This window comes from Cupressus sempervirens, chromosome 4 (genome assembly GCF_028749045.1).
Source record: "Cupressus sempervirens isolate cs-2001-9-10 chromosome 4, ASM2874904v1, whole genome shotgun sequence".
NCBI lineage: Eukaryota > Viridiplantae > Streptophyta > Pinopsida > Cupressales > Cupressaceae > Cupressus > Cupressus sempervirens.
Window position 1 is genome coordinate 134,654,173 of NC_143121.1, and position 144,179 is coordinate 134,798,351.

Consider the following 144,179-nt stretch of genomic DNA (forward strand, 5'->3'; position numbering starts at 1 on the left):
GGCACTCTTGTTAAGAGTGCAACCCAAGTTAATATCCTTTCTATGATTAAGTCAAGGAAACATGCATGTGGAGTGCACATACATTTGAGATACTTGGGGCTGCCCAGTATTTGTCAAGTCAAAAGAATAATGTTACAATTAAGGTTGTGAAGTTGTCTAGTATTTGAAAAGGATACTTTTGTGAGAAATAAATCACAACTTTAAAAACTACACAACCCTAAAACTACATAACCCAAAAAAAATTTTGGGCACAAACTATTTTCGAGTACCATTTTTGCTCAGCATATGAAGGTGTCAAGTGACAGGTTTCTTGACACATGAAGGTACCGAGTGACAAGCAGTAGGTACCAAGTTAGCTCAGCACAAGAAGAGCTAGGCACTCAAAGGAAATGCTCGGCAGTCACTAGAAAGTGATAAACAACAAAAGAGCATGTTGAGTGTTCTGTTTCATATACTTAATATTTTTACCACTTTAGATAGAGAGTCAAGCTGAAGTATTCAATAATAAACTTCTCAGAAAAAAGAATGAATAGATGAAGAGCAATAGATTCAAGTATGCTTGCTTGATTTCAACTTTGATTATAAATATTACAAAATCTGGGAGCATTCAGCTTCAACCAAAAAACCCTAAAATAACCCTAAATTGGTAAAACTTCAGACTTCAATGAACTTTAAACTTGCAACTCTAATGGCTACATACAATGGTACCTGTAGCAATCACTACTTCAATAGGAAAAAACTAAAAATAGAAAACTTATAGAGTGAATAGAGGAAACTCATGCAACTAGAAATATGACACAAATTTCCTTCTGTCTCTGCAATGACTGATCTACTAATCAACTTCTTTTTTCTTTCTCTGCTTTATAACTCTCTACTAAACTTTTGATTTGCTGAATCTACATTGAATGAATGAAAAATGAAAATATTCCTTTTGTCATATTTTTCATTTTCCCTCTCAACATGATTTCAAAACTCACCTACCACATTTATGTTTTATGTCTATTCTGGAGTCCATCAGGGGTAGGTGGGCATTTGGCTCCAAGGGCAAACAACCTCTTGCATTTAATATTCCAACACTCCCCCTTTGTTCTGAGCCAAAAAATTGAGGATCACTACTAATCCATATCAACTACACCAAGACACTCTCTTAGGTGTACAAAAGTTCTAATGCCTAATGGCTTTGTGAAAATGTCTGCTAGTTGTTGCTTAGACTTACAAAATTTCATCTTAATATCCCCATTCTCCACCAACTCTCTGATGAAGTGATATTTGATCTCAATATGTTTGATTCTACCATGGAAGACTGGATTCTTGAACAATGCAATTGAAGAAATGTTGTCACAATAAATTGTCATTCCACCCTCTTTCCTTTCATTCAAATATGTCAAGATCCTTCTTAACCAAATAGCTTGACATGTTGCTATGTATTCAGCCTCTACTATAGATTGAGCAACAATAAGTTGCTTCTTTGATGCCCATGAAATTGCACCTGATCCCATATGAAACATGTATCTAGAAGTGCTCTTCCTATCATCTATAATTCCAGCCCAATCACTATCTGTGTAACCAATCAACTTGAAACTATTTGATGCAGTATACATAATTCCAAATCCCTTGGTACCTTTCACATACCTTGGGATCCTCTTTCCCACTTGCCAATGGGAATCCTTTGGTGTTTTCATAAATCTAGAAATTAGACTTACGACATGCATCAAGTCTAGCTGAGTTGTAGTCAAATACATTAAACTTCCAACCACACTCTTGTATAGTGTTGGCTCCACTCTCTTGCTAGAGTCTTCCTTGCTCAACTTTAGACCCATCGTTGTTGGTGTGGGGACTGCCTCACTGTTCTACATTTTAAATCTCTCCAAGATTTTCCTTGCATACTTTTCTTGAGAGATGAAGATGCCATCATGCATTTGTTTTACTTCTATGCCTAGAAAGTATTTCAAGAGACCTAGGTCTGTCATTTCAAACTCATTTTTCATGGTCTCTTTGAACTCACCAATTAGAACCTTGTCATTATTAGTAAAAATTAAATCATCTACACACAAGACAACAATCAACACATTTCCCTTTGCTACCTTGATGTAGAGTGTAGGCTCACCATTGCTTTTTCTAAAGCCACTGCACATCAAATATGAGTCAATCCTACTATACCATGCCCTTGGTGCTTGCTTGAGCCCATAAAGAGCTCTCTTCAATCTATATACTTTGTTCTCTTCACCTGCTACTTCATAACTAGGTGGGTGCTCCACACACACTTCTTCTTTCAATACACCAATTAGGAAGGTAGACTTCACATCCATTTGATATACCTTCTATTTGTGTTGAGTTGCAATTGCTATGATAGTACACACAGTTTCCATTCTTGTAACTAGGGCGTATGTCTCATCATAATCTCTACCATACTACTATTTGTAGCCCTTGACTACCAGCCTTGCCTTGTGCCTATCAATCTTGCCTTCAGCATTGCATTTGGTCTTGTAGACCCATTTCACTCCAATCACTTGCTTCTTGGGAGGTAAATCAGTTACCTTCCATGTCTCATTCTTTTTTATAGCATCTATCTCCTCATCCATGGCCTTACACCATTTCTTCTCCTTAACAGCTTCTTTAAAATATATTGGATCACCATGAGAAAATAATGCAAAATTAACACTCTCATCATAATCTTCATACCTTTCATCTTGTTATATCTCCCTAAGACTCTTGGTCTTTCTTGGTAACAAGGAGGAGAGTGTGGGATCAGAATCTTCACTGCTGCTAATTTTTTGACTAGTTTGGTCTTCACTGGTACTCAGCACTGACACTCAGTCATGCCTAGAGGAGCTTAGCAATGACTGAGGTTTCTTTCCTTTTCTTCTATTTGCTCCTTCTTCTTCCTATTCATCAGCATCTTCTTCACTCATAATTGGCACTTTACTTGAAATGCTCGGTGACTCATCAATTGGACCATACCAAGATTGATTTTCAAAAAATTCTACATCTCTTGAAAGAATCATCTTGTTGTTGAATGGGTCATACAATCAGTATGCCTTTGATTCTAAGTTGTGCCCTATGAAGATGCACTTCACCCCTTTGCCATCCAATTTCTACCTTTTCTCTTTAGGCACATGTGCATATGCGACACATCCAAACACCCTTAGGTCTTCAACTGTCCATCTTCATCGTAACCATGCTTCCATTGGAATTCTATCATGGACTGCCTTTGTAGGACACCTGTTAATTAGGTAAACTATTGTTGCCATAGCCTCTCCCCAAAATTCAGTTGGGAGACCTTTCGCTTTCATCGTGCTCCTTGCCATTTCAACAATGGTCCTGTTCTTTCTATCAGCCACTCCATTTTGCTATGGTGTATAGCTGGTTGTGAGCCCTTTCTTTATGCCATGTTTCCTGCAAAAATTTACAAAAGAATTGGAGGTAGACTCCCCTCCTCTATCTAATCTTAGGACCTTGATATAGTGTCCACATTCTCTTTCAACCTGGGCTTTAAACTCAATAAACTTATCAAATGCTTTAGATTTAGATTTCAAAAAATAAACCAATGTCCTACAACTGAAATGATCAATAAATGTCATGAAATAAGTACTCCCCCCAATGGAAGTAACTTGCATAGGACCAACTAGGTTAGTATGCACTAACTCTAATGGATATCTAGCCCTCCTAGAATTTCCAAAATTAAAGGGAAGCCTATGTTGCTTACCCAAAATACAAGCCTCACACTTGTCACATGAATTTCCTATACGTGGCAAACCTTCTACCATCCTTTTATTTGACAACAAATTTAAACCAACATAGCCTAGATGACCATACCTGAGGTGTCATAGCTGTGAGGGGTCTTCGATCACACTCCTTAGAGCTGATTGTGTGTGAGGTGTAGCACTAACTTGAGATAAGAAACGTGTCTCTATCCTCAAGGGAAACATTTTATTCTTTATCACTTGAACCGCTGCAAGTAAGTTCTTGCTCCCATCCTTTTCATGAATGACACACGTGTCATTCTTCATCAGCACTTTGTATGCATTTCGAATGAGCTAACCAATGCTCATCAAATTGTGCTTCATACCAGGGAAAAAATATAGATTTTTTATTTCCTTCTTCTCACCTTGCTTGGTGCGAACCATAATAGATCCTTTCCCCACTATTGGTAGGGTTCCATTGCTACCCATTTTAATCTCAGATTTGAAACTCTTGTTAATGAATGAAAACAAGGTTTCATTACCACTCATGTGGTTGCTACATCCACTATCAAGGTACCAAACCTCAAGGCTTCCTTCTTCACCAACATTACACATGATGAATGCAGTGGCATTATATCCACTTCCCATGTTCACATTAGCCACATTTGCTCATCCTGATTGATCATTTTGCTTCTTCTAGCATTCACTTGCATAATTCCCATATTTATGATAATAGTAGAATTCTACATTACTCCTATATGAGTTGTAGTTTTTCTTACCTCCTCTTGAAGTATTTTGTGAGCTACTTGCTCCATGTACTCTTCCTAAGCTTTCTGCTATAGCATTTCTTTGTCCTCCATTTCCTTGGCCTCTGCCTCTGGAGTTTCTACCTGAGCCATTTCTTCCTCTCCCCCTTCCTCTTGGATTTGACTAAGCCTTTAATGCTTTCTCTTGGGAAGAAGAAGATGCAGATCTGTTCATCCTATGCTCATGGGTTTGAAGAGTACCCATCAAATAATCCATTGTCAAAATAGTGAGGTCTTTTACCTCTTCTATGGTCATGCCCAAATTGTCATATTTATTAGGTAAACTCCTCAATATCTTTTCCATTTGATTTTAGTTGGTTAATCACGTTGGAGGTCCTTGAACTGAAATCTACAATTGATTCATTTTCCTTCATTTGAATGTTCTCAAACTCCCTCCTTAAATTTTGTGCATTTTTTCATTATCATCCTTGACTCTTTCAAATGAGTTTTTTGTGCATTTGTGAGAGCAGCATACTGAGTTGGGTCTGTCACATCATTGAACCCATTTATAACAAACTCCCATAAATCATTTGCCACCATAATGATTTTCATCTTCTTTGCCCATGTATCATAATTTTCTCCATTGAAGGATGGTGGCTACTACCATATCTTTCCTGTATCTACTGCCATGTCAAATATCCCAAGAAAATAAATGCCCTGACTCACTTTGGATGTGGGGCCTTAAAGCTCTGATACCATAAAATAAATCACAACTTTAAAAACTACACAACCCAAAAACTTTTCTCAGCACAAACTATTTCCAAGTGTTAGTTTTGCTTGGTACATGAAGGTGCCAAGTGACAATCTACTCAACACGTGAAGGTTCTGAGTAAAAGGTTTCTTAGCACATGAAGGTGCCGAGTGACAAGCAGTAGGTGCTGAGTTAGCTTAGCACAAGAAGAGCTCGACACTCAAAGGAAATGCTCGGTAGTCACTAGAAAGTGATAAACAATAGAAAAGGATGCCGAGTGTTCTATTTCATATACTTAATATTTTTACCACTTAAGACAGAGAGTCAAGCTGAAGTATTCAACAATAAACTTCTCAGAAAAAACAATGAATAGATGAAGAGCAATGGATTCAAGTATGATTGCTTGCTTTCTATTCAACTTTGATTATAAATATTAAAAAATTTGGGAGCATTTGGCTTCAACCAGAAAACCCTAAAATAACCCTAAATTGGTAAAACTTCAAACTTTAATGAACTTTAAACTTGCAGCTCTAATAGCTACATACAATGGTGCCTGGAGCAATCACTGCTTCAACAGGACAAAACCAACAATAGCAAACATACAGAGTGAATAGAGGAAACTCATGCAATTGGAAACATGACACAAACTTTCTTCTATCTCTACAATGACTGATCTACTGATCAGCTTCTTTCTTCCTTTTCTGCTCTACAACTCTCTACTAAACTTCTAATCTGCTGAATCTGCACTAAATGAATGAAAAATGAAAACATTCCTTTTGTCATATTTTTCATTTTCCCTCTCAATGTGATTTTAAAACTCACCTACAACTTGTATGTTTTATGTTTGTTCTGGAGTCTGTCGGGGGTAGGTGGGCATTTGGCTCCAGGGGAAAATGGCCTCTTGCATTTAATATTGCAACAAATTTACCAACTACGACAAAACTATGGCAAATAGAATGGTAAATGTGGCTCAGTACCTAGAGGTTGTTGCGTAACAATATTGGGCAATTTAAATATGACTGAAGTACTATTCAACCTTGGGATAATTAAATAGGAAATCAAATTGAAACTAAGATTAGAATCTCCCTCCCTGTGATAAGGTTTTTGCGTAACAATTTAGTCTATATTCAAGGAAGCCTAAAGTGCAGTTCATGCTTAAAAAATCACATTGGTCTAAACAATTATGATGACAATCACTATCAAGATTGAAACTAACATTAGAATTCCCATTGCTACAGGAAATAGATTATTTTGTAACAATTATAAAATTCAAATACAACCCAAGGAAGCCCTTCGCTCACTGGCACTAACAAAAGCACGATCAATGTTCAAATCCCTAACAATATAGTGTGACCCACATTACTCAAAGTGTAGATAGGTTTTTGATGTAACAACTATAGGTTTAATATGACCTAAAGGAATTATTTCATGCTAGTTGAATAGAAGCATAATCCACATTGTAATCCTTTCAACACAATAATGTAGCATAGAAATCTAAAGGGTCGTGTTGGTAGTATTCTAGTGTACCAACTATGGGGTACATTCAAGACTGATCCAAGTGCATAGGGGATAACTGTAGTGAGGCTATAGTGTAATAATAATGGGATTACACTCAAACATAGTCCAAGAATAGTCAAGCTCTACAATCATCTTACCAAAGGTTTATCAAGAAAAAAAAAAGAATTAATGGCAGAATTGAACATAGATCCATAAAACCTACAGCTGAGAGCTAAAACACTACTTACTAAGCTTAATTTCCAACCTCGTGATGTGGGAAATCAAGCTTACCCTACTCCTTTTCTCCTTCACTCTTGCAACTCACATGCTCTGTAAAAATCAAAATGAATGCTTGTGGAGCTCCTGCATGCACTCCGTGAAACCCATTTTCATTTGAACATGTTAAGCTCGTGTTGGTCAAAATTTTGATCAACACAAGGATGGATTTTTAAAAAAAGATATTTTTCCTTCAATATTTTGACCAATCTAAAACATTTTAATAGATGGTCAAAAAATGAGGTCAAATGTACTAGTGTAATAGTTTGGAGGAAAAATCAATTAAGCTTGCAAGATTTCCAACATGCAGCTAGATAGCCTAAGTCAGATGATGAATGCACATCATGAGTTGAATGTTAAGGACATTGAGATCTCTACATAGAAGATGAAAAATGAAAAACTAAAAAATGACTTTAGAAGAGAAAAGGAAATTGTAGAGAGCTTCAAAAAACCTAATGAAGCCCTCAAGTATTTTGAACAGCTACTAAAATCACCAAGATCTAGTAATGACACTTTAGGACTAGGATACACTACCACTAAAAAAGGAGAGCCATCCAAGACTGTAGAAGAAAGAAGTGACAAAGGTAAGAATACTAAATCAACTTCTCATTTTTGTGGTAAAAATGTACATACCTCTAATGTGTGTAGGAGCAAGAATGCAAATCATCATCACAAACCTAAAAACATGGGTCACTATCACAAGTGCAACAAACAAGGACATCATGCACATGACTGTAAGACAAGAACTATTAGGACTTCAAGATTTAAAGGTCATTGTTACAATTGCAAGAAATATAGGCATAAAGCTTTTGAATGTAGATCAAAGCCTATTTGGACATCTAGCCTACCAACACAGACCAAAAGTCATGGACATCACTATAATTGGGACTACAACACTAGGAAAAGTTGTCACTATTGTCAAGAATATGGACACATCCCTGAACATTGCATAAGAGCACATTTTAGTGGAAACTACAATAGATGGTTGAGCCAAACTACATGCTTCAGTTGTTTGAAGACTGGACACATTAGCAAAAATTGCCCAACAAGGTCAAAGACACCTAACTCTGAGTTCAAAAAAGGAAATGATAAGGTAGATGGTGAATACATCAAAGGAGAGATGAATAAAACATGGAAGAAGAAAGATGGAAGTAACATATCCAATGGAGGGATCACTTCACCTAAAGGGTCAATTGGTCACACTTCATCCAACTAAGAAAAGAAAGGTATGTGGAACTGATATACAATTATTTCTCATGCATCAATTCCAAGACAAGTGAGTACTAAAAAGGATAGATCAACATGAATATAGATGAAAAGTTGTCCTCAGATGTCAAGTAAAATCCTAGTATATGTGGAGTTGTCTACCAAAGTCAATAGAAGCTGAGTGATTAGTTGTAGTAGAGTTAGTAGTGGATGTTGAGTGAAGAGAAATTTGTATTGAAGCTAAGTAAGTGAAACTCTAGTGTATGTCAAGTGTTGGAAAGACAATGGATGCTGACTAAAGTAAAATTTCTTAAGAAGCCAAGTGGACAATTGTAAATGTGCTAAGCATTAAATGCTATGAAACAAGGCTATATGATCACATTTTGAATCATTTTTCAACATTGAAAGGAAAAAGAAAGAACAAGAAGAACACAAAAAGGATTTCAAAGAAGAGAATCAACCATTCGAGTAGTCTTCAACATAGATTCAACATAGTTTTGACAATTCAAGGTATTTTACTTGTGTTGAGCTACGCAGAAATTTCTTTGTGTTGAAATCCTAGATTCCACAAACAGCCTCCAGCTTTAGAGAACCCCATGAAAAAGAGTCATTCGAAGTCCAATTAGTATTAAATGAAGTCAAATAGCCCAATTTTTAACCTATTCTTGAAGTTGCATACAAAAATGACCCTGTTAGAGCCCTATCTATAATTCTTCCTAAGGTTGTAATGGTTCAAGATGTTAGGTGATATTAAAACTACAAAATAGTTGCTATTGGAGACATGGAAATTAGGGAGGCATACAATAAATTGTGAGAAAATGGGGTCTTGAAGGAAGAGTTCTGAATCATTGAGAAGAAGGGCTTAATATGTGCCTTAGATTTTCCACAATGTTTAAGACCAAATGGATTAGAATTGTGTTAAGTAGGATACACGATGGTAGTTTGTGGTTAGAAGATGGGCTAGTTTAAATATAAAAAAGGATTATTCATATGGTAACAGGGTATCCAACTATAGAACAACCTAAAACCATAAAGAGTGACTCCAAATAAGCTATTGAGAAGAATACTAGAGCTAAGTGGAATAAGAGAGGCATGACCATTGATATCATTAGGCATCCTCTTGTTGAATTTATAGTCAGAGTCATTTCCCATAAATTCTATCAATCTAGTAGACTCAATAGTGTTCCCTATATTGCAGTAGACATTGGTTACAAACTTGTCAAAAAGGATCATACTTATGATCTAGCTGAACTACAACTACAATAGACCAATGAGAATTTGGGAGCTATAAGAAGAACAAAGGGACCTCAATCTAAATTTGGAGCAATTTTGATATGTATATTCTTCTATGTACAAAATGAATTCCTCTCTTATGGAAAGATAAGCTAGAAGACAAATAGGTCTATAGTAGCCCAAGTGAATGAATACATAGAACAAATGGGAGCCAATTTTGAGATTATCATGACAAGTTATTTTGCATATTTGAAGAAATCAATGAAACAAAGACATAGGATTCTAGTCTCACTTGTTGAGTAGCATAAAAATGATATTTGTTTTCTTGTTGATATTGATTACACCAACATCCAAGAAGCCATACCAAGGGTAAGATGGCTTAGGCCACTTGGTTATGAGATAAATATTGATGAGACATCTATAGTAATAACAACACTGCTTGCAAAGGAAGTAGATAAAAGTGCCAAACCCTTTGGCACCTATGATGTTGTAAGATCTAAAATGGATATGGAATTGAAGACTACTTCAAAACTAAACAAAAATGACAAATTAGTGAAGAAGCTTAAGAAAAAATTTGGAGAAGGCTCAACAAAAGAAGAAGAAGATGAAGAAGAAGAAGAAGAGGAATAGAGAAAAGGACCCCTTGCATTAACCCAAGGCATGGGTGAAGATGTTGAAGAACATCAAGAAGAAGAGGAATCACATAAGGTAGAGCCTAAGAAGAGGAAGGCACAAAAATAGCCTGCTACTCAGCCTTAAGGCAAGAAAAAAGCTAAGCCAAGCTTGGAAAAATCCTAGGGCAGATACAAGGGCTACAACAAAGGTGGCCAAGGAACAAGGAAAAAATAAATCCATAGAGCAGGGAGGACCAGCAGAAAAGAAACAAAGAGGAAAGTACTTGGCAACTCCTGAATCAGAAGAGGAGAGGAAATAGTCTGATGACAATGGATAATTTAGAGTGGTAAGTCACACCACTAAATCTGATTATTAAAACATATGTAGACTTGTCAGGGTTTAAAGGTATTTATTTTAATAAACTGAGTAGAGAGGAGCAAAACATGGTGGAAGAATCAATATACACCATGATGGAAAAGTTCAAGAACACTCAACTTGAACTAGATTATACTATTCCTAAGGAATTATACTTTATTGTAGAAAATAAATGGCATTATTGCCTAAATATGGAGAAGGAAATAAGGGAGTTAGCATTGGCTCATGTGATGCCTGAACTCACAAAAGGCCAAATAAGCAAGGCTAATAAGAAGCATGGGAGAAAATTTGAATCCAAGTATAGAGCCTTCAATATAATGTAGAATAAAATTGAATATGTTGTCAAAAATTCCACACAAATGTGGAAATTGATTTATGTGTTGACAATAGTAAAAGAAGAAGCAGATTGTTTTGAAGGAAGAAACAATGATGAGGAAGAGGAAAATGATAAGGAAGAAGAAGGAAAAAAGGATAAGGAAGATGTTATAGTGGAGAAAGACACAAAAGAGAGTGAAAAGGAAACTGCTAAGGAACAACAATAGGAATAGAGTGTACAAGACACACAAATGCCACCACATGTAACACCCAAACCTAAAGAGATAGTAATTGTAAAAGATCTTCCTATCACTTCTAGTCAAAACATAAACCCACTGACTGTAGAGGACCTTAAAATGATCCTTTACTAGACTACTTTACAATCATGGCTATGTACCTATCAAGTCTTGGTGAGTGTGAAGGAACTTTAGAAAGCTATAGCTAAGACAACAAAGGAGAAGGTGAATTGATGAGTCCTGATAGTGCACTATTTTTATTAACCTTTACCTCCTACATTTCCCACTTCTTTGGCATGAAATTATTTTTTTTGTTAAATTATTAATAGGAAAGTATAATATTTAGTACTTCTTAAAAGAGAGAAGAATAGTTCCTAAAAAGCTATTAATTATAAGAAAATGATATATTTTGACTGGTGCTGCTATAGGAACTAAGGATGTGTGAGTATGGAGCCAGCTATATAGCTAGAAAAGTAGCTTGAAAGCTATAATTTTACTATTTTATTTTAGGCAGATAGTTCTGGATGTTTATCAAATCAAGTTCGGGTCATATTTTATATTGGCCAAGTTGTTTTGTAATCTGTTATGTGTGGCCAATAGCCAAAACAAATTATTATCTATATTTAGGGAGCAAGCCATCAACCATTCCAGCTTAGTTATTAATATGGTTAAACATTTTAAGCCTATATAAGAAAATGTTAATCAAAAGACAATATAGGCATCATATATGAAAACACTTTGTTTATATTATCTCTGAAGTCTATGATATTAAAAGCATGAAGTTTATATAGCAGCTAGTTTTAGAACATCTCTCACCTTGCGAACCAAAGGAGGGCCCCCTCTTGAGAAACTTGGTGAGGTTACTTTAGTTTTTTTTGTGAATACTTTAGTATTTATTGATTTTGTGCGTTCCTTTACAGATTAAATTGACTGTGTGCATTTATAAGAAGTTTATCGCATATATGTTTTTAAATTAAATTTGTACAATGTCTGTTGTTGATTAATCAAGAATTCAATTGTCTGATGAGGTAATTAGTTGTGACATTCTTATGAAGTAATTGTTTGCTATATATCATTATTCTACTGCTGCATAAATCTATCACAAAATACTATTGGTTGCATTCTTTCTAACGTATCCATCCATCTATTGAACCACTTCCTATTCCTATTCATAATACTCTATCACCATTTGTCATACTTCCTGTCACACTTATCATACTTCCTGTTGCACTATGTATTAGAACTGGTTTTTTGTGAACAACCTCCTATCACCACTAAACCTCATGTCACAATCCAATTAGATCTCAACTCTTAATCGAATCAACCTTTAATTGGACAAAACTTTGTAATAGTATTCATAAAGATATTGTGTTTAATTGTTTAGATGTGTGTTAATAATGTTAGGAATAAGGTGTCTCAACCTTATATAATTCCTATTCTTATTATTTGTTTTGTAAATTTTATTTCTTACAAATAATGTTGATGTGTCGACATCTTGAATTGTGTGTAAGGAGATCATGACTAAAACAGTTATGATGGATTTCTATGACACATAAGAGCTATGTTAGGGAGATTCAATGACAGGCAAAGACATGTGGCAACTAAGATATTTGAGTAAAGCCCTAAAGTGAAGTGCATGTTATAAGCATTTTTAGGGTTGCAATGAGATGCGATGCGTAAGGGTGTATTGTTGGTACTACGAGTAGCTATTGGAGTCTTCTATTGTTGATGTTGGAGCAAGTGTATTGTAACCTTGTGTTGAAGATAATACATTGTGTAGGTTCTGAAGGGGTGGGGTTGTTTTACCGAAAGGTTTTTCCCCACTGGAAAATCTTTGTGTTATGTGTTTCTTTCTCTGTTTATTTTCTATATGCATGGTTGGCTACAATATTGTTGTTTACATGATATAAAATCTATAAGTGTAAAAGATTTTAATAGGATTTGCATCATACTTTCCTTATGAGATTAGTGTAGGAAGCTGTTTCCGCACCTGAGTTTCCTTACAAGTGGTATCAGAGCTTGATCAACTTTTGATCCTAGTTGTTGGGTAGGGTTTTTTGAGCTAATCTCAAGTTGAGTGGGAGTCTTGTGTAGAGAATCCTGAATCTTATTTGCAAATTGAGATGGAAAGTTCATCATATGGAAGAATGGAGGTGGAGAAATTTAATGGCACTAATTTTGAGTTGTGGAAACTCAAGATGGAAGACATGCTGGAAGATTGTGACCTATGGGAAGTGACTACAAGCACTACAAGACCAGAAACTATAGCTCAAGTAGATTGGGATATCAAAGACTGCAAAGCTAAGGGTCTTATAAGACTTTGTTTAACTGATGCAGTCCTTCTAAATGTTCTAGATGAGAAAATTGCATATAGTTTGTGGGAGAGACTTGGGGCCATGTATCAGGCCAAATCTTTGGTGAACAAGTTATTCTTGAGGAAGAAGTTCTATTCTCTGCAAATGGAGGAAGTTGGATCCTTAACGGATCATTTAAATGCATTTAATCTGATGGCTGCACAGTTGACATCAGCTGGTGTCAAGTTAGAGGAGGAGGATCATTGCTAGACACTTTTGTGTTCTTTACCAGATTCATGGGACCATCTTGTGATGGCTCTCGAAAGCACATTAGTCACCTTTAAAATGGATGATGTGGTGTCTTTGCTACTATCAGAGGAGATGCAGAGAAAGGCTTTCATTTCAAAAAAAGAAGCCCTTTCTATTCGTGGAAGATCCACAAAAAGAGGGAAGAAAAATGACAATAAGTCTGACAATAAGGGTAGATCCAAATCTCATGGGAAGTCAAAGACTTCCAATAAGTCCAAAGAAAAATTTTGGAACTATAATAAGACTGGGCACTTTTGTAAAGACTATAAAGAGCCTAAGAAGAAGAAGAAAGCCTTAGATTCTAATTTTGAAAAATTTGAAGAAGATGGCGATGCATTCATCGTAGCTTTGGCAGCCCATGCATCTGATGATGTGTGGTTGGTTGACTCAGGTGCATCTTTTCACATGACCTCTCATCAAAACTGGTTCTCAAGATATGAAGAGTTCGATGGTGGAAAGGTGTACTTGGGTGATGATTCTCACCTAAATATAGTTGGACACAGAAGGGTCACTATCAAATTTCCTGATGGACAAGTAAAGGGAATCAATGGAGTTATGCACATTCCAAGTTTGGCACGAAACCTATTATCTGTAAGTATGTTGAATGATGTAGGTGTGCAAGTTGTTTTTTCTAAAGATGGATCTAAGATGATGAGAGAAGCTATGGTGCTTGCTAAAGGTACTAGGAGAGGTACTTTGTTTCAGATTGATGCACACATTTCTCAGTGTAATAGTTCTTTTGTTTCAAAGAAGATAGCAGCTATCACTTCATCTCCACCATCAGAACAAGCAGTAAAGAAGACTATGGTTAGTGGTTTTGATGGTAGTGCAACAAGTGTACCTAAGGGTGCAAACACTTTGGAAGGAAAGCTTCCTACAGAAAAGACAATGTTGTGGCATATGAGATTTGGTCACATTGGTGAGAAGGGTCTCAAAACCCTGAAAAATAAAAATCTAATTGAGGGGTTAAATGATTGCAATCTCGAGTTCGACTTCTCTGAACACTATGTATATGTTAAACAAAATTGTGTTCAGTTTTACTCTAGTTCTCACAAATCTTCTAATGTTTTGGATCTTATTCATTCTGATGTATTTGGTCCTGTAAAAGTTCCTTCAATATCCAAGTCTATATTTTTTGTATCTTTCATAGATGATTACAGTAGAAGGACATGGATTTATTTCCTTAAAGGTAAGACACAAGTTTTTAGTCGATTCAAGGAATTTAAAGCCCTTGTAGAGAATTAGACTAGTAAGAAGATTAAGTGTATGAGAACTGACAATGGTGGTGAGTTTTGCTTAGCAAAGTTTGAATAGTTCTGTAAAGAACAAGGTATCGAGAGACATAAGACAACTCCTTATACCCCACAAAAAAATGGAGTTGCAGAGAGAATGAATAGGACACTGATGGAAAAGGCTAGGAGTATGCTTAGTGGAGCTGGTTTAGAACAAAAGTTTTGGGCCGAAGCTATGGCCACTGCTTGCTATCTAGTTAACAGATCTCCTACATCAACCTTTGTTGGTAAGACACCCATGGAGGTGTGGTCTAGTAAGAAACCTTCAATTAGACATCTTCATGTTTTTGGTTGTGAAGCTTATGCACATGTTCCAAAGGAGAAAAGATCTAAGTTAGAAAAAAAAGCTGTTAAATGTATTTTCATCGGGTACAGTGCTAGTGTGAAAGGATACGAGCTTTGGGATCCTATGACTAGTAAGGTTTTGTATAGCAGAAATGTTATTTTTAGAGATCTAACATCTTCTCCTATTGTGCTACTACCAGATGAAAAAGAAAAGGAAAAAGATGTTGTTCAGTTGCCTCCTACCCCTGAGAAGACTGAACAGAGAGACCATGTTGGGTCTAATGATGAGGAGGGCTCTAGCATCTCTGATAGTTTAGAAGAAGAGGAAGAAAAACCTCAACCTCAGCCCTCAAGGAGATCCATGAGAAAAATAAAGCAACTAGAAAGGTTTGGTTATTCTATGTTAGATTCTAGTTGTGCTTTTGCTTTGATTACTAACACTGACGAGACTAGATCTGTGAGAGAGGCTTTGAGCATGGAAGATGCAGGTTCTTGGATTGAGGCTATGGATGATGAGATGGCTTCATTAGAGAAAAAAAAAACATGGGACCTTGTACCTTTTCCTAAAGGGAGAAAATTTATTGGCTGTAAATGGGTGTTCAAGAAGAAATTTTGTGTAGATGGCAGTGTTGAAAGGTACAAAGCTAGATTGGTTGCAAAGGGGTATTCATAGGTAGAGGGAATAGATTATGGTGAAATATTTTCTCCTGTTGCAAAGTTGACATCCATTAGATTTCTGTTATCTCTTGCTGCATCATATGATTTAGAGATAGAACAAATGGATGTGAAGACAACTTTCCTTCATGGTGATTTGGAGGAAGAGATTTATATGTCATAGCTTGAGCACTACATTTTTTAAAGGTAAAGAATCCTTAGTTTGCAGATTAAAGAAATCTCTATATGGTTTGAAGCAATCTCCTAGGATGTGGTACCTTAAGTTTGATGCCTTTGTGTTGCCAATCAGATTTGTAAGATCTAAATAAGATCATTGTGTTTATTTCAAAATTGAAAATGATCACCTTCTTATTGTTGCATTATATGTTGATGATATGTTGCTATTTGGGAAGGGTAAGGGTATGATTTCTGATTTTAAATCTCAGTTGTCAGCACAGTTTGAGATGAAAGATCTTGGGCCAGCTATGTACATCTTGGGTATGGAAATCAGTAGAGACAGGTCTAATAGAAAATTTTGGTTGAGTCAGAGTAAGTATGTGAAGTTTGTGTTGGACAGGTTCAACATGGCAGATTGTAGACCACTATGTGTTCCTATTCCTGTGGGAACAAAGTTATCTGTAGATGATTGTCCAAAATCTCCTAGTGAGGTGGAGGACATGAGTAGAGTACCTTATGCTAGTGTAGTTGGCAGTCTTATGTATGCTATGGTCTATACTAGACCAGACATTGCCCAAGTAGTGGGAGTCCTAAGTCGATTTGTGGCTAATCCTGGATGGATACATTGGGATGCAGTTAATTGAGTATTCAGATATTTGAGGGGTACATCAGATTACTCCATATGTTATCATGGTAACTCTTCTAGATCTTTGCATTCAATTTGTATTCATGGGTTTGTGGATTTAGATTGGGTAGGTGATATTGACCGCAGGAGATCCACCAGTGCTTATGTGTTCACTATGTTTGGTGGTGCCATCAGTTGGATGAGCAAGCGACAACCTGTGGTTCCACTACAAAAGATGAGTACATGGCTGCTACTCATGCTTGTAAGGAAGCCATTTGGCTTAAGATATTGTGTTTTGATGTTGGTGTTGATGTAGAACTGATTATTATTTGGAGTGACAATCAGAGTGCTATTTGCCTTGCAAAGAATCCAACTTTCCATGCCAGAACGAAGCACATTGATGTGCAATATCACTTTGTGAGAGATATGGTGGAAGATGGAAAGGTAAATTTGGAAAAGGTAGATACTATGAAGAATGTTTTAGATGCATTAATGAAACTAGTGGGCATTGAGAAGTTTAGATGGTGTTCAGAGTCTATGGGCCTTTTGGCCTATAGTGGTTAGTTCCTATTATGTTCTTGTTGCTCTTACAAGGTGTTCGAGAAGTGGGAGACTATTACGAATAAGGTGTCTCAACCTTGTATAATTCCTATTCTTATTATTTGTTTTGTAAATTTTATTTCTTACAAATAATGCTGATGTGTCGACATCTTGAATTGTGTGTAAGGAGATCATGACTAAAATGGTTATGACGGATTCCTATGACACGTAAGAGCTATGTTAGGAAGATTCAATGACAGGTGAAGACATGTGGCAACTAAGATATTTCAGTACTGTACACTCTACCCCAATAGTGGGTTTCGAGGCATCACCTCAAAAAAAAATTTGGGGTTCCTATTTTCTTGGAGAATGGTAAAACCCTAATACGGTTTACCTTTGGGAGTAGCCCTAAAGTGAAGCGCATGTTATAAGCATTTTTAGGGTTGCAAAGAGATGCAATGCATAAGGGTGTATTGTTGGTACTACGAGTAGCTACTGGAGTCTGCTATTGTTGATGTTGAACTTGCATTGCAAGTGTATTGTAACCTTGTGTTGAAGATAATACATTGTGCAGGTTCTGAAGGGGTAGGGTTGTTTTACCGAAAGGTTTTTCCCCACCGGAAAATCTTTGTGTTATGTGTTTCTTTCTCTATTTATTTTTTGTATGCATGGTTGGCTACAATATTGTTGTTTACATGATATTGAATCTGTATGTGTAGAATATTTTAATAGGATTTTCATCATACTTTCCTTATGAGATTAGTGTAGGAAGCTATTTCCACACCTGAGTTTCCTTACAAATAAGAATCCAAACTTTAGATTATAGTGCATTTTCGAAGTAATATTAGATGTGTGATGATTTGGATGGTTTAATTTATTAGCAAGTAGTAATTTGAACAAGTAGTAATTTGAATTCATAAACCTCTTGATTTATTATTTTTACCTCGTGAGCAAATAGTCATTATATCTCTCACAAGTTTAAAAATCTTGGATTGACATTCTTGGGGTATTGTTGATTTGATCATATACCACCAAATTAAACCTTAGTTTTACCCAACATTTTTGGTGCCATTACTGGGGAGAGATATTAAAGGCATGAAACTATAATAGTTCAAGATAGGAATAGTGAGCCCTTGAGAGGTCTTGAGCAATTATCGACCTTGGTTAGGATAGTACCTTTGGTTTCAACTACAGTAAATCACTTAGGTGCATGAATAGGCTTAGAGATAGTCAAGGTAGATTTGTTAAGAATTAATTAGTAGGTAGTTCAAAAATTCAAAAACCACAAAAAAGAAAAATCCATCAACTATTGAAATCAACCCAAGCAACGAAGTTAAAAGCCAACCATCTTCTCATTCTACCTTTCCTACTAGACCTTCTAAAATTTCTAAACAATTCACAAAGTCATATGAAATTAGGTGTAGTAAGCCTCCAAAATTTCTAGTAAAACCCTTTAGAACATATTTTACGCCTTGGGCAACCAAATTTCTAGAAGAAATCATGGGTGAAAATGTTGAAAACACCAATGCAGGAGGAAATAATGCTAGAAACAATAGGAATGCAATTGTTCAACACAATACAACCTTTGAGTTTCCTATTTAGCCTCCTAAGGATGTTGCCCCTATGAAAAACATCCCTCACTTAGCACTTCCCATATTTAGAGGGTCAACCTCTGAGGATTTTGATATGTTCCTATTTGAATTTGATGTCTTTTGTAATAGCTATGATTATCAAAGTGATGCACAAAAGCTAAAGCTCTTTCTAGCTACCTTGAAAGATGCTATGTTATAATGGTTTATGATTCTTAAGGACATTAGAACATGGAACCAAGTGAAAGATTCTTTTCTAGCAAAATATCAGGAGTACTATAAGACCAAGGAAGTATGGGATGAAATCTTTCACATGACTCAATGAGACAAAGAGTCAGTTGAAGATTTCTTTGAATGTTTTTCATTTAGCTTACAATATTCAAGATGTCCTAATTTAACTTTAGAAACTATCAAGATGCTTTTCTTAAGACAAATTCATCATGAAACCATGGATGCTTTAAATTTGATTGGGAAAGGTGATATTTCTAAAATTTGCTTTGAAGATGTTTGTGATATATGCAGGAACTATTTGTGCTCTCATCAATCTATTCACAAGAATTCAAGTAAGTTTTCCACTATGGGTAATACATTAGGTATCTCCAAGAACAAAATTAGTAATTTACTTGAAGATATTAAAACTGACTTATTAAATCATATGGTCAAACAAATTAACACATTGTATTCTCCCAGGAAACATGAGGAAGCTGGAAAGGCCTTGGTAGTAAATTGTCCAACTTGTCGTAAGAAGCATGGACTATAATATTGCACTTATAATAGAACTCATGTAGCATCACTTGAGGAAGCTAGTAATATTTTGATGCTATACCTCTTCCTAAAGGGATAATTCCTATGGAGTATACTGAAGAACTAGTTTACCATATGGCTCCATGACACTAGTTTTTACCTAGAGGCTTCTCTAATGAATATTTATCTAGAGGACCTCAACAATTCTCTAACCAAGGTCCATGGTATGGAGGTTATCAACAACCCCAACCTTATCAACAATGGCCCAAAAGTTTTCAACCTAGTAACCAAACATGACATCAAACATGGAGACCACAACCTTCATATCCACCTCCACAATCATCGTATCTACCTTCACAACATTATATGCAACCATGCCTTCCATAGAAACCCTTTCCTCCACCACCACTAATAAGTCCCTACCAATAAACTCAACAATTTTTTCCTCCCATACCTCCATCTTCTTCAAATCCACCTTCAAATCCACCACAACCACCTAAATCCACATCTATCCCAACTCAACCAAATCTAAATCCTCATAATAAGGCTCATTAACCACTCTATCATAGTGAAGTGGCTAATTTTCCTACTTACCCTATTAACAGAGTTGAGTTGGATGGTGCACATATAAGACCTATAAAGGCTCTTAAAGGACCTACTATCATAGAGGTCCCAGATGAACCTGAAGAGGAGTCAAAAAAGAACCTCCCTTTCCTGATTGATTCATTCATAAGCTAGAGATCAAAGAACCAACACATGTTGAGTTTGATATTTTAAATGAATTACGTAATGTTAACATCAAAATTCCTCTTTTGTAGGCTCTTAAGGTGTGCCAATATACAACAAGATGATATGGGAATTATGTACCTAATGATAGAAAAAGAAGGACCCAAAAACTATTCAAGTTATTAGACAACTAGCTGAATTCATATTGGGAAATATTAGCATTCCAAAATATGTGGATCTTGGTAGTCTTATCATCTAGGTAAGTATCGGTATAATTGTTATTCCTAATACACTTTTGGATTTAGGTGTTGCTATAAATATAATGAAAAATGAAACAAAAATAAAATAATCCTTAGAGGGACTTAGGCCTACTCCTACAATGCTTCAAATGGTTGATTGATCCATAGTCAGACTAGAAGGGGTTATAGAAGATGTCATTCTTTCCATTGATAGTTGGGATTATCCAACTAATTTTATGATCCTTAAGCCCAAAGCTAAGTTGGGGGGATATTCTCTCATTCTTGGAAGACCTTGGTTAGCAACAACCAATGCCTACATTAATGTTTAGTTAGGTAACATGATTATTTATAATATTGAGCAAACAAAAGAGTTGACCTTATATCCTCCTACTCGACCATTATTGGACACCAAAGACTCAACCTGGGTTGGTAGTGATTTAGATGATTATGTTCTAGTCCTTACCATTGAGAAAGTATAGTATTTTGAAGACCCAACTGATGAGGCCATCTTAGTAAAATTTCTTCATAATAGGTATAAGTCTAATGATATCCTAGAAACTATGGTTTTCCCCTCTCATGCAACTGTTGACTATCCTTTTGGGAATTTTCCTTTAGTTGGCAATCCTCAATCTGTTCAACCCTTCTTTACATTACATCACCTTTTGCCACATCAATGTTTGTATAGTCCATTATTGTCCTTAGAAAAACTAGAAACATTATCAAGACCCCTCCTTAGTGCTCCTACTACATCAGAACCTATGGAGATCCTACTTGGGTGTACCCTCAATATTAATCCATAGTTAACACCAGCTAAGGTTAAAGATCTCATAAGTATGCTTAAAGAACATAAATATGCCTTTGCATGGGAGTATCAAGACATGCGAGATATTCATCTTGACACTTGTACCCATCACATTTACATTGAAAAAGGAAGTAGCCCAGTTCAACAACCGCAACACAGACTCAATCTTTCCTTGCAGGATATTGTCAAAGAAGAACTCCAAAAACTCTTGAATGTTGATTTCATTTATCCAATTTTGGATAGCAAGTGGGTATCTCCTTTGGTTTTTGTTCCAAAGAAAAATGTTAAGTGGTGTATTTGTGTTGATTATCAAGCTTTAAATAAGGCTACTAAAAAGGATCATTTTCCATTACCCTTTATTGTTCAAGTCGTGGATACTCTTGCAGGGAAGCAATTCTTCTCCTTCTTGGATGGATTTAGTAGGCACAATTAGATCCACATTGCCCTAGAATATTAGGAAAAAACTACCTTTACTTGTCCATGGGGAATGTTTTCATACAATTTTCTTCCCTTTGGGTTATGTAATGCCCCTACGACATTCCAACGTGCACTATTAAGAATCTTTTCTGATCTAGGTAATGATTGCATAGAAGTTTATATGGATGATTTTACTCTTCATGGAAATACCTTTGACAAAGCCAAAGATAACTTAGACAAAGTTCTTAAGTGATGAATTGACACTAATTTGTCTATAAGCCATGAAAAATGTCATATGTTGATGATAGAGGGAATTGTTTAGGTCATTTAATGTCATCAAAAAGTATACAAGTTGATCCTAAAAGGATCCAAATAATTTAAGACCTCCCCACATCTTCAACACAAAAATATGTTTGGAGTTTCCTTGGTCATGTTGGATATTATAGGAGATTTATTCAAAACTTTAGTAAGATTGCTTCTCCTTTGTTTTCTTTGTTAGCTAAAGATGTTGTTTTCACTTGGACCCCTAAACATCAGGAAGCCTTTAAAACCATTAAGACCAAGTTTGTAACTACTCCTGTTCTTAGAGGTCCTAATTAGGAATTACCATTCGATATTCACACTGATGCTTCTGACTTCTCAGTGGGAGTACTACTTGGACAAAAGAAAGACAACCTCCTTTTTTCAATCTACTGCATCAATAAGAACTTCACTAGTGCCGAGGTAAACTATATGGTAAGTGAAAAAAAATTTTTAGCTATTTTTTATGCTATTAATAAATTTTGGCACTACATTACCAATTATAAGGTGTTTGTTCATACTAATCATTCAATGATTCAATTTTAATTGAATAAACCTGTAGTAACCGGTAGGGTTATTAGGTGGTTACTTTTATTACAAGAATTTGATGTCACTATACTTGATAAGCCTGGTTGAGAAAATGTGGTTACAGATTTCTTGTCCTAGTTACCATAGTCTAACAATGAAGTGGTTCGTATTGATGACTCATTTCTTGATTAACACCTTTTTGTGATTTCTTCCAAAATTCCATGGTATGCTGACATTGCTAAATATTTGGTTACATGCAAATTTACACCACACTTCTCCCCTCATGATTGTCATAAGTTGGTGGGCCTTAATGGATAGTATACTTGGATCAATGGTCTTCTATTCTGTACTAGCATTGATAACATCATGCACCTATGTATTCCTGAGGAAGACATCTTTGACATTCTTTATGCCTATCATATTGAACCAATTTGGAGGAGACTCTGCTACTCAATGGATTGCTCAATTTTTTTTGAGTACAAGTTATTACTAGCCTATGCTCCATAAGGATTGCAAGTATTATTTCAACATTGTGACTAGTGCTAGTGCATGGATCATCCTACATGATCAAATGAGATGCCACTTCGCCCTTCGCTTACTATTGAACCTTTTGAAAAATGGGGTCTTGATTTTGTTGGACCTATCAACCCACCTTCCAAAACAAGGAATATATTCTTATTTGTACAGATTATGTCACAAAATGGGTTGATGTGGTTGCACTTAAGCATGCTCGAGATACCAAAGTTGTTGAATTCCTATATTCTGAGGTCTTCACTCACTTTGATGTTCCATGTGAGATCACTACTGATCAAGGACCTTAGTTCACTTTAGACCTCATTGCTAAATTAATCAAAGAATATGATATTTTCCATAGGAAATTGTCACCTTATCATCCTTAAGTGAATGGACAAGTTGAGGTAACTAATTGGGAATTGGAGAATATTCATATAAAAATTGTTGCACTTCATAAGAGTGATTGGGCCACACAACTTCCTAAAGCTATGTGGTCCTATCATACTATGTGGAAGACCACTACTAGTCTAAACCCTTATGAATTGGTTTATGGTAAGAAGGTTGTACTTCCTATTGATTTCAAGATTAAGCCTCTTCAAATTTACCTTCAACTCGAATTGAGCCTCTTTAAGGATCAAAAGGAATGCCTGAACCAACTCCACTCCCTTGATGAGTTATGTCAAGAAGCACTGTTGCATAAAAAACACATTTGTTAGCATTCTTTCCAGCCTAGTGATTGGGCACTTCTATACGACTCCCGATTCTAGGATTTTAAACATAAATTTCATACAAGATGGCTTAGAGCTTACAAAATTGAGCATGTATATGACAATGGTGTAGTTCAACTCTACACTATGGACTCTGAACATTGTAAGCTCCTCATTAATGGCCATCGATTAAAGCTATATAAGAAGCCTCTCTCTAAGGAAGCTTTCTTTCTGGAACCTGCCAAGGAACTCACCATCGTTCCCTTTGGTCTCCTTCAACATTGCTAGAATATATATATATATATATATTATAAATAATTTTTTTTAAAAATCCAAAAATGAAAACCAGTCTATATTGTTGTTGGCCAACTACTTGTTGAAAACTAGGTAATCTGGCAACTTGTAGTTGTCAGACTCTCTAGTAGTGAAAACTGGTCTGCTAGCGCTTCCAGGTGACACTTGATTGAAAACTAATTTTTTGGCAGTCTAGTGTTGTATGTAATAATAATAATAAAAGAGAGAAAGCAAGAGAGAGCACAAAAAACACACCTTCAAGAATAAACTTTGATGGTTGCGACAGGAGGTCTCTTTGTTCTTGTCGCTCTACATTTTCAAGAAGACTACACTGCTATACCTACCATGTGTCTTTGCTCAATATCTTACACTTTGATAACCATTCCTTTTCAAATCTTTGTGTTGCAAGTCTTATTTAGTTCTCATGTGTTTCTTTTTGCCTTCATTTTTTGGAGGTGTTCCTTGGGTTTCTTAGCATCATCAGTACTTCTTTGGCTCATGCAACATTGGTTCTAATTATCATCAACCGGTCATCATCAACTGATCATCCTTCTTCTTTTTAGAGAAGATTTCTTACCCTCCTTTTTGTTGTACTTAATTTTGTATTTCTTAACTCCAATTAATCATTTGCATCCCTGCCACTTGCTATTTATGACTCCTTCAGATAGGTTGGAGTCGTATTGCCATTATTTTCTCCATTTTCACCCTTAGTGACAAATTTCTTTGACAAACCATCCATTCTTCTTTGTTCATTTTCTAGTTTTCAAAAATCCTCTATTGTTATGTGTGTAAAATGAAAGTATTTTGAACCAGACTCCATGAACAAGTTACTAGAAAATGGAAAAGCATATAAGATTTTTTGTCATGCAAGATGGCATCATTTCTTGTGTCAGTTGTAAGGTTATGACCTTACCATTGCTGAAGAATTTTCCCATGTCTTTTTTCAAGATATTGTAACAATGCAAGGCATTACCTTTCCAATAATGGTGTAGATGGTGGCCACTATAACTAATCTTCCCCAAATTGGTGAGTTGTATTTTCCTACTGCTAGTACTCAGGTTATAGGATTAAAAATCAATAGAACCAATTTCTTGTAGTGCAATGAGTCTATAGAGGTTGTTAAGGGACAAGAACCTCGATACAATACCCTTCCTTCACCATGGGATGTAGTAACCCTATATATAGGTTAGTATATCACCTGTGAGGTCTACTTCAATTTTTTTCATGCACATCATTTACGGCTCATGCTTCATTTAAGGTTAGGGAAACTTGTTAATTCCCTATTACCTATATCATTCCTTGAAAAAATCTTGCACCTGATTTAGGGAAGGTCATGAAAATACATTAGCACATCATGGTCTTATTAATCTATTGGTCATACATGGTCTTCAGCTTCAGGAAACCCCCTTAGCATGGGATGCATTTATACAACTTGCTTATAATGCCATTCGACCCTAGCCAAAAGAAATTGAAACTATGGTTGAGGAAAAATCCTTTGCAAGCCACAACCCAAAGAAAAAAATTGCTGGTGAACCCTTGTAAACACTCAAAAATATACTTCACACTTCCTCAAGTATAGAAACACCCAGCCCCTCTTTAGTAGGCCACAATCCTCCATGATTTGCTAGTCATTTAGATAATCTAGCCAATGCTGCTCAAGCTACTATAGACACCAATGTTGAGGTCTTGACTAGTAGCTCTAATAAGAAATGAAAGAAAAAAGTGGGTAGGGAATACCATTGTCAAACCAAACATAAGAAGAAATAGAGGAATGCACCATCCATAGAAAGTTTACCAAACCCTACTAATGAAGAAGATAATTCTAATGAAGGTGATACTACTACAAACCAGTTTGATCCACAAGATGAATTATAAAATCCTAAAACAAATAAGGAGGGAGAGACCTTTGAAAGTAAAACTAATAAGGAACCTAAAGGTCAACCTATAGAATAAATGAGCCCTAATAAGGCTATAGAATCTCTAAGGAACAATCTTGACCAAAAAGACATGGGTCAACAACCATTTGATGTAGGAGATGAACTCAAACCTAGTGTTGTATGGCAAGATGATATAGTGAAAAATACTATCTAGAAGGCCTATGGACAAGATGAGGATCATTTAAAGAAAAATCTGGAAGACATTTCTAAAACACCATAGAAAGAACTCCTTTCAGTAGATGCTTCAGAAAATATGAAGAGTTCCTATCACTCGAAACTTGATAAGGCTATGACATCATATTCTGTGATTATCTCTAAAATTCCTCCAAAGGACCTTTCACATACTTCTAGTCTTCTTATTAATCCTATTACAGTGACAATGGCAATACTGGGCACTTCTATGGTTACTATCAACAAATTTCTATACACTTTCATTCAACTTCAGCAGGAGCTTCAACAACTTAGATCCAGGGTAATACTATAGGAAAACATTATCAATTCAACTATTATCCCAAAAGAGTCCATGGAGCACCCAAACTATTGGTCTTAGAATGGTTTTGACAATTGAGTCTCAACACACTTAACCAATTTTCACAAAGAAGCTGAGTACACTATATGTGTCAAGCTAGAATTTCATTAGCTATCGAGTGAACCATATGAGCTGAGTGATACGTAGGTGTGGAGTCACAGTTGATGCTGAGAAAGCTAGAATCATATATGTGCTGAGCACCAGTAATCTAGTATGTGTCGAGTAATACAAAATTAGCATATGAGTATGTGCCTTCACAAACTCATATGTAAACTATTTTTGGATAAATCATGAAGGGATTAGAAGATAAGATGAAATCTTTTCTTTTATATTTACAATTAACATGCAACCAATGATAAAAATGGAGAAGGCATGCAACCAAAAAGAAAAGTGCAAGGAATGAGCAAGAATTAAAGATTTGATATGGATTGTAGATGCATACCTAACCCTAAGTCTTTGAAATCCTTAAAAGGAGGACAAAACCCCATTGTATGCATTGAAAGAGAGTAGTGTATGGTTAAACTTTAGCAAAATTCAAAGGGAAGTGTGAAAGACTTAGAGGAACAGAGTAACATTGCAGTATTTAGTTGATCAGAATAGAGCAAGGGCATCAAACAAATATTAGATATCAAAGGATCAAGATTAGAGAGAGAAAATTGAGTGCTTGAATTCAATAATCTTGGATTGTAAGCTATTAGGTCTATTTATCTAATACTTTCTAGAAATTGTATTAGAAAGAAAATCCTATGGTTGATAGGTTAACTTAACAACTAAGTTGTAGATCCATTCAAAATGTGATAAAATCCTTTAACAAGGTTACACTATTGGCATTAAGTCAGTATTTCCATTAGTGACAACACTTATTCATATTAGTATGGCTACTGAGCTCAACACTTAATTCTCTCTCATCGAGCATTCCAATGTTAACCAAGCTTTGAAAAATTTTAGTAGTTTACATCGAGCAGAAAGTGGCTACCAAGTGAATATAGGCAACATGAAGATCAACAATGTCTATCAAGCTTTACAATGTCTACAAAGTAGTAAGCTTGTGTCATGCAGATTCTATGTAAACCAAGCATTGGAAGAATTAGTGTTTATCGAGTGAAGCAAGGTAAACTCAATATCTACTTAGTCACCAGTTTTCACCAATTTCAGAACTACATCAAGTGATTAGTATGGATTGAGCCTTCACTTCTACCAAGTGCATGAAAATGTTGAGTAATGCAGTGAACATTGTGTATCAAAAGGTCACCGAGTCAATTTAGTGAACCTAAGTTATTTACTATTGGGATGACTCCATAATGCATTTGTTCACTTATTTTTTGGCCAACCTTGTAGTTTTGTAAATTTGAAAGGTATATGTGTAAGGGGTATTGTAAGATATCATATGGATGGAAGAAATAGCAAAGTAATGAAAAGTATATGCGAAAGATTATCAGTAGCAGTTCAAGGAATACAACAAGGTCAATACAGAGGTAGAAAAGTTATATCTATCACATAAGGTGATCGGTGCATAAAGGATCTTATCAAAAATCAGTTGTAAGCAGACCCAGTACTTCATCTTAATAGGTGAATCAGTTTTCTAAATCCTCTAACAAGGTAGACTTAACAGTCTTTGTACAAATCTCTTAACCGAGTGCATACTTCATTGTATGTTTGTAAATCCTCTAACAAGGTGGACCTAGTAGTCCTTTGTCCTCCTAATAGGGCTGATCACCAGAAGTGGTCAATGTTAGCCTTAACAAGCCAACTTTATGCTATAGTATGGAAGTTTTGTGCATATCATCCCCACCTCAATCTTACTTTCTATTTGGAAGGTTTTTGGGTCACCAAAATATTGTGTACTTTTGTGTGATGAATGTTTTAACTTTCAGTATTAATGCATATAGTAGCATAGATTGGTTTGTGACTAATTGAAAAGAAGAATTTAAAGTTACTGATTCACCCCTCCCCTCTCAGTAACTTATCATATACTAAATATTTCCAACAATTGGTATTAGATCATTGTGGTTCTTAGGATAAAAGCTTAATAGATTAAGCAAAGATCCAAGGATAAATGGAGATATTTAGACTTGATAAGGAAATTGAAAATAAAAAGCTAGATTTGGAGATGGCCATAGCTCAACTCACAGAAAAAAGGAGCACCTTTCTGAATCCCTAAAAAGAAGGAAGAACTTGCAAGACAAATGGATGATCATCATTATGTTGAAGAAAAGATTGAAGAATTTTTGCAATCAAGCAGATCAGATGAAGCTAATGAAGCAATCAAAGAACTCCTAGCAAAGAATGGCTCTCTGCAAGAAGAAGTAAGGAAACTTAAAAGAGAACAGGAAATACAATCAATCAGACTATGTGAAGTTTTGGAACAAAGAAATAAGGCAAATGAAGACTTGAAGGCAATAAACAATGAAGAACATAATCAATCCAATCAGCATGAGGACCTTATTGACCAAATCACTGGAGCAAATGAAGAAATCAGGATTCTCAAAATATACAATGAAAGAATAAGAAGTGACCTAAATTATAAAAGAGATAATTAATGAAAGAATAATGAGAGAACTGAGATGTGAAAATAAAATTTTTGAAAAATTGAAGAATGACCTAAATGTTGAAAAACAAATCAATGAGAGAATGTTGAAATCACAAGAAGACATGAATCAATTGAATCAAAAAAATGAGTAGAATCTTCATAGGCAAAAGGGTAAAGTAGGACTAGGATACAATGAAGAACAAGGTGAATCTTCCAAGCAAGGTGCAAAAAAGAATCTAAAACCCTCATGCAATCATTGTGGGAAAATAGGTCATACATCAAACAAATGATGGAGCAATGGAAAAGGAAAATTCAATGGAAAGTGCTATAACTAAAATTAGCATGGTCACAAAGCCAATGAATGCAAGAAGAAACCAAAATTTGAAGGTAAATGCCAAAAATGGAAAAAGCATAGTCACAAGGCATCTCAATGCAGATCCAAATCATTCAATCTAGTTGAACAATTAGTAAAGGCAATATTTGGATGAGACTACAATACCTAGTGTAGATGTCATTATTGTGGAGAATATGGACACACTAGCATAAATTGTGCAAGGCATCACCTAAGAAAGAAAGATACTACTATCAGGTGTTACACATGCATTGAACTTGGTCATGTGGCTAAAAATTGCATGAATATAGGCAAGGTTGAAGATGAAAAGAAAGTGAGGGCTAACAATATAAGGAAACAAATGGGGTAGCAATGGATTCCTAAATCTACTAAGGATACAAGCTTGAATCATGGTAGCGAAGTCACTCAAGAAGTGGGTGACTCCATGCCCTCAAACTAAATTCCTAAGAATGAGTTGGAGTTGTACTTAGCAAGAAAATCATAACTAGTTCCAAGAAATATGAGGAATGCAAATGATCCAATCAGTATTCCAGATACACTAGGAATCAAAGAAAGGGTATCCTTCACTAAGCTACACTAGACTCCACTGAGGAATGTTGGTTGTAGACCTTACAGAGCCAGGTTGGGAGTAAAGGAAATTTGGTTTGTTGACCAAGTTGCTACTTTTGCCAAGTTAGGTCACTTGATGACACTCTGTCACGCACTATGTCATAATGGCGCCAAGCATTTATGAAAATTTCTCAACAAAAGGGGCAATTTTGACTTAATTTTTTATTGAACCCATAGCATTCAAAGAGTAGAGTGATTTGGAAGAGGATTATAGTGTTTTCAAGGGATTCAACAACAAGATCTTCATGAATTTCATCATCTACTGAGCAGAAATGACATCTTCCAGTGGAAGCAGCACTAGACCAAAGAAGAGTTCTAAAATGTTGGTTAAGGGTGTTGAATGGAAAGCACCAAACTTCAAAATCATTTTGACCGTTGCTGAGTCACTTGATCCATATGGAGCTCAGTCACAAATCTCACCCAAGGTACTCCTAATTAATGACATAGGAACTCATTTTAAATGTTTTGTTCAAGAATTAGGGACGCTAGAAATGGATACTTCCCTAGCTGAAATGTTCGTTGATAGAGTTTTGAAACCAGAGCATAAACATTTGGAAGTCAAAGGATTAACTCATATCCCTCACATGCCTCAAAATTTCCAAGTGAAGTGAATAAGATTCATATTGAGTTAGTTTCACAATGGTCAATTATGGTTGGAGCAACCCATTCTGATTACAAAGAAGATGATGCACAAGGTTACGGGTCTATCAATACTAAGCAAGGCCAAATCAACCAAAACCCTAGCCGAGTTGGATGGTAGAGGTTTGAAAGTAAAGAATGTCACTAACATAGAGCTTAGGTTTAGCATCCATATCATTGCACATAAAATCTACAGCTCAAGTTGGTCAAATAGCATTTCTTGTGAGGCAGTTGACCTAGCATACAAGGTTATAAAGAAGAACCTTGAATTTGATTTGTCAGATGTACTTCTGAAGCAATTGAACAAAAAAATTGAAAGTGTAAAGACTTCCCAGAACAATTCTTTCAAGTTTGGTTAATTGATTATTTGATTATTATTTTGTGTTCAAAAATTCTTTCCATCTAAGGGTACAGTTGTATGGAGAAAAGACACCCGTGTTCTTTATCAAATAAATGAATTTATTGAAGAAATCGGTGAAAACTTTGAAAGGGTGTTGGATAATTATTTTGAAGCATTCAAAGAGAAAATGAATAGCACATTCTTAATCCCACCCAAACTTGTGGAAGACTACAAGGATGACATATGTTTCATGGTGGACTATGATAGAGTGTACATACAAGTAGTCATAGAAAGAGTGGCATGGGTAAAACTATTGCCTTATGAAATTAACATTGATGAAGCTAGAGATATCATTGAGACTTTAGTAAATGAGCTAGCCAATCCAAATATTCCTACACTTGGAACTTATGAGGAAGCCAAGAATAGGATAGAACTCAGTATCAAGACTCCTCAAGCTATCAACAAAAGAAAGAAGAAGATTACAAAATTGAAGAAATCTAAAGGTCCTCTAATGCTTATCGAGGGCAAGGGTGAGGATGAAGAAGAAGAATTAGAGAAAGAGGAACTAGCAAGGAAGAAAGGTAGAGTGATTATCACTAAACCTCAAAAGAAACCTACTGCAATATTCTCCAGGAAAGGTAGGAAAGATAAAAGTGAACCAATATTCATTTTCTCTCCACCTACATTTGAGGAAAGGATGAAACAGCTCAGAGTTGGAGTAGGAATATGTAACTTCAAAGTTCTCAAGTATGAGACTCGGACTCTAGCTGAGCAAAAAGAGATTGAGGACTTAGTCATGGAAAAGATGGGTATTTGGAAATAATCCCCTACTCAGATGCAACCTCAAGTCCATGCAAACCTTTTTGCCAAAATTCAAGTCAGATGGGAGAACATGGTGTAAATTGTTAAAGACATCTTTGAACAATAGCTAAAACAATTAGTACCTAATCTGACTAATGCTAAAGTAAAGAAGGCAATGAAACAACATGAAGATAGAATGATTCTAAATCTTAACTCATGTTTTATATTAATTAATAATATAGAATTAGTAGTTAAGAATGGCTAAGACATCTGGAGAGATGTATATCATCTCAACAAGCCATCAGAAGAAACTATTATAATTAAAGATGATGATAGTGATGATGATGATAATGATGATGATGACAACACTCCTTCCATCATAGTTACTAAAGGTGAATTGCATGCTCTAATGGAGGAGAAGGAAGAAGAAGAGAAGGAAGAAGATGAGGAGGAAATAGAAGAAATGGATCAAGAAGGAGAGGAGAAAGAAGTAGAAGAGGAAGAAAAGGATGAAAATGATCCAGTTAGAATTTTTGTAGAAGCTATTGCATATCTTCCTCACACTCCACCACATACTATCACATCTATGGAGATAGCTTCTACTAATGAAATTGTCAACACAATAGCATCAATGTCTCAACCTTCACCAGTCACCTCCCAGGACCAAGTATCAAGCACTTCATCTACAAAGTTGAATATTACCTCTTCAGCTACCAAGTTAGCTCCCTTTATATCTGCATCTTCAGTTTGTGGATCAGTAAGTTCTACAATTTTGTCTTAATCAATTCTAGTAAGCTCTATAGTTTTTTTTTCATCTGCATTGTTTGCATCTACTTTGATTCCAGTTAGTTCAAACACTTCTGTGAGTATTCTACCTAGTGTGGCACCATTTTTGGGAAGTGATTCAATTTTTGGTCCAGTTAATACTTCTATTAGCATTCAATCCCTAAGCCCTATTCCATTTTTCACTGCTAGCCCTTCTATCTCTACAATTGTGTCTATTCCAAAGGTCAAACTAGTCATCACTGAAGTAAAACCAAGGAAACCATTGAAACTTTTGATCACTGGAAAGGAAATTGAAGAAGACATTGACTTAAACACAGAGATAATAATACCTAAGATTAACTATGAGACTGCTACTATTGAAGAAATGAGGTTAGCCAATTAACTCATAGAAAAGAAAGCTACATAGAAGCAACTAAGGTCTAAAAGGGATAAGGAGTACATAATAATTGAAAATGCCAAGAATATAATTATAGATGCTATAGGTATTTAAGTGGATTCCACTCAACATATTTTGATTCAGTTAGAAGAGGCCATACAGAAAGATAATGAGGGTTCCTCTGGACAAGAGAAGCTATTTGAAAAGGCTGAAAGGAAGTTTGATACCAAGGTGCTAGAGCATATTGCTTAGTAGATTGCAATCAAACAAGTGGAGTTGTCCACATTTTTGGGCAATTTTAAAAATTCCTTTAATAATGTAGCATCACTTTTTGCAAAAAATTGTGATATGTCCAATTTTACCAATGAAACAAAGGAGAAGCTAAATAAGATTGATACTGACATGAAATCTAGTGCATCTAAGTTCTAGGCTAACCCCTCTTCTAGCTCCTCTCATCACACCAAGGTGAAATATCTAGCAAAAGTGTAGGTAGAACTTCTAAGAGAAGAAGAAATAATAAGAGCAACATTGATTGATATTCAAAAGATAATCTTGCCAATAATGGATACAATGTAGAGACATATTGCTCATTGCAAGACATTGGTTTAGGATCATAACTTCTCATTGGCTAATCACATGATCAAATTATTAGCAGAAATTTAGATTTCTCTCTCCACCTAAAAAATTTTGTAAAAGAATTGGGATACCTCATTTTCCCTCATTCTTAAGGTACATCAAGAATTTTTCTCTCAATTTGGTGTAAATATATAGATAGTACATGTAGTCCTTTGGCATTACTGTCAAAAAGGGAGCGAGATATTAGTATAAATAAAAAGGGGAAATTCTATATATAAGGAGAGATATTAGTATAAGTGAAAGGGGGAGATAGCACTCAATAGAGTCAGCATGTATATGTGTATAGCTATGTACATAAGTATCTTTCTATATACATTATATGTCATCAAGTAGATATATGTAGAAATGTATATGCAGTAGCTTTACAAAGATCAATTTTGAAAAACCAAAATTTAGTGAGTCAATTTATGTACATATTTTTTGGCTTATAAGTGTTTTCTCACTAATGCCAAAGGGAGAGATTGTTGGCATTAAGTTAGTATTTTCATTAGTGACAAAACTTATCCATATCAATATAGCTACCGAGTTCGACACTTAATTCTCTACTATCACCAAGCATTCTAGTGTTAACCAAGCTTTGAAAGAGTTCAGTAGTTTACATTGACCAGATAGTGGCTACCGAGCGAATATAGGAAATATGAAGATCAACAGTGTCTACCAAGCTTCACAATGTCTACTGAGTAGTAAGCTTGTGTCATACAGATTCTATGTAAATCGAGCATTGGAAGAATTAGTGTTTACCGAGTGAAGCAAGGTAAACTCAGTATCTACTGAGTGACACTAAATCTATTGATTCACCAGTGGTCACTGAGTTTAGAACTACATTGAGTGATTAGTATGGACTGATCCTTCACTTCTACCAAGTGCATGACGATGTTGAGTAATGCAGTGAACACTATGTATCAGAAGGTCATCAAGTCAGTTCAATGAACCTGGGTTATTTTGGCCGACCTTGCAATTTCATAAATTTGAAAGGTATATATGTAAGGGGTATTGTAAGATATGATATGCATGGAAGAAATAGCGAACTAATGAGAAGTATATGTGAAAGATTATGAGCAGCAATTCAAGGAATACAAGAAGGTCAATACATAGGTAAAAAAGTTATATCTATCACATAAGGTGATCAGTGCATAAAGATCTTATCAGCAATCAATTGTAAGAAAATCCACTACTTCATCTTAATAGGTGAATCAATTTTCTAAATCCTCTAACAAGGTAGACTTAATAGTCTTTGTACAAATCTCTTAAACAAGGTGGACCTAGTAGTCCTTAGTGATCCTAATAGGATAGATCATAATAAGTGGTCAATGTAAGCCTTAATAGGCTAACTTTATGCTGTAGTATTGATGTTTTGTGGGTATCATCCCCACCCCAGTTTTACTTTCTATTTGAAAGGTTTTTGGGTCACCAAAATATTGTGTTCTTTTGTGTGATGAATTTTTTAACTTTCAATATTAATGCATACAGTAGCATACATTGGTTTGTGACTAATTCAAAAGAAGAATTTAAAGTTACTAATTCACCACTCCCCTCTCAGTAACTTATCATATACTAAATATACTAAATATTTCCAACAGACACTTCATGTAAAGTGTTTGTAAATCATTTAAACAGGTCACTATTGATACAGTGTAAAGCCTTTAATAGGGTAAACCATCAGATGTGGTCAAACATTATTGATACAATGATTTTGTGGGTATCATCCCCACCATAGTTTTACCTTCTCATTTTGGAGGGCTTCTAGGTTACTAGATTTGATGTTATGTGTTTTGATGCATGTGTTTACTTTATGTGTAAATTGATATGTTTATATGCATGCAATTTATTTTCAATTTTTTTTATAAGGTTAAAGGGTGATACTTTGATTCACCCCCCCCTCCCCCCCCCCCCCCAAAGTATTCTTCCCATTTGATTATTCCAACAATTAGTATCAGAGCTGAGGTTGTCACAAGGAGAAGCCTAACAACTTAGAGAAAATATCTAAAGATGGAAGTCTTCAAACTTGGTAAGATTTTATAGAATCATGTGATTAATGTGCACCTCACCCTACACAACTTGGAGGAAGCTAGAGAAGAATTGAGAAAATCCTTGAAAAGAAGGATATAGCCATAGCTTAAAATGACATACACTACAAGGAGATTGATACCACAAAATTATTTGCCAATGGAGATTCGGAATAGTTTGATGTTGTAATAGTAGAATTGATGGAGAAGAAGAAAGCTCAAGTAGAAGAAATTAGAATACTCAAGCTTGAACAAGAATCACAAGCCATAATATTTTGTGAAGTAACTAAACAAAAGAAAAGAGCCATTGAAGAAAAAGCCATGATTGAGGATGACAAGAGAAATCTTACCAATAGACTGGAGGAGAAAACAATTGAGTTTGAAATAATCTTAAACATGTAGTTAGACACCCTAAGCTAGATGATGAATGCACATCATGAACTAAATGTCAAAGACATTGAGATCTCTACACTAAAGATGTAGAATGAACAACTACAAAATGACCTAAAAAGAGAGAAGTAAATTGCAAAAAAGTTCAACAAATCCAATGAGGCAATCAAGTACTTTGAGCAGCTACTAAAATCACTAAGGGCTAGTAATGATACTTCAAGACTTGGTTACACCAGCTCTAAACAAGGAGAGTCATCCAAGACTACATAAGAAAGGAGTAACAAAGGTAAGAACACTAAACCTACTTATCATTTATGTGGTAAAAAGGAACATACTTTCAATTTATGTAGGAGCGAGAATGTCCATCAACATGATAAGCCAAAGAATGCAAGCTATTGTCACAAGTGCAAAAAGAAAGGACATCAAGAACATCAATGTAGGGCTAGGACTATTAGAATACCAAAATTTGAAGGTCACTGCTACAATTGTAAGAAGTATGGGCATAGAGCATTTGAGTATAGATCAAATCCTATATGGACATCAAATCAGACAATAAGAGAAGGTAACCATGGTCATCACTATAATTGGGACTACAATAGAAAGAATAAATGTCATCATTGTCAAGAATATGGACACATTCTTGAAAATTTACACATTTTAGAGGGAACTAAAGAAGATGGTTAAGCCAAACCACATGTTTTAGTTTCTTGAATACTAGTCATATCAATAGGAATTGCCCAACAAAGTCAAAAGCACCCAAGTCAGAAGTCAATAAAGGAAAAGACAAGGTGGATATAGAACTCATTAAAGGACAAATGAACAAGACTTGGAAGAAGAAAGATGAGTGTAACCCATCAAATGAAGGGATCACTTCACCCAAGAGGTCAAGTGGTCACACCTCATCTAATTAAGCATGCATAGGTGTATGGGACTAATATACAAAGCTACATCATACATCAATCCTAAGAAAAACAAGTATTGCAAAGAAGAAAATAGCATGAGAAAAGATGCAAATTTAAAACTTAAAATTTTAGCAAGTGTTGTTGAGTTGTCCGTATATGTCAAGTAATCAGTTATGAATGAGTTGATAGTTGATGTCGAGCTGATCTTCAATTGATGCTAAGTTAGGGAATTTCAATGGAAGCTGAATGATGGAAATCTAGTTGGACCCGAGTGAAGGAAAATCAATGGAAGTTGAGTTATGTTGAAATCCTCAAGAGTCGAGTGTACAACTATATATGCACTAAGCATTTAATGGTTTGTTTTGAAGTGTATAAGGTTGAATTCTAGATCATTTCTCATCATTCAAACATAGAGAAAGAATGAGAAGAGTGTAGAAGTGATTGAAGAGCAAAATTGGAGCCTTTTCCATGAATTTCAACATAGATCAAGCATACATTTCATTGATCTAAGGTATTCTTCAAGTGTTGAGTTGTGTATTTTTAAAGTTCAAAACCTTTTGAAACTAGATTTACAAAATGGCATCCAATTCAAAAAACCTAAGGAAAAGGAAGGTTTTGAGGTTCAATTGGTTAGTAATGAGGTAAAACAACCAAATTTTAGGCTGATTCCAAAAGTTTCTTATGAAAATGACCCTGCCCGTGCATTATCAATGATTCCACCCAAAGTCATAATGGTGCAAGATGTTAGGAAATGTTACAATTGCAAGGTAGGAGCAATAGAAAACATTGATATTTTTCAAGCATGTGATAAACTATGTGAAAATTGAGTGCTTAAGGAAGAATTTCAAATAGTTGAGAAGAAGGGCTTAATCCATGCGCTAGTTTTCCCCATAATTTTTAAAACTGAGTGAATCAGAATTGCTCTTAGCTAAATTCATGATGGTTATTTGTGGTTAGAAGGAGGACTCCTGAAGATAATGAAGAGAATAGTGCATAGGGTTATAGGTTTTCCAACCCTAGATCAACACAAGACCCTACGTAGTGATTCTAAAGAAGCCATTGAAAAGAACACCAAGGCTAAATGAAACAAGAGGGGCATGACCATTGATATAATCATAGATTCCCTTATGGACTTTGCTATAAGAATCATATCTCATAATTTTTATCAATCTAGTAGATTGAATAGTGTACCATGTATTGCTATGGATGTGGCATATAAATTTGTCAAGAAAGATCATACATATGATCTAGTAGAATTATTTTTGTAGAAAATCATGTAGAATCTAGGAGCAATCAGAAGATCTAAACATCCTCAATGTAAGTTTGGATCAGTTCTTGTTTGCATATTCTTCTATGTTTTGGAAGAATTTCCCTCAATTGGTAAAGTGAACTAGAAATAAAACAAGTCATCCATTACACAAATCAATGAGTACATTGAGAGAATGGGTGACAACTTTGAAGTCCAAATGAAAAGTTATTTTGAGGATTTTAAGAAATCCATGAAACAAAGATAGAGGATACTAGTTTCCCTAGTGGAACAACACATCAATGATATTTGCTTCTTAGTTGATATTGATCACACCTATGTCCAAGCAAAAGTTCCAAGGGTGAGATGGCTAAGACCATTGGGTTATGAGCTAGATGTTGATGAAACATCAACAACAATCACAACATCACTTGTAGAGGAGATTGATAAGGAGGCACCACACTTTGGGACATATGAGTAATAAACAAATCAGAGTGTCTAAGACACACAATTGCCACCTCGTAGGCCTCCTCATGTCATCACCACATCTACAGTTATTATAATTGTGAAGAATGTTCCTAACACTTTTTCTCAGAACATCAATCCTTTGATAGTAGAGGATCTCAAGAAGATCCTTCACCAATCAACACTACAATCACAATTATGCACAAATCCAGTATTGATAAGTGTGGATGAGTTACAAAAGGTAGTAGAAAATCCAATTATAGATAAGGTGAATCCACAAGAACCGCCTACTACCATCTGTACAATTACTAGTGGCCAACTCCTAATGTTTCCACCACCATTTCCAGTAGTTGACACATCTAGAATAGGTGATAGCATGCAGCAAAAGCCAAGTGTAGAAGTAGAGAAAGATACATCAATAGAGCAAATAAGATAGATTGGTTTATCTAATACTATAGTACAAACAATAGGTACACCAAAAATAGTTGTAATTGATCAGGGGAGATCAGATGAGGAAAAGGACACATCAAAAGAGGAGGAGTAGGCCATAATACAAACATTGGTAGAACTAACAATGACTAGCACTCCTATAAAATTTCTTCAGAAGTCGAGCACTAACGCAATGCCATTGCAAATTTTTGCACTAGGCTCGAGCTCAACAAAGGTGACAAGGGTACTTCACTATGGAGACCCTAAGTTAGATGAAGAGATAGTCATACCTATTTATGACTCAAAAACAATAAGCATTGCACAAATTACTAGGATGCAAGAAGCCTTAAATAAGAGAAAAAGGAAAGAGATACTCAGGAAGGAGTATTAGCAAAAGCAAGCATTACATGAGATCAAGTACATCTTTTTGGATGCCTTCAACTTGTAGTCACCTGATGAGACCAAGCTAATAATGGAACAATTATCAAAAATTGTAGAACAGGTGACAAATGAAGACCATGAAACCAATGTAAAACTTATGGAATGGTTTGAGAAGAAATTCCAACGGAAAGTAAATGAGAAACTATCAAGTGAAATAACACTTTCATAAGTTGAATTGGCAAAGAAGATTGACAACATGAAAAAGGTACTTGAGAATGTATTCTCATTGTACAAAAAGATGTGTGACTTTTCATCCTTCACACGAGAGACAAGCCAAAGAATCTTGAGCTTGGAGAGAAATTTAAAGATTTCTAGCGCTCAGCTGCCAAATGATCTAGCTTAGAGTGAGAAGCATTTTTCTCAAACAATTCATACAAAAAAAGAATTAGCTATGTTGATAGCTAAAGAGGCCAACATCAAGGCCAAACTGATGTAGATACAATCTTCCATTATCCCACATTTGAAAGTACTCCATAAAGAAAAAGCCTATACAAAGACTATTTTAAAGAAAAATCCTAATCTTTCTACTTTAGATGGACTTGTGCATCTTGTTGCAGAGACTTCCATCTAGCACAAGTCATTGGAAATTGCTTTGGAGAATTGGGATGCAATTCTCAAGATGATTATGGAGGTAAATAGTACATTTTTTGAAAAATATGGCCTTAACCCTTAGCACCCTTTGACATTAGCATCAAAAAGGGGGAGATATAATAAAGGGGGAGTTGAGACATAGTGTGGGGGAGATATAATGTTTTGGGGAGTTGTTAATAAAAATGGAAGGTAACTCAGATACATAGTAGAGGAAACATAAATAGAGCAGAAACAAGGCAAAGGCAAAGAGTATTAGACAAATTTAGCACAAGAATTTTGTCTACATGAATAGAAATGGCACATTCATCTCAGGTGGAGTTATAAGAATTTTGAGGTATATTGTTCTTTACAAAATTTTGAACAAGTTTTTAAAATTTTGTACATATGCCAAATAGATTGGATAATGTACTCATAAGAACAAGTATAATGCTTTAGTTAAGGGTTTTCGACATTCATGTCAAAGGGGGAAATTGTTGGTCTTAGAATGGTTTTGACAATTGAGTGTCAACACACTTAACCAATTTTTACATAGAATTTGAGTACACTATATGTGCCAAATCAAAATTCCAATAGGTGTTGAGTGAACATATGAGCCGAGTGATATGTAGGTGTCAAGTCATAGTTGATGCTGAGAAAGCTAGAATCATATATGCATTAAGAACCAATAATCAAGTATGTGCCAAGTAACATAGAATCAACATATGAGTTTGTGCTTTCACAAACTCAGATGTAAACCATTTTTGGATTAATCGCGAAGGGATTAGAAGATAAGATCGAATCTTTCCATTTGCCTATGCAATCAGCATTTAGCCAATAAGAGAAATGGAGAAGGCATGCAACCAATAAGAAAAGTGCAAGGAATGAGTAGGAATTAAATATTTAATATGGATCGTAGACTCATACCAAACCCTAAGTCTTTCAAATCCTTAAAAAACCCCATTGTATGAATGGAAGAGAGAAATTCATGGGTAAACTATAGAAAAATTTAGAGGGAAGTGTGAAAGACTAAAAGGAATAGAGCAACATTGCAAAATTTAGTTGATTAGAATAGAGCAAGGGCATTGAATAGATATCAAATCTCAAAGGATCAAGATTAGAGAGAGTAGATCGAGTGCATGAATTCAAAAATTTTGGATTGTAAGCTATCAGGTGTATTCATCTAATACTTTCCGACAATTGTATTAGAAAGAAAAGCCTATGGTTGATAGGTTATCTGAACAACTAAGTTGTAGATCCATTGAAAATGTGATAAAATCCTTTAACAGGGTGACACTTCATGTAAAGTGTTTGTAAATTCTTTAAAAAGGTCACTATTGATACAGTGTAAAGCCTTTGATAGTGTAGGCCTTTCATAGGGCAGACCATCATAAGTGGTCAAATATTATTGTTGCAATGATTTTTTGGGTATCATCCCCACCCCAATTTTACCTTCTCATTTTGGAGGGTTTTTGGGTTACTAGATTTGGTGTTATGTGTTTTGATGCATGTGTTTAATTTATGTGTAAATTGATATGTTTACATGCATGCAATTTATTTTTAGTTAAAAGTTTTTAAGGTTAAAGTGTGATACTTCTAATTCACCTCCCCCCTCTCAGAAGTATTCTTCCCATTTGATTATTTCAACACCAAAAAACAATATTCCACCTGGTTTGTATACATTGTTTGCATGAGGACATGCAAATACTTTGGATGGTGGGAAATGATGAGTCCTTATAGTGCTCTATTTTTATTAACCTTTTACCTCCTACATTTCCCACTTCTTTGGCATAAAATTCTCTTTTTTGCTAAATTATTAATAGGAAAGTAGAATATTTAGTACTTCCTAAAAGAGGGAAGAATAGTTCCTAAAAAACTATTAATTACAAGAAAATGGTATATTTTGACTAGTGCTGCTACAATAACTAAGGACGCATGAGTATGGAGCCAACCATTTAGTTGGAAGAGCAGCTTGAAAGCTATAATTTTGCTATGTTATTTTGGGCAAATAGTTCTAAATGTTTAATAGATTAGTTTGGTTTGTATGTTCTCTTGGCCAAGTTTTTTTGTAATATATAAGAAAATGTTAATAGAAAGACAATATATACATGATATATGAAAGCACTTTGTTTATATTATCTCTGAAGTCTGTGATATTAAAAGCATGGAGTTTCTATAGCAACTATTTTTAGAACATCTCTCACCTTGCAAACTAGTGGAGGGCCCCCTCTTGGGAAAATTGGTGAGGTTACTTTAGCTTGTTTTGTGAATACTTCAGTATTGATTAATTTTGTGTGTTCCTTTACAGATTGAATTGACTATGTGCATTTATAAGAAGTTTATCACATATATGTTTTTTAATTAAATTTGTACAATGCCTATTGTTGGTTAATCGAGTATTCAATTTTTTGATGAGGTAATTAGTTGTGACATTCTTATGAAGTAATTTTTTACTATATATCATTATTCTACCACTACATAAATCTATCACAAAATACTATATGCTACTTTCTTCCTACTGCATCCATCCATCTATTGAACCACTTCCTATCACTACTCATAATACTCTATGTCACCATTTATCATACTTCCTATCGCACTCTGTATTAGAACCACTTTTTTGTAAAAAGCCTCCTATCACCACTAAACCTCCTATTGCAATCCAAGTAGATGTCAACTCTTAATCAAATCAACTTTTAATTAGACAAAACTTTTCAATAGGATTCATAAAGACATTCTATTTAATTGTTTAGAGGTGCATTAATAAGAATCCAAACTTTAGATTATAGTCCATTTGCAGAAGTAATATTAGATGTGTGGTGATTTGGATAGTTTAATTTATTAGCAAGCAGTAATTTGCATTCATAAACCTCTTGATTTCTTATTTTTACCCCTTGAGAAAATAGTCATTATATCTCTCACAAGTTTACAAATCTCGTATTAACATTCTTAGGATATTGTTGATTTGATCATGTACCACCAAGTTGAACCTCAGTTTTACCCAACATGAATTTGCAAGAACCACCTTTGCATAATCTAATAGCTACAAGTGGAAAACCACAAATTAAAAAATACAAGATGCATTAGCTAGGGTTGATTCCAGAGTTATAATCATAGTAACTTCAATTGTTGTGGAGCTAGCAAAGGAGCAAACAAGATAGAAGGATATCTCTATTCCTATAGCACAAGGACAAGGTGCACCACCTTAGATCATAATATTTGATCAAGGAAAAATTGAAGAAGACAATGAGAGCCCTAAGGAGAAAGAAAAAAGAGGCAATTCAAACATTGATAAACTTGCCTATGACAGGGACTCCTATAGGAACAACTTAGTAGCTGAGCACTGATGTAGTACCACTTAAGATATCAGCACTAGGCTCGAGCTCTACCAAGGTTAAAAGGGTACTTCACTATGGAGATCTTGCACTTGACAAAGAGATAGTAATTCTTAGGTATGACTATAAAACAATGAACATAGATCAGATCAATAAAGTGCAAGAGGCACTAGAGAAAAAGAAGAAATAAGAGATACTTAGGAATGAGTATAGGAAAAGGTGAGCTTTGATTAAAATCAAAGACACATTTCTAGATGCATTTAGCTTGCAAGTACCTAATGAAGCCAATCCCATAATGGAGCAATTATCTAACATAGTGGACCAAATACATAATGAAGAACTAGACACAAATGCAAAATTGCTAGAATGGTCTGAAAAGAAATTCCAAATGAAGGTGAATGAATGCATATCAAGTGAGATAGCACTATCTCAGGTGGAGCTAGAAAAGAAAGTTGAAAAAGTAAAGACAATACTTGAGAACATATTTTCATTGTACTCAAAATTGTATGATCCATCAATTTTCACACAAGAGACCAGCTAGAAGATAATGAGCTTGGAGAGGAACCTGAAAATATCAAGCATGTAGCTACGTAAGGATCCATCTCAAAGTGAGAAGCATTTCGCTACAACACTTCATAGTCAAAAGGAATTAGTTGTGCTCACAACAGATGAGGCTAATGTAAAGGCCAAGTTAATATAAATACAATGTACTATAACCCATCACATGGAAGTTTTTCACAAAGGACTAGCCTATGTAGAGAATGTCTTGAAGAAAGATCCTAATCTTTCTACATTGTAAGGCCTAGTACACCTTGTAGAATAGATAACCATCTAGCTTAAAGCACAGGAAATTGCATTAGACAATTGCAATGCTGCTCTAAAGATCATACCAGTGGTAAACAAATCATTTTTGTCTAAGCATTCAATTAATGCATAGAACCCTTTGACATAAGTGTGAAAAAAGGGGGAGATAATAAATTAGGAGACCCAAAGGGGGACATATAATAAATTGGGGGAGATAATAAAAAAATTAGTTTTGAGAAGATAAAACTAAGGAAGAGATAAGGAGATAAAGCCAAAACGATACAAAATTTGCAAGGGAAGATGTGTGGAAGATGTGTGAAAGAGGGAGTAAAAATAGAGAAAATAGAAATAGGGTAGACAAGGGAAGGAATGACAAGGAAAAGATAAAGAGTATCAGAATAATCAGCAATTAGACAAATTTAACATAAGGAGTTTTGGATACAGAAATGGCACATCAGCTCAAGGGGAGTTACAAGTTTTGAGGTATATAGTCTTCTACAAAATTTTAACAAGTTTTTGAAATTTTGTACATATGCTAAACAAGATGTATATTATACTCATAGAGATAAAATTCATAATGTTTAGTTAAGTGTTTTTGACATTCATTTCAAAGAGGGAGATTGTTGGTCTCATATTGGTTTTGACAATTGAGTGTCAAGACAGTTAAGAAATTTCTAAGTTGATGTCAAGTTTTATATACATGTTGAGCTATAGTATGTGCTGAGTTATTCAAGTGTTGAGAAAGTTTCAAGTGTTGGGTGAAATTGATTCCAAGCTAGTATATGTGTGGAGTAAAGTATAGGTGTCAAGAAAGACTAAATTACTATAAGAGCCGAGCAAAAAAAATTTCCTATATGTGTCGAGCATCAACAATCAGTAAGTGTCGAGTAACATAGAATCAACATAAGAGTTTTTTCCTTCACAAACTCAGATGTAAACCATTTTTGAGCTAGCTCAAGATGAATCTCGAAGGATCTAAAAGATAAGATTAAATCTATTATATTCCCTATGCAATCAACATGCAACCAATCAAAAAAATGAAAAGAATTGAGTGAGAAAGATGAACTAATTTCAATCGTAGATTCATACCTAACCCTAAGTCTTGAAACCTTTATAAGGAGGTCAAAACCCCATAATTCAATTGTGTAAGAGAGAGTATGGTATGGAAATGCAAGGATATAATGCTAGTGAAGTTTGAAGGGGTGTAAAGACTTAGAAGAGGAACAACATTGTATAATTAAGTTGATTAGAACTGAGTATCAACACTATAAATAGAGTTATACCAGATCAAGAAGGATCAGATCAAAGTGGATAGAATAAGTGAGTGTTTGTAAATCCTTTAGATAGGTCACTTTTAATAGGGTGTAGAGCCTTTAACAATGTAGGCCTTTCATAGGGTAGATCATTGATGATGGTCAAATTTTGTAACCTTAACTAGTTACATATTATTGTAGTGATAAGTTGTGGGTGTCATCCCCACCCTAGTTTTACTTTCTCATTTTGGAGGGTTTTTGGGTGATCAAATCTTGTGTCATCTATTTTCATGCATGTCTTTACTTTCATGTTAATTTGATGTGTTAGATGCATGTGATTGATTTCAGATAAATAGTTTTAGAGGTTAAAATTATAGGTACTTTTGATTCACCCTTGCCTCAGATGTATTCTTCCCACTTATGAATTCCAACAGATAAATGTTCTTCCACATGTTTATAGCAATATTGACTACATTCTCTATATCTTTGATCAAAATTAAATATCTTTGAATACATGCTCTACTTCAACTTTTCTTGAAAGGTGGGAGGAGGTCTGCTAAGAAAAATGTCATTTCCTTTCTTCCTAGACCTCCTTGTAAAGACTGCAGTGGATGCCTTTGGAGGCTTGGTTATGATCACCTTGCCCTTTTTCTTGAAATGTTCTTCTTCTTTGTCTATTTCTTCTTCATCCTTTACCTACTCTTCTTGTTCATCTTTATGCTTGGTGAACATGAGAGGTGCACTAGATTTAATTTTGGGTATCCTCCTCTTTCTTTTGTTAACCACTTGAGGTACCTTTATTTCTAGCTTTATTCTTGCCTTTTCCTCTTGATAAGTGCCAAATTAATGGGCCTTGGGATCCATATGTTTGTTGAAAAGGGCTTTAATATTATGTTTGGTCTCATCAATGTTTACCTCATAGCCAAGAGGCTTGACCCACACAATTCTAGGCTTGACCGACGTATACCTTGTCACAATCAACCATGAAGCACACATCATCCTTGTAATCCTCAACTAACTTCTTAGGTATCCTAAACCTATTGTTCATTTTATCCTTGAACACATCAAAGTAGTTGTCCATGATGCTGCCATAGTTTCCTCCCATTTCCATAATGTATTCATTTATTTGGTACAATACTGGCACAACCTCTCTCTAGACCACAGTGCCTTTAGAAGGGAAAAAAATTTTCACATAAAAGAAAAAACATGTTAACAGAGAACCAAATTTGCAAGGATTATTCTTGTAAGTTCAAATACTTTCCATATTCTTATTGAATTACCTCAATAACAACTTAGCGTGGTCATAAGACAAGTTATTCTTCACCACTTTGCTGCCAAGTCCATAACTTCACATGCTACACTGTTCAGAAAACTTGAACTATATATGTTGTGAGGTATTACATGAATACAAAACTTGAGTTCTACGTCTATGACACTAGTTATTTTCATGCCTTTTCTATCCCACTTAGCTAGGGTTTTCTTTTCCAACTTAGCTCAACCTAGGATTTTGCTGGTTTTTGCTTTGGTGAGCATGGGAAGACCAGTGATTCAATGAATCATCTTTTTGGTTATCAATATTGGCTACTCCAACCATAATTGACCATTATGCACCTAGCTAAGAATATACCTAATCCATTTAACTTGAAACTCTCAGGGCATATGGGAAACCTTTAGCTTCCAAATGTTGATGCTTGGTTTTTAGGGTTCCATCAACACACAATTGAGCTAGGGCATCATCCATCTCAAGAGTTCCAATTTCTTGAATTGCACATTTAAAATGAGTTCTAATGTCATTAACAAGGAGTACCTTGGGAGGGATTTTTGATTAAGCTTCTCTAGGGTCTAGGGTTTCTACAACCATGGGCATGAGCTTGAAGTTAGGAACCTTCCATTCAATACCATGAACCAACATATCAGAACCTTTTTTTGTCTTGTTGCTAGTATTGGATGCCATTTTTCTCAGTAGTTTGAGAGAACTTTGAAAATAATTGTACGAAATTTTCTAAATTCACTTGATCACACAGAAAATAGCACTTTGCAATAGCTCTTCAAAGATTCATAGTGAAAAATGAATTTTTTTCCATGCCTTTTGTTAAAAAAATTCCATTAATGCTTAGTATGATAGTAGATGAGTTAACATAATGCTTGATAATTTGTTTTCTATTCTATATTGATCACTCAATGAAATCTTCATGACTCGATAACCATAAGTGCCTATGTTACTCCCGACATTGCTTGGTGGAGTCTATGACCTGACCTTACCTTGTAGAGAAGGTAACTCAGTAATGAATAATAAAAATCTTTCTTAGTGATCCCTTTGTATGTTGCATATAGATTTAGATTTTTTTCACCTTTCAAATGTAACTAATTATGATTTCTTCTTTGATAGCCTCATTCTAGTTCTTCCTTAAGAACTTAATTAGAAGTGGTAGAGTCACCTAGTTCTTGAGTGACTTGACCATCATTACACAAACTAGTATCCTCACTAGACTTAGGAATCCATTGTTTCCTCATCTACTTTTGAATTTTATCGGCTTTTGCCTTCTTCTCATCTTCAATCTTACCAGTATTCATACAATTCTTGGCAATATGACAAAGTTTGTACAAATGTAACATCTTATAGTGGTATCTCTTTTCCTCATATGATGTTTAACATAATTCATACCAATGTGTCCATATTCTCCATAGTAATGACATCTACACTAGGTATTGTAATCCCAAAAAAATATTGCTTTCACAATTTTCTTTGTAGGATTCAATATCTTTGTTTTGCATTCTAATGCCTTGTATCCATATTTCTTGCATTTATGATAGTTGCCTTCAAATTCTAGTTTCTCTTTGTATTCATTAGCCTTGTGACCATGGTGATTGCAATTGTAGCATTTTCCATTGAATTTTTCTTTTCCATTACTCTAAAATTTGTTAGATGTATGATCTATCTTACCACAGTGATTGCAAGTAGGTATTTGATTCCATTGAGCACATTGTTTGGTGGATTGATCTTCTTCTTTGTATCCAATTCCTACTTTTCCTTTCTTCCTATAGAGGTTTTTCTCATTTAGTTGAACCATGTCTACTTGAGATTTCATCATTCTTTCATCGATTTTCTTCTTAGTGTTCAAGTCATTTTTCAATCTTTCACTAATTTTCTTTTCAGATCTTGGCTCATTTCTTATTCTTTCATTGATTTTTCTTTCAAAATTTAGATTATTCCTTAATCTTTCATTGATCTACCTTTGGCTCATGATTTCCTCATTTACATTGGAGATTTGATCCATAAGGTCTACATGCTAAAGGGATTGATTCTAAATCTCATTGTTCCTTCCATCCATTTCTTCTTTTATCTTGTTCCTCTATTCCAAGATTTCACATAACCTTACTGATTGAATTTGTTGTTCTATTTTTAGCTTACTTACTTCTTCTTGCAGGGAACCATTCTCCTCTAAGAGTTCTTTGATTACATCATTTGCTTCAATGTAGAGATGAGCATTTATTTGATTTAAAAGTTCCTTTCTTCTTTTTAAGGATTGGGAAAGTTTCTCCTTAGCTTTCTTGACTTGTGCAATGACCATTTCTAGATCCAATTTTTCATTGTCAATAGCTTTGTCAAGTATGAATATCTCTTTCTCCTTGATCTTTGCTCAAGTTGTTGAAATTTCTCCTAAGAACCACAAAGCTCTAATACCAATTGTTGGAAATTTTCAAGACTATGCTAAATTACTGAGAGGGGAGGGGTGAATCAGTAACTTCTCAAACTTTTACAAATTTTAATCCTTAATCCAATAAACCATTTAGCATTTAATTCATCACATCATGCATGAGAAACTGAAAATATAAAAGCATCCACAACACTTGAACACAATGATTTGGTGACCTAGAAGCCTTCCAAATAGAAAGTAAAATTGAGGTGGTGATGATACCCATAAACTTTAGTATTGTAGTATAAAGTAGGCTTACATTGATCACTTGTGATAATCTACCCTGTTAGGAGCAAATAGGACTACTAGGTCCACCTTGTGAGATGATTTACAAACATACAATGATCTATGCACTTAGCAAAGAGATTTCAAAAAGATTGTTAGGTCTACCTTGTTAAAGGATTTTGACTAGTTCACCTATTAGAACAAAGTAGTAGATCTTTGATTTGTAAGTGAGTTTGCTGATAGAGATTCGTTGATGTAATGATCAACTTTGTGTGATAGATTTGTCACTGTTGCTCCTTATGTTGATATGACCTTCATAAATCTTTATCTACTTCTTACATTTGCATTCATGCACTTGCATTACACATTCATTACATTCCATATTATATTGGATATGATACAATACATCACATATATATACCAATTCAATTTACAAAATTACAATGTTGGCCATGACACAAGTTAACACAAATATTATAAAGTTGTCCCACATGAAGAAACTCATGTTGGAAATATATATGGAGTAACTAAGAGGGGGGTGAATCAGTTACTCAAAAACAAATCTCTTGATCCCTTAGAAGTCTCAAATAACTAGTTACTATTGTCACTCGATAGCCACATAGAAAAATGTTGTAACTCGGTGGATGAACTATGTATTAATTTAGTACTGATCTTTAAGAATTCACAATAATTAATATGCATGCAAAAGGAAGTAACATGAACACAAGAGACACCCAATTTAACATGGAAACCCAATATGGGAAAATCCACCAAGTAACTAGCTACCAATTTTTACTCTTCTAAAGTGAGTCTTATTAGGAGCCAACCCTATTAAACCTTACAAAACACACTGTTAGTTGTGACCTTGTTAGAGGATTTAATCACCTTTCTAGGAGTGGCCTTGCTAGAGGACTTTAGAAAAATTCAATAGAACTATCCACTTTTTTAGAGGATTTACAAAATGACTATTAAACCTTGTTAGGAGATTTACAAATCACTGCTACAATGATGAAAAAGTAACAATGAAGTGACCTAAATGAGATGCAACTAAACTTTGCTGATACATATCTTTGTTTTACTTTAATAGATCTTCACTAATCAAATACAACTTTGCTGCTCCTTAAGGATATCTGATCCTTCATCAAAAATTTCTCACACTTGTACAATTAATTCACTTGCATACTCACTCATTCATGCATGCATTTGAATTCACAACTTGACCTTTTATTTCTACATTAAAAATAGTCATCTCGTTTACAAGTTATGTTTAACAATAAACCATACATTGGTTGGCTACAAACATTACATGAAACACTTAAAATTTATTTTCCAAAACAATGAAATTCTTCATTGGCTGACCTTGCTCAATAAACACTGCTCTAGAAATGATTTCTAGTGTTAACTAAGTGAAGCTTGGTAAACATTGCAAATTTTGCAAAATCCTTTGGAGATTGAGTAAACTTGGTAAGAATTGATTTTCCTTCACTGACCTTATGAGCTCGGTAGAAATAATCTTCTACCATAAAATTCTTTAGTGCCTGAGTGAGCTTGGTAGAAACTATTTCCATAGTGTAACTTCCAAAAATACTTAGTAGACTTTGTAATTCATTTTACTAACCATCTGATCTTGGTAGACTCTATTTGATAACTAATATGTCATTTTTGTAATATTAAAGACAACACACAATTAAACAATTACATCCAACAATCTCACTTTTTGGCATTGATGGCAACACATGTCATAGTAGAATGAAATTTGAGAACAAGTCTTTTTCTAACAGACTGTTTCTCCCTCTTAGATTTTATTCTACAAACTTCTCAAATATAGTAATCTCCCTCTGTGAATAAATTACATAGCTTCTTTTCAAAGATCAAACTCTTCACAAACAAATTCAAATTTCATAAGGATATGATAGTATACTCTCCCTCTTTGACAACACATGCCAAAGACAACACAAACCAAATGAGTAGCAATGTACATTGAGTACTGATTCATATGCAATATTCTCATGATTATTCTGCATCAACTACAAGATCTTCAACTTGGTACCTATTGATGCATCACTAAAACTTCATTTTAGCGAGCTTCAGATAGGGGAATGACCCTTAACTTAGCTCTTAGATACAAGAATGCATTCTTAGGTAAAGGCTTGGTGAATATGTCAGCAATTTGTTCCTTTGTATGGACATATTCCAATTTGATCTCCTTATCCTACACCAATTCCCTGACAAAGTGATACTTTATTGCAATGTGCTTGGCTTTTAAATGCATCACTAGAATTTTAGATATGTTAATTGCACTTTTATTGTCACAAAACATAACAACATGTTCTTTGATTTTCTCCTTCATGCCTTCCAATAATTATTTGAACCAAACAATATTAGAATAGTTTACTACTCTAGCAACATACTCTACTTTTGTTGTAGATTGGGATGTGCAATTTTTCTTTGTACTTGTCCAAGAAACCAACCTCTTTCCAAGAAAGAATGCTTCTCCACTTGTACTCTTTATGTCATTAATGTTTCCTACCCAATCTGCATCAATAAACACTTTCAAATCTAAATTACCTCCAAATTTGTACCATAATCCATAATCCTCAATGCCTTTCAAGTATTGCATGATCCTTTTGATTGCCATCATGTGATTTTCTCGTGGTTTTTCTGAAAATCTTGCTACAATACCACCTACAAGAGCAATATCTAACCTTGTATGAACTACAAACTACAACTTTCCAATCATAGATAGACAATTTCTAATCTACCTCTTTTGATTCATCAACCTTGGTAAGTTTTAGTCCATTACACTTAGAAGGTCTAGTTGGCTTACAGTCTTCCATACCAAACCTTTTCAATATCTCTTTGATGTATTTAGATTGAGTGATGTAGATGCAATTCTTACTCTATTGAATTTGAAGACCAACAAATAATTTGATTTCTCCAAACATTGACATCTCAAATTCCTTATTCATTTGCTTTGAAAATTCTTTGCAAAGATCATCATTCCCTATGAATAAAGTATCATCAACAAATATTTTTGCCAAAACAATCTTATTATCTGGTCCTACCTTGATATACAAGCTACTATTATCATTAGTTCTCTGAAAACCAATTTGAATAAGATAGTTATGCAATCTTTCATACCATGCTCTAGGAGCTTGTTTTAGATCATACAATGCTTTGTGTAATTTGCAGACCATGTCTTTCTTGTCTAGATCAACAAAACCTTCAAGCTATTCAATGTAGACTTCTTCATCTAGTATACCATTGAGAAATGCTGACTTGACATCCATCTGATAAACTTTAAATCCTTTGTATGCAACATATGCAAGTAGGGTCTTGACACCTTCCAATCTTGGAATAGGAGAAAAAGTCTTTCCATATTCTATTCCTTCTTAGTGAGACTATCCTTTGCATACTAGTCTAGCTTTGTTACTAGATACCTTACCATCTTCATTCAACTTATTTCTAAATACCCACTTAGTTCCAATCACATTTTTATCTTTAGGTATGGGTACAAGAGTCCATGTTTTGTTTTTCTCTATCTTCTCTATCTCTTCATTCATAGCCTCAATCCAACTTTCATTTTCTAATGCATCTTTGACACTTCTAGGTTCAAAATTAGCAAGTAAACAAGTCCCTTTCAGTTTACTTCTTATCATAGTACCTTCAAATTTGTCTCCAATGATCTGATCTAGTGCATGATGTCTCCTAACATACTTGGCTAATACAGGTTCCTTGCCTTTTGAATGAATTGCACTATCATCCTCTTGCACTTCAACATCAGGTTCTAGCTATTTTGTCTTCTACTTGGGTCCATTAGACTCAGTAGGCATTGGCTCAGTAGCATCAGAATATGACTCAAGTTTGTGTACCTTAGTTTGAACTTCCTACAAGTTAGTTACTAAAGAATTAGGAGTAGAAGATACCTAATTGATAGGTGTATCTAGCACTTTATCAGGTTGAATGAAAACAAATCTCTTATAGTCTTCTAGTTCTTTTTTGCATTCTTCTTTGGTCCTTTCTAAAAACTAATCAACTTTCACATGTGCACTTTCTATGACTTTATGAGTAGACAAATTCAAATATCTATATGCTTTACTCTTGCAAGAATATCCCAAAAATATTCCTTCATCACCTTTCACATCAAATTTACCTTTTCTAGATTCTGTCAAAATGTAACATTTGCTTCCAAATACTTTTAGGTAACTTACATTGGGTGTATAGCCATACCATAACTCATAGGGGGTTTTGAATGATTCCTTCTTCAGTTGTACTTAGTTCAAGGTATGAACTACAGTGTTGATAGCTTCCTTCCAATATTTGATATCAATGTTCTTTTCAATCATTAAAGATCCTCACAGTCCATGATAGATCTATTCCTCCTTTCAGCTATTCCATTTTTCTCAAGAGTTCCAAATGCTGATACCTATCTTTTGATTCCCCTTTCAATACAAAAGTTATTAAACTCATGGGAGATGAATTCACCACCCTTGTCTGACCTCAAACATTTTAGTCTTTTCCCTATTTCTTTTTCTACTCTAGCCAAATACCATTTGAACTTTTCAAATGCTTCTAATTTATCTCTTAGATACATGATAGTCATCATTCTTCAGTAATCATCAACAAAAAGAATGAAGAACTTTTCTCCAGTATAGGTTTCAATTCCAATAGGTCCACACAAATCAGTATGCACAATTTCTAAAACTTCTTCCGACTGATAGTTCTTACTTTTAAAGCTAGTCTTTCCCATCTTACCAATCTAACAATTCTTGTGTAGACTAACCTCAAGTTTCTTTATACTAGGAATGCCTCTTACTTTCTTGAATTTTCTTATTTTCACTATGTTATCAAAGTTCACATGACAAAACCTTCTATGCCATAACCAAATTTCTTCAACTTGAGCAATAAAGCATGAACATTCACCAAGTTCAAGATAGAACAAGTTACTTTTTGTTTGAATGCCTGATCCAATCAGCTTTTCTTTCTCATCTAGTAGTCTTATTTTTCCATGCATGAATTCCACTTTGAATCCATTATTGAGTAGCTATGCCACACTCAACAGATTGTGTTTTAGTCCTTCTACCCAATATGCATTATCACATACAGGCTCTTTGGTTAGTGAGATTCTTCCTCTTCCTTTTATGCAACAAGGTTCATTATTACCGAACCTCACACTACCACCATCATAGTCTTCAAAATGTTCAAACATTATTTTATCACCAGTCATATGATGAGAGCAACCACTATCTATGATCCATTTATCATGTTTTCTCACATGAGAGATAAGTGTCATTTCCTCATCATTATTAGATTCATCTTTCACAACAATGTAAACAATCTCATATTCTTCATCATCAGAATCATTAGAATCCTTAGCCATGAAACATTTTTTCTTACCTTTGTCCTTGAATGATTTGAAGTCTTTCTTGCCATTACACTTGTGACATTTCTTCTCATCCTTATTTTGCTTGTTTGGGCACCTAGCAGCAATGTGTCCAATTTCCTCACATGAAAAATAGATTAGAGGAACTTTACCTTTGTATTTTCCTCTGCCTCTAGAGTATTTTATTATAAGTAGAGCTTCAACCACCTCAAGATCACTGTTAGAACTTTGTTTTGATTCTTCTTCACTTTCTTACTAAGAATCCTTTATCTTCTTGCCATTCTTCTTGAGTGAAAGCTTGGCTTCAAATGTTGATTCAATGTTCTTGGAAGCTAGAACATGTTGGCATTATGTTGTATTTTTCATTAGTGACAACACTTACACAATTTTGAATGCTTACCAAGCTCATCACTTAGTCTACAATTTATATCAAGCATTTAGTGGTTACCTTGTAACCTTAGCAATTAAGTAGTTTACATCAGGCATTCTTGAAGCTATCGAGTAAATATAGGCAATGTGAAGACTAGTAGTGTCTACCAAGCTTCTCAGTATCTATTGTGCTCCATAGTGTCTACTGAGCAGTAAGTTTGTGTCATGGAGATTCAATGTAAATTGAGCATTTGAAGATGCAGTGTTTACCGAGTGAAGCAAGGTAAACTTGGTGTGTAGTATCTACCGAGTAACACTACATCTATCAAGTCACCTATGGTTACCAAGTTCAAAACTACATCGAGTGATTAGTATGGACCGAGCCTTCACTTCTACCAAGTGCATGACAATGCCGAGTAATGTAGTAGATGCCATGTATCAGAAGGTCACCGAGTTAGTTTAGTGAACCCAAGTTATTTACTATTGGGCGAACTTTGTAATGTATTTATTCACTTATGTTTGGGTTGACCTTGTAGTTTTGTAAATTTGAAAGGTATATATGTAAGGTGTATTGCAAGATATCATATGTATGAAGAAATAGAAAAGTAAACAAAAAGGATATGTGAAGGATTTCCAGTAGTACTTCAAGGAATACAACAAGGTCAATACAGAGGTAGAAAAGTTATATCTGTCACATAAGGTGATCAGTGCATAAAGGATCTTGTCAGCAATCAGTTGTAAGAAAATCCAGTACTTCATCTTAATAGGTGAATCAATTTTCTAAAACCTCTAACAAGGTGGACCTAGTAGTCCTTTGTGCTCCTAATAGGGAAAATCACCAAAAGTGGTCAATGTAAGCCTTAACAGGCCAACTTTATGTTACAATATTGAAGTTTTGTGGGTATCATCCCCACCCTAGTTTTACTTTCTATTCGGAAGGTTTTTGGGTCACCAAAATATTGTGTTCTTTTGCATGATGAATCTTTTGCCTTTCAATACTAATGTATACAGTTGTATAGATGGATGTGTGGTAAATTTAGAAGAAGAATTTAAAGTTACTGATTCACCCCTCCCCTCTTAGTAACTTATCATATATTGAATATTTATGACAATTGATATTAGAGATTTGTGGTTCTCAAGATAAAATTTTGGTAGCTTGAACAAAGATCTCAGGGCAAATGGAGATATTCAAACTTGACAAGGCCATTGAAAATGAAAAGCTTAATCTAGAGATGGCCATAGCTCAACTCAAAGAAGCAAAGGATCATGTTTCCCAATCCCTAAAATGAAGAAAGGAACTTTCAAGACAAATGGATGACCATCAATATGTTGAAGAGAAGATTGAAGACATTTTTCCATCAAGTAGCTCAGATGAAGGTAATGAAGCAATCAAAGAACTCCTAGCAAAGAATGGCTCTCTACAAGAACAAGTAAGGAAACTTAAAAGGGAACAAGAAATCCAATCAATCAGGCTATGTGAAATTTTGGAACAAAGGAATAATGAAAATGAAGACTTGGAGGCAAGGAACAATTAAGAATAGAATCCATCCAACCAACATGAAGACCTCATTGATCAAATCACTAGAGGAAATGAAGAAATCAGGATTCTCAAAACATAGAATGAAAGAATAAGAAGTGATCAAAATTATGAAAAGGAAATTAATGAAAGAATAATGAGAGAACTAAGATGTGAAAAGAAAATCATTGAAAAATTGAAGAATGACCTAAATGCTAAAAAAAAAATCAATGAGAGAATGTTGAAATCTCACGAAGATATGAATCAATTGAATCAAAAAAATGACAAAAATCTTTATAGGAAAAAGGGTAAAGTAGGACTAGGATACAATGAAGAACAAGGTGAAAAAAGGAATCTAAAACCCTACTGCAATCATTGTGAGAAAATTGGTCATTCATCAAACAAATGATGGAGCAATGGAAAAGGAAAATTCAATGTAAAGTGTTGTAACTTTAATCAGCATGGTCACAAAGAGAATGAATGCAAGGAGAAACAAAAATTTGAAGGTAAATGTGACAAATGAAAAAGGCATGGTCAGAAGGCATCTCAATGCAGATCCAAATCATTCAATCTAGCTAAACAATTAGTAAAGGGAATATTTGGATGGGACTAAAATACCTAGTGCATATGTCATTATTGTGGAGAGTATGGACAAATTGGTATAAATTGTGCAAGGCATCACATAAGGAAGAAGGATACTACTATAAGGTGTTACACATGCACTAAACTTGGTCATATAGCTAAAAACTGCATGAATATAAGCAAAATTGAAGATGAAAAGAAAGCAAGGGCTAGCAATATAAGGAAACAAATGAAGTAACAATGGATTCCTAAATCTACTAAAGATAGAAGCTCAAATCATGAAAGTGAAGTCACTCAAGAAGAGGGTGACTCCATCCCTTCAAACTAAATCCTAGGATTGTGTTGGAGCTATACTCAATAAGAAAATCATAAGCAGTTCCAAGAATTTGATGAATGGAAATGATCCAATCAGTATTCAAGATACACCAGGATCACAGAAAGGTTATCTTTTACCAAGTTGCATCAAACTCCACCAAGGAAGGTTGGTTAAAGACCTTATCAAGCGAGGTCTGGAGTAAAAGGAATTTGGTTCATCTATCAAGTTGATACTCTTACCAAGATAGGTCAGTGGATGATAGTCTGTCATGCACTACATTAGTATGGTACCCATTAATGGAAAATTTTCATCAAAAAGGGCAGAATTCAACTTCATTTTTCACCATGTCTTCAAGAGCAAAGAGATTTCCAAGTGCATTCAAGAAATTTCAAGTGATTTTGAATGAATTTCCAGTTAGGGAATTTGTTTGAAGATTTCCATCACTTATCAAGAAACAATGGCATTTGAAAGTACCACCAGCAGCAAGGTGAAAAGAGGATCAGAGATGTTGGTCAAGGGTGTAGAGTGGAAAGCACCAAATTTCAAGTTAGTTCCAACAGTGGTTCAGACACTCTACTCTAATGGTGCACAATCACAAATTCCACCAAAGGTACTTCTAATTTAAAATATCCACACTCATTTTAAGTTTTCAATTCAAGAGATAGGAACCCTAGAAATGGATAGTGCTTTAGAAGAAATGCATGTTGATGGCTCATTGAAACTTGATCACAAGCATTTAGAAACAAAAGGGTTGACACACATATCACACTTGCCAAGAAGCTTTTAGATAAAATGGATTAGGTATATTCTTAGCCATGATCACAATGATCAGTTATGATTGGAGCAGCACGTATTGATCACCAAAAAGATTATTTGCAAGATTACTGGGCTTCCCATTTTGAGCAAAGCTGAATTCACCAAAATTATAGGGTGGGATGAACTCCAAAAGAAAAACCTAGTCGAGTGAGATAGTAGAGGTTTGAAAATTAGCACCATTACTTATGTGGAGCTGAGATTCAGAATTCATGTAATTGCCCACATGATTTATAGTTCTAGTCATTTGAACAACATGCCATGTGAGGCAGTAGACTTAGCATTCAAAGTTGTGAAGAAAAAGTTAGAATCTAACTTGTCAGAGCTACTACTAAAGAAACTAAACAATAATATGGATAGCTTTAGGTCATCAAAGAAAAATCCCTAAAAATTTGGTTCTTTATTAACATGTCTCTTCTTTTATGTACAAAAATTCTTTCCATCCAAAGGTTCTATCGTATGGAGAAAGGATATTCCCATTTTGTATTAGATAAATGAGTTTATAGCAGAAATGTGTGTAAACTTTGACAATATAATGGATAATTAATTTGAAGACTTCAAAGAAAGAATGAACAAAAGGTTCAGGATTCCTCTTATACTTGTTGAGGAATATAAAGATGATGTATGTTTCATGGTAGACTGTGATAGAGTATACATTCAGGTAGTCAAGCCTTGAGTTGGATGGGTGAAACCTCTCCCTTATGAGGTTAGTATTGATAAAACTAGGAACATCATTGAAGCACTAGTAAATTAGCCTATAGATCCCAAGCAACCAATCTTTGGCACTTATGATGAGGCAAAAGCCAGAATTGAATTGGAAAGTAAGCTACCTCAAGAAATCAGCAAAGGTAAGAGGAAGATTGCCAAGATGAAAGTTGTCACTGGTCCCTTAATGCTTACTGAGCCAGAGCCAACAAAGAAGAAAGGGAGGTTATCACTACTAACCTCCAAAGGCAAAGATAACGGTGAAGTAGTATTCAACAAGCCCCAACTTACCTTCCAAGAAAGGCTAAAATAGATGGAAGAAGCAACTGGCATCACAAAATTCAAGGCTTTAAAGTTTGAAACTAGAACTAATGTCGAGAAGATGTAGATTGAGGAGCTAGTACTCACAAAAATGGGAAAGTGGAAGTATTCCCCAGACCAGATTGCTCCTCAAATCTCAAAAGAATTACTAGTAAGACTGCAACTAAGGTGTGAGTTAGCCACATAGATAGCCAAAGACATCTATGAATAGTCCTTGAAGAAACTATTGCCAAATCTCACTGAGGTAGAAATAAAGGTAGCCATGAAGAATAATGAAGGCAAAATTATGATTAGATTTCACACATGTTTGATCCTAATTAAGGACATTGAGCATGTTGTAAGAGATTCAACCGACATATGAAAGAATACCTATCATCTACATAAGCCTAGTGATGATCTAGTGGAGATCAAGGATGATGATGGTGATAGTGATGATGAAGAAGATGAGAACACTCCATATGCTACTTTTGATGATGAAGATTATCAGGCACTAAGGGTTGATGATTAAGAGATAAGGGAAGAAGCTAAAGAGGAAGACAAGGAGGAAGTGGATGAAGAAGATAATTCAATGAAGATTGTAGCAAGAGTCATTACTTCCCTTCCTCAGTCTCCACCTAAGTTGACATCATCATTAAGGTTGGAGTCAGCTTCAACAAGATTGATTACATCTACATCAAAAATATCATATAATCTTGCAACCCCATAGCTCTAGGTATCTTCTATGAAAGTATCAGTTGCTTCATCTACCAAGCTACAACCCTCTTTGTCAGCAACTGAACAATCCATCAAAACAATGTGCATAGCTATCAGTTCCACAACTATGTCAACTTCTTCTACTTCATGTACAGTAAGTCTTCCAACCCATTCTACAAATTTTTTTACCAAAGCTCTAACTACACCAATTTCTATTAGTTCTTCAATTATATATATTCTAGCTTGTACATTACCTATTGGTACATCATTTTTGGGAAGCACATCAATTTTGGATACAGTTGGCACTTCTCTAAGTTTTCCTCTAGTTGGACCAATTCAAGTTATTTTTTCTAGTCCATCTATATCAACTATTTTTTCTATTTATAAATTCAAGGAAGTAAGCACTGAAGCAAAACCAAAGACTCCTCTAAAACACTTGTTTACTGGTAAGGAAATTGATGAAGATATAGACTTGGATAAAGAAATTATTATTCCCAAGATAGATTTGGACATTGTCTTAGCCAACAAAATGAGATTGGTCAGTCAGCTTTTAGAACAAAAGGCAAGGCAGAAGCAGCTAAGAGAAAAGAGGGAAAGACAATTCACAATAATCAAGAATGCCAAAAATATCATTACTGAAGCTATAGGTATTGATGTTGATCCATCTCAACACATTTTTTTACAATTAGAAGAGGTTGTAAATAAGTTCAATGGGGACACCTCTGGCCAAGAGAAGCTCATTGAAAAGGTAAAGAAGAAATTTTACTATAAGGTGATTGAGCACATTAGTCAGAACATTACAATAAAGTAGGTAGAATTATCCACAATTTTGAGCAACCTTGAGCAATCTTTTACAAATGTAACATTACTTTTTGGTAAGCTTTGTGATGTTGCTGAGTACACCAAGGATGTTAAAGAAAAAATAAATAAGATTGATGTGGATATGAAGGCTAGTGCTCAAAAGTTATAGCTTGACCATAGTTCAAGCTCATCACATCACATGAAGGTGAATTTTTTGTCAGAAATGCAGGCAGAGCTACTTAGAGAAGAAGCCAGGATTAGGTCTACACTAATTGACATCCAAAATATGATCCTTCTAGTCATGGACCAAATGCAAAAATATATTGCCTATTCAAAAAAATTGATCCAAGGCAACAATTTTTCTATAGAAAATCATATGATTGAACTTTCTATAGAAGTTCAAGTGGCATTCTCCACCTTAAAAAATTTTGCAAGATAATTGGGATAAGACATTGTCTCTTATTCTCAAGGTACACTTAGAATTTCTCTCACATTTTACCGTCTCTATTTGAATTTATTGTATATACTCTTTGGTATTATTATCAAAAAGGGGGAGTATGAGATGAACAAGAGAAGGGAGCAAGAGGAGTAAAAGAGACTTGTGGAGGAATAAGAAAGAAAATAAATTGACATATGTACAGATAAAATCTATTTATATATTATGCCATATGTATGGGGGAGATATGGAAGATATGTATATACAACTTTACAAAGATCAATTTTGAAAAATCAAAATCAGAATGTCAGTTAACATAAGTTTTGGTTCATAAGTGTTTTTGTCACTAATGCCAAAGGGGGATATTGTTGGCATTATGTTGTAATTATCATTAGTGACAACACTTTACTCAATTATGAATTCTTACCGAGCTCATCACTCAGTCTACAATTTATACCAAGCATTCAATGGTTACCTTGTAAGCTTAGCAATTAAGCAGTTTACATTGAGCATTCCTAAAGCTACCAAGTAAATACAGGCAATGTGAAGACTAGCACTATCTACCAAGCTTCTTAGTATCTACCATGCTCCACAGTGTCTACCAAGCAGTAATTTTGTGTCATGGAGATTTAGTGCAAACCAAGCGTTGAACAAAGTAGTGTTTATCGAGTGAAGTAAGGTAAACTCAGTGTGTAATATCTACTGAGTCACCACTGGTTACCAAGTTCAGAACTACATCGAGTGATTAGTATGGACCAAGCCTTCACTTCTACTAATTACATGATGATGCCGAGTAATGTAGTGGACACCGTGTATCAGAAGGTCACCGAGTCAATTCAGTGAACTTGAGTTATTTACTTTTGGGCCGACTTTGTAATGTATTTGTTCACTTATGTTTTGGAAAACCTTCCAATTTTGTAAATTTAAAAGTTATATATGTAAGGTGTATTGCAAGATATCATATGTATGAAGAAATAGAAAAGTAATGAGAAAGGATATGTGAAGGATTTTCAGCAATAGTTCAAGGAATACAACAAGGTCAATACAGAGGCAAAAAAGTTATATCTGTCACATAAGGTGATCAGTGCATAAAGGATCTTATCATAAATTAGTTGTAATCAACTACACTACTTCATGTTAATAGGCAAATGAGTTTTCTAAATCCTCTAACAAGGTAGACTTAACAATCTTTTTACAAATATCTTAACTGAGGGCATACTTCATTGTATGTTTGTAAGTCCTCTAACAAGGTGGACCTAGCAGTCCTTTGTGCTCCTAATAGGGAAAATCACCAAAAGTGGCCAATTTAAACCTTAAAAAGCCAACTTTATGCTAAATTATTGAATTTTTGTGGGTATCATCCCCACCCCAATTTTACTTTCTATTTGGAAGGTTTCTGGATCACCAAAATATTGTGTTCTTTTGTGTGATGAATGTTTTACCTTTCAGTACTAATGTATACAGTAGTATAGATGGATGGGTAGTAAATTCAAAAGACTAATTTAAAGTTACTAATTCACCCCTCCCCTCTTAGTAACTTATCATATATTGAATATTTTCAACAGAACACAGTTATAATAGTTATCTAGCTCAAATGCAGTCAATCTTCCTACTATGGCCTCTAAATTTATCTTATGATTTGCTTCACATTTTTTTTCTTGAATTGCAGAAACTCTAATTGCATAACTAGGAAGTAATGTTTTAAGAACTTTACTTACAACTATTTCCTCCTCAATGTCTCCTCCAAAAGCCTTGATTGCACTGACAACTAGTTTGACTCTTTCAACATATTTGGCAATGTTTTCATCCTCTCTCATCCTCATTCGATCAAATTGTCCTCTTAGACTTTTTGCTTTGGCTCATCTCACATTATCATCTCCTCCATAGATATCTTTTAGCTTGTTCCACATTTCAAAGGTAGTTTTGCAGTCCTTGACATCATCAAATTCTCCATAGGTTAGGGTAGATACAATATCTATCATTATGGTGTTATGAGTCTTCTTCTCAGCAATGTCATTAGTAGATAATGTACTAGAAGGGGTTACATATACTTCTCTAATGGAATCTATATGGAGTCTCATGAGACCTTGCCATGCTAAAAAGTTATCCCTGTTAAGCCTTGGAATTTCCCTCTTGTAAGACATCCCAATCTTTACCTTAGATCCTTGAAATCTTTCTTGCAAGCACCAAAAGCTCTAATACAAATTGTTGGAAATATAGATGGAGTAACTAAGAGAGGGGTATTAATCATTTTCTCAAAAAAAAATCTCATGATCCCTTAGATGTCTTAAATAACTAGTTATTTCTATCATTCGATAGCCACACAAAAAAATGTTGTAACTTACTGGATGAACTGTGTATTAATTTATTACTAATCTTTAAGCATTCACAATAATTAATATGCATGCAAAAGGAAATAAAATGAACACAAGAGACACCTGATTTAATATGGAAATCCAATATGAGAAAAATCACAAAGTAACTAGCTACCAATTTTCGCCCTTCTGAAGTGAGCCTTGTTAGGAGCCAACCCTATTAAAGGTTACAAAATACACTATTAAGTGTGACCTTGTTAGAGGAGTTAATCACCCTGCTAGGAGTGACCTAGCTAGACGAATTTAGAACAATTCAATAGAATTTTCCACCTTGTTAGAGGATTTACAAAATGGTTGTTAAACCTTGTTAGGAGATTTACAAATCACTACTACAATGATGAAAAAGTAACAATGAAGTGACCTGAATGAGATACAACTAAATTTTGCTATTAAAAATCTTTTTTCTTCTTCAATAGATCCTCACTGATAAAGTATAACTTTTTTCCTCCTCAAGGATATCTGATCCTTCATCAAAATTTTCTCACACTTGCACAATTAACTCGCATGCATACTCGCTCATTCATGCATGCATTTGAATTCACATCTTGACCTTTAATTTATATATTAAAAATTGTCAAGTCATCTCATTTACAAGTTAAATTTACCAATAAACCATGCTTTAGTTAGATACAAATATTACATGAAACAATTAAACTTTATTTTTTTAAACAATGAAATTCTTCATTGGTTGACCCTGCTCAATAAACACTACTGCAGAAATGATTTCTAGTGTTAACCAAGTGAAGCTCAGTAAACACTAGAAATTCTACAAAATCCTTTGGAGACCAAGTGAACTCAGTAAGAACCAAGTTTCCTTCACTGACCTTGTGAGCTTGGTACAAACTGTCTTCTGCCATAAAATCCTTCAGCACCTAAGTGAGCTCTATAGAAACTGTTTCCACAGTATAACTTGCAAAAGCACTCAGTAGACTCTATAATTAACTTTGCGAACCATCTGAGCTTGGTAGAATCCATCTAATAACTAATATGACATTTTTGTAACATCAAAGACAACACACAATAGAACAATTGCATCCAACAACTCAGATTCTGAAGACTGACTCAGTGACATTCTGATACTCAGCATCCACTATCACTTCTTGGCATCATCATGCACTTGGTGAACATAGATGCTTGGTCCATACTAATCACCTTCAAGTATTCTTGAACTTTATCTACACCAGTGACTTAGTAGATATTGTGCAACTTTTAAAACATTAAATCACTTGGTTACCATGAAGTGGCTCTTTCAACATTGACTTTACATTGCATGAACTAAGAACTTGGTAGACATTGCAATTCTTGGTAACCACTATTAAACTTGGTATTCACTGAGCTACTCATTTGCACTACTTAACTTCACACTAACTAAATCTACTCAGTAACCACTAGACTTGGTCCAAAGCACTCAGTAGCAATTGTAAAACTCAGTGACTATTGAATTACATGGAAAACATTGTAAATTGTTTAATGAACTTGGTAGCTATATAGAATATAAATAAGTGTGTGTCACTAATAACAAACTTGACTGATATGTCAAAAATTTTATCCTTTTTAACCATGAAATCCTATATTTGGATAGCTTGTGTGACCATGTCTTGAAAGGTGTGTAGACCTTGAATTTGAATTTTATACCCAAAGTCAAGTAAAAGATTATCTATGAAGATGTCAAGTTTTTTTTTTGTTTTAGGGATCTTTCATGAATGGTTGGTGTATAGTTGTCTCCACCTCTAGAGGAATGTGAGGAAAGGCTCCGAAACTTCTATTCAAGGTTACACAAGTCACATATATTAACTAGATGTGGTATGTTGTGTGAGTACTATTGAAAAAATAGGTTAGCAATCTCATCAAATGTCTTGATACTAGTAGGTAATCATGAAAATCATTCCATGGCTTGACCATCTACTTCATGGGAATAGATGCATGATATATGTTTGATTATGCATAAATTCCATAGACAAAGCATCTAATTCTTCCAAATGATCTTGGGGATTGGAAGTTCCAAAGTATTTATCCTACTTGGATAACTCAACTACTCTTGGAAAAGGAGGCATGTCTAGACTCATATCAAAAGAAAATGGACAAAGAGTGTCTAAGATGTATGCTTTTGTAGGTTTTTCCTTATCATGCATCATTTGGGCTAACTATTCTTGCATAATCTTTTAGTTGTTTTGGCAACTTAGATGTTTCAATTTCCTCTTCAAGTGAAATGATTGTTTTGACATTAAAGTGATGAGGTAGCTTGGCTCCCTCTTGAGTGAGTTTGAGAAAGTATTTTTCTTTCTCTTCATTAAGAAAGATCTCCATGACTTTCTACAAGTGTTTATCCTTACAACATCTTTCAATGTATTTGGGAAGTATCTCTTTGTTTTCCTCATTCTCATCAGTGAAAGGTTCTTTCTGTCTTTCTTTCCTTTGGTGATCTTACTCTCTAATACATTCAACCATATTAGGAATATGATAAGTTTCAATGTATGTTGGTTGAAAAGGTCTTTTGAATGAGAATTTAGCTATGTTATTTGGAGATGTATGTGCTTTGATAGTTTTAGGATCCTCTTGATAGAAGGGATTCCTAGTTTGTTGTAAGTTTATGGAAAACGTTCTCTAAACATGAGGTTTTCTAATAAGTCAAGGAGATTGTGAAGACTCCTCACTAGATGCATTGGATTCAAACTATGTATAAACTAAGAATTGACCTTTTCTATGATTACAATTTCTAAGTCTACCTCTTCTAAGTCTATGGGGATGAAACATGTTTCCAGTCCTTGTTGCAATAGTCATAGACAATGATAAAGAGAAAAAGCCTAGACAAGGACCACACTAGAATGTAGCATCAGAAAGTGAGATAATAGTGTTGTATACTTAGGTATGAGTCATTTGAGTAATGGCTAGTGTAAGGAAACTTGGCAACAAAGAATATAACCATTTCCACATAACCCATAATAGATCTTAAATAAACATGAAATTAAAATCCACATGCAAGAGAATAGACAACATACCCACAAAATTGTGACACAAGATATACCCTGGGAAACCCTCATTGAAGGAAAAACCTAGCCTCCAAAAGCATCCATCATCATGTATTATTCAACAAAAAATACCATTGCCATACAACCATGGAAGCCTTCATGGCCATAGCCACAACTGAGAAAACTATGTGAACAAGAATGAATCCACACATCCCATGCTATGCTTCCAACCTTCACAAATGCTCCCTTGGCTAACTTGTCAAGCCTTGTCTTGCTCGACTCTTTCCTTTTGTCTTCTCCTTGTCACTCTCTCTCATTTACAACAACTACCCTTGTGGCTGCTTATATAGTAGCAAGTCCCACAAAACCACTAAGTGGTATTACATAAACCATGTGCTAAAACCATGTGCTATCTAACCCACTGACCCCACATTTAATATTGGGCATTTAATTCTTTTCCCCAATATTAAATAATTACATGAAATATTTTCACAATGTTACAATACAACTCATCAAGTATATCCCATGAGAATCTTTACATATTGCACGTCCATCTAGGCACAACATTACATAATAAAATAAAATAATAAAATAACAATATTATGCAATGTGTGCAACACCCATTATCTCAACAATCTCCCACTTGTTGTATACATTGCATAGGGTCAATCCGTAGCCACATAAATGAACAAGGGAATAATCCCTCCCAGCTCATCCACCATCATGGATCAAAATACACCAAGTGCTCCATCCTGGTACCTGCAACAAAATCAAAGTATCCAACATCTCAAACATGAATGATCTCACCTCCTATTATGTCACTACCACTGGACATACATAGAAGCCATCCAAAGAGAAAACCACCCAACCTGTCGCATTAGAAGATCATAAAATCCCGTACCAACTAAAATTCCAAGAACAAAAACCTAATCCAAAGGTAATCACATGTATCCGTAGTTGTCAAAATATCCATAGCTGAAATAGCACCCACAACAAGTGCCAAACCCATCCAACTATCCATAACTAAAAGGTATGACAAGTGAATCTCATTTCACTAACATATTCAATCTATAACCTACAATCACAAGCCTCAAGAGCAATACCTACCACATATATACCAAGAAGCTCCCACTATAAAAGATAATGTCAAATCTATAACCAATCCACTCACAACATCTCAAAGAAGTGAATCCATGTAATATCAAGGACATCTACAATACATAAACTAATATCTTGTAAGAAAAAATTCTCATAACAAGTCTCCAATAGTCTCCCAAATTCTCCACAACTAACAGAGGAAAGAGATAAAGGAATAACCATGTCATCTCTCACATGACATACATGAGCACAAACCAGTGATCACAATCTCTAACCAATCTCAAATCCAATGTAGAAAAAACTAAACATCCAAGAAGATAACCAAGACCGAAGAAACCATGCAAATCATAACATGTATCATGTCCTTCTACACACACCTCTAGATGTAAATTGTGCAAGTATGATCTCCTCCATAAAACTCCAACAAGAAGCCTCAACAACACCCAAACCATACCATATAACTAATCATGGATGTAAGCCTCTCATAAGAAGATCAAACTCAATAAACCATTTCTAAACCAAGGAATATGCCCAATATAAAACCATCTCCCAAACTCAACCAGCATAAGAACATATGCAAATGGAGATAACCAATGCTAAACCATCTCTCAAATGAACCCTCTAGAACTAACTCATGTACCATATCTCAAGATCCATATCCATGAAAGAAAAACATAAATATAATGCAACTGAGAGAAACAATGGGCTATACCTCTCAAGTAGCAAATCGTCGAGTAGACCAAGAGTGGGGAATGTGAATGCTCATCAAGATACCCAAGTCTCCAACCAAGAATCATCTGAGAACAATCTCCTCTCAAGCCCATATCAGGTGACTGCCCCTTGGACTTCCTGTTGAAACCATCAACTATCCCAACAAATACTTCTATAATCCAAGAGAAATCAACATCACCACTGTCTCTATGTTTCCATAAGCACCTATAACCAATCAATCCATGCCAACTCCAAATGCAACATAAAAATATCATGAAGTATCTAGCTTATGATTAGTGTACTCAATACCAAGAAACTAAACCAAGATTAATGTCAAAGTTCCAACCATGGCCTCAGGAAGATAAACATGACAACATGATCTTACCATCTCAACTAAAAAGATAACATTCTCCATATGAACATACTATAACATGTCACAACTCTAAACACGTATCAAGAGTATACCATGACATAATAATGAAACCATCCTCATACCAAGGATAACATGCCAAATAAAAGCATAAACCACACCTTTTCCAAGAACCCTGTGAGTCCTCAAGATACAACCATCTCCACATACCATGAAGAAAACCATCTCCACATACCAGGAAGAACCTTCTCCACACACCATGAAGATAACCAAGAACTCCATGAGTCTTCAAGATCTAACTATCTTCACACACCATGAAGATAATGAGTGCACCATGCAAATGTCAAAAATGCTTCTACAGCAACAGGATCTAAGACAAACCTCCAACATCTACAAACACTCAATAAATACATCAATGCCAACAACTCCCACTCAACTGTGGTACCAAGTCACCTATGCATCATAAAATCCATCCTCTCCAAACCAAGAAGATATAAACCAAACCAGGAACTAATCCTGCACTATCACCCCATCACTGTCACAAGCCCCCACTAAACTGTGTATCCAAGCTATCCATGACATCATGATGAAAACCAATCCTCTAACCATGAGAATCAACCAAGGCATCAAACTATCAAAGAACTCAAAGTGCACATCATGAGCTCCTCAAAAGAAACCAAATAACCATGATCCTCAACCAAGAAGATATACCACCATAACTTAATAAAAAATCCAAGCTAATGAACATTAAGGATGTACCTGTATATCCAATCATGTCATGCCAAAATCCATGGCACCATGATCACATCCATGAACTGAGCATCTGGCTCTCAAAGTCTAACTTATCAGCATAAAATAGTCAACCACAATCCTCCACCATGACTATACTTGGTAACAACATCTCATCGCTTTTACATGAAGAAAATAGTAAATCATGTGACTTAGGGCATAGACAACCCAAATCCAAGCCACCAATCTAAATATGCATCAATAATGAAAGATTAATGGGCAAAGACAACCCATAACCAAGCTATAAATGCAACCTATAAGTATAGACCACTTACAACACTGCACAACTTGTAGACCCAACAAGTCATCATGCATATCCAAATCCAAACATTGATAACCATATCATCATGAGACCAATCTAAAATATGAACTGAGTATACAATGACATCAAAACTTAAATCTGCAATGCCATAAACTCACAATGTTACCATAGTCAAAATATACCTATAAACTATTTAGATAAATATATCACCAAATAAATCATGCCAAACTTGCATCAAATCTGAACCAATGTGTAGAGCTCTCCAAGAGCTTTTCGTTGACTACTTGAAGTTCAAAATTTGACTCTGTATGCCCAAGTTATGCCCCAATCCGTGCTCAAAATAAATAACATCTGACTTTAGGGCTCTTAAAACTTCACAAAATCTCATAATCACAAAACCAAACCTACACCATGTTCTAGTGCTCTGAATTAGCTTTCCAACGCCTATAAGAACTCTAAAATTTGATATTTTTAGAGAAAGTTATGGCCGTTTTACTAAGACAGTCTTTTTACCATTTTCAGTACGATTTTTCATTTTTTATTTTTTTAGTGATGAAAATTCCGACGGGATTAAATTTGACGGCCATCATGGGCTAAAACTAAAAAACACTTTCATTTCCTTTGAACATGGCCAAACTAGGGCATATTATATATCAAAATTTATGAAAATGTTGACCTGGATCCAATGGTGAGGTCTATTTTTACCCAGGAGGTCATTTTTGCAAGCTACCCCCCAAAACTCTCATTTAATGGAAACATCCAAAAAATTCTTTTTGTCCAACAATTTCACATGCCCAAATCTGTTAACATCCCATCATAACAGCAAACCCAAAACCCTCAAATTTGCAATAAATCATTCATATATCTTGCCCTTTTCTTTTATCCTCTCATGCATTCCCATGGATTCAATCTAGGGTTACAATAATAAAACCATAGCTCTGATACCAATTGTAAGGAAACTTGGCAACAAAGAATATAACCATTTCCACATAACCCATAATAGATCTTAAATAAACACGGAATTAAAATCCACATGCAAGAGAATAGACAACATACCCACAAAATTGTGACACAAGATACACCCTGGGAAACCCTCATTGAGGAAAAAACTCAGCCTCCAAAAGCATCCATCATCATGTATTATTCAACAAAAAATACCATTGCCATACAACCATGGAAGCCTTCATGGCCATAGCCACAACTGAGCAAACTATGTGAACAAGCATGAATCCACACATCCCATGCCATGCTTCCAACCTTCACGAATGCTCCCTTGGCTAACCTATCAAGCCTTGTCCTGCTCGATTCTTACCTTTTGTCTTCTCCTTGTCACTCTCTCTCATCTACAATAATTACCCTTGTGGCTGCTTATATAGTAGCAAGTCCCACAAAACCACTAGGTGGTATTACATAAACCATGTGCTAAAACCATGTGTTACCTAACCCACTGACCCCACATTTAATATTGGGCATTTAATTCTTTTCCCCAATATTAAATAATTACATGAAATATTTTCACAATGTTACAATACAACTCATCAAGTATATCCCATGGGAATCTTTACATGTTGCACGTCCATCTAGTCACAACATTACATAATAAAATAAAATAATAAAATAACAATATTATGCAATGTGTGCAACACCCATTATCTCAACAGCTAGAACAACCAAGATTTATGACTATCATGACATAAAGTATGACAAACACAAAAGGAAAAAATAAGATAATTGAGTGAGAAGACTAGTTCATGCATAGATCACAAGCTATAGACTAAGCAAGAAGTCACTATTTGATAATGTTTACAGATAAAGAAGTGATCAAATGTTGGAAACATGGATCAGACTTGGAGCACAAATAACTCTAACCTAACAATTTGATAGTTTTAGTACAAGATCCCATGTGAGGATTCATAGACAACCATGCAAGAAAGTAAAACGAACTAGGCAAAGTTTCAAAAAAAAAATATTTGACCAATTTTCTCATGTGAAGACTTGCCCAAAGCTGAGTGAGGATTTGAAAATTTGACTAAAAAGGCATAATTTGACTAAAGGACTCAAAAAATACACACTTTATCCGTATAACAGAAAATGGTAGAGGAAGCAAAACCTTTGTCTCACAACTTATGTGCATGCACTCACCTCACATAACTGTGTCACCCCACTAGAGGGCACCCATGTTTTTTGTGTATTCCAAGGACTTAATAGCATATATGCTAAATGAACACCCTTGTGGTAGGGAACAAGCATGTATACCACCTTCCAATGTCCAAGTATATGCCTATGGTGAGTATCTATAGGAGAGATTATTCTCCCTCCTTGCACAAAGATTATGCCCCATTTAAGAGGTTAAATGGGTAGCAACTATCTAGAAATTGTTTACTTGGCTTTCATTCACATTAATCCCTAGTGGCTTTGTGAATGAAGTTGAGTCCAACATCCCACACTAGCATCTAAAAGTGTACATACCTGACTAGCAAGACTAGGGTCAGTGTTGGCAATTACAATAGATAGAGCCTCTTTTTGATATGCAATATCAAAATGAAGAAGAGAAAATTAACATGGCTTTGGATTCTTTTTCTCTACAAAGCTTCTTTATTATAGTGAGTTGGAATCACCAATGAAAGGTGTGTGCTGACTTGCATCATTCCTAGAGGTTGGATCACTCTATCAAGCCCTTTAACGGTTGACTTGGACTGGTGGTTCAGATCTAAGGGTCTAAGTTTCTAATTTCCCTCAAGAAGAAGAGCATACTCCTCTACCTTGTCACCTTACCCAAACATGCAAAACATGTTCATCACCGAGTTATCTTACCAATTCCAACTTGTCCTATTCCAAGACTTTGATCCCCTAAAAGGAAATTATCATCTCTTCATCAAAGACATTTCTTTGGAGAACCACTAACTTTCTTGCCTCCATTGAATACCATCTTCCAAAGGCATCTAGGATTTTGATTTACTCTTGGGCATCACTTCCAAGTAGTCAAGGGAATAATCTCCTATTCCTTTGTCTAGAGTCCTACAAAGTTCACAAGCCCTATTAAACTATGTGTAAGAAAGTAGTAAAAAGACACGATGTTTTAGTGGGTTTGAATGTATTCTTTGACATGTGTATCTTTGACAAAACGTCCTACAATGAAAGCATTAGTGCTATTTTAGAGTTTTTAATTAGGTCACTTTGATAATTATTCTGCAAACCACTATTAAGATGTTGAAAATTAGAAACTAAAAATTAATTGCTTTAGAAATAACCATTAGTTAAATCATCATGAAAAAAAAAGAATCTAAAAGCTACATTTTTCATTTACTAGTGCCAAATTTTGTGTGAACTCAAGCATGGGCCCATGCAAGAAAATGGCATGTACCACATGAGCAACTATGAAATTATTCACTTTTTTGTTTGAGGAAGCACAAAACAAGGAGCAAAATCTTAGTTTCTTTGTGCAATAATGAGACTTTTTGCACAAGAAACTAGGGGACTATATGGACAATAGTGATAGAACACTAAAAAATATAGAGAAAAAGAATAGATGAGGCCAAAATCTTAATTTCTTGGCCCCGTGGTGGGCACCAGAAATGTGTGTGGGAAATGTGGGCCTCTATGATTCACGCACACTTTAAAATGATCCTTATTTGAGGGATCATCTAAGGGTAAACATGGGATTGTTCATCTGAAATGTCCAATAGTTTGATTTTTTCCTCCTAACTAGGATGATTATGCTATTTCTCTTAGATCGAGAAGCTAGCAACTAGACATCTAGAATTAAGGATTCATAAAGCTAAGTGATGTGCAAGATTAATCTAGATGAAATGCATTATCAATCTAGAAATAAAGGAAGCATTTTAATCTAAATGAATGCATTTAAACTAAAAATGAGATCACTATGCATGACTAGAAAAGCTTATGAATATAAATGGTTGAGTGAGTATTTTAGCATAAGTTTGATACAAATCAATTGTCAACCTATGAAATGAGGAATTAAGGGCTTCTTAAATAGAATCCAAGAATTGATAAATGGTTGAGATCAAAGAGAATGGATGGTTGAGATTTGGAGAAGATTCAGTTAGAATAAAAAGTTTCCTTTAGAAAAGGAAGTTAATTGATTTAATTCCTTTTCTGATTTTAGTCCACTCAGAGTTTTCATTTTTGAACTGAAGAGAATATTTGGACAATATATTTAATTTAATAAAATAGAATATAACCTCATAAATATATATTCTTTAATTAATTGAATAATTAAACTCAATAATTAAAATGAGGATATATCTTATTAAATCAAATACATTTGATTCCTTATTATGTTTTTTAGTAACAGGGGTATATTTAATTTAATTAAAGTACTAGGACTTATAATTATATAAAAATGATTAATAGGTTTACCTTTGCCAATTTGATTAGACCTAGGAATTGAATATTGTAAGTTATTAATGCAGATTAGGGATTTTTTACATCGACACTTGGGTCAAGTAGTGATTATCAGAATTAGAACTACCTAGTAAAATAGGACTTTGGATAGATTGAATAGACCAGAATTGGGTTAACATGGAAATATACCAATTTTGGGGTATTACAACAACCACACAACATTTTGGAGGTTCCATTTTATTTCCTTAGAAAAATTGTACACTAAATTTGAGAAGGGGCTCAAAGTGAAGTATTGGAGCATGATGCCCAACATGGACATAGGAGGAGGAGATCCCCAAAATAGACCATTTTTCTAGTAGAAGAAAAATGAAACTCATGGCCCCCCTACTCATGTATACCCCCTCCTTGAGTGTAGGATCTTGATATCATTACAAAGGCTAGCTTTTAAACTATTAGAGCCATCCATAGATTGAGTAGCATGTTGATCTCCTAGACTAGGTTAGTGTTTCCTCTCTATGTTGGTGATGATGGTGTAAGTTTATCGATGAGCATATTGCATGTTTGTATGCCTCATAGTTAAATTATGTGCAAGAATTTATGTTTGGGTCCCCTGGCTGATTTGGATTATCAGTTTGAATTTGGAGAAGAGAATACAATGCACACAACTATAGATATTGTATACCCTACTGTGAGAGAGGAGGAGAGGCATATACTAGAGGCATGGACTCCTTCTATGTTGGAAAGTGTATACATTTTTTGGTTACAACATAGATGGATGATATCATGCTCTTAGATATTTCATTTGTCCCTGAAACAGCTATGTTACATTATGGTGTTCTCTTATTACTTTTCTATTTCATACTAGATTATGCATGGTTTCTCATCTTTCCTTTCTTCTGTAGGTATCACTTGTTGGTGGGGGGCCAAGTGTAGGGGTTAAGTCATCATGCATTAATAAGGGAATGGTAATTAGTTATTTTAAAGTGATAAAATATGATGTATACTTGTATCTAGTATGCACCATCAAAATTTCATAATGTTCTTTATTGTATAGAGCATGGTCATTAATGATGACTCAAGGCATATTTGAATCACAAACCCTCAAGCTTTTCTATTCATCGCCAGAGCTCCACTATACATGCATTCATCATTTAATTTTTATATTCTTTTTTTTCTATAAATTTTTACAAAACTAATTGGCATGATAGTAACAACTACACTTTTGACTCTCATATGAAACACCCAATGCAGTGTACATGGGATGTTAGAGTTATGTATCTTTGCTAAAAAGTAGTCAATTCTTGTACAGGAGGGATCAACACATGTAAGTTTTAGTCAAAAAAATATCATTCCTTAATTGATAAGGAATACCATTTCTTATTTTAATGTAAAAAAATTAGAAAATCACACTTAGTGCAGCTTGGGGATGCTAGAATGTGTGGTCATCTTAAACTCTCTAGATACTCCATAGTCAAAATAGGAAGTAAATAGGGCCCACCAACCCATGTAAACCTTAAAAAATTGACAAATTGATTTCATGGTGACTGGTTCAAAAGTTACACATTGGTACATCAATGAACTAAGGAACACTATAAGTTTTGGCATCAAGTGAGATCTTTGTGCCAAATTAAAAATAAAATTAAACTCTTGTAATTGAGAAAGATTATTGAAAACATCTACATCAAGGTCTTATAGCATGACATTCGATTGATACCCCTCGTGAGCTCCAATTTATGACCCTCGAAAGATCTCTACCTAGAAATGTTTAGTGCACCTGGGGAACACTTTAATGTGTGGTGATCACAAATATTCTAATATTTATGTGCTCAAAATAGGGGTGTCACTATGGTTAACTTGCCAATTTGGAGCTAAGGAGACCACTGAATCAATGTCTCGATGAACAATTTGACAATTATATATTATTGCACTGATAAACTAGGGGAAACTAGTTTTGTTTCGCATCAAGAAAGGTTGTTGTGCCAAATTCAAATGAAATCAAAGACCTATAAATGATATAGATTAATTTAGACATCAATGATGGATTTTGACCTTTTGGAACACATGATGTATTTTCCTAGGGGACTAAGCACTCTAAGAGGCAAATGATATCATATAATGGGTCAAAAGGGGTTATATGATTAACCCTTTCAACCCATCACATGATAGTATAAGCTCCTAGAGGCACTAGGACCCCTAGGCACATACATCATGTATTACAATGGGTCAAAATGGGTCATAGGATATTCTATCACTCCTTTCAACCCATTAGAAGATAGATGTCCATCCTGTGTTCTAATGGTGTTGAAAGGAGTTACATGGTATCTTGTGCCCCTTTCAACCCATTACACAATAACATTTGTACTTAGGGGTCATAGGGCCCCTAGGGACTTACATCATGTGTCCCGATGGGTTGAAATGGTATATAGGATATCCTATGACCCCTTTTGACCGATTACATGACAACATACTCAAATGGGTCCTAGGACCCCTAAGGAGATACATAATGTGTTCAAGTGGGTTGAAAGGGGTTGTAAGATATCTTATGACCCTTTTTGACCCATTACAAGTTAGCAAAGTTATCTTTAGGGGTCCTATGTCCCCTAGGGAGATTTAGTGTATGTTCAAATGGGTTGAAAGGGGTCATAGAATAGCCTATGACCCATTTTCAATGCATTACATGATAACATATATGTCCCTAGGGGTCCTAAGGCCCTTACTAACATAGATCATGTGACCCAATGGGTTGAAAGGGGTCATATGATATCCTATGACCCCTTTTGACCTATTAGAAGATAATCTATGTCCCTAAGGGTTCTAAGACCCATATGTCATGTGTTTAAATGGGTTAAAATGGTTCATAGGATATCCTATGACCCCCTTTGAGTCATTACATGATAACATTTTTTTTTAGGGGTCCTAGGACCCCTGAGGACATACATCATGTGTTCTAATGGGTTGAAGGGGGTCATCAGATATCCTATGACCCCTTTCATCCCATTGCACAACAACATATGGCCCTAGTGGTCCTAAGACCCTTGGTGTCATATATCCTGTATCTTAATGGGTCAAAAGTGGTCATAGGATATTCTACAGCCCCTTTTGACCCAATACAAGATAACATATATCCTTAGGGGTCCTAGAACTCCTACAAACACACATTGTTTGTTAAAATGGGTAGAAAGGGACCCCTTTTGACCCAGTGCACAACAACATATGTTCCTAAGGGTCATAGGACCCCTAGGGACATACATCATGTGTAACAATGGGTCAAAGGATATCTAAAAGCTCTTTTAACCCAATATAAGATAACACATGTCCCTAAGGGTCCTAGGACCCCTACAAACATATATTAAGTGTCTAAATGGGCTAAAAGGGGTCATATTATATCCTAAGACCCCTTTCAACCCATTACATGATAACATATGCTCCTAGGGGTCCTTGGACCCCTAAGGACATAAATGTTGTGTTCTAATGGATCAAAATGGTTCTTATATGCTCCCAAGGTTCTTAGAACCCCTAGTTCATATATCGTGTGTTCTAATCCTATGACCCCTTTTGACCCATTACATGACAATGTATGCCCTTAGGGGTCCTAGAGCCACTAGGGGCATACATCATGTGTTCCAATGGGTTAAAAGGGGTCATAGTATATCATATGACACTTTTTGAATCATTATAGGATAATATGTGTCCCTAGTGATCTGAGGATCCATAAGGACATACATCATGTGCTGCAATGGATCAAAAGGGATAATAAGATACCCTATGACCCATTTCAACCCATTATAGGAGAACATATGCTCATAGGACCCTAAAAACATACATCTTGTGTTTAAATGGGTCGAAAGGGGTCATAAGATACCCTATGACCACTTTTGATGTAATAAACAACAACATATGACAACTTAGTTTGATAGAATACTATTTCATATTAAATTAAAAATTATATATTAAATAAAATATATAATACTATATAATAATTTCTAATACTATGTTAAAATAGATTATAATAGATATTATATTGTATTTAATGGCTAGAAACATAATCAATTGTCACACTTTTATATAGGAAAAGGTTAACAACAGTAAAATTGAATCACTTCAATGACCAAAATGTGATATTTTTTTTTGGAATTGGAAAATGATGTAAACTGATGAAACGTGTAAAATAACATGAACATTATGAATTTTTTTTTTTAAATTGAATAATTAGTGTCATATTTTTGAAATTATTAAATATGATTTTTAGATTGCTAAAAATTGCTAAACTTTAGGGTTTTCATTTTCAACCCAAAAAAATATATGAAAAAAATATATTTTTGGTTTAAATTTAAAATGTATGTTGGAAGTCATGTATAGCTAGTGTGGGGAAAAAGAAAGTTTCATTTTTTCTTTATATTTTGTGATAGCTTTTCAATGTCAAACTTTATGGAAATTGATATTTTTTATCTCCTACCGTTGTTCCCTTACGAAATCTATACTAAACAAAAAACATATTATATATTCTTGAAAAGGATTCTTTTCTGTAGTAAAATATAAAAATTGTATATTTTTTAGATATACTCTACTATTTTACTTTTATTTTTTAATCTTTTTCTTTTGAAAACTTAATACACCTACTTTCATTATTTAATAAACTAAGCATTATTCTTCTACTCCAAATTCTATAAAAACTATATGCTCAGATTCATGATTGAGAGAAACTACATTTTTTAGTTTTTATGTTTGTCAATTTTTAATAGGTGAATTAGGCCTTAAAGTCCAAATTTCTAATAAAACACATGTTTAGTTGATATGTGATTGCCACATGGAAAGCTACATCAGGTGGCTTGGTCAAGTTCCACTTGACCAAGTACCCCTCCAACTCATATATAGGAGGTATGAAAATATTCAGTTTCAAAGAAAATTAATCAAGTACAATATGATTCTTCTTAATGTTTGGCTACTTAATTAGCACTTCGGGACAAGATAGTGGAAAATCAATGTTTTCATTAAGGATTATTGAAGTGATTTATTTGAATATTTCAAGCGTAATGGGAAATCAAAAAAAGAGAGGAAGGAAATATAATCAAAAGAATGATGATAAAATGAAAAGACATACAAAACATGCTTGACAAGTTGTAGAAGATGAAGAGGTAACTATTAATGTTAAAGAGAATAAATGTCAAGAGGAAAGATGTTGGTACTAGTAATCAAAATATTTTCTTGGCATGGAACATTTGAGGGAATTGAATGAAGATTCTCTTTTAACCCAAGTTTGATCCAAAGACATGGTATTTGATAGAAAAAACAAATTTCACATTAGAAAAATGTGGGAATAATATTTTATCATCAGTTCTTAGGTTGGTTTCAAACTTTCATTTGTGTGTAATATGCCCATGCTCTATCTCTTTGTCTCTTGAGTTAGTCCCCATCTCTAGCTCACTTTAGTTTCCCATCTCTTGCTCTCTCATCATTATGATGAATCATGGAGCATGATTCAAAATGTTGATGGTAAAGAATTCGACACAATTTAATATAGAAACTTTACCAAAAGTTCTAATGGATTATGGAAATCTAACTCTCTAAAAGAATTTTTTTGAATAAAAATTTAATAAGAAAAACACAATCATTTGTCAAATTATTTGGAAAAAAGAGAAATGAAACTAGTTTGGGATTTTTTGGATGTTAACACTAAGAAAACCTTAAGAGGCTATGTCAAAGAAATATTATTTAAAACATTTATTCATTCTTTGAATGTTGTCAAGTGTAAATGTCAAGGAGCTGATTAAATTGATGAATGTAGAGAATTGATAACTAAGGTTTCTAGCAAGACATTGACACATAAAAGTCAATTTCTAGCAATCTTTGCTTTACTAAATATTTCAAGCATAACCATTCAAAGGTATATTCGAAGGAGAAACATGTGAGATGAAAATATTGAAAACACCTGGGTAGGTATTTATACACTTCCTCAAAAAGAATTTATTTTGAGGATGTAAGAAGGCATTTCATTGAATATTGGAGAGGTCACTCTCTTCTTTCATCTAATAGAAGAGAATTTATATAGATAAGAGATTAAGAGAAGGCTAGAAATATTTTACATCTAAAACATCTTGTTGATACAACACAAAGTGAGTTGTTGGATGCACTCAATTAGAATTTCTAGATGTGAAAATGGGGCAAATAAAGTTTTCTATTTTGTGCCCTTCCTCCATACACATAAATAAGGTTTGGGAAAGTTGTCATTTCCATAAACATGTTGACTTTCATCTATATTTGCAATCATATATAAATTTCATGGCTGAAGTTAATAAAGATATTGGTGTCCCTAGAAGTATGATACAATTTGTGAAGTCCATTCTATGTGAGAAATAAGATGATGCAAATGAGCTCAATATCTTTCATATAAAAGATGAATGCTTTTATTTGGAAATTTACAAATATTTCCATTCCAAAATGAGAATATTGGTGCTACAAAGTTAGTTGTATGGAGGAGATTTGAATATAGGACATAAAAAACAAATATTGAAGAGGAATTAAAAAAAATTGTATTGGATGGGAGTGGATTGCCCTACCTTGAATTTTGAAATTGTGTACTATGATTCAAGTCCATATATTTAATATTATCATGGTGCACGATAGAAAGACATATAGTTTCATGAGTTTTAAAATTCTTTTCCAACTAGTTGTAGGGTTTCAATTGTAGATTTTTCTGAGAACTACACATGTTCCCCTTAATTACAACTTCCAACATAATATTTCAATTTAACCAAACTGTAATATTTGTACAAGAGACTTATAGACATGAACAATTTGATTTGCACAGGGTAGAAACTTCTCCAAAATGAGTGAATTATCATCAAGGAGGTACATTTCTATATTTGTGATGATAAGGTACACAATAGGAGTGTTGACATTAAGGTCAATTTGTCTATTAGTGACTTAACACTTAGTCAGTTGGTTACATTACTACCAAGCTTTATAGTTGCTACCAAGATAATCATTTATCTAATAGTATTAACAAAGTTTTTTATTTTCTACCAAACTAAATAGTCAAACTCCAATTTAGGCCAAGCTTCACAGTGGTTATCAAGCATTTGAGATAGTCTATAGTATCACCCAAGTGTAGTGGAGTCTACTAAGATATCCAATAGAAGTGATCAAGATATTTGTATTAATAGAGATCTACAATTTTAACTAATTATATCAGTTTCTACCAAGCTCATAGTATTGACAAAGATAATTTAGTTGTGACCAAGTCATGCAGTGTCAACTGAGTGATCTAGTATCTACCAAGTTTCTTAGTGTTCACTGAGTCATACAATGATGACCAAATTAATGCTACTCAAAGTAATTTTTACGGACCAAGCTTCAACTTTGACAAAGTGCTAGAGCTTTCTGAGTGTTGATAGTGCTTGTCAAGTGTCAAAACATCACCGAGTTTGTCTTTTGAACTTAAGTTATAGCAATGGGCCAACTTTGTGAATTATGATGAATTTGGTAATGTAGCCAACTCTAAGAGGAAATTAATTGGATTGATATATGTAATGTATTGTATCATATCCAAAAGGAGAAGAAGGTAATTAAGTATGAGTATGTGAAGAAAAAGAAGACGAGTTTGAATTGAAGAAGGATACAAGCTGTATATGATATAGAAGAGACTTATCTATCACAATTAGGTGATTATTGTAATTCAAGGAATCTCATTGAGCAAATCAAAGTTGCAAATCAGAGATCAACCACTGATTCATCCTAACAAGTGCATCTATCAAATCCTTTAACTGGGTGGACTTAATAATATTATGCTATAATCTCATAACAAAGTGCATACTTCATTAAATGTTTGTAAATCCTTTATCAAGGTGGACCTAATATTCCTTATTGGTCCTAACATAGCAGATCACTAGAAGTGGTCAATTGTAAGCCTTAATAGGTCAACTTTACACTACAATACTAAAGCTTATGGGTATCATCTCCACTCTAGTTTTACTTTCTATTTGGAAGGTTTTTGGGTCACCATATCTAGTATTGAAGTGTTATGAATTCCTTTACTACTTTCATTCTTTCATGCATGCAATTAGATCTGAATAATATATAAATGATTAATTCACAAAGTGAGTTAAAGTTTTATTAGTTCATGATTCACCCCTCCCCTCTTAGTAACCTAGCCTACCTTATATTTTCAACAATCGGTATCATAGATTTTGGTTCTCACATCAATAGTTTAATAGCTTGAGATAAGATCAAAGGCAATGGAGATATACATGCTATAAAAGGCTATTGAGAATGAAAAGTTGGATCTAGAATTAACCATTGGACAACTCAAGCAAGAAAAGGAGAAAATCTCTCAATTATTGTAAAGAAGGAAAGATCTTACAACACAAATATGTGATAATATATACATTAAAGAAAGAATTGAAGACTCATACTTAGAAAGAAATTTAGATGAAGATGATGAAGCAATCAAAGACCTACTTGAGAAGAAACTCATTCCTCAAGAAGAAGTTAGAAAGCTAAAATGAGAGAAAGAAATCCAATCAGTCAGATTCTATGATGCCATGGAACAAAAGGAAAAATCCAAAGAAGAGATAGAAGAAAAGGACAATGAAATTCAACAACTATCCCTTAAAAAAATAGACTTTATTGATCAACTCAATGATGCAAATCAGGGGCTTATCTATCTAAGGATAGTGAATGAAAGACTACAGAATGATCTCAGTATGAAAAAGAAAACCAATGAGAGAATGATAAAATCTCAAGGAAGCATGAATCAGTTAAATGAGAAAACTCAATATAGACACAAAGCTAAAGATGGATTAGGATATATAGATTAAGGTGAACCATCTTAGAAAGGATCTCTAAAGAAAAAATACCTACTAGTAATCATTGTGGTTAGATAGGTCATGCATCAAATAAGTGTTGGAGTAATGGTAAAGAAGAATTCAATGGAAAGTATTAAAATTGCAATAAGCATGGTCATAGAGAAAGTGAATGCATAGAGAAACCTAAGTTTGAAGAAAAGTGTCACCATTGTAACAAACAAGGACACAAATCTTCAGATTGTAAAACCAAGAAGTGGAACCAAGTAGAGAAAATTATGAAAGCAATATTTGGATGGGATTACAATACATGGTGTAGATGGCACTAATGTGGTGAGTTTGGGTAAATTGGAGAAAATTGTGTAAAAAATCACATGAGGAAAAGAGAAACCACAAAGAGATGTTCTGTTTGTACAAAACTTGGATATCTTGCTAGGAACTATATGAATGAAGGTAGAGTTGAAGATAAAAAGAATGCCAAAGATGGCAATATTAGAAAAAAATAAGGTAGAAATGGGTACATAAATCTCCATAGAATGCAAGTCAAAGTCACATGAAGTTGTTTACACCCAAGTCAATGAGTTGGGTGAATCAACCATTTCAACTTAGTTTCATGTGGAGATCAGTGAAAATATGATTCAAAAGAACTCATCAAACATCAGTTCCATCCAACAAGCAGAAAGATCCATATCAATATTTAATATGCATGAGGAACTAAGTAATGATGGAAGTTGAAGACCTTATTGAGAAAGATTTGGTTGCAAGACCTTACCAAGCAAGATTAGATTGCATATCTTTTTAAGGATGCAGATGCTGAGTTGGTGGTTGTACCTAGTACCAAGTTCACATTGAGTGGTGGTAATCTTACAGAGTTTGAAGTTGTCTTTATGTTGGTAGTTCCTATTGAGTCAAGGGATATTACTAAGTTGAAGGTTTCTTCTGAGCATTGAACACTAATTTGAGTGGAGGAGAGCCTATCATGAAGCTAATATGTGTACAAAGCATTCATGGCAATTCAAAAGACTAAAATTTTCTAAATGGAGGAAATTGAATGTATAGTTTCACTGTGAATTTTTAGAGCATAGAGAAAAGATTCAATTTAGAGCCCCTGAGTGATTTAATTAGTTACTATTGAAGATTTATCTTGTGTTCAAAACCCTAAAAAGTGATGGAATCTTATAATAGAAAGATTAAAAAAGGTTCTAAGATATTGGTTTGTGGAGTTGATTGCAAGGTCCCCACATTAAAATTAAGTTGAACAGTTGTAGAGACACTTGACCCTGTTGGAGTGCAATCCTAGATTCAACCAAAGGTAGTCCTTATTCATGAAATTTGATCATTTTATCGCTATTGTATTCAAGAGTTACGAATGGTAGAGATGAATGAGGTATTAAATGATTTTTGTGTGGATGGTTCTTTAAAACTTGAGCACAAACATTTGGAAACAAATGGTTTGACACATATCTTATATATGTTGAAGGAATTCCAAGTGAAGTGGATCAAATTCATGTTGAGTCATGTTTATAACATGCAATTATGGTTAGATCACTCTATTTTGATAACCAAGAAGATGATACATGGGATTACTAGATTTCCCATGTTGAACAAAGAAAAGATCACAAAAACCCTAGGTGGGGTTGAATTGGAAAAAAAGGACTCTTGTCCAATGGGATGGAAGAGGCATGAAACTAGGTGGAGTAACTGACATCAAATTAAAGTTTTGCATCCATGTGATAACCCACAAAATCTATAGCTCAAGTTGGTTGAACATTGTATCATCTAAATTAGTTGACCTAACATACAAGGTGGTAAAGAATAATTTATCCTTCGACCTTGCCGAATTGCTACTAATTCAATCGAGAAAGCACATGGACAACATTTGAGTATCGAAGAACAATCTATGTAAGTTTGGTTTTCCCTTGACATGTTTATTCTTCTATGTTCAAAAGTTTTTTCCTTTAAAAGGAACTATAGTATGAAAGAAAGATACCCCAGTATTCTATCAAATCAATGAATTTATAGAAGAGACAGGAGAAAACTTTGACAATATTATGGATAATTATTTTGAGACATTCAAGGATAAAATTCAAATTAGATATAGGATACCAAGGAAACTAGTAGAAGATTATGAGCAGGATATTTGTTTTCTAGTTGGTTGTGACAAGGTCTATATTCAAGTGATCAGGCCTAGAGTGGCATGGGTTAAACCTCTAGAATATGAGGTTAACATAGATGACACTCAGGATATTATTAATGCTCTACCAAATGAGCCTATTGATCCTAATGAAACATATTTTGGAATATATGAAGAGGGTAAGGAAAGAATTCAGCTTGAGATTAAGTTATTCCAAGCAGTGAACAAATGAAGAGAAAAGATAGACAAAATAATGAAAAACACTAAGATAATAAGCTCTCCTCTCATGCTTACTAAAGGTATGGGTGATGAATTAGTTGTAGGTAAATATGAAGAGAATAATTAAAGGGAAGAAGAACCTAAGGAAGAGGAACCTCCTAAGAAGAAAGGGAAGGTTACAATAACCAAGCCTGCAAAGTCTTCCCCTACTGTGTTCACAAGAAGATCCACCAAATCCAAGAGGAAGCTGAAATTGGGTGAAGAAGATGAAGCTGAACAAATGATATTTCAAAGGAATTCTTCTATCCTTCAAGGAAAATTTAAGAAACTAGAATACAAAACATGAATGACTTGTTTGAAGTCTCTTAAGTATGAGACTAGGACCTAATAGGAGATAAAAATTTGAGAATGGCCTTGTGGAAAAATTGGTTAAGTGGATGTACTCACCTAATGAATTAACACAAGTTCCTAATGTAATTATGAAAGTAGTCAAACCTTATTGGACAATGGATTCAAATGATAAAGAAATCAATGAAGAAACCTTGAGATGGGCTATGCCAAGTCTCAATGAAAAAGAGGTAAAGGAATCATTGAAAAAGAATAAGTAGAAGCTTACACCTAAATTCAATACAGGCCTAATATTGCTAAAGGACATTGAATCTATGGTGAAGTCTAATACTACCACATGGAAAAACATATGTGGGCTATAGAAGCTTGGTGATTATGTTGTACAAGTAGATTACAAAGATGCTAAAGAAGATGATGCCAAAGAAGTAGAAATTAGAGATGATGAAATAGATGATGTAGATCTTGATGATGATGATGAGGAAGAAGAATAAGAAGCCACTGGAGGAAGTCTTCTAGAAATCTAGAGTATTGAGGAATTTTATGCAAAAAAGATTGCAAGAAAAGTTATGACTTCCTTTCCTCATTCTTTGAACAAAGCCTTAGTGTAATCTAGATTAGAGAAGGTTTCTACCGAATTGGTTGTGGTTACAACTAGATCATCTAGCACCCAACCAATCTCTAGAATTACTCTACCAAGTTTTTCAATGACTAAAATGTCTATCACTTCATTTGTTGAGAAAAAAGTCTTTCCAACATTAGGCTTGATTGAGCAACAACAAGGTATTCATGTTGTCAATGTTATTTCTACTATTAGTAGATTTGTTGTTATTCCCACTTTTTCAACTATTGTTTCCATCATGGCTAGTGCAATGACATTTGAGATCTAGTCTCAACTAAGCACTGAAATTTTGAATAAGGGAAAGTAAATTATTTGATCTAATTATTCCCAAGTATAAGGGTTAATATATTGAAATATCTAACGATGAGATTGATCTAGAGGAGGATATTGTAATACCAGATTGGAATCTTTCCATTCTAACACTTGATAAAATGGATACCCCTAGAGAACTTTGGAAGAAAAAGGCTAAGCAATAGAAACTTAGAGAAGAGAGGTAAAATAAAAATAAAGTTCTTGAAGATATCAAGAGCATATTTATAGATTCTTGGAGCATTGAGGTTGATAAGAATAACCTATTTTGTATTAGTTAGTTGGAATTGTCCATAAATATAATGAAGAACTGAATGGACAAGAAAAACTATTGCAGAGAGAAAAGAGAAAATTTGAAAATAAATTTGTGGAGCAAGTAGCATAGAAGATTACTATTGATCAAGTAGAGTTGTGTTGGAAATTTGATTGAAAATCTCATTGTTGAAGATCAAAGAGGGAGATTATTGCAAAGGAGGAAGATTGTTGTTAAAAGAACATTTTCAATCATTGTTTTGTCATTGATGTCAAACCTGCTATTTGTAGGAATGATATTTTCTTATAAGATCCAAGTACTATCACTTAGTTGATTGATGAAGAGGATTTGGTCAACAAGATGTAACAAGAAAACCTAAGGGAAACGTTGAGTTATAATGTTGTAATAAAGTGCAAGGATCAGTTAAGACAATGGTTAAATGATGTATTGATAGAATACTCAAAGATACAGAGGTTAGTCACACTTAGAAACATTGGAGGAAGAAGTTGTAACAAGGTTGAATGCAAAGCTTTAACTAAGATCATCAGTGGATGATGATCAAGTTAGTAGAAGTCTAGTAAATTCTTAGTTGGAGTTAAGTAACAGGAAATTCTAGTGTGTGCTGGGTGATCTTCAAGTGCCAAATGAAGATCAGGTGCCGAGTAAAAGAAAATTCTTAGTTGGTGTTGAGTGATCTTCAGGTGCCAAGCATCAAGGAAAACATAGCTGATACCGACTAACAGAGTATGTGTTGAGCACTAGTATTTCAATAGTGTCAAGTTACTACATTATTTCAAATGACAAAGATTCACCAAATTTGAGTTGACATAGTGGTTACATTGAATTTTGTGAACAAGTTGGAAGATAAGAATGATGAGTTGGTGGCACAGAATCCTATGTAAACTATTTTTCGGGTAATACTAAAGGATTATTCAAGTAGCTTCTAGAGGAAACAAAATATGGGTTAGATGCAATGAATCCTACCTAATCTGTGTGAATTGAAATTAAAATATAGAAGAATTGAGTGAGAAAAGGAACTCCAAGACTTCTACTTAAGGATTCATAGACCAAGAAGCAAAGAGCTACTGATACTATTGTTGTTGAAGAGCCAAATCTACAAAGTGGTTGGAAGGGTGTCAAGGAGGAGACATCTAGGAGAAGGAAGAGCACAGAGGCTCTACTTCTATGAGTGGTCATGAAGAGATGATTGCACTAGTACATTGAGTGTGGAGACTCAAGGGTACTAAGCTTGAAAGGAGGGCAAGATATCAAGAGTTGGAGAGATTGAAGGCCAGGCAAGGGTATGAGCTAAGAAGTGATCTAAGATCTATAAGTTAAGTTGTATGTTGTAGTCAGGTCAAGATTTTCTAATACTCTCTATCAATTGTATTAGATCTGAAAATCCTATGGAGTTAGGTTTTTTTAATAGCCATTTGTAAATCCTTTAATAGTGTGACATTCCAAGTGAATGTTCAAAAGTCCTCTAACCAAGCCCACTTCTAAAAGGGTGGATAAATCATCTAACAAGATCACATTTAATAGTGTGTTGTAAGCCTTTACTAGGGTAGGCCTTTCATAGAGCATCACTTAAGAAGAATGAAAATTGAGTAGAATGTTACTGGTGGTTTTACCAAAATTGAGTTTCCATGTAAATCACTATGTTATGTGTTGATTCTTTATGTGTTATGCTTACATGTTGATTTACAGTAACTCACTGATTAGAAAAGTTAAAGCTTGGATGATTGAATGGGCTCACTGTACTTAGTGAAAACTTTGATTTGGACATTAGGACTTTTCAATTCTAACAATTGGTATTAGATCCATCTACTAATTTATTTTCAAGTTACTAGAAGTAGGAAGATCAAGATGTCTAAGAGAGAGGTTCCAAAGCTCAACAAAGACAACTTCGTTGCATGGTAGAGTTTGATGAAATTGCACCTTGGATCAATAGGTGACTATGCACAAACCTCAATTGGAATAGAACATGTAAATCTAGTAGGACCTCTTACTACAGATGATTTGAACAAAAAGAAAGAGCACAATCAAGCAATGTTGGAGATTGCCTCTGCACTCAACTATGAAAAATATGATGACATCAAAGATTGTCAAATTGCATTCAACATGTGGAAAAAACTATAAAAAATTTATAGAGGAGATTAGAATGTTGAGAGAGAAAAGAGAGAAAGTCTAAGAGGAAAGTTTCATGACATGAAAATGGAGGAAGGAGAAAATGCTGCTCAGTATGTTGCAAGAATGAAAAAAGTGGTAAGTGCAATAAGGATTCTAGGTGGTCAATTGGAAGAAGAAACAACCATCAATAAATACTTAAGAACTCTGCTTCCTATCTATGCTATTAGAGTTCTAGCCATCCAAGAGCTAAGGTATGTACAAGGAAACACACTAACCTTTGAAGGAATAGTGGGAAGACTCACTACATTTGAGCTATCTAATTTTGATAACTATAGACCTGAGAATCTTGAATCTACTTTCAAGGCTATGATGACAATAAAAGACATTGAGGAGGATACATCAAACAAGAAGAGAATAAAAGGAAAACCTGCATCCAGTGATAGCAACATAGATGAGGAAGATGTGGAATAGTTAGAAGCACTATTCGCTAGGAGATTCCATAGAGGCAAAGGAAAATTCAAAAGTAAGCTCTCTATCATATTTTTCAATTGCAATGAAGTAGGTCATAGTGCTACAAGATGTACAAAGAAGGAAACAAGTACAAGAACAAGAGAGAAGATGATAGGAAAGGCTACAAGGAGAAAGGCAAGAGATGCTACATTATTGAAGAAGATTCTGATGATAGTGATGATGAAGTAGTCTATGTAGCCATGAAGGATGAATCAGATGAAGATGAAGCAACAACATTGGTTACCTATTTGAACAAGAATGAAAAGTGGATCATAGACAGTGGATGCTCACATCACATGATAGGAGATATAAGTAAGTTGATTACCTTTACTCAATATGATGGAAATAGTGTTAGATTTGGTAATGATGCTGATCTAGTGGATATTTTTAGTAAAAATTGAAGTGTCTTATTTCTCTCTAGAATTTGCACCATTAGAAAGATCTCGACATCCTGATTCTAATGCAATTTGAATGGACAAAAATAGAGTCTATATGCAAAAGTTATGTTTGGTCAAAGTTTGGTCAAATAGGTGAATCAGAGGGCTAGATAAGGGGAAAAATTAGACCATCTCAAAAGTGGTCAAAAATGGATTTTAAAATGAATATCTCATCACAATATTTACAATGGCATTCATTTCATCAAAAATAGAGCTCATATGAAGAAGTTATGGCTGTTTGAATTTTGGAGGCAAAATGTAATAGTGATGATGTCATCATGATATCAGTAGCTCAAGTGATGAAACATGTCAAAAATGTGTGTAAAAAAAATAATGCCACATGGATTCTTCATGCAAACTTGGTTGTTTAAAAAATTGGTTGAGGAGGTTAGAACCTCAAACCACTCATTCCCTACTTTCCCTCCTTGCCACTAGACCATGTGGAGCATTTAACAACTTTGTAATAGATTTCTTATTTAACTTATGGATGCCACCAAAGAACTTGATGAAGTTTGAACCCATGACCTTGCGGGTATGGAAAAATTATAATTACCACTGTGCCATGCGTTGGACTTGAAGAGCATTTGGCAAAGTTTCTATTTAACTTTTGAAACAAACAAACTGCCCACTTCTCAAATAGGATTTATTTGTTATTCTATTAATAACTAACCCCAAATATGAATGTAATGCCAAAATATAAAAATGGAAAAGGGGTTATTCAAAGGTGTCTTATGGATAAAATTCCTAATTATGGATTAATTGGTTTTGGGCCAAATTAGGCAAATTTTATGTATAAAAAGACAGGGGTAGGTTCATTTGAAAAGCAAGGGTAGACTTGGAGAGAAATTACTCTTGGTGAATTTTTAAAGGATTAGGGAGATTTTTCTAAGAGATTTTTTTGGGGCCATTTTTGTAATTTGGAGTATTGCTATGCTATCGAAATGCTAGAAGAAATGGTCTTCTTGGTGCATAATTGTAATTGATTTCTAAAGATTAATCAAATCGATCATACTCTATTGAAGCCGACTTAGAGACGTAGTCATGTTTGTGGTGAACTCCAAAGTCTAACTTTGTTTGCACTTTCTATATTTCTCTCTCTCTCTCAATTATGTTTATTTCTCCTCAAGTTTTTTTTTTTTGAGTTTTGATGCTTAATTTCATTTATGTATAAATGTATCAAGAATTCCACTGATCTGTGTTTTTAGTTAAGAATTCAATACTACAATTAGTCTAGATCCATTTATAGATCAAATGCCCCATGTCAAATCAAAGGTAAATGCTCTATTAAGCTCACAAAAAAAAAATCATGTGATAATGCATACTATGTTGAAGGATTGAACTACAACTTGTTGAGTGTATCCCAGTCAAGCAATGTAGGTTGCAAAGTTGAATTTAGAAACAAAACTACCAAGATCTATGACATTGATGGAAATCTAATAGGAAAAGGTGAACAAACTAGGAGTAATCTATTTTATTTAGATATGTAAGATGCAACATGTCTTTTTGTTAGATTTGATGATGTGTGGTTATGGCACAAAAGGTTGTGTCATGTTAACTTTGATAATCTGATTAGCATCAGCAAGAAGAAGAAAGTTAGAGGGTTGCCCAAATTGACAAAACCTAAAAATACAATGTGTAAATAATGTCAAATAGAGAAGATGACTAAGTCTAGTTTCAAAAGAAAAACATACACTTCCAAGGAAGTACAAGAGTTAGTCCATATACACTTATATTGTCCAATAGAAGTGCAAAGCTAGCCAGGAGACAGATACATAATGCTATTTGTGGATGACTATTCTAGAATGATGATTGCTATGTTTTTAAATAAAAAATATAATGCATTTCAAATGTTTAAGTGGTATTTGACTAGAGTTAAGAAGGAAATAGGAAAGAACCTAAAATGCCTAAGGTCAGATAGACAAGGTGAATTCACATCAAAAGAATTTGAAATATTTTGCAATGACAAAGGTATCAAAAGGCAAACAATAGCACCAAGAAATCCACCATAGAATGGTATTGTTGAATGGAATAGGTCAGTGATTGACTATGCTAGAACCTTGATGATGGAGAATAATGTTGCACTCAAATACTAGAGAGAAGTTGTAAGTACTACAGTCTACACACTAAATAGAGTTCAAGTCAAGAAAGGTACAAATGCAACACCTTTTAAATTATGGTATGGTCACTCACCCAATGTAAAAACTTTCAAAGTATTTGGTTGTAAATGCTATATTCTAAAATATACTAGAAATGGTAAGTTTGATGCTAAAAGTGATGAAGGCGTATTCCTTTGATACTCCACTAGAAGTAAGGTATATAAGTGTTTGAATACTAACACTAATAAAATTGTTGAGAGTGAAAATGTAAATTTTGATGAGCATGCAGAAGTTTAGGTTGATGAGTCCAAGGAAACAAAGGATTATAGATCCTTTGTATACTTGTATGAAGGAATGACTATTGAAGAAAATGTTGCAAATCAAGTTGGGAATCAGCAAAAAATTTCAATATCTGCCAAGTCTCAACTAGTGAATGTCAAGCTGCATTTAGAACCTGAGCTACAAAATGTAGAAAATGAACATTATGATTTTGAAAATAGTATACATGAAAGGAATGATGAAATGCCAAATGAAGAAGAAAAAAATGACTTTGAAGTTAAAGGATCAAACATGGAAAGAAGGAAAAAACCTAGATTAGCCAAGTATGTGAGAAGACATCTCCCTATAGATCAAATAATTGGTGACAAGGATGCTAGACCAATGACAAGGAATAGACTTAGGAATGAATCATGTTTGCTAAGCAAGGTTGAACCAAAAATAGTGAATGATGCACTACAAGATGATGATTGGTATAAAGGATTGGAAGAAGAGATAGATCAGATTGAGAAGAACAAATCATGGTCTCTACTTCCTAGACCAGCTAATAAGAATGTGATTGGTACCAAATGGGTCTTTGGAAACAAACTTGATGAGAATAGTGAGATAACAAGAAACAAAGCCAAGTTATAAGTTTGCAAAGGCTATGCACAAGAAGAAGGACTAGATTATGGAGAAACATTTTCCCCTACTGCAAGAATGGAATGAGTAAGAACATTACTTCCATATGCTGCATACAAAGGTTTCAAAGTCTACCAAATGAATGTGAAGTCTACTTTTCTGAATGGTATATTGGAAGAGAAAGTCTACATAGAACAACCAAAGGGATTTGTTGATGAGAAGAATAAGGACATGGTTTGCAAATTGTACAAGGCACTTTATGGATTGAAGCAAGCAACTAGAGCATGGTATGAGAGACTGTACAAATATCTTGTGAAGATAGAAGTTGAGAGAACAGATGACAACAACAACAACTTGTACATCAAAGCTAAAAAAGGTAAAGACATTTTGATATCAGAAATCTGTGTTGATGATATAATATTTGGAGGAAAAGATGTACTTTGCAAAGATTTTGCTGATCAAATGGAGCATGAATTTAAGATGTCAATGTTTGGAGAAATCAAATTCTTTGTTGGATTACAAGTAAATCAATTGAAGCATAGCATATTTGTGACCCAATCCAAATACATCAAGGAGATACTCAAAAAATTTGGGTTAGAAGATTCAAAACTAGTTAACACACCAATGGCAACTAGACATAAGCTATCCAAGAATGACGAGTCAACTAAAGTGAATTAGACATTGTATAGGTCAATGATTGGAAAGCTGAAATATGTTGTATATACTAGACCAGACATTGCATTAACTATTGGAATAGTGGCTAGATTTCTACAAATCCAAGAGAAAATCACTTAATGGAAGTGAAGAGAATACTGAGGTACCTCAAAGGAACTAATGACTTTGGTTTTTACTACAAGAGGAGTGAAAAATTTGAACTAAGAGCCTACAATGATGCAGATTAGGGAGGTAACATTGATGATAGAAAAAGCACCAGTGGAGGAGAACATTTCTTAGGAAAAAGGTTGATTACATGGACCAACAAAAAGAAAAGTTACACCTCACAGTCCACTACTTAAGTTGAATATGTGGCAGCTACTATAAACTGCACCAATATTGTATGGATCAAACATTTTTTGGAAGATATGAAGGAAGAGGTAACTAAGCTTGTTATACTTTATTGTGATGATACAAGTGCCATTAATATATTAAAGAATCTAGTAATGCATGCTAAAACCAAGCATATTGTAATCAAGTATCACTATTTAAGAGAGTTGGTGGAAGACAAACAAGTGAAGATGAAATATGTTAGCTTAAAGGAATAGATTGCTAACATCTTCAAAAAAGCACTACCTAAAGATGCTTTCAAGGATCTTAGAGGTAAGTTAGGGGTGATACCCCTAACCAAGGCCACTTGAAGCAAATGCAAGTATGCCATGCATCAAATGAGCTGATTGTTGAATATTCTATACATTGATGCAAAGGATGTTTACTTTGGGATTCATGCATAAAGTAGTAGATAAGGTTCCAAATTAGTCACAAGTAAGGTGATAGAGGGAGAAATTGAATGAACCTGTAAAGCTACACTTGCATATTAAGATGCTAATATGTCAAAATAACAAAAAATTGATCAATAACTGCTGAAAATAAAGAATCAAAAAAGTGGGTGAAGTTGTGAGAAACTAATGACATTTGATGATCTGGTGATCAAATGAAGATAGAGCGAGATGTTGATCAAAATAGCAGAAGATGAGCAATATAGAGGGAGAAAGATAAAGAACAAGGAGGCAACAACAAAGAGGGAGAAGATGTAATGAAGCAATCAGATTAGTAGAGGAACATATAAAGATACATTTAATTTTTGGCACTTGACATACTGTTCTAACCTAGCTAGCATTTGGTTGAATACTTTAGTCTAATGGTTGATCAGTTTGGTTTGCCATCAGTGCCAAAGAGGGAGATTGTTATAAATTTGATTGAAAAGCTCATTATTGAAGATCAAAGAGGGAGATTGTTGCAAACGAGGAATATTGTTGTGAAAAGAATGTTTTCAATCATTATTTTTTCATTGATGTGAAACCTACTATTTGTAGAAATGACATTTTCTTATAAGATCCAAGTACTATCACTTAGTTGATTGGTGAAGAGGGTTTGATCAACAAGATGTAACAAGAGAACCTAAGGGAAAGGTAGAGTTATGATGTTTTAATGAAGTTCAAAGATCAATTAAGACAATGGTTAAATGATGTATTGATAGCATACTCAAAGATACAGAGGTTGGTCAAACTTAGACACATTGGAGGAACAAGTTGTAACAAGGTTGAATGCAAAGCTTTAACTAAGATCATTAGGGCATGCCAAGAAAGTTAGTTGAAGCCAAGAAAATTCTCAGTTGGAGCCAAATAATAGGAAATTCTATTGTGTGCATAGTGAAGATCAGGTACTGAGTAACAAAAAATTCTTAGTTGGTGCCGAGTGATCTTTGTAGACACCTAAAAACCTTTAGAAAATAAAGTATTTTTATTTTCTGAAAAAGTCCTGATGACATCATCATTTATTAATTAATTAATTAATTAATTTTTATGCCATTAAATCCCTTTATCTTAATTAAAAATATTTAATTAAGGAATCCCTCCCAAAAATGTTTAAATCTTATTTAAACATTATTTCCTTATTTATTAATTATTTAATTAATAAATTGACCAAATATCCTAAAATAAATAAAAAATTTACTTTTTGCCAAAAACTTGGCCAATTTCCTTAAGACCACTAACCTCTTCCAAAATTTTCTAATCCTTCTTTAATTTTAATTAAAGGCTAATCCCATCATTTCCTACCCCTAATCTCAACTCAAAATATTTAATTAAGATTAAATATTAATCCTCATGTTTATTAAAAAAGTTTTAATAAATATCTTCTCAACCCAAACCCTTGAAATAAATAAAACTTTATTTATTTCCTAAAAATCTAATTTATCCTCACCCTAAGAAGTTCTAGACTCTTCTAGAAAGTCTTCATCCTCATCCTAGGAAATTCTAAACTATTCTAGAAAGTTTTTATCCTCATCCAAAGTCTAGACTCTTCTAGAAGATGTCTTTAAAACTAATCCTAACCCCCTCCTAACTTTGTCACATTCCCTAAACATGAGTTAAAACTTCCTAACCCAAGCCAAAGTTAACAAATATCTCCTCCTTCACCCACCCTCATTAAATGCCATCCACTTGCCTATCCCTAAGCTAATCCTAAACCATCCTAATCCATCCTCTAATCATTTGCACAAGCCTAAGCAAGCTTAAAACCTTCCTAATCAAGTCCAAGTCGAAATTGCTCTCATCACCCTCAAAATATCTCAACCATAAAACTTTATGAAATCCACTAGGTCAGAAATGACTCTTCCAAGCCCTTTTATTGCTCTTAAAAGTCATTATGAGGGTCTTTATGAAGATTTTATCCCTTGAGCCTCCTTTGTTGACTCATCCTTCCCCTTTCCTCCATCCTCTCACCATGTGACATGTGTCACTCTTTGATTGGTTGTAAGGAAGCACAATCCATGTGCTCTCCTCTCATGCAATCTGAGCCCTCCATAAGCTTTTTCCCATCCTTGCATCTTAGCCCTCAATCCCTCAAACCTCTTGCCTATAAATTGGATCCTTCCCCTTTGCAAAATAACACAATCCATGAAGTAAAGTTATAATGCTATTTTGAGAGCCAAATCCATACTAAAGCCATATATCCACACCAAAAATCCACAATCATCCATTGAAGCCTTTGGAAGCATATTGAGCATACATCCTATCCATTTAGATAAAGCTACTCAACAAGAGAGCTTCTCATTGAGAGAGCCCATTAATGGCTCATATTTTCAATTGAGAGCTCATCTTAGTCTATCTTGAAGTTTATGAATTTTGTTTAGTTTGTAGAAGCTTTATTTAAATTTGGTTTCTATTAGCATACTAGCATTGCTCATATACATTTTGGCACGCCTGGTGGGACCCCGCATGGGTCATCTTCATTAGCTTTTTTATTCAAGTTTTGTATGTCATTTTCTGATTTTGGCTAATTTTACTTATTTTTGTGATTGGTAGGATTGTATAAATTGGTTTTGTAGGTCCATATGAGCATGAAGAAGACAAAGGAACTCATAATCTATCTCATAGTGTTTGCAGAGTTTTCAAGCTTATAGGTGGACAAAGAACTTGAAATTATTCTTCCTCTTCTTGTCTATATTCTTCTTATTCCATCTACTTCTTCTTCTTCTTCTTGTGGGAGATCTTGGCCATTTTTTTTTTAAGGAATCAAAATCATACACACTTCTTTTTAGTGCTTAAAATGAACCCCCAAATCATACTTAAATCCATTGAAAAATTAAAAATTTGCAAAAAAGAAAAAATCTTTTAACAAGTGAAACTAAACCAATCTAATCATTTGCATCCTTGCAACATCAAGGTTTTAGATGCATTCATGCAAAATTAGGAACACTTCATTTTTGGGAATTTAAAAAGAACTTCAAGTTTCCATTTCAAAAGGTTCAAAATCAACACTAAGTGCACACTAAAGTTCTTTTGAAAAATCTCATGAAAACTAAGAGTCCTAAATGGTTGCCAAAAATTGTTCTAAAAGCTTTGTTATTTGTTCCAAACAAATGTCTTATTGCAAAATCTTGAATGTTTCTTAGGTTTTTCATGCATCAAAACAATCTAGGAATATCATTTTTGGGCTTAAAATATGCAAAATAGAAGACAAAATTTTGAATGAAAACCAAAGTCCAAAGAGTCATTTTCACTTTTGAGTCCAAAACAATCTTTAATGATCTAAGGTTAAAACAAAGCACTTCAAAGTTCTTAAAACAACACACAAAATCTCAATCTTGAATGCTCAAAAGAAAACACTTGAATGTTTAACCACTTGTCTTTGAATGCATGTTGCTAAAATCACTCTTGAATGCCATGGATTAAAATCAAATTTTTCTTGAATGCATGATTAAAACAACAAATCCAATCTTGAATTCTAAGGATCAATTAACCATTGCAATATCAAACACTTCATTTGGAGCTTCTAAAAATTGAACAAAACAAATCTCTTTTCCACATGCAATCTAGGTAAAGTTTGATTTTTGGACATTTAAGAAACCTTGTTAAGTTAAAATACAAATTTGCAAAAATCAATTTGAGTAGTTCCTTGGACTCACCTCTTTTCTAATCACCCATCAAATATTAACCATTGGTTGCAATCTCAGCGCCATTTATGGGAATGGGTCTACTTGAAAAAGGTGTTAAATGTTCCACAATCTAACTCACTACTTGGTCTTTGAATGTTTGCTTTAACTTTATCAAAATTCTTAAATGATCAAAACTCTAGATTAAATTGATCATAGTTCAAGTTTGGGCACTAAAATTGAACAACAACTAACGTGGCACGCGCTTGAAATCGAATCTCACACACTTTTGTTTTAGGCTTAAAACAAACTCACACTCAATCTTGAATGCCTTAAAGAAAATTAATCGATACTTGACGTGGAGGGCCTCTGGGTGCACGAGTTTGCTTTTGTTGACCCTAACTCTTCTTATTGTTTGCATTCTTCGATTGATTTACTTTTGTTGGCACTTCAAGTTGGAATAAACATTGTATCTTAAACATGAGTGCTTGCAAAGTCTAGATCAGAAAACTTAAGCGTCAGTTGGTAAAAGAACAAGCGTGTTTTTTAGCCCAAGGTCATCCAAGTCTTCTCTCCCCTTGTCGTCTTTCGAGGCCATCTTGGGTGCATAAGATTAGGATCCAAAACCTTGTTTCTTTTTAGGAGGCCTACTTGGGGATTTCATCACCCCTTGGACGACCTCAACTCCAGCGTTCTGGCGGAGTATAAGAATCGGAAGGTGAATCGAAAGACACCTCTCTTGGGATGAAGATTTTGTCACTCAGGCTAAGCCTCAAGGAACTTTATACCCTTGAGAAGTGAAAGAGGAGAAGTGGGTTACCGCTCCTCTCGGCTGTGTGACATCTTTTTGATCTCATCTACGGATTTGGGCCTCACATACCTTGGGTATATTGAGGACTCCTTAGCTAAACCAACTGTCAGCCTTGTAGACAACCATCTAGGATGTTAATGTGTTTGAGGTGACTAATTGAAACATTTGTAGAACATAAACACTCCTTGGCACAAGTGTCACTTTCTGAGAATCAAAAACTTCTATTAGGTTGTTTCTATCTATTGCTTGATCTTTTATTTGTTGAATGAATGTTTGCCAAACTTGGTCAATCCTAGCTTAGGGCATACTTAGCGTAGTCACTGCCTATTCCAGAAGTTGAATGAGTTGAAGGAAAACAACCAAGATCTCTCAAAGCCAAGCAGATTCAGGAATTGATGTCAGAGCAACCCAAATCCAAATAGAAGTTCCACAAAGTTAAACTCAAACCATCTCTAGCATACCAAGAACTTTCAGCTAAGAGAAAAGAAATAACACCAAGCCCACGAATTGCCAAACTCCACAAAGTAGAGGACAAAGCTACCGACGAAGCACTTCAAGAGGCCTGGTTAGAGCGCACCATCAAATTTAGCCAAAATCCAGGAGTTAATCCTTCTTATGCCTTACCAACAAGGCATGATTTTTATGATTAGACCCCCTTGTTTCTCCACATCCTCTTGGATAAGCTTCACTTTAGAGTCATCTTTGTAGAAAAGCCAGCCATCTTAGGTTATCCCCTTAAGCATTATTAGCTCATCCATCTCATTTAGAATCAAACCATCTAGCCAGCAATCCAAAATCTGCACATCTAAGCTTTCAAATTTGTTGTCACTTTTGCCAAAAGTTTGCCACTCCTAAAATCTTCCAAATCCATCAATCTCACCAAGGTTATCCCTTTGATAGAGCTTTGTCTAGGGTAATCCAACTTTGTCACTTGTTATCCCTCATCACCTTGAGCTAAAGGTTGGGATCCACAAGTGGTCAATCTCGTGTTCTTCCTAAAGGATCATCAGTCTATCCTTAAGTTGACACAATCACCGCCAAGCTTGCACATAGGAAAGCAGACCTTTCGTGCTTTAGCAACATATCTTTGAAGTTAGAATCTCTAACCCAATCCTCCTTAGGTTTTGTCATATAGCTTTGCCTTAACCTAGGAAATCATTTGCATAGAGAAGCCTTCCCCCTTTTGCATCCATCAGCATTATTGCATCTCATCCTTAGGAGCATTTTTCATGCCACCCGTCACTCGCTTAGCCAAGAAGAAAGAAACAATGGAGCCCTATCATTTGGATCGAATAGCCTCACCCCCCTTGAGCACTCAACCATCCTTCAGCCCAGAGAAAGCTATGCCATCATGTACTGACATTGAAGCTTTCATGAACCAACCAGGAAATGCAGTATTGGTAAATGCCATTATAGACAAGAACAAAGAGACAATCATGGCTAATTTTCGAAGGGAAAATGTAGGAACCTTTGACTTTGGAAGGCCCCCTCCATTATCAGATCCATCTCACCCATTGTTTGGGCAGCTACCACCACCCATAAGCTCTTATGATCCAAATTATCCTCAATATATGCCAAAAGAAGAGCCTCCAACCAATCCATATGATCCAACAGACCCAAACATACCATCATCCACCCAAGTTGAAATCTCCATGCCACAAGCCAACCTAGCCACCACCACTCCATCCTTGGTTCATACCTCTCCGCTCCAAACCCCCTTTACCCAAAACAGCTCACCGTTCACCCCCTTCACTATTGCTGTTGCTGCTCCCCAACCCAGCCTTCCAAATCCACCCATCTCCCAAATCAGTGCTAGCATCTTTGGCCAATCTCAGCAATATACAACAGGGATGCCACCCATGGGGCCAAGTAATCAACCTTTCATCACCCCCAGCTTGTTCACTGCAGCCCAAAGCACAATCCCATCATTTCCATTAGGTCTTGGGAGCTCAATACCATTCGCCACAAATCTACAAGCTACTACCCTAACTCCACAAAGCTATCAAAAAGTCCTTTAGAAAATAAAGTATTTTTATTTTCTAAAAAAGTCCTGATGACATCATCATTTATTAATTAATTAATTTTTATGCCATTAAATCCCTTTATCTTAATTAAAAATATTTAATTAAGGAATCCCTCCCAAAAATGTTTAAATCTTATTTAAACATTATTTCCTTATTTATTAATTATTTAATTAATAAATTGACCAAAAATCCTAAAATAAATAAAAAATTTATTTTTTGCCCAAAACTTGGCCAATTTCCTTAAGACCACTAACCTCTTCCAAAATTTTCTAATCCTTCTTTAATTTTAATTAAAGGCTAATCCCATCATTTCCTACCCCTAATCCCAACTCAAAATATTTAATTAAGATTAAATATTAATCCTCATGTTTATTAACAAAGTTTTAATAAGTATCTTCTCAACCCAAACCCTTGAAATAAATAAAACTTTATTTATTTCCTAAAAATCTAATTTATCCTCACCCTAAGAAGTTCTAGACTCTTCTAGAAAGTCTTCATCCTCATCCTAGGAAATTCTAGACTATTCTAGAAAGTTTTTATCCTCATCCAAAGTCTAGACTCTTCTAGAAGATGTCTTTAAAACTAATCCTAATCCCCTCCTAACTTTGTCACATTCCCTAAACATGAGTTAAAACTTCCTAACCCAAGCCAAAGTTAACAAATATCTCCTCCTTCACCCACCCTCATTAAATGCCATCCACTTGCCTATCCCTAAGCTAATCCTAAACCATCCTAATCCATCCTCTAATCATTTGCACAAGCCTAAGCAAGCTTAAAACCTTCCTAATCAAGTCCAAGTCGAAATTGCTCTCATCACCCTCAAAATATCTCAACCATAAAACTTTATGAAGTCCACTAGGTCATAAATGACTCTTCCAAGCCCTTTTATTGCTCTTACAAGTCATTATGAGGGTCTTTATGAATATTTTATCCCTTGAGCCTCCTTTGTTGACTCATCCTTCCCCTTTCCTCCATCCTCTCACCATGTGACATGTGTCACTTCTTGATTGGTTCTAAGGAAGCACAATCCATGTGCTCTCCTCTCATGCAATCTGAGCCCTCCATAAGCTTTTTCCCATCCTTGCATCTTAGCCCTCAATCCCTCAGACCTCTTGTCTATAAATTGGATCCTTCCCCTTTGCAAAATAACACAATCCATGAAGTAAAGTTATAATGCTATTTTGAGAGCCAAATCCATACTAAAGCCATATATCCACACCAAAAATCCACAATCATCCATTGAAGCCTTTGGAAGCATATTGAGCATACATCCTATCCATTTAGATAAAGCTACTCAACAAGAGAGCTTCTTATTGAGAGAGTCCATTAATGGCTCATATTCTCAATTGAGAGTTCATCTTAGTCTATCTTGAAGTTTATGAATTTTGTTTAGTTTGTAGAAGCTTTATTTAAATTTGGTTTCTATTAGCATACTAACATTGCTCATATACAATCTTCAGGTGCCGAGCATCAAGGAAAACACAGTTGATGCTAAGTAACACAGTATGTGCTGAGCACCAGTATTTCAATAGTGTCAAGCTACTACATTATTTCAAATGACAAAGATTCACTAAATCTAAGCTAACATAGTGGTTACATTGAATTTTGTGAACAAGTTTGAAGATAAGAATGATGAGTTGGTGGCACATAATCCTATGTAAATAATTTTTGAGCTAATTTGAAAGGATTATTCAAGAAGTATCTATAGGAAATAAAATATGGGTTAGATGAAATGAATTCTACCTAATCCATGAAAATTGAAATTAAAATATGGAATAATTGAGTGGGAAAAGGAACTCCAAGACTTGTACTGAAAGAGTCATAGACCAAGAAGCAAAGAGTTGTTGATACTATTGCTATGAAAGAGCCAAATCTATGAAGTGGTTGGAAGGGTGTCAAGTATGAGAAATCTAGGAGAAGGAAGAGCACAGAGGCTCTACTTCTATGAGTGGTCGTGAAGAGATGATTGTACTAGCACATTGAGCATGGAGACTCAAAGGGACTAAGCTTGAAAGGAGGGCAAGCTATCAAGAGTTGTAGAGATTGAAGGCCAAGCAAGGGTATGAGTTGAGAAGTGATCTGAGATCTGCAAGTTAAGTTGTATGTTATATTTAGGTCAAGATTTTCTAATACTCTCTAGCAATTATATTAGATCTAAAAATCCTATGGACTTAGGTTGGTTTAATAGCCATTTGTAAATCCTTTAATAGGGTGACATTTTAAGTGAATGTTCTAAAGTCCTCTAACTAGGTCCACTTCTAACAGGGTGGATAAATCTTCTAACAAGATCACATTTAATAGTGTATTGTAAGCCTTTATAAAGGTAGGCCTTTCACATGGCATCACTTCAGAAGTGTGAAAATTGAGTAGCATCTTACTGGTGGTTTTTCTCAAATTGGGTTTCCACGTAAACCATTATGTTATGTGTTGATTTCTTATATTTTATGCTTGCATGTTGATTTATAGTAACTCTCTGATTAGAAAAGTTAAAGCTTGGATGAATGAATGATTGAATGGGCTCACTATACTTAGTGAAAAGTTTGATTTGGACATTTGGACCTTGAATAACTTATTCACCCCCCCCTCTCAGTTATTCTAAAACAATTCTAACAAGTTGTCTACTATTCTTGCTACACTATAAACATCTATAAATAATGTTGTCTCTTTATTTTTCTATTTGAGTGACACATCTATATTTACTAAGGAAATCAAGGATTAACTATCTAAGATACATGAGAATATGAACACAAGTGGACATCAGTTGTCACTTGATACTAGTCATAGCTCTTCACACTTTACAAAGATCAGATACTTAATAGATCTACAAGTAGAGTTGTTAAGGGAAGAAGCCAAAATTAGGGCTGCCCTTGCAGAAATTCAAGGCGTGATTCTTCCCAATATTGATGCAATGCAAAAATGTATTGCACATGCAAAAACATTAGTCCATGATAATAAATTCTCCATAGCTAACCACATGATGAAACTTTTAGTTGAAGTACAAATTTCATTACATGTATCTAAGGTATTGCAACAAAATTGGGACAAGACCATGATAATCATTTTGAAGGTACATATTGATTTCTTGTCACATTTTTGTATTAACATGTAAATATTAATGTCAAAAAGGGGAAGAATGTTATTGATAAAGGGGGAGATGATTATTTGTATATAAGGAAAATATTATCATGCTCGAGATATCTTTATAAGAGAGATATATGTATAGGGGATTAATAATATGGAGACACATGTAAAGATTAGTAGAAAATATGTTTACAAAAGAAATTTTGAAAAATAAGAAAAATAGAGTAATTTACTGAGCTAATTTAGCAATAAGTCAAAACTAATTTGAAGACATAGAATATTGATAATGGCAGTTTTTTACTTATCATTTTAAGAATTTATATTTTTGGTATGATAAGTTTTTTTCTCACTAATTTCAAAGGGGGACATTTTTGACATTGAGGTCAATTTATCTATTAGTGACTCAACACTTAGTAAATTGGTTACATTACTACCAAGAGCTAAAAATTTTACTGAGCTTGTCATTTATCTAGAAGTGTTAACCAAGTGTTTCAATTGCTACCAAGGTAAACAATCAGATTGTAGTTCATGTGAAGCTTCATAGTGTCTACCAAGAATTTGAGATAGTGTACAATATTACTTGACTATAGTAGAGTCTACCAAGCTATCTAGTAGAAGTGATGAAGATCTTAGTGTTAACTAAGCTCTATATTGTTAACCAAATATATCAATTTCTACTGATCTCGTAGTGTTAGAAAAGAGATTTCAATGTTGACTAAGTCATGCAGTGTTAATTGAGTGATTCATTATCTACCAAGTTTCTTAGTGTTCACTGAGTCATACAATGTTGACCGAGTTCATACTACTTGTAGTGATTACTATGGACCAAGCTTCAACTTCAACTAAGTTCCAAAGTTTGTCAAGTGTTAGAACATCACTGAGTTTGTCTTTTGAACCCGAGTTATAGCAATGGGCCAACTTTGTGAATTATGATAAATTTATTATTGTAGCTAATTCCATAAGGAAATTTTACACACACACACACACACACACACACACACACACACACACACATATATATATAATGTATTGTATCATATCCAAAAGGAGAAGAAAGTAATTAAGTATGAGTATGTGAAGAAAATGAAGATGAGTGATAATTTACAAAGGCTACAAGCAGTATATGGTATAATGGAGACTTAGCTATCATAGTTAGGTGATCATTGCAATTGAAGGAATCTCATTATGAAAATCAAAGTTGCAGATCAGAGATTAGACACTAATTCATCCTAATATGTCCATCAATCAAATCCTTTGACTAGGTGGACTTAATAGTCTTTCACTAAATCTCCTAATAAAGTGCATACTTCACTATATGTTTGGAAATCCTTTAACAAGGTGGACCTAACAATCCTTATTTCTTCTAATAGGGAAGATTACTAGAATTGGTCAATTGTAAGCCTTAATAGGTCAACTTTATACTGCAATACTAATGATTGTTAGTATCATCCCCAACCTAGTTTTACTTTCTATTTGGAAGGTTTTTGGATCACCATATCCTGTATCAAAGTGTTTTGAATGTTTTATTTCTTTCATTCTTTCATGCATGCAATTAGATCAAAATAATATATGAAGGATTGATTGGTGAAGTGAGTTAAAGTTTTATTTATTCCTAATTTACCCTTCCCCTTTTATTAACCTAGCCTACCTTGTATTTCCAACAAGGAGTTATGTGGTTCATTATTTTGGAATTTTTTTAAATTATCCTACACAATGTGGGATAAATGATTTACAACATTGGATTCATGTAATATTTGTGCTAGTATGTTACATATGTATTATATCTTTATCTTTTCAAAGTTAATTTTAAAACTTTTATTTCATTTAAATTTAGAATGTATCTATTGGTTTATACATGTACATGTAGATATTATATTAACAAATTGTAAATTGTAAGGCAATTTAAATATAAAAAAGCATTTAGCTCACTTGCAATGCAACATAGTACTAGATGGATGTTAAGTTAATCTAGAACTTATTTGAAATTGGACATGCAAAAGGAGAATACTATGGAGAAAGAGCATGTGTGAAGTATGCACTCCAACAACATGAACCTAAATGTAGAAAAACATTGGTTTTGATTTTTTTAATGTTTCATGTAGCTCATTTATATTTTTTGTAGGTAATGTGATAGAGATTTCAAATTAAATTGTTAAATGGCATTGATCTCATGTTCCTAATCATGACACAAAGTACAAAAAATGTTATTTTTTGGAAGTGAAAGGTCAAAGTTTTGAAATCATTTAGATAATGTAAATTTAAAGTTGTATTTTTTTTTGAATTTTAACTTGTATATATTTAAGTTATTTCTTCTTTTATTATTGATGGATAAATTAATATCACATTTTATGTACAAGCTTGATAGATATTGATTGATCTAATCCATATGATTATCAACCCATTGTTGGTATTATAAGTATACATCAATTAGTGATAGCAAGATAAGCCTCTATTACAAGTAAGAGATAACTAATGTCTTTGTGATTACTATATTGAAAATAATCCAATGAGTTAGTGTGAGAACATTACAAATGGATATGTTTTAGAATGAGATTTGAAGGAGTTAATTAGAAATACTCATTTTAAAGAAGATGATTAAAACCTTGATATTCATGATCTTGTATAGTCAATTGATTATGAATATGTCTCAGATTTAGTTGTTACATATGTGTTTTTTTTGTGTGTAAATGTATATATATACATAGATACATCTATTTGTACATATATTGGACACAATAAAGTTATTTGTCATGCACAATAATGAAGTTAAATTAATTTTTATATATCTTATCTAGATTCATATGTGCCTGTACAAGTGATATTGTTGATGTCATTGTTAATAATGAGAATATAGAAGGTGTGGAATACTATCTTCTCAGATGCACTGCAGAAAAACACAAGTTGCTCGAACCAACCATAGATGATGGTGGACAATCTTATCCAACTACAGTAGTTGTTATCAAAGGAAAATATTATTAGCAAGAAAAGATTGACAAAAATGGAGTTCAATTTATTGAATACATGTGTGGAAAAAATGGTCCATATGATAGTGTTGAGTTGTCATTTTGCACGATGTTTAACAACAAGAATACTTTTGAACTCCTCTCTTGGAAAGCTAATCTGGGATCAACCCCAAGGTTCTGGGTGATATTGTGACCTGCTGGAATCTATTCAGTTGAAGATAAATATATTTGTTCATAGGGAGGCCTTTGTTGGTTCTAACAAATTTCTGATAAGATATTCAATTTTCTTGTTGTTTCAAAATTAACCAAAAAAGATATATGTTTTTGGAATTTTCTATTTTTTTATGAATGTAATCTAGCAATGAAACTATACGAATTCCTAATTTATGCAAGTGTTAGCAAAGAAAATAATAAAGATAAGGTAATGAGAGATGAAAGAAAATATGTTTCTAAGGGAAATTCCTAATAGACATAAACCATGGTAACAACACTTCTATGAGTTAAATTGTTGAAGAGATTGGGTAGGAAACTAATGAAAATAGGAGCAACACTTCCTAAAAACCACTCATGCAATTGTTGATGGGAACTTAGTGAAATTGAAAGATATTTCACTTCTTATCAAATCACAAGGCCACAAAAAGTGCACTCATGTGAGACAAGAAGCTATGTAGGAATAATAGGGTGATCTTTTCTCCAACTCGGTAAACACCAGAACTAAAATAATGGCTCGATTATTATCATGAACAAGAATCCACAAAAAAATAACACACTCTAACAAGAATAACTATACTCAGAATGAGAGAACCAATAGCATATATTATTGCATCAAAATAATTGCTAGGAAAACATATTACATTCCTAAATTTATGAGAAATTGTTGCCTTAATTTGTGCTAAGACTAAGAGATCTCTTAATACAAACATATACTTAAAACTAATAAAATAAATCTAATTATGTACAAACTAACACTCTAAATGGTGCTAAGTAGGAATCCACCCTAGTTTATATTAATTAATGGGTGCATGAGCCTTTACATGTCTTAAAAAAAGTAGTGGATAAGAAGAAGGAAGTTGTAAGAGGATCTAAGAGTCAATAAAAAGTCTAAAAATGGAAGCTTGATCTTCTTTAGGTATTTCTAGGAGTTGAACCTTCATCAAAATGCATTTCTAGTGCATGAAAAACTTTAAATTTGGAATTAATAGTTAACTATTAGTGCACCTCTAGAATAGTCCACCTTGCTCTCCTTGCAAACCTTTGTGGCAGACTCGAAAAGTCCAAAATTTTCCCAACTGTCAAAACTAAATTTCTAGCTTCTGGGTTTTCGTCCCCTTTATACTAGAGCTATGTGTGGATGTTTTCTCTTGAATTTCTCTATAATCTTTGCCACTTGGGAAGCTTCCAAAAAATCAATTTTTTATACCTATCTTTAAATTTCTATTGGTAATTACTAATATCCATACAAATATTGACGAAATCATCTAGTTTAGTGTCTAACTCCAATAGTATCTCTTCCATCCTAAATGCTTGTTTAATATCTTCTTCTAACAAAGTATCTTCAAAGGTTTGTTAGAACTGTTGAACCACTAATTGTACTAGAATGAATTTAGTCCTTGACTCATCTTCAAAAATATCAAGGTGAGCATTGTTGTAATACTTCTTAGTTTCCAAAATTTTCTCTTGTGTTTGATCTTTTAACTTCTCAATATCTTCATGAAATCCTCCCATTACCTTATCCCTAATAGCGGTCTTTATTATCCAATCCTCCAGTTTATCAATCTCATCCATTGTATACACCACTATGATTGAATGATACTTTTGACCCTTTATTGTTTGAAGTTCTTGAAGGTTTTTTCCCTAGGTATTTACCTCATCCACCAGCCCAAAATTCTAGTCCACTATGGATACTAGTTTATCTGCATTATCTTGAACATGGTGTAATAGGTTCAAATTAGCCTATATAATTTGTACACCTTTATCCTCAAAATTATAATGCCATTTTTGGCATGCACTTAAAAATGAATCTAACAATACACTTTCCTTTTCTCTCATCTCTAATGTTGTAACAAGAGTGATCTCTAGATTATCTAGGTCAATGTGGTTGACAACTTCATGCAAATAGCCTCTCAAGATCTTATTTTTCTTCCTCAATGTCACCAATTCTGACTCATTTATGTCCACCTACTTAAAAACCTCCTTCATGACTGTAGTGATCAAAGCTTTAGCAGTGTTTATCATGGGCTTTCCTAAGAGGACCTCCTTGATCTGGTAGTCACTAGGAGTCAAATCCTTAATGACAACATGTGGAGGAGAGATGGAAATATATGAAAATAAGTGCTGATCTTGGTTCTTCATTATGAAAGCCAATATTTTCACATCACCTATAGGTGGTTGGGGCTTCTTGATTGCTTCCTCTAGCTCATCCATACTCTCGTCTTCATTCTAGGTCAATTGCCTATTTTGTCTAATCATAACTACCCTCTTTAGCTAGGCTTGTGTAGTGCCCATAGGAGACATGTATTTGGCTAAAAGAGGTGTTTGGATTGCAAGCTCCTTTCCCTTTTTACTCCTTTCCATAGTCTTCTCCTTCAGAGAGAGATATATAATTTGAGTTTATGTGTCTATTATAGCCCCAATTCTTGCATCTTTATCCTCAAAAGTTTGTTGGGATTCTTCATGTATATGTTGTTGTGATGTGGAGCCTAATCAGACTGAGAGGTTTATTTGGTGTGGTTTCCCTCCAAATTATTTCTATGGGGGTTTACAAGGGCAGCACCCCTAAATCCAAAAATGACCTTATACTGTAAAAGGCATCAGCTACTATTTTTATTTTATTCTAGCCCTAATTTTGTAACTGGCAAAAATCTTGTATAGAGGGCTTAAGGTTAGGGATTTTCATAATGAGTGATTTCAAAATTGGTTCTTGTGGTGGTATTGAGCAGTAAGGGATTACAGATTGTAATTAGATTGTAATCGCTAGATAATAATATTATTAGTGTTAGTGCAAATAATTATTTACTATTTACACTTTACTTAAGTTTACTTAGGTCAATGCATATTCATATTAGTTGTCATGTAGGCACCTAGGAGTTTGAATATTCATATGAGTTGTCATATAAACAACATAGTAGTTTGTACTCAAATTGATCACATGTTGTCTACTACATCACTTTAGGGGATACACCTTTGTATTCTTATCCTCTCATTGTTGCACATACACTCATACAAAATGGAGGATAATCCACTATTGGTGGAAATGTGCTTAGTTGTTATTCTTTTCTCTTGTATGACTCCTAGACATATTAGTTGCCTTTATATTCAAGGAACTTCTATCATGTATTCATTCAATTATCTGATTAATCCATTCGCATTTGATCATATATTTTCTCTCTTGTGCTATATCTTGATCTTGTAGATCTTAGCATTTCATTCTTGCCTTAGGAAAATTCTTACATGGTATTAGATCTATACCAAATTCTTACATGGTATTAGATCCATAGGTGTTTCATTGCATAGCCATTGGAGAGTCTTTTTGGCAAGTCACAATTTGAGCTTTCTAGTGCAAATCAGATGTTGGCATCACATTCAGAAGGTCCAAAAACTCCTAAATTGACTTTTGTTTCATCAAAATTGGACCTTTAAGGTGAAATCTAGAGTTATTTGATTTTTGGAGGTGTGACAGTGGTGATTTAGGAAAAATAATTATAGAGGTGATTTTCAAATAGCGATATCTCCCTCATACGGACTCCATTTTTTAGCAATTTTTTTTTTGGGGGGTATAATTTCATGATCTATACATTGTTGTAGGTTGTTTGCAATCAATGTTCCTAAATTTTTATAAAAAATTCAAATCCCAATTTTTGCAACTTCAAAGGTTTTGTTTGGCATCATATGGACACATATTTAGGTGTTACTTTTATTGAAGTGCATGGTTTTTTGTCTACATTCTAGATCTGGTATCAATTTGGAGTAATTCTAAATAGGCATAGTACTTTCAGTATTCAATCATTTTTGGCCTACTTTAGCACTTGTAATTAATTTAGATCCTTGAGAGATCATGTCTCTTATCTTGTTGAGTCTGATATAGTCTCATATCTATTGTTGTAAACATCAAAATCAGAATTCCACTTTGGTTTATTTTGACAAGTGGTAGTTGTACATGCACTAAGTATAACGTACCAAAATCATCCATATTTTTTCTTTGGGGGAGGGTGGGGTGGGGTGGGGTTCTTTGATTGAGTGATTTGTGAGGTGTCTTGTGTGTTTTTGCTTCTCTTTCTCTCATTTTGCATCATGGGTTCTCCTAGGTTTCCACTTTTAACTCCACATAATTATGGTACATGGAAAATTCTAGATCAAGGAGTAAAATGATGGAGAAAGGTTTAATTGATTATATTTCAATGGAGTCATGGTTCCACCATCTAATCCTGATAAAATAAATGAATGCAATCATAAAAATAAGGTTTCTATTGGTACTCTAAGGAAGTATGTAAATGAAGATCCTATCTTCCATATTGATAATTATAAAATAGTAAAGGAAGCATGGGATAAGTTTGCTAGCTTGTATGCAAAAATAGACAAAGCTAGGGGTTTTGAACTTGATAAAAATATCATGTCATTAGATCCAAAGGAGTTGGACACAATTCAAGACTATATCACCAAGGCACATGTGCTAAGGTCAATGGTGAAGGATTGTGGAATTACGATAGAGGATGAAAAATTGATCTATAATTTGATGAGAAAACTTCCTCCAGAGTATGCATTATTTTTTTGATCTTCAACACTCATTAGTTGACCTTAGGTTCTTCCTACACCATGACTTTATTTGATTCCTTCCCATAGATTTTGATGATACAAAAAATAAATTTGATGAGCATGGGGATTCTCAAGTTTTCAAAGTCCAAAGCATTGGTGGTTAGTAAAAGGAATCTAGGAAAAGGGCCTAACAAGAAGTAGACAATCATGGCAAGAAAATTCATAACAAGAGAAAGAATAATAAAACTCCTCACCAAAAGACAACTCCAACAATAAGGGAAAATCATCAAAGAAGGAGTTTCTTACTTGTGCATATTGCAAGAAGGATGGACATGAAGAACATCATTTCTATAAGAAGGAGATAGATTAACTCAAGAATCTTCTTAAGAAGAATCAAATTGGTCTACCATCAAGAATGACCACTTCATTCTCCTCTTCAAATTTAGATTTTGATAAAGGAAAGGATCACATTGGTAAAGGTCAAGCCTTAGTAGCTACTTAAAGTCAAGATTCAGGGAGATGAATTCTAGATGCAGTGTCTTCTCATCATATGGCATCTTCATAGTCTACGTTTTCATCGTTTGATCCTTATCATACTCCACCTATTTTTATGGGAAATCATACATCCATGAACATGATTGGGAAATGAACTATTGATAAGGGGGAGGGATACTTCAAAGATGTGTTGTTTGTACCTCACCTAAATCATAATCTTCTTTCCATCTATCAGCTCACTCATGGAGGTAAAGGAAGGACTATGGAATTCATGCTTGATTCAATTTTTATTAGAGACTTGGAGACTAGAAAAACCATTTCTATAGGAGTGGTTGATCATGCATCTTGGTTATACTACTTTTCAGAGTTTGGTCATGACAATGATAGTGATTTTTCAATAGATTTTGATCATATTTCTAGTGATGATTCATAATTTGAGGAGAACTCTAGCTACTTGAACTTGGGTGTTATCACATGTGATCAAGTTCTTGGGCCATCCATTGCTTCTTGTCCTATTGATATTCCATCTACTACTATTCCTGATGATAGTTGTATTCACATAGCCATGGATTCAAGAGATTTAGTGTAGCAAGATATTCATTAATGTGATCAAATTTCCACAATCCATCATAGTTCGTAAATTAGTTTTTGGATTAGATTGTGTGGAGATTTTACCATCAACATTTCAAATCACACTATGTGATCCATCATCAGGATGAGAGAGCAAGAGATGTCAAACAAAGTAGATCACGTAGTGTGATACGAAACATTGATGGTAAAAATCTCCACACAATCTAATCCAGAAACTAATTTACAAGATATTCATTGTCTTCTAAACTCAATTCCATGGGATGACTATTTGATAGACATTTCTAGTTTTTTTGTGGAGTATTATGTTATAGATTTGGAAGACACTATTGGTGGCATTCATATTCTCTTTGGTGAAGACAATCCTTCTTCATTTGTTGTGAGGGAGCATGCTGACCTCCATCTTCATTCTCTACTTGATCAGTCTTTCGAGGTTGAAATGATGGTAGATGCTTTGATACAAAAATTGGAGGTCACTTTATTTTTAGAAGAGATACCTAGGTCTTTGATACATGTTCTACATTTATCCTTGGTTGATCTTGATTTATCTTTTTCAGCACAGTGGCATAGTATACATGATTTAGAGGAGGCACTTTTTCGTATTGACATGGGGACACTTGAGTAGGTTTCAGAGATTCTATATATTTTGAGGTTTCTTCCTATAGATGGGGGAGGCTTCATTGATAAACATTTGGTTACATTTCTTCCTAAGGGGAGGAATGGTTTTCTATACTCATGGAGGAGTTTCTACATTGAGCCTTGCACATCTACCACAAGTGTACATTCTACATTAAGGGGGGGTTACTTGGTCTATCTTCCTCTTATTCTCACTTATGGGGTAGATCTTTTCCTCACATGGGGTCTTCTCTCTTTTCTTCTTTTATTGTAATTATCTCTCTTTTTGGAGGGGGGTTTTTCCCATGTGGATTTCCTTCTTTCTCCACTTTATGAGAGATTGCATTGTGTCTATCTTTTGTATTTGCATCTTGTACATGGGTACCTAACATGGCCTAGTAGCTAGGACCCATCTTTCATTGTTATCTAGCTTTTGTGAGCTTAAGTAGATTTCCCTAAGATGTGCTTAAGGGGGGTGTTGGTCTAAATAAGTATTTACTATTTACACTTTACTTGAGTTTACTTAGGTTAATGCATATACATATTAGTTGTCATGTAGACACCGAGGAGTTTTCATATTCATATGAGTTGTCATGTAGACAACACAGTAGTTTGTACTCCAATTGAGCACATGTTGTCTACTACATCTCTTTATAGGACACACCTTCATATTCTTATCCTCTCATTGTTGCATGCACATTCATGCACATGGGGGATAATCCACTTGTGGTGGACATGTGCTTAGTTGTTGTGCTTATCTCTTGTATGATTCCTAGACATATCAATTGCCTTTATATTCAAGGAACTTCTATCATGTATTCATACAATTATCTAATAAATTAATTCTCATTTGATCATAACTTGTCTCTCCTGTGCTATTTCTTGAGCTTTTAGATCTTGTCATTTCATTCTTTCCTTAGGAAAATTCTTACATGGTATCAGAGCTATACCAAATTCTTACAATTGAACTTGCTATTGTTGGACATAGCCCAACAATTGGCGTAACCACTATAAATCTTGGTTTCTTGTGTTCTCTTTTATGTGATCTATTACTTTCTAATATTGGTTATATTTTCATGTATGTTTTATTTATGTCTGAGTTGAATCCTAACAAGTGGTATCAAAGCCAAGTTGTCATCAATTTTTTTTTTAGCAATTCTTTGTAGAAAGGTCTCACAATTAAGTGAGAGTCTCATGGTTGAGTGGGAGTGATAGTAGATGAGGGTAATTTGAGGGTTGATAAGTTTAATTTGTAGAACTTTCAATTAGGGAAGATGCAAATGGAGGACTATCTCTATCAGAAAGATTTATGGAAGCCATTGAAAGAAAAAGCTAAAAACCAAAGAATTATGGAAAATGATGAATAAGAGATTTTAGATAGAAAGGCACTTGGAAGCATTCAATTATGCTTGGCATTATCAATGAAATTTCATATTACAAAAGTGAAGATGATGCAAGAGTTGATGGGAACCCTAGCGGAATTGTATGAAAAGCCCTTCGCTTCAAACAAGGTATTTCTCATGAAGTGTTTATTTAATATGAAAATGGTAGAAGGTGGATCTATTGTAGATAATTTCAATGAGTTTAATACTATTACTAGTTAGTTATAATCTATGGGTATTAATTTTGATGAAGAAACTATGGCTCTCTTGATTTTTTGTTCTTTCCCTAAAATTTGGAATGGCCTAGTAATGGTTGTGAGCAATTCTATTTCTAGATCTAATACCCTAAAATATGATAATTTCATTGGTGTTATTCTGAGTGAGGAAACTCGTAGGAAAACCTTTGTGGATCTAATTTAGAGAATGCTTTGAATGCACAAAGCAGAGGTAGAATGATTGAGAGAGGAAATAATTTTGAAAATCATGGGAAATCAAGAGGAAAGTAAAAGGGGAAGACGTCTCAATCCAGAGGACTGAGAGATTGCTACTATGGTAGTAAAATAGGGCATAAGAAGAAAGATTTTCGGACTCAAAAGAAAAATGAAGGAGATAAACCAGAAGGGAACATGGAGACAAATGTGGTAAGAAACATACCAAAAGAGGATGCTTTACTTCTATTGTTAGAAAGTATTGATGATTCACGGGTTTTAGATTTTGGTGCTTCATTTCATGCTACACCTCGTAGAGGTTATTTTATTGATTATGTCCAAGGGGATTTTGGGCTTGTTTATTTGGGGGATAATGAACCCTATCAGATTTTTGGAAAGGAAAAAGTTAAGATTAAGTTGCAAAATGGGAATCATTTGCTACTACATGAGGTAAAACATGTTCCAAGGCTAAGTAGGAATTTAATTTCAATAGGGAAACTCAGTGATGAGGGTTGTGTACTTAATTTTAATGATAAAAATTGAAAGGTCTCAAAAGGTTCCCTTGTAGTAGAAAAAGATGTGAAAGTAGGCACCGTATATCTTTGTACAGGTCATATTGTTCTTTCTACTTTGATTATTTCAGAGAAAAATGAATGTTCAGGAACAATTTTTGTAGTTGAGTAACAAGAACAAATAGTTGTTGTAGACTTTGATACAATGTTGTGGCACAATAGACTTGGGCACATGAGTGACAAAGGTATGAAATTACTTCATTCAAAAAAAGTTTTACTAGGTCTAAAAAGCATTAATATGGATTTCTGTGAAAGTTGTGTGTATGGAAAATAAAAGAGAGTGAGTTTTGTAAAGACTGGGAATGAAAAGAAAAGTGAGAGATTAGAGCTTGTGCATATAGATGTATGAGGACTAGCTTAGGTATCTTCCCTTGGTGACTCTTATTAGTATGTTACATTTATTGATGATGCAACTAGAAAAATATGGTTTTATTTCCTTAGACAAATTTTTGATGTATTTCAAAGTTTTAAGAAATGGAAATGCTTGGTTCAAAATAAGTTTGGAAAGAAATTAAAGTATCTTAGATCTAATAATGGTGGTGAATATTGTAGTCATGAATTTGAAGATTATTACTCCACTAATGGTATTCATAGAAAAAAAACTATTCTAAGGACTCCACAAAAAAATAGAGTGACTGAACGAATGGACAAGAGTATAATTGAGTGTGTAAGAAGAATGAGGTTGCATGCATGGTTTCCCTTAAGCATTTGGGTGGAGGTTGTTAATAATGTTTTATATTTGATTAATAGAGGTCCCTCTACTTCTTTTGGTTGTGGTATTCCAAAGGAAACATGGACTTGTAAGAAGGTGAGTTATTCCTTTCTCAAAACTTTTAGTTGTAAAGAATTTGCACATATAGATTTTGAAAATAGAACCAAGTTGGAGGCCAAGTCCAAGAAATGTGTATTTATTAAATATGGAATTAATGAATTTAATTATAGGCTTTGGGATTTTTAAAATCATAAATTTGTAAGAAGGAGGGATGTAATATTCAATGAGAAGGTGTTGTACAAAAATATATTGCAGCAACATGAGAAGAAATAAGATGATTATATAGTGTTGGATGATACTCCAAAAGTTGATGTTCTAGCAATTCCTTATGATTTGAAATAATCGCATCAACAAATACCACACACCCCAGTGAATGTTAGATGGTCAACAAGGCTATGTAGACTAGAAAAAAGATTTTCTCCTTACTTATATTCTATTTTACTTATGGATGTTGGTGAACCTAAATGTTATGATGAAGTTGTGTAGGCGGATACAAAGATTCAATGGGAGTCTACAACAAAAGAAGAAATGGAGTCGTTGCTATGGTATGTATGAGGCTAGATATTGCACATGTAGTGGGAGTCATTACTAGGTATATGAGTAATCTAGTAATAGAGCATTGGAATGTGGTTAAATGGATTCTTAGATATTTAAGGGGAACATCCAATAAGTGTCTACATTTTGGGGGCTTTACTACTGATTTACAAGGATATGTTGACTCAAATTTAGTAAGGGGTATTGATACTAGGTGGAGTACTTTAGGTTATGTATTTACTATTAGTGAAGCAATCGTGAGTTGGGTTTCTAGTTTACAAAAGGTTAATGCTTTATCCACTATAGAGGCAGAGTATGTTGCTACTATAGAGGTAGCCAAGGAGATGATATGGCTTCAATTCTTCCTAGAAGAATTGGGACACCCTTGAAAGGATAATTATTTGTTTACAAATAGTTAGATTATCATTCGTCTTGTAAAGAATTTAGTTCTACATTCAATAAAAAACACATTCAGTTGCAATACCATTTCATTTGGTTGGTTTTTGATGATGGACAACAAAAGCTAGAGAAGATACGTACAAAAGATAATCCCGCATATATATTTACTAAGGTAGTAACAAGGGAGAAGCTAAAATCCTCTTCCACTTTGGTTGGTTTTCTAGAGTAAACAAAATAAAAGAACAATAGAGTCTAGGGTGGTTTGATATTCGAGTGGGAACTACAAGTTTAAGAGTGCTATAATTAGTCTCCAAGTGGGAGCATATTGTTGTGGAGTCTGATCAATCTCTAAGTGGGAGATTGTTGTGACACAAAGCCCAATTAGACTCAAAGGTTTATTTGGCACGATTTCCCTTGAAATTATTTCTACAAGGGTTTTTGAGTGTAGAACGCCCGAAGCCAAAAACAACCTTATATTGTAAAAGGTTTGGCTACTATTTTTCTATTATTCTAGCCTTAATTATGTAAGCAGCAAAAATCTTGTATAAAGAGCTTAGGGTTAGGGATTTTCATAATGTGTGATGCAAAAATCAGTTCTTATGATGGTATTGAGATGTAAGGGATTGCACACTATAATTGAATTGTAATCACTAGATGATAATAATATTGGACTTGTTGTTGTTGGTTGTAGCCTAGGAATTAGGTGAACCATGTTAAATCTTGGTGTCTTGTGTTCTCTTTTATGCTATCTATTACTTTATTATATTGGTTATATTTGCATGTAACTATTATTTATGTCTAAGGTTAATCTTAACATCTGCCCCTCCTTTGAAACTTCATTGACTAGTGTTTGTTCCAGCTCTTCTCCATGTACTATTTGTTCTTGTTCTTCATTGATAGGAGGAAGAGGAGTGGTTGAACCTTTGTCTAAGAATGACAAGTCCTAAATGATGGGGGTGATATATCTAGAAACCCTTGTGATCAAGGTGGCATTTGGTTCCAATCCTCTCCTAAAGGTCGGTTCATAGGTGTACCTTATATCTTATCACCCACCATTTTAGTTCCCATGATCATAAAATCAAAATTAGATATGTTGAAGACATCTATTTCTAGCCCTTCTTGTTCATCAATCCACTATTGTTACTCATTTTTAGAAAAGGTAATCTAAATAGGTTTCATAGGAATAGATTGTGATAATTATAGTTGAGCTCCTTCTTCTCTCTTCTATTGTAACCCTGGATAAACAAGTCCTCTAACTCAAAGGGAGATTATCTTCCTCTTCTTCTCCATCATCCATTTTAGGGATGGTTTAAGGAAATAAACGAATAGGAATAACCTACTTTTGTATCTTTTTCCTTCTTGTCATTCTCACAATAGGTCCAACCCTAGCTTTCTTAGCAACTGAAGGAGAGGCTTCTTCCTCTTGAACTGGTGGTGTCACCTCTTGTGCTTCCTATTCTAGCTCCTATTACTTTTCCTATTCATGCAAAGGTACTTGTGTAGTATCTAGAGCATGAGCCACTTCTCCATCTTTAGGCTCTTCATTCTTAGGTGCTTGAGCCGCCTTTTCTTGAGGCTCTTCAAATTTTAGGCTTTGTTTCTTAAGGGAATATCTTTTTCTATTATTTTTTCCTTTATTTTCTTTGAAGTACCCAATATCCTTGTCATGTTGATATATTGTTTCTAGCCTAACTCAAGATTGAGCAGGGAATGTTTGTACTATAACATTTTCACCTTTATCCTTTATTGGATGTATCATGGCTTGGAAGGTAACAATCTACAGAACTAGATCAAGGTGAAAAGGCTTCTTGATCTATTCCCTTGTTAACTAAATTATGTGCCTAGCCCTATGGTTTGTATCTCCATTTTTGTCCCTGTTAATCTTCACATTCATAATTGGCCTATCATATATCTTATCTTTGTTACCAATTGTTAGAAATGGGAATTACTGATAGGGGGTTAAATCATTAATTTAAAAACTTTAGTTGCCAACTTGATATTATTTTTTAGTTTAAACCATACATAATAAATTAATAAAGTAATGTTGAATAGTAATAATAACCATGCACAAAGATAACACATGACACCATATTCTTGGCCTAGGTAAATCCCCAGTGGGGATGATACCCACTGGATAATATATTGATATATAAGTTCCTTGTTAGAGGATGGACCTTGTTCAGAGTTAATGAGAAAATTTAGTATAGAGAGTCCCTATTAGGATACTTTGAATCCCTATTAGGAGATTCCAACCCTGTTAGGAGTTGTAACTTACACTAGATGCAAGATGAGCCCACTACCCAAACATGCACTTTGAATTACAAGAAGAGCTCACTACCCAAACAAGTAATCAAACTTCTAGAATGTAGGTAGTGTAGCTTCTTTCTTTACTAATCTTCTATCTTCAACTCAATCTTGGATCACAAAATAGATTTACAAAATTTTCATATATCGCTTTCACAAAAGTTCACATACAATTGCTCAACACAACATATCACAACTTCTATATTTGAATTTCCAAGGTGTCCTCTGCATAAATAGCATGCCTTTACACAAATTATTGCTAGGTCAACTAAGACCACAATACACTTTTCCAACTTAGAGTAAATATCTAGCATGTTGGTCCTAATTGGTCAAGTGATTATTTTATTAACAAAATAATTCCATTCCTTTAATTTTTTTGTCCTATTTTACTAGTAATATATATATATATATATATATATATATATATATATATATATTTGTATAGTCCATACTAACTTCTTAGGTTATACACATCATCATCAACATGTATATAATATCTATCTAACTTTGATAGTCATAATATGATGTCAGTAACAAGTTACATACAAAATAATACACTGTTGTAAAATAATTCAGACTTAGACAATTTCTGAGTAGCAAAAGCTAAGTATCTTTATTTTTGAGGTTTTGTTTAAGCATGTACATCATGTGTTACCATAAATGACAAAAATTATATATCTTAATTAGCCAATTGTCAATAGCTTGCACCTTTACCCTTTACTAGGCATGTTTTGGCTTGGAAGGTAATAGTCTATAAAATTGGGTCAAGGTGAAAAGGCTTCTTGATCCATTTCCTTATCAGCTAAATTAAGTTCCTATCCCTATGCTTTATATCTCCATTTTTGTCCCTATCAATCTTTGCATTCATAGTCAACCTATCATATATCTTGTCTTTGTTATACAAAGGATCCAAGACATCTTGAGTTTCTTGTTGGATAGCCTTGAGGTGGACCTTTATCTTTAAGGTGCTCCCTGCTAGATATAGATTCATCATACAATAGTCCCTTATTTTTATATCATAATCATCTATTGCATTCATCCAATGATCTTTGACAATATCTTCATTCACAAACTACTTCCCTACCAAATGCTCAACACTCCCAATATAGTCAAAAAAAGAATGGGGGTAGTTGTAATCTTCCAAGGCATATTGATCCCACTTTGAATCAACATTAATGATATCATGCTTCTTCTTTACCTCAAATACACCTATAGTAATAGGCCATACCCATGTCTTCTTATGTTTCTCACTCTATCATATGCAGATGTGAGTTGTCTTGCAATCTCCAATAGAATGAGCCTATATGATGGATATCTTGAGAGTTTCTTTAGATTCACCATCATACTAGCTACCCTTAGGTAAGCGAATGTTTTAAACTAGATGTAATAGGTTTCGATCTTTGCAATCCTTGTTTTTGCCTCGACTAACATCCTCATAGTGTAAGAACCCTCTATGAATCATATGATTGCAAATATGAAATAATCATAATTCACTATTCATAATTCTTTTCTCTGATCCAAGAGCTTCTTCTTGACTAATTGTGGATATACTACATAAGGCCAAGCATTAGCATCTTGTGTGCTTTCCTTCTTGTACAGTCTCAGATAGTTAGTTGTCCTTGCCACTAATAAGTATACCAAATATGATATCATATAAAACTTGGGGTTGGCTTTAACTCCTACTAAATATTCATCTAAGTTTTCACTTAGTATTGTGGCTCAATCAATTGGCATTTTAGTTATTTTAATGCTCTCTATGAAATGGACCATCCATATGTGAAGATGCCTAGCCCCTATTAGATCCATGATTCTACTCAAAAGTACAATAGAAAAATTTATTTCATCCTTCATTTATCCTCTAGTTATGTCAACCTTTCATGCTTTGCATCCCACTAGTGTTCTATTAATAAAAAATGATGATTGTATTATCTATGTGGCCTTCTTCTCATTCTCTCTATACCATATTTTTGCTTGATGGAAATTTATCTTCACATATTGATACACTCTTGGGAGATGTAAAAATTTCCCAACATTCCTCAATCTTAGGTCTAAGACTATCTCACTTGTGACACTTTTGACTACTCCTTCCTCTAAAACATAGATTTCTACCAATGTCATAATAAGCTTTAAGGATTGCATTGATGTAGGATGAGGTGCCACATTGACCAACCCTAATCTGATAAGTGATGATACCATCGGGGACCTCTACTTATGATTATTGTAGAGTACAAGGAATGTGTTCTAGTCAATGTGTCCCAACTCAATATCCTTGATCTCGAAATGATTATCTTGAAAGTGAGACTTCTTTAGGGCATTTTGAAACCCAAAGACAACAAGATTTTTAGCAATCTTTTCTACAATCAAGGATGATGAGGAAACCATTTTATCTTTACACAAGAGAAAATCATTAGTCCAATTTTTTTAAAATTAAACCCTATAAAAGTCCTAATTTCTAAAAAATCAGACCTAAAACACTAAAACCTAAGAAAAACTATTTAAATCCCCCTATGTAGACCTAGTATGCAATTTAGTGCACCTTGTACACCTTTTAGGTCCACTAGGTGCACTTAATAACCTTTAAAGGTTATTTTGTGTCCAGTTGCACCTACACATGTGTGCACCCTTTTGGAGTGCACACATTCTTTACCATGTACAAAGGGAGGGGGATTAAGTTGTTTACTCTACTAAGGGTGTGCACATGCATACCTTGATGGGTTGCGCATGTGGGAACCCTTAGTTAGGCTTAGATTTTTTAAGTCTTTAAGCAATGGTGCACAAATTTGTGCACCATTATCTTTGGTTGTCTTAGGTTTATGTGGAAACATGTAGATGTGCGCACCTTGGGGAGGTGCGCACATGTGCACCTTGACTTACTATTTACTTAGCTTTTTTGAAAGGTGCACACATGCCCACCTTAGATAGGTGCCCATGTGCACACCTTTCACGTAGGTGTTTTAGCTCTCTTTTTAGGAGATGAGCATAACGGTGCACATGTGTGAACCTTGGATAGGTGTGCATATGAACACATTTATAGTGTCTTAACCTTTTTTTTTGTATGTGTTCTTACAAGTTGGAAAATATTTCTGTACTTGGTGTCAAGGTGTGATCATTGAGGAAGTGGTGGAGGTAACAAAGATAAGAGAAGAGGGGTCTCGGGTATTTATAGACCTAAGACATTGTGCACCTTTGGAGGTTCACACCTACTCATGTGCATAGGTGTACATCTCTAAAGGAGGAAAAGAATGGACTTGGACAACTTTGATAGGTGTGCAAGTGCACTAGTGCACCTTTTAACACTAAAATCACCTTTTAACCCTCAAACCCTCAATTCTCACAACTAGGTTTTTCATTCAAAGGACTATGTAGGATCCAAAGTCTAGGTAGAGTCCCAAAAATGACTCAAACCTTGGACTAGGAGTTTGGGAAAACAAAAAAAATCTACTAGGGGGTCCCCATTTCTAGGATAAATGGGGCGTGCATTATGAAACCACAAAAGATAGCTACTTGGTCATAGTGACAAAATTGGAATTTACATACAGAGTCAAGAAGAAGACAACGCAAAAAAATGTGGAAGTGTCTTTTTGAAGATCATGCAATAATTTTATAGATCATAAAACATAGGGACCTTCCAAACTATATGTATGAAGAACTTTAGACTATGTAGATTAATTTTCAAAGATCTCTAGATTACACTCAAATTTGAAGTTGAATTTGAAATTGAATTCATGTGGCTTTCATAGTTCAATGAATATATTATTTCTTGATGATCTATTTGTTTTGAAATAACATTATTTTTTTTGAACTATATTAATATCTAGATATATTATATACATGTAAATAACATGAGTGAGTCTATGTGGCTTTGATGGTTCAATGGGTGTATCATTTGTTGTCAAAAGTTTTTTGTTTTGAAATGATTTAACATTATTTTGAAAGTTTGTTTTATCTTGAAATGAGTTTACATTATTTGAAATTTATATTGACATCTAGATATATTATACATACATTGTTAGAATTGGTTTAGAATAACTGAGAGGGGGAGGGGGGGGGGGGGAGTGAATCAGTTATTCAAGGTCCAAATGTCCTATTCAAACTTTTCACTAAGTATAGTGAACCCATTCAACCATTCATTCATCGAAGATTTAACTTATCTAATTAGCAAGTTACTGTAAATCAACATGCAAGTATAACACATAAGAAATTAACACATGATAGAGTGATTTATGTGGAAATCCAATTTGGGAAAAAACACTAGTAACATGCTACTCAATTCTTACTCTTCTGAAGTGATGCCCTATGAAAGGCCTACCCTATTAAAGGCTTACAACACACTATTAAATGTGACCTTGTTAGAGGATTTAACCACCCTGTTAGAAGTCAGCTTGGTTAAAGGACTTTAGAACATTCACTTGAAATGTCACCTTGTTAAAGGATTTACAAACGGCTGTTAGGCCAACCTAAGTCCATAGGATTTTCAGATCTAATACAATTTCTAGAGAGTATTAGAAAATCTTGACTTGACTACAACATAGAACTTATCTAGATCTCAGATCACTTCTCAGCTCATACCCTTGCCTGGTTTTCAATTTTTACAACTCTTGATAGCTTGCCCTTCTTTCAAGCTTTGTCTCCTTGAGTCTCCACACTCAATGCACCAGTGCAATCATTTCCTCATGAAAACTCATAGAAGTAGAGCCTATGTTCTCTTCCTTCTCCTAGATGTCTCCTCCTTGACAACCTTCTAACTACTTTGTAGATTTGGCTCTTCAACAACAACAGTATCAACAACTCTTTGCTTCTTGGTCTATGACTTCTTAAATAGAAGTCTTGGAGTACCTTTTCCCACTCGATTCTTCCATTTTGAAATTTCAATTCCCATGGATTAGTAAGATTCATTGCATCTAACCCATATTGTTTCCTTTAGAAACTTCTTGAATAATCCTTTAGAATTTTCCCTAAAATGGCTTAAATAGGATTCTATGCCACCAAATCATCATCCTTATCTTCCAACTCATTCACAAAATTCAATGTAACCACTATGTTAGCTTAGATTTGGAGAATATTCATCATTTGAAATAATGCAGTAGCTCGGCACTATTGAAATACTTGTGCTTGGTACACACTATGTTACTTGGCATCAACTATGTTTTTCTTGATGCTTGGCACCTAAAGATCACTCGACACCAACTAAATATTTTCTGATGCTTGGCACCTAATCTTCACTCACCACATGAAGATCACTCAACACACACTAGAATTGTTTGTTACTCAACTTCTACTGACTTGCTCGGCACCCACTTATGATTTTAGTTTAAGCTTTCCTATCAACCTTGTTACAACTTCTTCCTCCAATGTTTCTAAGTGTGACCAACCTCTATCTCCTTGAGTATATCATCAATACATCATTGACTCATTATCTTAATTGATCCTTGTACTTCATTACAATATCATAACTCAACCTTTCCCTTAGGTTTTCTTGTTACATCTTGTTGATCAAATCCTCTTCATCAATCAACTAAGAGATAGTACTTGGATCTTATAAGAAAATATCATTCCTAAAAATAGTAGGTTTGACATCAATGACAAAAAAATGATTGAAAACATTCTTTTACAACAATTTTCCTTCTTTGAAACAATCTCCCTCTTTGGCATTCATGGCAAACTAAACTAATCAACCATCAAACTAAATTGTTCAACCAAATGTTAGTTAGGTTAGAACAGTGAGTGAAATTCCAAAATGTAAATTGTAACACCACATCTCCTTCTACTATTTTGATTGCTTCATTTTAGCTTCTTCAACTTCTATTGTTCTAATCAACATCTTACAACTTCTCCTTCTATCTTCTTTGAATAGTTTTAAACATCTTCTCCCTCTTTTTTGATTCTTTATCTTCAATAGTTGTTGATCAATTGTCTACTTCTCCCTCTTTGACAACAATGCCAAAGACATGTTAGCAACTTAATATGCAGATGTAGCTCTTATAGTTTCATTCAATTTCTACCTCTATCACCTTGCTTATGACTAATTTGGAATTTCAGCACTTTTACTACTTTAGGCATGGATCCCAAAGTAAAGATCCTCTTAATCAATGTATAAAATCTTCAACATTCCACTCCTTTGATGTAGGACATACTTGTTTTTCCTTTAGGTAGCCTTAGCTAGGGGTATCACCCCTAACTTACCTCTAAGATACTCAAAAGCATCTTTTGGTAGTGCTTTTGTGAAGATATTAGCAATTTGTTTCTTTGAGCTAACATATTCCATCTTTACTTATTTGTCTTCCACCAGCTCTCTTACATAGTGATACTTGATTGCAATTTGCTTAGTTTTAGCATGTATTAATGGATTCTTTAATATATTAATGACACTTGTATTATCACAATAAAGTATTATAGGCTTAATTACCTCTTCCTTCATTCCTTGTAGCAAATGTTTGATCCATACAATATTGGTGCAATTTACAGTAGCTGCCACATATTTAGCTTCAGTAGTGGATTGTGAAGTGCAACTTTTCTTTTTTCTTGTCCATGTAATCAACCTCTTTCCTAAGAAAAGTGCTCCTCCACTAGTGCTTTTTCTATCATCATTGTTACCTCCCCAATCTACATCACTATAGGCTTTCAATTCAAACTTCTTGTTCCTCTTGTAGTATAAACCAAAGTCATTAGTTCCTTTCAAGTATCTCAATATTTTGTTCACTACCATTAAGTGATTTTCTCTTGGATTTCCAAAAAATCTTGCTACTATTCCAATAGCTACTGCAATGTCTGATCTACTATGTACAACATATTGCAGCTTTCCAATCATTAACCTATACAATGTCTAATTTATTTCAGCAGACTCATCATTCTTGGATAGTTTATGGCCTATTGCCATTGGAGTGTTGACTAGTTTTGAGTCTTCTAGCCCAAATGTTTTGAGTACTTCCTTTATATATCTGGATTGGGTGACAAATATGCCATGCTTAAACTAATGCACTTGTATCCCAACAAAGAATTTGATTTCTCCAAACATTGACATCTCAAATTCATGCTTCATTTGATTAGAAATTTTTTTTCATACAATAACTTTTCCTCCAAATATTATATCATCAACAAATATTTCTGATATCAAAATGTCTTTACCTTTCTTAGCTTTGATGTACAAGTTTCTATTGTCATTTGTTCTCTCAAATCCTATTTTCACAAGATATTTGTACAACCTCTCATGCCATGCTCTAGGTTCTTTCTTTAATCCATAAAGTGCTTTGTGTAGCTTGCAGACTATGTCCTTGTTCTTCTCATCAAAAAATCTCTCTAGTTGTTCTATGTAGACTTCCTCTTCTAGTATATCATTCAGAAAAGTAGACTTCACATCCATCTGGTAGACTTTGAAACCTTTATATGTAGCATATGTAGGTAATGTTCTTACTTCTTCCATTTTTGACATAGGAGAAAATGTCTCTCCATAATCCAGTCCTTCTTCTTGTGCATAGCCTTTACAAACTAATTTGGCTTTGTTTCTTGTTATCTCACCATTTTCATCAAGTTTGTTTCTAAACACCCATTTTGTACCAATCACATTCTTATTAGCCAGTCTAGGGACTAGAGACCATGATTTTTTTTTCTCATTTTGATCTATTTCTTCTAACATGGCTTTATACGAGTCATCATCTTGTAGTGCATCTTTCACTATTTTATGTTCAACCTTGCTTAGCATACATGATTCATTTCTGAGCCTATTCCTTGTCATTGGTCTAACATCCTTGTCACCAATGATTTTACCTACACGGTGATGTCTTCTCACATGTTTGGCTAATCCAAGTTCAGTCCTTCTTTCCATGTTTGATACTTCAGCTTTAGAGTCATTTCATTCTTCTTCAGTTGGCATTTCATCATTCCTTTCTTTCATACTATTTTCAGAATTAGAATGTGCATTTTCTACATTCTATAGTTTGGCTTCTGAATGCAACTTGACATTCATAGCCTGAGACTTGGTAGGTAATGAAATTTGTTGCTGATTTCCAACTTGATTTGCAACATTGTCTTCAGTTGCCATTCCTTCATAGAAGTATACAAAGGATCTATAATCCTTTTTTTGCTTTGACTCATCAACCTGAACTTTTGTATGCTCATCCAAATTTACATTTGTACTCTCTACAACTTTGTTAGTGTTAGTATTCAAACACTTATATACCTTACTTCTAGTGGAGTATCCAAGGAATATGCCTTCATCACTTTTTGCATCAAACTTGTCATTTCTTTTATGTTTTAGAATATAGCATTTATAACCAAATACTTTGAAATGTTTAACATTAGGTGAATGATCATACAATAATTCAAAAGGTGTTGCATGTGTACCTTTCTTGACTTGAACTCTATTCAGTGTGTAGACTATAGTACTTACAACTTCTCTCTAGTACTTGAGTGTAAAATTTTTCTCCATCATCAAGTTCTAGCATAGTCAATCACTGACCTATTCCTCCTTTTAGCAATATCATTCTATGGTGGAGTTCTTGGTGTTGATGTTTGTCTTTTGATACCTTTGTCATTGCAGAATGTTTTAAACTCTCTTGATGTGAATTCACCTCCTCTGTCTGACCGTAGAAATTTTAGGTTCTTTCCCATTTTCTTCTCAACTCTAGCCAAATACCACTTAAACATTTGGAACGCATCAAATTTTTGTTTTAAGAGCATAGCAATCATCATCCTGGAATAATCATCTACAAATAGCATTATGTATCTATCTCCTAGGTAGCTTTGCATTTCTATTGGGCCACATAAGTTTGTATGGACTAACTCTAGTACTTCTTTGGAAGTGCATTTTTTTCTTTTGAAACTAGAATTAGTCATCTTTCATAGTTGACATTGTTTGCACATTGTGTTTTTAGGTTTCTTCAACTTGGGCAACCCTTTAACCTTCTTTTTCTTGCTAATACTAATTAGATTATCAAAGTTAACATGACACAACCTTTTATGCCATAACCACACATCATCAAGTCTAACAACAAGGCTTGCTGCATCTTCCATATCTAGGTAAAATAGATTACTCCTAGTTTTTTCACCCTCTCCTATCAAATTTCCATCAGTATCATAGATCTTGGCAGTTTTGTTTCCAAATTCAACTTTTTAACCTACATTGCCTAACTATGATACACTCAACAATTTGTAGTTCAATCCTTTAACAGAGTATGCATTATCACATGAAATTTTCTCTATAAGTTTGATAAAGCCTTTTCCCTTGATTTGACATGGGGCATCATTAACAAGTCTAACACTATTTCCATCATATTGAGTAAAGGTAATGAACTTACTTTTATCTCTTGTCATGTGATGTGAGCATCCACTGTTTATGATCCACTTGTCATTCTTGTTCACACAAGTAACCAATGTTGTTGCTTCATCTTCATCTTTTTCTAATTCATCCTTCATGGCTACATAGACTACTTCATCATCATTCTCGTTAGAATCTTCTTCAACAATGTAGCATCTCTTGCCTTTCTCTTTGTAATCTTTGATGTCATCTTCTCTTTTGTTCCTATACTTATTTCCTTCTTTGTAGTTCTTCTTTTGTGGACATCTTGCAGTTATATAACCTACTTCATTGTAATTGAAACATATGATAGGTAGCTTACCTTTGAATTTTCCTTTACCTCTATGTTATCTCCTAGCCAATAGTGCTTCTGACTATTCCACATCTTCCTCATGTGTGCTACTATCACTAGATGCATGTTTTCCTTTTTTTTTTTTTTTTTTTAATGTTTCCTCCTTAGTATATTTTATTTTCATCTTGGCCTTGAAAGTAGATTCAAGGTTCTTAGGTTTGTAGTTGTCAAAATTGGATAGCTCAAATGCAATAAGTATTCCCACTATTCCTTCAAAGGTTAGTGTGTTCCCTTGTACATACCTCAGCTCTTGGATGGATGAAACTCTAATGGCATAGATAGAAAGTAGAGTTCTTAAGTATGTGTTGATAGTTATTTCTTATTCCAATTGTCCTCCTAGACTTCTTATTGCACTCACGACTTCTTTCATTCTTGTAGTGTACTGAGTAGCATTTTCACCTTCCTCCATCTTCATGTCATCGAACTTTCATCTTAGGCTTTCTCTTTTTTCTCTCCAAATATTTTGATCTCCTCCATAGATTTTTGAGAAGCTTTTCCACATTTTGAATGCAGTGTCACAGTCTTTGATGTCATCATATTCTACATAGCTAAGTGCAAAGACAATCTCTAACATAGCTTTATTATGCTCCTTTTTGTTCAAATCATCTACAGTAAGAGGTCCTGCTAGAGTTGCATGTTTTGTTCCAATTCAAGTTTGTGCATAGTCACCTATTGATCCAAGGTGCAATTTCATCAAACTCTACCATGCAGCAAAGTTGTCTTTGTTCAACTTGGGAACTTCTCTCTTGAACATCTTGATCTTTTTGCTTCTAATACCTCTAAAATAAATGAGCAAATGGCTCTGATACCAATTGTTATAATTTCTTTAGAATAACTAAGAGGGGGGGTTAATTAGTTATTCAAGGTCCAAATGTCCTATTTAAACTTTTCACTAAGTATAGTGAACCCATTCAACCATTCATTCATCCAAGCTTTAACTTATCTAATCAGCAAGTTACTGTAAATCAACATGCAAGTATAACACATAAGAAATCAAGACATGACATAGTGATTTAGGTGGAAACCCAATTTTGGAAAAACCACCAGTAACATGCTACTCAATTCTCACTCTTCTGAAGTGATTCCCTATGAAAGGTCTAACCTGTGAAAGGCTTACAACACACTTTTAAATGTGACCTTATTAGAGGATTTAGCCACCCTATTAGAAGTGGGCTTGATTAAAGGACTTTAGAAAATTCACTTGGAATGTTACCCTATTAAAGGATTTACAAATGGCTGTTAGGCCAACCTAAGTCCATAGGATTTTCAAATCTAATACAATTTCTAGAGAGTATTAGAAAATCTTGACCTGACTACAGCATACAACTTATCTTGTAGATCTCAGATCACTTCTCAGCTCATACCCTTGCTCGAACTTCAATCTCTACAACTCTTGATAGCTTTCCCTTCTTTCAAGCTTTGTCTCCTTGAGTCTCCACACTCAATGCACCAGTGCAATCATCTTTTCATGACCAACCTTTGTGCTCTTCCTTTTCCTAGATGTCTCCTCCTCGACACCCTTCTAACTAATTTGCAGATTTGGCTCTTCAGCAACAACAGTATCAACAACTCTTTGCTTCTTGGTCTATGAATTCTTAAATAGAAGTCTTGGAGTACCTTTTTCCACTCAATTCTTCCATTTTTCAATTTTAATTTGCATGGATTAGGTAGGATTCATTACATCTAACCCATACTTTGTTTCCTCTAGAAACATCTTGAATAATCCTTTAGAATTTACCCAAAAATGGCTTACATAGGATTTTGTGCCACCAAATCATCATCCTTATCTTCCAACTCATTGAAAAAATTCAATGTGACTAGTATGTCAGGTTAGATTTGGTGAATCTTCTTCATTTTAAATAATGCAACAGCTCAGCACTATTGAAATACTAGTACTCGACACACACTATGTTACTCGACATGAACTAAGTTTTTCTTGATGCTCAGCACCTGAAGATCACTCGACACTAACTAAAAATTTTCTTATGCTTGGCACTTGATCAACACTCAGCACATGAAGATCATTGATCACACACTAAAATTGTCTATTACTTGACTTCTACTAACTTTCTCAACACCCACTTATGATCTTAGTTTAAGCTTTGCAGTCAACCTTGTTACAACTTCTTCCTCCAATATTTCTAAGTGTGACCAACCTATGTATCCTTGAGTATATCATCAATACATCATTGAATTATTGTCTTAATTGATCCTTGTACTTCATTACAATATCATAACTCAAGCTTTCCCTTAGGTCCTCTTGTTACATCTTGTTGATCAAATCCTCTTCATGAATCAACTAAATGATAGTACTTGGATCTTATAAGCAAATATCATTCCTACAAATAGAAAGTTTGAAATCAATGACAAAAAAATGATTGAAAAAATTCTTTTACCACAATCTTCCTTATTTGCAACAATCTCCCTCTTTGATCTTCAATAATGAGCTTTTTCAATCAAATTTCCAACATACATAAATGATTGAATATGTTAATTAGGACTCTCTAGGTCCCCTTAAGGTACACATGTATCATTTATACCTACATGTGGACCATAAGGGGTCCCTATATGGAATTGATCAATCTAAGACTTATTAATACCTAATAAATCATACTATGCCCTATTAAGATATACTAGGACCCACTATGTAAGCTCTAACATCCATAATGACCTAGTAGACTCTCTAGTTCCCCTTATGACAAACATGTATCCTAATTACTTATATGTGTAATATAAGGGGTTGATATGTGGTGTTGAGTAATATAAAACTCCTTATTACCTAATGAAACCTATTATGCCATGTTAATATGCATTAGGAAATATTATGTAAGATAAAACACACATAGTAACCTAGTAGACTCACTAGGTCCCCTTAAGTCAAGCATGTATCCTAATCACCCTATGTCTACGTAGAAGTGTGCCATAAGAGGTCCCTATGTGGTTTTTAGTAAAATATAAGACTTTTTATGACCTAATGGAATCTATTAGACCCTATTAGAGGAATTAGGACATATCTTGTAAGCTAAAACACACATAATAACCTAGCAGAGTTTTTAGGTCATCTTAAGTCAAACTTGTATTATAATTATCTATCTATTCACTATGAGGGGTCCATATGATATGTTGAGTAATATAAGACTCCTTCTAACCTAATAAAATTATTATGCAATGTTAGGACCTATTATGTATGCTATAACACATAATGCCCTTGTAGACTCACTAGGCCCCCTTAAGTCAAACATGTATTCTAAGTAGCTAAAGTGTACCATAAGTAGTTGTTATAGTAAATAATTAATTAATTGTTAATTATTTATTCTATTTACTTAAGCTTACTTAGGTAAATGTAGTTATTTTATATTTTATATTTAATGCATGTAGTGGTTAGTTGTTGACAACACGGGAGTTTGTTCCCTTCTAGTTGTCATTCTTATCTTCTACCACCTTCTAGCTTGTTCTACAAGCTTCCATGAGCTCTTTATAAATGGGCTCCCTCTTTGTATTAACATCACATAACATAACATAAGGCATTGTGCATATTGTAAATACATTTTCATTGTGTTTGCACATATTGTCTCTCATGTCCATTTAGGGTTTTTCCCTTGCTCCATGCTCTTCCTCTCTTTGGCTTCTCTTTGATAGGTTCGCATGTAGGTGATCTTGGGCGTCTTCAGAGTTGGCTTTCCTAAACTCCAACATGGTATCTGAGCCTTCCTGTTGCTACTTGTTGAAGAAATTTTGAAGCCGTGATTTGGAGTCACAAACCCTAGTTTGTTTGTGCAATTTTTTTTTAAATCAGGGGATCAGCGAATTTTTGGAGCACTTTCACCCCAAACGGACATCACCATTGGATCCAAAAGGCTATTTGCAGTCAAGATTCATATAAAGCTTTTCAATTTTGGACACAAGGCAATTTTGGGGATTTTTTGAAGCCTCCAGGGTCTGCCGTATGGATCGTATGGACGCAAGGACAAGAAATTTTTTTTTTTTGGGGCACTCAGCCGGGCGGCCACCCAGCGGCCATCGCCACACCACCCAGCGGCCGCCGCCACGTAGCTCGCCGGCCGCTGCCACCGGCAGCGCCGTCGCTGAGCCGCTGTGGCTCGGCGCCGCCCGCGGGCCACTCCGGTGCCGCCCTGCGGCCACCTCCACCCGTCGACCTCGGCCTCCAGCTCTGCTTCACTGACGATTTTTGCTCCTGCACCGCTCGCTCCTCCTGTCCACTTTGTAACCGACACGTGGAGGATCCGTCAGCACAGTCAGCGCCTGTGTCAGCAACGTGGTAGCAGATTCTGAGCCAGTTCGCGTGAGACACGTGGCAGTGGTGCCACATGGCACATTTCCACATGGACCCTGCCACGTTAGCACTTTTGCCACGTGGCAACCCTTATGCGGTGACAGCCTCGAAGCCATCAAATTTAATCGCATGACTTGCTGATGTTAGCGCTGTGTCATCAACCTGCCTTACACCTCTCCTGGTTCTATTTTGGACCTACTTGTGGTTTTTTGGCCATAACTTTTGCATACGAAGGTATTTTTTTGATCCGAAAAAAGCACCGAAAAGATGGTTCCAAGATAGAGATTTTTGTGCAGGTATTTTTAGGTTTTGATGCATTTTCATTGCCCATTTTTTCTATTAAAGTTTGAAGTCCTTTTTTTGACTCCGACATGCATATCTTTTGCGTCCCATGCCTATTTTTTGAAAACTTTATATTTTTGGAAAGCTGGTTTTCTCACCTTTTCAGAAATGTAGTCCTTGTCCTTAGTTTTTGGCCTCTACTCTTTCTATCATAGTTTTGGCATTTTTGCTCTATAGTTGATATTTTGAGTGTTTTAGGCCCGAGGATCGTTTTCCTGGCATGGACTCTCTTCTTTTCGGCTGTACTTTGTTTTGTCACAACTCTTTTTCAGTTCTGATCATTGTAGCTATCATTTTGAAGCACTTTTTTGTTTTGCACTAAGATAAAGTGTCACTTTTGCATTCCAGAGATCATGAACGTTGTTTTGAGTCAGTTGTACTTGCACTATTTTCATAAAGAACCATGGGGGGTATTATTTGTTTTTTGTTTTAGGAATTCTCCCTTTGTCAAGTGAGTGTCCCTTCCACGACATTAGCCCCATGTAGAATCAGTTAGACCGTGTCTTTATCGGTGTCTGTACCTTTATTCCTCTCTCCTCATTCTTGGTTCGTTTGCAGGAGACTTTGGCTCACCTTCTCAATTGCCTGTCATTACACCCTGTCTGCATTAAGGGGGGTTATGCTGTTGTTCTAATGCATCCGTGGTTTGATGGTTCGATAGTGTGAACTATGTATTTAGTGGTTGATCCTATATACAAGGTGATTGCAGTGGCTGGCTACTTATGCATTTTGGTGAGATGGATCATCTACCATATAGACATGCTCGGTGCATGCCTTCTTCTTCCATGGAGGTTCTTTAGATCAGCAGTTTGGCAAATTTACGGCTTCTTCATGCTTCAGTGATGCTTCTTCATGATCACTTCTTGTTCCTATTTTAGGGGACAATTTCTGTAGTTGGAGACTTCTTCAGTTCTTCACTAGGTTCTTACCTCTTTTTGGGGGAGGGTTTTTCCCATGTGGTTTTCTCTCTTTCCCTGCTTATAGAGGTTGCATCTTTTCTTGCATTGTACTTGGGTACCTAGCATGGCCTCGTTGCCGGGACCCATTATGCATTCATCTTATTTTTGTGAGCTTAAGGCATTTCCCTAAGTTGCACTTAAGGGGGGGTGTTAGAGTAAATAATTAATTAATTGTTAATTATTTATTCTATTTAATTAAGCTTACTTAGGTAAATATAGTTATTTAATATTTTATATTTAATGCATGTAGTGGTTAGTTGTTGACAACACGGGAGTTTGTTCCCTTCTAGTTGTCATCCTTATCTTCTACCACCTTCTAGCTTGTTCTACAAGCTTCCATGAGCTCTTTATAAATGGGCTCCCTCTTTGTATTAACATCACATAACATAACATAAGGCATTGTGCATATTGTAAATACATTTTCATTGTGTTTGCACATATTGTCTCTCATGTCCATTTAGGGTTTTTCCCTTGCTCCATGCTCTTCCTCTCTTTGGCTTCTCTTTGACAGGTTCGCATGCAGGTGATCTTGGGCATCTTCGGAGTTGGCCTTCCTCAACTCCAAAAATAGTGCCTATTTGTTTCTGAGTAACATAAGACCTATGGTTACTTATCAAAACCTATTATTCCCTATTAAGACATATAAGGACCCATTATGTAAGATATAACACACATAATGACGTAGTAGACTACTCAGCTCTCCTTAAGAGAAACATGTATCCTAATTACCTATATTTGTACCATAAGGGGTCCCTATGTGCCATTGAGTAGTATAAGACTTATTAATACCTAATGAAACCTATTATTATCTATTAATACACATGAGGATCCATTATGTAATCTATAACATACATAATGACCTTGTAGACTCACTAGGTCCCCTTAAGTCAAACATCTATCCTAATTACTATAGGGGGTTTCTATGTGTTATTAAGTAATTTAAAATCCCTTATTACCCAATCTAATATATTACACCTTATTTGTAGGAATTTGGACCTATTATGTAAGCCAAAATACACATAATGACCTGGTAGGCTTCCTAAGTCTCCTTAAGTCAAACTTGTGTTCTAATTACATATGTGTGTACTATAAGGGGTATTATTGTGCTATTGAGTAATATAAAATGCATAATTACCTTTAAAAACCTATTTCTCCCTATTAAAACATCTAGGGACCTATTATGTAACCTAAAACACTCATAATGACATAATAGACATTATAGATATTCTTTTATCAAACTTGTATTCTAATTACCTGTATATGTACCATAAGATGTTCCTATGTATTCTTGAGTAATATAAGACTCATTATTACCTAATTAAATATATTTCACCCTATTAAGACACATAAGGACCTATTATGTAAGCTAAAATACACATACTAACCTAGTAGACTTTCTAGCTCCCCTTACATCCAACATGTATTCTAATTACCTATATGAGTACCATAAAAGGTCCCTATGTGGTGTTGAGTAATATAAGACTCCTTATTACCTAATGAAACCTAAAATTTCCTATTAATTGGAATTATGACCTAATATGTAAACTAAAACACACATAATGACCTAGTAGACTCCCTATGTCACTATAATAGACTAGGTCATTATGTGTGTTATAGCTTATATAATAGGTTCTAATAGGCCTCTTAATAGAGTGTAATAAGTTTAATATCTCTTAATAGAGCATAATAGACTTCATTAGATAATAAGGATTCTTATATCACTCAATTCCACATAGGGATATGGTACATGTATAGGTAATTAGGACACATGTTTGACATAAGGGGACCTAATGAGTCTACAAGGTCATAATGTATGTTATAGATTACATAATAAGTCCTAATACCTCTCAAAAGGGTGTAATAGGTTTCACTATGTTTTAAGGAGTCTTATATTACTCAAGACACAATAGGGACCCTTTATGGTACACATATAAGTAATTAGGGTATGTGTTTGTATTAAAGGGACCTGGGGAGTCTACTACATCATTATTTGTGTTATACCTTACACGATGGGTCATGATGTGTCTTAATAGGGAATAATATGTTTCATTAGATAATAATAATTCTTTTAGTACTTAATGCTATGAAGGGAACCTGTATGGTACACATACTGGTAACTAGGATACATGTTTGTCTTAAGGGGACCTAGGGAGTCTACTAGGTCATTATGTGTGATATAGATTGCATAATAGGTTCAAATGTATCTTAATAGGGTGCAATTGGCTTTAATAGAAAATAAGGACTCTTATATTACTCAATTCCATAGAGGGGACCCTTATGTTACACATATACTTAATTAGGATGCATGGTTGTCTTATGTGAACCTAAGGATTCTACTAGGTCATTATGTGTGTTATAGCTTACTTAATGTGTCCTATTATGTCTCAGTAGGGCATAGTGTTGAAAAAGAAGTCTATTGAAGTATAGAAATGAGTGAGATTGATGAAACCTATCATGGAAAAATCATTATTTTGTCACTTATGTCAAACCTACTACTTGTTGGAGACACAATTGCTAATTTGGTCAAAATGTTATCTTTTAATTTGATTGATGAAGAGGATTTGAAAACAAAGGATAATAAGAGTACCTAGAGAAAGGTTGAGTTATATGGTGTATAAAAGGAGCACAAATACTGAGTGATACATTTATGATATATTTTATAATTATTTATCTACTCAAGGCTACAAAGAGAGGATACTTAGGAAAAGACAAGAAGAAGACTAAGAAAAGTTAGTTCTGGTGGAGTAAAAAGTTAGTTGTGATTGAGAAAATTTAGTATGAGCCAAGAAAAGAAAATATCAGTTCATGCCAATAAAAGAAGGTTAGGGTAGAACCAACGAGTTGGGTCTCAATTCTAGGGAAGTTCGTAGATTGAGATCATGCTCTTTTAGAAATGGGTATCCATCTTAAGCTTGGGCACCCGATCCAAAATTTCAAAAATGGGCACCTACTTTTTTAAAAATTGGGTACCCATTTTGTATTTTCAAAAAATGGGTACGTGTTTTTGAAAACATAAAAAATTGTAACTTTTAGAAATGGGTACACACTTTTGAAAAGTAAAAATTGGGTAACTTCATTTTACAAAAGCCTGTACCCATTTCTTAAAATTTAAAATTTTTGTTTTTTGGGGGGGATTTTATATGCCAATTTGACTTTTTCAGAATAGGCACCCATTTTTAGAATTTCAAATAGCGGGTTCCATTTTCTTACAACATTGGGTGGGATTTTTTTCTCCTACCTCAGATTTTGGTTAGGATAGACTTGGTGAGATCAAGCCTATGCCTTGACCTCTCAACATTTGGCAAAGACATTGAACTCACAAATTCACAGCTTGCCATAATTTTTCGATGGTCTTTCTGATCAATTTTTTTTATGAAACAAAAACCCATTAGACCTCTCAATGTCCTAATTTTGGCAATACAAATTTTATAATGCTATGATTTTATTTACTAATTTTGTGTTATTTTTTTAATAAAAGGTGGTACATAAATGTAAAATATTGAAGTTCACTAAAACTTTAATAACTTTTTTATTTTATATTTTTCTTAAATTAATTTATATTTCATCAATCTACATACAATTATTTTGAGGTTTAAAACAAGAATTTTTGGAAGAAGTGAAATTTTGATCAAATTATAGTGTTTGTACATGGGATGTTTTAAAATTCACCTTTAAAACCAATTAAAAATTAATAATAAAAAAATATTCAATAAAAAATTAAGGAAAATACTATTATCAATCTTAGGTGTATTAGGTAACTCCCTTTAAAAGGATTAATGAAAACTCATTTATTTGTTTCAAATAATGGTGCCATACATGAGTGTGGTATGGTCCTGAAATAGGCATTTTGAAAAAGTGGTTTCTAAAGATCCATACCAAAAAAAAAAATCTATCATATAGGTACACAAATAAATTACATATTCAAAAAATAGATTCTAAATAGTAAAAATTTTATTTTTGAAGCTTTTTATATGCAATCTCTAAATGCCTCAATTTTTGACATCAATTGACAAGAAATTTCAAAAATAGGAAAAACACTTCCACATTTTACCCAAAAGTGAGACCCAACTTCTTGCACTTCCCATTAGTAAGTATCAAGCACTAGTAAAATTTAATATGTGTTGAGCATCAAAGGATGATAGTAATGACCAAGCAAAGAGCTAGTGTATGTCAAGCAACCTACTGTTGACTGAGCATTAGAAGATAGTTATTGCCAATAAAACATCGTGTTTTTGCTAAGTAATAGTAAAATTAGTTTGATCAAAAATTCAATGAATATGAGCCAAAGGTAAAAGCACAAACTTGTGTCACCGTTTTGTAAAGGAAAAGGCTAACAAAAGTATAATTGTTCATCTTCAATGACATAAAACTACTATTATTATTTAGAATTTGAAAATGAAGTAAACTAATGAAATGTGTAGAAATGGTTGAAGTTTAAGATTATAATTTTTAATAATTATTTAGAATATTAAATGACATATTTTCCTAATTTTTTTGTTGTTGAAAATTGTTGAAAATTAGGGGTTTAGTTCTCACCACAAAACTATATGGAGATAAACTTATTTCCATTTGAACTCAGACAATGTTATCGACACATTTAGCTAGAATAATAATAAAAAAAATTTAACTTTAGACCTATATCTTCTCTTTTATAGTGATACAAATTTCAACTCACCTGAAATTGATAGTTTTCATCTCCCACCACATTTTTCAAAACAAATATATTCTAACCAAACGAAAAATTATACATTCTAAAAGAGGACTCTCTCCTCTAGAACATCGTATAATTTTTAAATTTTTTTTTATATGATTCAATATTTTTTTATTTCTCGAAATTGACATCTTTTTGCATGTTAAAATGCATGCCTATAGAATTTTTTTAATTACAATATAATATATCTAATTAAAACACTATAAACTCTATATGAAATTATTCTACACTTTGAGCTCTATAAATGATGCTTATATTTTACAAAAAAAAAAATCATAAAAAATAGTAAGAGATATTGAAACACCAATTTTTTAAAATAATATTATTTCTTTTGTAATTGGATACAAACTAGTATAAAACATGCATTTAATTGATATTTCCAATTGGAAAAGTGTGAAACCATATATAGCTTAGCTAGAATGAATTTATTTAGATCATACATTTGAGAAAAATTGATTTTTGTATAGAAATACTCAAATTTGGTCATTCTGATAAGTCAGCCTAAAAGGTGACACAATTATGTACTCTTACCCCCAATATAATTGATTTCTTGAATTGTGTTAAACATGTTGAAGTTAAGTATGATGAAATGATTACACACAATTCAAGATAAACCATTTTGAGTAAAATTTAATGAGGATTATAAGAGAAGTATCTAGAGGGAACAAAATGGAAAAGAGATAAGATTTAATGAATCTGACCTAACCCTAAGATGCATGATTGATATTAAGCAAAAAATGATCAAAATTTTCTATATAAGGAGATAATAGGCTAGAAGCATTATGTTAGAGTGCAAACTAGGGATAGACAAGCAAGTCTTGAGGTGTTCCTTCTTATGGTGGCCAAATGAACTAATCTATAGTTGACATATTGAGGAAGATGGATTAACGAGTTGAAGTCTTGAAGGGTGAATAATCTATTACAAGTGAAAGGTATGAATGCTAAGCATAATGGATGACTGAATGTGAGATCTATAATCTACAAGTGAGTTATTTTATTATCAAATTATCTCCTACTGTTACTTTTTGTATCATCTTAAAATGGAAACACTTCTATCTTTATATTTTTTAGCCCTTCAAGTAAGTTTTTTGGGGTAATTTCAAGTGCCTTGAATGGGTCTTTGCATGGATCTAGTTGTTCTCCCCCTATTCTACTTCTCTCTCTCTCTCTCTCTCCAAAATATTTATGACAACTTTCTCTATGAAACTAAGGACTTTTACTTTCTAGGGAAAGGAAGACCTTTTAGTTCAAGGTCAACCTCGATCCTAACCTAGGGCAGTTCAACATTGTCACTAACCCTAGGTACATTTTTTAATTTTCTATAATTTTGGGACATCAAGCTTCAAAAATTTTCTTTTTCCCACTTTTGGCTTTGATGTTTTGGGTTTTGAAATGATAGACTCTTAAATTACATTTAATCTAGGTCCATTTCTAGGGGTTAAGGTTAATTGGGATTTAATGCTCCCATGTTAACCTTCTCTAAGAGTTTGTGCCCTAGATCTCTATATAAGGAAGCCTTCATCCCTCATTTTGACATCGAATTTCTAAAGGTCTATGATATACAATCTATGAGGAAATTTATTATCTAATTTTCTTGAGAGAATATACCTACTATGAAGTAAAGATCTACTAAGAATTTAAAGCATCCAATTCATCAAGGATGACCATTATTAGCTATTGGAGGATTTATTCTCTATGGAGCCCTCTTGTTGAATATTTCTCCATCCACATTCATCTAAACTTCTTCCTATGCAAAGATTCAATGAAGATTAGTGTTGAAGATCTAATTACATTGATTTGAGACATCCTACATACATCTCTACATTCATTTGGACCATTTGTACTTGTGGATTCAATGATTTGAATCCTTCACAAGGATTTCAATATAAGAAAGATGAATTATTTCATTTAATTTGTTTATTTATATTGTAATTTCAATTACATTTCAAGGTTAATTCCAAACTAGGGTTTTACCAAGGAAAAAGCCTCACCCAAATTTTAAAAAAACAATTTTTCTTGCAAATATAGGTGTGGAATAATGAATTAAAGAGTAGATTTGGATACCCTTTTTCATCGAACTTGTGGGATTCAGAAAAAAATTTGTCTGAGAAATGTAGGTCAAGGTCAACTTTTCAAGGTACAATTGTGCCCTGGGGTAAGATTGTGCCCAACTATCAGGGTCAAGGTTGACCTCCCTTCAAAAGGACAATTTTTTTTAAGTTTTCCCCATCTCGACATCTCCAGTTTGGAATAGGTTGCAAAGATTCCTGAAATTGTATTTTACCTATTTCAAGATTTAAGCAGATACTTTTCAAATAGAAATACCATAGGGCCTTCTTTCTCCCTATTCTTCATTGCATGATCTATTTGTGCATTGATCACCTTTTGTGGTTAATTAATTTGGATCATTCCTTTTGGGAATTTGAGTTGAGGATAAATTATATTTTCTTCCCATTCATTTTGGTGAACTTGACATGCTTACCCTCTTTTCTTTTGTATAATTAGATTCTCTATTGTGTTTTGGAGTGTTATATTTCATTTCATATTTGTTAGCTCTTTCCTTGCATTAAGATTAGATTTCTTTTATGCTCTTGCATTTTATAATTCAAAAAAAAAAAAAAAAAAAATGCAAAATTTCTTTTAAAAAACAAAAACATTTATGCTTTATATTTTCTTAGTTTAGTTCATTTACATTGCATTGGTTTATGAGCTTTATTACTTCTAGTCCTACTTCTAATCTTAGGGTTTGATGCAATCATAGACTTATGGGTACCTTTGAGCCTGAGACTTCTTCTCCTTTCCTTAGGATTCCAAATGAAACTTTGATTCTTCTTGATTCTAATCCTTTTATGGAGAAAAACTCTTCTCAGTGATCTCATGATGATGATGATTCTTTAAGAATTCCTCATAAACAAGTCCAATTTTTTTAAAATGAGCTAGATAAAATGGGTAATTGGCATCTTCAAGAAAACCACAATTAAGATTATATTCAAGCCTATCAAGGATCTTAAGAATGTTCTTCATGATAGTGACCTGGGTGTTAGTCTCTTGCATGCTATTACTCACCTTGTGTATTCCAATATTAAACCTTTAGCTCAAGAAGCTCATGATTTAGGGTTGATTCCTCCTATGACTAGTGTAGAACCTTTTTCTATTCCATTTCCTAGTGTTCCTATTTATACTCCTTTTGTGACTATGAGAGTTCCCTCTGGCTCTATTCCTATGAGTGTTCCTCCTTTTTCCTTTCCTGTATCACAATCTTCTTATCACAATTTTCCTTTTACTTATTCTACTCCTATGCCAATTGGAGATCCTTGTATTTTTCCATTTGTGTCTTCTATTCTTGTAGTTTCCTACACTTTACCTAGTGTTTCTAATGTCACTAGTTCTCCTATTTCTTCTAATGATTCTACAATTATTAGTTTGGCTCAAATTGTGTCATCTTTACAACAAAAACTTGCATCCTTAACTCAAAACAAGTTTAGTATTCCTACGTGTGACATTGGAAGTCCTTTGTTCTAGGATATTATTCATACTATTGTTCCTCAACAAGTTGATATGCCTCATCTTGGGAATTATAATTGTAAGGGAGACCCTATTCATCATGTTAAAATATTTTAAATCCTTCGTAGTGATTATTCTCATGATCATATGATTTATGATAAGTTGTTTGCTCAAACTTTTCATGACAAGGCTTTACAATGCTTTTGTTCCTTGACTCCTTATTCTATTAATTCATTTCCTCAACTTGTTAATCCATTTATTCAACAATTTCAAAACAACATTGGCCTTAATTTGTCTTTGACTAACTTGATACATTGTAAACAAAATTCTAAAGAAAAAATGACTAAATTTATTGGTAGATTTAAGCATTTGCATGCTCAGATTTCATATCTTGTTCCTGATATTGATATTCAACATATGTTTATTTAAAATTTTCAAAAGGATATTAGAGATAATATTATGCTTACTATATCTCTTTCTTTTAACAACTTTGCGCAATGCTTCATCATTATCAATTACAAGTGAGTCAATTTAAGAGCACCACTCCAATGGCTTCTATTCCTATTGATAAAAGTGATTCTGATCCTAATTCAAATAAAATTGAAAAATTCAACAACTATTTCAAGATAAATAAACAAGAAAATGTAGTTTTTGATCAAGCTATTGTTGCATCTCATAATGTCACTTTTGCATCTACTACTTTTCAATTAAATCATACATTTAGTCGTCCTTCTAAATCTTTACATTCTAATATGAATAAGTTGTTAATTGTTAATAATGATTACTTTACCTCCTATCCAACCTCTTTTACCTACTACAATGGCATCTAAATATTTTTATCTAAAAGATTTTTTTCGTATCATTGTCAGAATGGCCATGATACTAAGAAATGTTATTCTTTAAAATATAAGGTCCAGGATTTAATTGATTCTAATGCTTTATCTATTAATAATTTTTATTTCAATGGGAATAAATCTATTTCTCCTCCTAATCAAATTCATCAAATCTATACAAATCCTTTA